General features: G+C 34.9%; 14 protein-coding genes, 1 long non-coding RNA gene and 2 pseudogenes across 20 annotated transcripts; 11 read left to right on the top strand and 6 right to left on the bottom strand.

Annotated features, from left to right (window-relative positions):
- Positions 1–7,104: 7,104 nt before the first annotated feature.
- On the top strand, positions 7,105–10,233 carry LOC145061430 (oligopeptide transporter 3-like). The gene is made up of 5 exons (XM_079008895.1): positions 7,105–7,715; positions 7,812–7,909; positions 8,268–8,837; positions 8,918–9,356; positions 9,448–10,233. The coding sequence occupies exons 1-5, from the start codon at positions 7,227–7,229 to the stop codon at positions 10,060–10,062; spliced, it is 2,211 nt and encodes a 736-aa protein (XP_078865021.1). The 5' UTR covers positions 7,105–7,226; the 3' UTR covers positions 10,063–10,233.
- A 14,643-nt stretch (positions 10,234–24,876) lies between these two features.
- LOC145065042 (uncharacterized) lies at positions 24,877–25,882 on the bottom strand. Its single transcript, XM_079012383.1, has 2 exons — positions 25,553–25,882; positions 24,877–25,457 (listed from the first exon to the last, which is right to left on the bottom strand). Exons 1-2 carry the CDS (start codon positions 25,785–25,787, stop codon positions 25,105–25,107), a joined length of 588 nt encoding a protein of 195 aa, XP_078868509.1. The 5' UTR covers positions 25,788–25,882; the 3' UTR covers positions 24,877–25,104.
- A 2,126-nt stretch (positions 25,883–28,008) lies between these two features.
- Positions 28,009–37,266, bottom strand: LOC145062945 (nudix hydrolase 2-like). Its single transcript, XM_079010536.1, has 9 exons — positions 37,010–37,266; positions 36,515–36,729; positions 36,336–36,401; positions 36,121–36,258; positions 35,944–36,021; positions 35,791–35,841; positions 35,525–35,559; positions 35,262–35,370; positions 28,009–28,303 (listed from the first exon to the last, which is right to left on the bottom strand). Exons 1-9 carry the CDS (start codon positions 37,116–37,118, stop codon positions 28,112–28,114), a joined length of 993 nt encoding a protein of 330 aa, XP_078866662.1. The 5' UTR covers positions 37,119–37,266; the 3' UTR covers positions 28,009–28,111.
- Positions 37,267–38,641: 1,375 nt separating this feature from the next.
- On the bottom strand, positions 38,642–38,973 carry LOC145063193 (uncharacterized). Its single transcript, XM_079010779.1, has one exon. The coding sequence runs from the start codon at positions 38,917–38,919 to the stop codon at positions 38,725–38,727; it is 195 nt and encodes a 64-aa protein (XP_078866905.1). The 5' UTR covers positions 38,920–38,973; the 3' UTR covers positions 38,642–38,724.
- A 1,477-nt stretch (positions 38,974–40,450) lies between these two features.
- LOC145062059 (nuclear transcription factor Y subunit B-4-like) lies at positions 40,451–43,003 on the top strand. Its single transcript, XM_079009675.1, has 2 exons — positions 40,451–40,533; positions 42,127–43,003. The coding sequence occupies exons 1-2, from the start codon at positions 40,476–40,478 to the stop codon at positions 42,711–42,713; spliced, it is 645 nt and encodes a 214-aa protein (XP_078865801.1). The 5' UTR covers positions 40,451–40,475; the 3' UTR covers positions 42,714–43,003.
- Positions 43,004–45,178: 2,175 nt separating this feature from the next.
- On the bottom strand, positions 45,179–66,518 carry LOC145063767 (large ribosomal subunit protein uL2mz, N-terminal part-like; annotated as a pseudogene).
- A 338-nt stretch (positions 66,519–66,856) lies between these two features.
- LOC145063766 (uncharacterized) lies at positions 66,857–68,539 on the top strand. The gene has a single exon (XM_079011352.1). It carries the CDS (start codon positions 66,857–66,859, stop codon positions 68,537–68,539), a length of 1,683 nt encoding a protein of 560 aa, XP_078867478.1.
- A 1,901-nt stretch (positions 68,540–70,440) lies between these two features.
- LOC145063375 (Calcium-dependent lipid-binding (CaLB domain) family protein) lies at positions 70,441–71,939 on the top strand. 3 transcript variants are annotated; one of them, XM_079010982.1, is made up of 4 exons: positions 70,441–70,687; positions 70,912–71,031; positions 71,121–71,216; positions 71,296–71,939. In XM_079010982.1, exons 2-4 carry the CDS (start codon positions 70,921–70,923, stop codon positions 71,608–71,610), a joined length of 522 nt encoding a protein of 173 aa, XP_078867108.1. In that variant the 5' UTR covers positions 70,441–70,687; positions 70,912–70,920; the 3' UTR covers positions 71,611–71,939. The 3 variants fall into 3 exon arrangements, with proteins under 3 accessions (XP_078867108.1, XP_078867106.1, XP_078867107.1); XM_079010980.1 differs by having other exon boundaries at positions 70,442–70,687; positions 70,906–71,031; XM_079010981.1 differs by lacking the exon at positions 70,441–70,687 and having other exon boundaries at positions 70,716–71,031.
- A 5,297-nt stretch (positions 71,940–77,236) lies between these two features.
- Positions 77,237–78,852, top strand: ALKBH2 (oxidoreductase, 2OG-Fe(II) oxygenase family protein). The gene is made up of 4 exons (XM_079012144.1): positions 77,237–77,613; positions 77,931–78,047; positions 78,128–78,317; positions 78,469–78,852. The coding sequence occupies exons 1-4, from the start codon at positions 77,377–77,379 to the stop codon at positions 78,660–78,662; spliced, it is 738 nt and encodes a 245-aa protein (XP_078868270.1). The 5' UTR covers positions 77,237–77,376; the 3' UTR covers positions 78,663–78,852.
- A 3,444-nt stretch (positions 78,853–82,296) lies between these two features.
- LOC145061577 (cellulose synthase-like protein E6) lies at positions 82,297–85,264 on the top strand. The gene is made up of 8 exons (XM_079009105.1): positions 82,297–82,673; positions 82,742–83,045; positions 83,114–83,254; positions 83,361–83,492; positions 83,585–83,797; positions 83,874–84,098; positions 84,164–84,511; positions 84,606–85,264. Exons 1-8 carry the CDS (start codon positions 82,402–82,404, stop codon positions 85,149–85,151), a joined length of 2,181 nt encoding a protein of 726 aa, XP_078865231.1. The 5' UTR covers positions 82,297–82,401; the 3' UTR covers positions 85,152–85,264.
- A 5,520-nt stretch (positions 85,265–90,784) lies between these two features.
- On the top strand, positions 90,785–93,642 carry LOC145061307 (cellulose synthase-like protein E6). Its single transcript, XM_079008747.1, has 8 exons — positions 90,785–91,143; positions 91,236–91,539; positions 91,613–91,753; positions 91,847–91,978; positions 92,059–92,271; positions 92,338–92,562; positions 92,644–92,991; positions 93,086–93,642. The coding sequence occupies exons 1-8, from the start codon at positions 90,830–90,832 to the stop codon at positions 93,629–93,631; spliced, it is 2,223 nt and encodes a 740-aa protein (XP_078864873.1). The 5' UTR covers positions 90,785–90,829; the 3' UTR covers positions 93,632–93,642.
- Positions 93,643–104,903: 11,261 nt separating this feature from the next.
- LOC145061304 (cellulose synthase-like protein E6) lies at positions 104,904–108,310 on the top strand (annotated as a pseudogene). The gene is made up of 8 exons (XR_013687164.1): positions 104,904–105,331; positions 105,418–105,721; positions 105,804–105,944; positions 106,057–106,188; positions 106,281–106,493; positions 106,572–106,796; positions 106,921–107,266; positions 107,361–108,310. The product of XR_013687164.1 is annotated as a cellulose synthase-like protein E6 (transcript).
- On the bottom strand, positions 107,946–110,378 carry AACT1 (Thiolase family protein). Its single transcript, XM_079008746.1, has 9 exons — positions 110,107–110,378; positions 109,769–109,867; positions 109,501–109,674; positions 109,316–109,421; positions 109,007–109,223; positions 108,861–108,926; positions 108,697–108,782; positions 108,413–108,623; positions 107,946–108,310 (listed from the first exon to the last, which is right to left on the bottom strand). Exons 1-9 carry the CDS (start codon positions 110,135–110,137, stop codon positions 108,062–108,064), a joined length of 1,239 nt encoding a protein of 412 aa, XP_078864872.1. The 5' UTR covers positions 110,138–110,378; the 3' UTR covers positions 107,946–108,061.
- Positions 110,379–110,843: 465 nt separating this feature from the next.
- LOC145061308 (uncharacterized) lies at positions 110,844–111,667 on the bottom strand. The gene is made up of 2 exons (XR_013687165.1): positions 111,533–111,667; positions 110,844–111,230 (listed from the first exon to the last, which is right to left on the bottom strand). It is a non-coding gene; the product is annotated as an uncharacterized LOC145061308 (long non-coding RNA).
- On the top strand, positions 111,041–113,090 carry LOC145061305 (WEB family protein At1g12150-like). The gene is made up of 2 exons (XM_079008745.1): positions 111,041–111,265; positions 111,390–113,090. Exons 1-2 carry the CDS (start codon positions 111,041–111,043, stop codon positions 112,905–112,907), a joined length of 1,743 nt encoding a protein of 580 aa, XP_078864871.1. The 3' UTR covers positions 112,908–113,090.
- A 2,082-nt stretch (positions 113,091–115,172) lies between these two features.
- On the top strand, positions 115,173–117,368 carry LOC145062577 (SMAD/FHA domain-containing protein). The gene is made up of 2 exons (XM_079010160.1): positions 115,173–115,393; positions 115,837–117,368. The coding sequence occupies exon 2, from the start codon at positions 115,939–115,941 to the stop codon at positions 117,151–117,153; it is 1,215 nt and encodes a 404-aa protein (XP_078866286.1). The 5' UTR covers positions 115,173–115,393; positions 115,837–115,938; the 3' UTR covers positions 117,154–117,368.
- A 5,998-nt stretch (positions 117,369–123,366) lies between these two features.
- On the top strand, positions 123,367–126,447 carry LOC145063203 (Phototropic-responsive NPH3 family protein). Of its 3 annotated transcripts, none has more exons than XM_079010792.1 (5): positions 123,367–123,859; positions 124,079–124,154; positions 124,249–124,318; positions 124,431–125,549; positions 125,633–126,447. In XM_079010792.1, the coding sequence occupies exons 2-5, from the start codon at positions 124,096–124,098 to the stop codon at positions 126,104–126,106; spliced, it is 1,722 nt and encodes a 573-aa protein (XP_078866918.1). In that variant the 5' UTR covers positions 123,367–123,859; positions 124,079–124,095; the 3' UTR covers positions 126,107–126,447. The 3 variants fall into 3 exon arrangements, with proteins under 3 accessions (XP_078866918.1, XP_078866917.1, XP_078866919.1); XM_079010791.1 differs by having other exon boundaries at positions 124,425–125,549; XM_079010793.1 differs by lacking the exon at positions 123,367–123,859 and having other exon boundaries at positions 124,125–124,154; positions 124,481–125,549.
- Positions 126,448–144,179: the final 17,732 nt, after the last annotated feature.

Genomic DNA, 144,179 nt, shown 5'->3' with positions numbered 1-144,179 from the left:
CTACTAGAAGAACATATACAACTATACTAGAGAAGAACATATACAACTATACTAGAGAAGAACATATACAACTATACTAGAGAAGAACATATACAACTATACTAGAGGAAAACATATACAACTATACTAGAGAAGAACATATGCAACTATACTAGAGAAGAACATATACAACTATACGAACTATACTAGAGAAGAACATATACAACTATACTAGAACGATTACATCACTATACTTGCTAGGTAGAGAGCACGTACATTACAGCTAGAACAGTTCATTACATTACATATATATGAATACGTTAATTATTATGATATGTATCGGAGCATGCCTTAAATGTCATGGCCCGAGTTGTAGCCAGAGTCTCTTGAAGGGAGAGCATGAGTTTGCGTATAGATCTATACTGGATTGACCATCCTACACCTTGCTGCTAGCTACAGCCGGACCTACAGGTCTGCAGGTGCCAAACGTCATTCCGTTTTACGACCATTCGTATGTCGTTGTTACCAGTCGATAGTATGGTACAATTAATCACATGATGCCTTAATATAAATCCGGTTTAAGGTAGTTAGTACAGCAGTAGTTCCTATAATATAACACTACAGTACTACATTAATTTCCCCTTTTCACATTTTAGTGATCATTTCACTTAAACATTAAATGTAAAAACTATATTTTGTAAATGATAGTTACACTTGGGAAAATTACACACTTTTACAAGAAATGAACATTTAGAACAGTTAAGTCTTGGTAGAAGACTACATTGAGAACAGTTAGGTCTTGGTAGAAGACACGCTTTATATAATAGTAGGAATCATAGGGATTTATAGGGTTTTTTCAAACGTTTACAGTTGTTTTACAAACATTTTTATACTTACAGTTCATTTACATTTTCCATACTTACAGTTCATAAACTTACAAATTCTTAAATACAAATTAAGCCACTAAAGTACTTATGATCTCACCAGCTTCAAAGCTGATACTCGCTTTCAAAATTACTTGTATCCTCAGGTCATCATAGACAGGTACCGATGCAAGGAGAAAGGAAGATGGAGCTTATTCAAGACTCGTCTTTCATTTTGATTTATGCTTTAGTGTTTATCAAAATTTGACAGAACACTTGTATAATAATTATATTATTAATGCAATGGATGATGTTGTTGCTTGTTTACTACTTTTCATTGTTGTGATACTGTACATGACGTCCTCCGCCCCAGAACGTTTTCGCCGTTCTTGGTTTTGGGGTGTGACATGAAATCATGAGACAAAAACATAACATTGTTTAGTTTTAGGGACATAATACGTTTAACATTGTGCATCAGAAATGTATCCATGAAAGCTTATGTAGTCATTTCACTTTAGACTAACGCCTTTAACCAATAATGGTTGATGTTAAGCTCCCTAGCTTAAGCATATATTTTTCTTTTTATGTTTTTAGTTTTGAGTAAGTGATAAAAAAAGAGAAATGTTGAGTCAATAAAAACTACAAAGTTTGTAGATTTGAGGATTGAAGATATTGAAGAATAAAGCGAAATTGCAAAAAAGTTGAATGAGTATTTTATTTTATTGTATTTTTTATATTCTAGGTTATTTTTCTATATGTATGCTTGGAGGCTTAATTAAAAGTTACCTTGAGATTTATAAAGATTTATAAGGATATATTTGGAGGGATGTATAAAATGAATGTTGTTCAAAATAACTGGGAAGTGTTAATGACGATTGTGAGTATTTAGGATTAGGGAAATATTAGAAATCATTAGACACAAATACATGCATTGCGGTCTTGATTTAATGGATGAGCTCAAATGGATTGTCTTGTGTGATGTTGGTAGCCAAGGTTTTGATATGATAATATGATGATTTATAAAATCAATTTTGCTTGGGAGCAAGCAAAAGACTAGTGTGGGGTAGTTTGATAACGCCTATTTTATACATATATTTCCGGTATTTTCTTAATATTTTATATTATTTTTTTATATTATTTGGAATTAAATGGTACTTATAATGCTTTGAATTATATTTTGCAGATATAACATGTTGCTAGAGCGAAAAGGAAGCAAATGGAATTGAAAAAGATGCAAAAAGGATATTGTTGGCAACTTGACCCCTAGTCAGGGTTTTGACCATATCTCATGACTCGTTACTTCGATTGACGAGATTCAAAATGTTCCGAAAACTAGACAAAATTTCGGACAACTTTCATGCTTTGAAAAAATTCTAATTCACAGCTCTCACAGCATGGAAAAGCGTTTCTACGGCGTGGCAATTTGAAAAAATTTCGTGGACGCGAAGAAAACAGCTCCCACATCGTGGCAACTATTTCTCCATGCGGTGGCGAAGCTGAAACCCATAAATAGAGCCGAAAAGTATCCCTAACGACATATTTTGAACCCTAATTTGTTCCCAACGGAAATAAACCCCCCAAACCGCGATTTTGAGAGTCTAGAAGGCGATCAGAGGGTTGTTAAGCTGATTTGGAGCGAAGATCTGAAGGATTAGAGAGTCGAGTCATGCCGGGAATCATTCGATTTTTTGTTCCGCCCATGATTAGCATTCCATTATGATTTTCATTTGTTTTACTTTCTGATTTAGGGCTTCAAAACCCTATTGCTTTTTGTTAGACTAGATCAATCATTGAGATTATGGATTAATTTGCTATTCGGAGTATTTATTCTTATTTATTTAATTATGTTTGCTTGATAAAAGATCATTATGTGTTAAAGTTTTAATTTTTTCTGTTTATTGGTGAATATTATTGGGATTAGATGATCATTCTATCTTGATGTGCTTGAATCATACGCATCTATGATCATTAAATTTTTATGACTAGGATTTTGACCATAAACTAGGGTTAAATAGAAAAGTTGGTTACTTCAATGTGTGAGCTTATATGTGATGATCATTCATGTATATAATAGGTATTATGATCATTAATATCAGTTTATAACTCAAGTCTTGCATAATTCGAACTTAACACTAGTATGCTTGTTTGTTTGTCCACTTGAATAATGAATGAATGAATTTGTTTTACTAAAGGCTTAGTCTTTTGATAATAAATTCTAATCATATTAGGAATCGGTGAATAATAAATAAATATCCATTGTACTTAGTAGTTAGCCAGTATTTTGAGATGAAATCTAGTCTGAACCAAAGTACCCAAAGTGATTTGTTTTCATTCGGTTTATCTAGTTAGTTAATATGTTGATTTAATTGAGATTTATTTATCAAAAACCCCATTTTATTGCTTTCTTTAATTTAGTATAACCCAGTGTTGCAGAAATCGGCCTAATCAGCGATTAATCGCTAATCGGACCTCCACCGATGAGATTTATTGCTAATCGGTCACTATAATCGGGTTTGGTCAATACAGATCAAAGTTGGAATTAATCGGATCTAATCGGACTTTATCGGACCTAATCGGGTTTGGTCAACGCAGGTCAAAGTCGGACCTAATCGGCCCTAATCGGACCTAATCGCCAATTAATCACTTTTTTTTGTAGGATTAAAATTAAATTTATAAATTTTTTAATAATTTTCTTAATAATTAATGGTCCCCGATTAATCTCCCGATTAATCCCCGCCTAGCCGATTAATCCCTAATCGCTAGTCCACCGATTAGCGGCCGATTAGCGATTTCTACAACCATGGTATAACCTATAATAAAATATTCTAATATTAATTCCCTACCGTTTCCCTTGAGTTCGACACATTTGCTTATCAAAACTATACTATACTCGATTAGATTCACTACATGTAAGGTGTGGTTTAGATGCGATAGACTAAGAAATATAAATAAAAAACCAGTGCATTAAAAATACACATCAATGACTCACTTGTACCTCTCACAAAGAGGTACAGACATATTTTGTGTCTCTATGATCCATCATGTTTGACTTGTACTACTTTTTAGTGTATTTTAAGCAATGTATTTGGAGTCAATTTTACACGTATGGGTTTGACACCCTAAAAACTACTAATTCATAAGCTAACTTATGAGATACCAGCTAGATTTTCAACTAGTTTGTTAAATAGTGTCTAAACATTTGGAATGTTTATCAATTTAAATAGCAAAAGATCGCTCTTTAGAATAAAACAAGCATTAAAGAAAAGAGAAAGATATGTAACGAAGAGGTTTACGACTTATATTAATATGTTTACGTTTTTTAACTTATAATTAATTGAAAATATAACTCATATAGAGATTTATTTAACATTACATCCACTATTGAAACCATATACTTCAACTTCATAATTTTCCAAACCAACCAACATGATTTAGGTTTTGGTCAAACAGATAAACATCCCTTTTTTCAGACACAATAATAATAATGATAATAATGAACTCATGATTTTCAAAATAGTATAAAACTCCACTCTTAGGATGATTGTTTTAAGACCTACTTTCTTTAATAAACTTTGATTAAAATTTATACGTCAATATTAAAGTAATCAGGGTTTTACTAAAGCTATCACATAGGCACCACACCATTTGCCATATCAAGTTTTTGTTTTATTGCCTACAACACTCATTTAAAGTGTGTAATAATTTGTATAGTTAATTGCTAGAATCCAGTCATTTGAGATATGATGATAAATTGATTGATAGATTAATGGTTACAATTAAATGATGATAAAAAGATGTAAAAACTAGTTAATAAATGAAAGAGTAATTATAGTTTTGTGCCCTATGGTTTGCTTCAATTTGTATTTTTGGTCTAATTTTTGAAAAATTGATATGGATGGTCCATATGGTTTCCAAATCTTGCACCAAAGGCCCCTAAGGCTAACTCCATTGTATATTTGTTGTTACTGTTAATAAGTCTCCGTTAAATGGGTGTAAAATGACAAAAGTGCTTCTATTCTTGTTTTTTTGTCATTTTTTTAAATGATTGACCATTTCTGCTTCTTTTCATAAAAAATAATAAGAAACCTAAAAATGTTGCACCTCCATTGATATCTCTCTCACCTCCTCTACTCCACCATGAGGAATCTCTCTCTTTCATTGCTTTCTCTATTGGTAATCAATGGCCTAATTGTCTACCTTTCACATCTATCATTTCTTCCTTGATCCGTCTTTCCTCCACCACCTCTCTCATCTTCCACCATATTTTATCCTCCAGCTTCTCCTCCCTTCACCTCCTACCAGGGATAGTTTTGCTTGGTGTCCAATAGTGACACAGACAACACAAGATCTGTGTGTACACAATATAAGAATTTTCAAATTTTTTGATTTTTCTATTATTGTGCTATTACGTAAAAAAATATGTGCCACTGCATAATAAAAAATACGCCACCCACAACACTTTCTACAAAATCATGCGTCCGCACATGCCTCCCACATGACACATGGAACCCTTCTGCCCTTACTTCTAATGTCTCATGTCTTTACCTTCGATGTTGATGCCCTAATTCTTTCCCCTTCAATGGTGGTGATTGGTGTATGTTGGTGATTGGTGGTGGTGATGTTGGTGCGGGATGATGGTGATTAATATCGATGGTGATGGTGATAGTGGTGATGGCGCTGAGCCAATTGCGATCATTTATAAAAATGGTCCTTTTATTTTAGAAAAATAATAAAAAAACACAGAGTTAAATGAAGGGCATATTGGTCTTTTAATTTGGACATAACGGAGTTAGCCTAAAAGGACATCCGTTGAAAATTTTGGAAACCACAATGACATGCCAAATCAATTTTCTAAAAGTTAAACAAAATGTGGAGATTAAGGATCACCACAAGGACCAAAACTGTAAGTTAAGTTATATTGGTGGTATTATAGGGATTGAAATTTCGAAATAATAGTCAGTGGATTTAATGAGGTTTTGCACGGACTCCCGGGGTACGCGTAGTTGACCTGGCATTTGAGATCCTACGTGGGGGAAAAAAGACACTTGCCACATGTGCAGTTTTGTGACAGAGTGTGGCAGGCCTTGTTATGGCGTGTGATATTCACAGCCCTTCCAAAAGTTAAAAGCAACAACTCAACCCCCACCAATGTAATAAAATAATATAAAATACAATAAATGTAAAATCCCATTATATTTAATACGAGTAAATGTAAATACTCAATAAAGAAAAAAGATTAATCATTTTCAATGGCCGCAATTAATTAACGTCTTTGGGTATATATATATATATATATATATATATATATATATATATATATATATATATATATATATATATATATATATATATATATATATATAACCACGATTATAAAACTAATTAAACTTTTATAATAAAATTTTTAATTATTAATCAGTTATTTTAAATAAATTATTAATTAAGAGATATATCAAAATTTTAAAATTATTACAACTTCAAATTTAACATATAATTAGAAAATTTTAATTTAAATTTTGAAATGAGTTGTCTAATATATCTACATGATACATGACATAATGACATAATATTAATGAGAAGTTATATTAGAGTAACATTTGACAAAATAATATTAAAACTATACATTTATTAGAATAGAGATAGAGATATATAAACCATTGCTATATGTCGTATTATACATAAACCATTGCTATATATTGCTATATGTCGTATTAGCTATGGTTTAAACGATTTTTCCATAGTGAATCAAGATATTATATAAATTACCATTCAAAGTTTATCATACAAACAAATTTAATATATTTACATATATATAACTATATGCTAAAAGCAATATATCTTAGATCAATGTTTATTTTACTTGATATATATCTTCTATACAAGATAACAATATATTCCTCAAATTCAAGTAATTTATTTGTTATGTTCTACTTACAAAAAACATAACAATATAATTACCTATTCATTTTAAAAAGGGAAAAAAAAAAGTTACACATTACCTTAATTGAATATAAAGGTACATACATATACCATCTAATATGATAATTAGACTAAAATATTTCATTAATACTGTAAGCATTTGACCTACATTTGAAAAAGTGTAAAAAAAATGTAATATAAAGGAGTATAATTTATGTTATCTAAAAAGTAAATTAATCTATTGAATGAATAATATTACGTATATATAGAATATAAAGCTTTGTGTAAACCCATAAATATATGTTTGTGCCCATATATATAAAAAAGAATGAGAGGCTTTTAATGAGTTGCTTATTAGTTCGAACACCTGTATATAAACCCATGTACTAATGTACTATAGGAAGACTATCAGACCCCATTTCTCAAACTAAGTGAGCTTTCTACTTTCGTCGTTCTACATATATAATGGCTTCAAAAGCCGACGCCGACCACAAACAAAATGGTCACCCTTTACCACCGGAGTGTACGGTGGAAGAGGTGGCGCTGGTGGTGCCTGAAACCGATGACCCGTCGCTACCGGTGCTGACATTCCGGGCATGGACACTCGGAGTTGCCTCATGCACCGTTTTGATTTTTCTAAACACTTTCTTCATATACCGAACTCAGCCGCTAACCATCTCCGCCATCCTCATGCAAATTGCTGTTTTGCCGATCGGAAAATTCATGGCCGCCACCTTGCCGACGAAGGAGTACCGGTTGTTGGGTCGTAGCTTTAGCCTGAACCCGGGTCCGTTTAACATGAAGGAGCATGTGATTATCACGGTGTTCGCCAACTGCGGCGTTTCAATGGGCGGAGGGGATGCGTACTCCATCGGAGCCATTACTGTTATGAAAGCTTATTATCGACAGAGCTTGAATTTTCTCTGTGGTTTGATTATTGTCTTGACTACTCAGGTATAATTAATTAACTCATTAATTAATCTTCATGGGTTTTCTTTAATTCTTCTTATTTCAAATAAGAATTTAATCGATTCGTCTGTCTTTGTTCAGATTGTGGGATATGGATGGGCCGGAATGTTGAGGAGGTACTTGGTTGATCCGGTGGAAATGTGGTGGCCGGCGAATCTTGCTCAGGTGTCTCTCTTCAGGTATGTTTTCAAACTGTTCATCCAATTTAATTATTATTACTTTTAACAATCGATTAAAACCTGATACTTCAAATTTCAACCTTTGTTTGCTAAATATACATTTCAAGAATCGGACTTGATTTCCTCATAAAGTATGACTACTTTTTATGTTCTTAACTTTTTAATGTTCTTCACTTTAATGATGGCATCAAGAATATCAAGTATTCCATGAGATTGAGTAAAAAAAAATGTTGTTCCATATTCCATGACGAGTTGACGACTGTTTTATTGGAGAATTTCGAACTCTTTTCAAAAGTGAAATCAAACAGAATCATTTCTATTCGAAATCAGTTCAATTGATTCTCCTGTTTTGTTTCAGAGCGCTACACGAGAAGGAGACGAAAGCACAGGGAATGACAAGAATGAGATTCTTCATGATCTTCCTGGTTGCAAGCTTTGCATATTACGCATTTCCCGGCTATCTTTTTCCGATCTTGACTTTCTTCTCATGGGTATGTTGGGTTTTTCCGAACAGTATAACAGCACAGCAGATCGGCTCCGGTTACCATGGGCTAGGCGTCGGCGCTTTCACCCTCGATTGGGCAGGAATTTCAGCTTACCATGGAAGCCCACTGGTTACTCCATGGACTTCCATTATCAATGTCGGAGCTGGTTTCATCATGTTCGTTTACATCATCGTCCCACTTTGTTACTGGAAATTCAACACATTTGACGCACAAAAATTTCCCATCTTCTCCAATCAGCTCTTCACATCCACCGGACATAAATACGACACCACAAGAATCTTAACCCCACAATTCGACCTCAACATTGCTGCATATCAGAGTTACAGTAAGCTCTACTTGAGTCCCCTCTTTGCACTTTCAATTGGATCTGGATTCGCGAGATTCACAGCCACCCTCACCCATGTCGCGCTTTTTCATGGCGGGTAAGCAACTGTTCTTCGTTTAATTAAACCATAACAGGCCCTGGTCTCTGAATCCTGATACAATGATCGATAACTTGTAGGGATATATGGAAGCAGAGTAGATCTGCAGCACATAATGTGAAGCTTGATATCCATTCGAAACTAATGAAGACTTACAAACAAGTTCCTCAATGGTGGTACCTGGTGTTGTTGATCGGGAGCATTGCTTTATCGCTAATAATGTGTTTTGTCTGGCAAGAAGATGTTCAGCTCCCATGGTGGGGCTTTCTCTTCGCTTTCTTCTTGGCTTGGATTGTTACTCTCCCCATTGGAGTCATTCAAGCAACCACAAACCAGCAACCTGGATATGACATCATCGCACAGTTCATAATCGGTTATGTGTTACCCGGAAAACCAATCGCAAATCTTCTGTTCAAAATCTACGGGCGAATCAGTACCATTCACGCTCTTTCGTTTCTATCTGATCTTAAACTCGGACACTACATGAAAATCCCACCTAGATCCATGTTCACAGCTCAGGTATATATATGATGTTTCCATGTTACTATTAATTAACAAATCAATCGATATGCGAAAATCGAAACCCTAATTCTATTATCGAAACTGTCAGTTGGTGGGAACGCTAGTTGCAGGGACGGTGAATCTAGCAACATCATGGTGGATGTTGGAGAACGTCGAGAACATATGTGACATTGAAGGTCTTCACCCCGAAAGCCCATGGACGTGCCCGAAGTTCAGGGTTACTTTTGATGCTTCGGTGATATGGGGACTGATCGGACCACAGCGACTGTTCGGACCTGGAGGTTTATACAGAAACCTGGTATGGCTATTCCTCGTCGGAGCATTCTTGCCTGTTCCCGTTTGGATTTTGAGCAAGATTTTCCCTGAGAAGAAATGGATTCCGTTGATCAACATCCCTGTTATCTCCTATGGTTTTGCTGGCATGCCGCCTGCAACTCCTACGAACATTGCAAGTTGGCTTGTGACAGGGATGATCTTTAACTACTTTGTGTTTAAGTACCGGAAACAATGGTGGCAGAAGTACAATTATGTCCTTTCGGCTGCTTTAGATGCTGGGACAGCTTTCATGGGTGTGGTGCTGTTTTTTGCTCTTCAGAACGAAGGTGTTAATTTGAAATGGTGGGGATCCAAACCAGATCACTGTCCTTTGGCAACTTGCCCTATAGCCAAAGGGATTAATGTTACTGGATGTCCAATTTTCTAGGGGTAAGATTGTAATTTTAAATAAGAGGTATGGGCTGTATACTGTGTAATAGTATGTAGTAGAGCCCTTGGTTACTCATAGATTTTGTTAGATGGATGTGGTCTAACCATTTGGTGTTCATTAGTGTATATGTTCCATTACTAGAAATATGTTGCTTCAACATTTCATTAATCAGTGCTTAAAAAAACCTATTAAGGAGATCGAGTATGACTGTATGAGTTACATGAAGTTACTAAAAAGCCCTCTCTGCATTGTTTGTATAGTACCACTGTCACTGTGTCGCATATATTTAACTTGGGGGATAATTCCTTACCAATATAATAAGCATTTAACCCTTAAAAAACTTTTGGAACATTGTTTGCATGTGGAATACAAACTTTCTTGGTATAGAATATTAGAAACTTTTTAAAATTGTGTAATGTATATGTTTAATCTTCTCCTAGCCCCTACTTTGAAAAGGATAAATAAAAATAGAAAAAGGTTAAAATCAATGTATCTTCAATTTATTATGCCAACTTTATCCTTTTTATTATCAATTTAAATTAGTAAATAATTTTTTTGTCATAGGAACCAGCGTCTGAATGTAGTAAAGGGTCAACAGTCTATGATATGCTTATGGAACCAGGACTAATGAGGCAAGTAGAAAAGTGATTCTAGCTTTCTTAAATAATATAAAAACTAAAAAGCTTACAAATTATATTTCCACGGGTATCATGTAACTTTGGAATATCTTATTCACTTATTTGTCTTTTATTTTATTATTTTGTAACAAATTTATTATGTTGTTCAAGATAAATTAATAGCTACATGTCACCGTCATTATTTCGCTCTTCAATTTGAAGTGAGGAATCTCATACAACACAAAACGCTTGAAAATATGGGTTAGTTTTAGCTTGAAAATATGGGTTAGTTTTAGGGCGTGTTTGGCAAAAATAGCTGTTAGCTGGAAGCGGGTAGCTGGTAGCGTGTAGCTGGTAGCGGGAAGCTGTAGCTTTTATTTGTTATATGAATGTTTGGCAAAAGTAGCTGGAAGCTTTTGAAATATATAAAATTACATAAAAGGACAATTGATTAAAAATAAAAAAATATATATAAATATATTTTTAAGGGTAATTATGGAAATTGATTTCAAAAGCTCCGGAGCGTTTTGTTAAAAGCTACATGAAGTAGCTTTTAAAATCGAAGCGTTTTGTTAAAACTTAAAGCTAAACGCTCGTACTGCCAAACGAAGCTTTTTATTTAAATCAGAGCGTTTTGTCAAAAACTAAAAGCTAGAAGCTCCCAAACGCTTCCAAAAGCTTCGCGCCAAACACGCCCTTAGAATTATCTATGAACATGGGTTGGTAGTCCAACCTACCAAGCAGCAAAGTTTATACACATTTATAAGTTTACCCAAAAAGTTTAATTTTCAATATTTTCATTTTTTTTTAAACGATAAATATCATTAAAAAACCATTATTAGCAAGTAACTAAAGCATGACGGAAATAAGTACAAAACAAAAAGAAAATGAATACATAGGAGAAAAGAGACAAAACAAAATTAGGAGGGAATAGATAAACGAGCAAAGGGAGAGCAACTTCATTCAACCCAACCATCACAACTCATACTACTCCTATGTTTGCACCATGAGTATGAGCTTGAGATAATATTATTCGCGAATATTCTTGAAGATCTTATCGTTTCTGCCAATCCAAATATGCCATAATACACCATATAACATCCCCTATTGCTTTCTTCTTTTGGCATTTAGCCCAGATAATGCTTGTATTTAGAAATTCAGTAACACGGTGAAGTTCAGAACTGTAATGTCATATCATTTAAAAATTCAGTATTTACATCCAAATCATTTTCTATCCTTTTTCATTTTTTATTTTTATATCATACATACTTTTAATATTAAAAAGGTACAATTAACAACAAAATTAAAAAGAAAAATAAAAGCATCTATCTAAATTTGTAATATTAAGAGTTTAGAGTATCAATTAAACACGGAACTACAAAGATAGATTAACGTGAAACTACAACATCAATTACTAAACAATCCATAACTCACATAACATTGAATACTAGTTAAGAATTTTGGACAATTTCTTAGATCTACAAAGTTCATCACGAAGACAAATGTTCATTTCGTTATGAATTCGGTTTTCAAGCATATGATTTCGACTAATAGAAAGTTTTGAGTAATATATTTCATTCTTCAAACCTAAAGCCAAACAATAATTAACATGATGAACTTATGCAAAATAATTAAATAGTTCTTTATATATATATATATATATATATATATATATATATATATATATATATATATATATATATATTACTTTTGAGCTAAAGTAATTGTTATAAACATGTAGGAAACGACAGTACGATTTTCGTAGATATATAGAACGTCCGAATCCGACTTAGTATGAAGAAGTTGTGTTTCTTCGAAGTTTCGCGATTAAAGCGACACGACTATGTGTGTCGTAAATACGAATTAGAGATAGATTACTTATTAGCCTTAGTGGTCTAAATGAAAGTCGTAGAAATTGTAAAACCGAGAGTGTTTATATAGAGAACGTCCAAATCCGATTTCGTGAGAGGAAGTTGTGATTTTTCGAAGATTCAATGCAGCAGTGCGGGCACATAAATCGAAATTCTAATCGGTTGATTCTTAGCCGAAACAATATAAACGATAATTGAAGATTTCGTAAATATGAAACTGCCGATATAAAGACAGTCGAGAACGGAGTTCGTATAAAGAAGTTATGAATTTTGCACAAACTTTAACAGTCTAAACCAGTCTAAATATGAATTTTAGTTAGAGAGGGAATTAGTTATTGAGACCTTATGACAGCTGCAAATCTCGTCGAGAGTATTTTAGCGATAGAAGAATGTCGAAAACGGAGTTCGTATGCGAAAGTTATGATCGCCCAAAGATTTCAGGAAAATACCCGACGTGGCGGCACCGTAGTGTGCCACGTGGCAAAAGAGGCACCAGACTCCTCCACCGACCAACCGACATCGCATCGTGAGAATCGGACACGTGGCGTTTTCTAGAAGGCGGCCGACAAGGGTGACGTGGACCAACCCAACAACGACATGTGGTAGATTTCTATGCGGCCAACACCAACTATTCCGACATAACACGCGGCGCGTGTCGATACCCTACGTGGCACGCCCTCCCTTTTTGGCTATAAATACCTCTAGTTCTCATTCTTTCCTCCCACTCTCTTCTCATTTCTCTATCTCTCTCTAGAACTCGGATTTTGAGGCTATTTTGGGGATTTTGATGAATCTTATTTTGGCAAGACTTTGAGGCGGAAATCTGGGCCGACAGAGGCACTCGGTAACGGGGTCCCGCCCACGAAATTCCTAGTTCTCACTAAACCTCTATAAGTTAAGCTACACTCTTCTGGTTTCAGTGTAACTTATATTTATAGTTATAAGTCGTCATTATGAACCTATAAATAAGATTTATCAGTAATTCCAAGTAAAAATATTGATTGATCTACTTACAAGAGAGGTGTCTAGAATGGTCACATTGGCTTGATTGTTGGATTTCAGATAGGCTATACGTTGAAACGGTCTTGCTATCCAACTGTCCGACCTGATTGATCCGTATCTAATATAACTCTCAGTATCCATTGGGATTAGCGAAAGATCTAGTTTTCATTACCAGATTGTTATAGAGATTAATTGGATAAAGTGTTATAGGTTAATACTTGTTCGACGTGATATCTGTCAGTCGGATCGTCAGTAGATTTTCCAGACAATTGTCAATCTTCCGAGTCATTACAAGGTGAGTTTTCTCACTATATTATGTGCTCTAGTATATATCCTATGTATGTTAGGATATAGTTGCCATGTAGTATGTTGTTAGGCTTTTAGTTAGTTACATGTATGTTGAATCGTCGATATGCTATACTCGGCTACAACCGGTTACACAACATAGGAGGCGTTGACTGGACGCTAACGGAAACTTTTTTGCAGACGTGAAGTGCCACGTGAGCACTCCTTTTTTTAGATGAATAGCATATATTATGAATTTAGCTTTTGTTTATCCAATTATTTATAGTTTTTGAAAATTAAAAATCATATAAAAGAAGAAGCCGATATAAACAAGGGTTTTGCCATAAAAGCTCATAATTTTACACAAAATAGTCGGTTATCTCCTAAGTTTTTTTTTATGCGTTAAAACCCCAACATACTAAAAATAGGTTTAGTTTTGCCCGTTACCAAGCAACAACCGGTTACACAACAAAGGAGGCGTTGACTAGATGCTGACGAAGACTTTTTTGCAGACGTGGAGTGTCACGTGAGAGCTCCTTCTTTCAAGGAAAAAATCTTTGAAATAGTAAATTGAAGTGTGGAGCTAGAGAGTCTCCAACTTGGGAATCCTCCCTGCATACCAAGAACCTTACCACTAAACTAAGAGGAGTCATTTGAATACTCACCTAACAATTTATATTTAATAGAACAAATTACGCGAATGGTCCTTTAGGTTTTGGATTTTTCCCTAATCTAGTCCCTACGGTACTTTTTCCCTCAAATAGTACCCATGGACCATAAGTTGCACGCGTTTGGTCCCCGAGTTGGATGTCCGTCCATTCCAATGTTAAGCTGCTCCATTTGACTTGCACATGAGGGTATTTATGTCATTTTAGCCTAAAAGACCTTTTCTGAACATATAAATTAACAGCTATATCCATTAAGGTGGCGGGGTTTAGTTTCATACATTGACTTTACACTCTATCTCTTTCCCAAGAAAACCTTTTGATCATCCCATCTTCTTCAATCGTGAGTTCTTATCGTCGTCGGCCGTTACAATTCAACTGATTGAACGGTGTATCGAGGAAAATGGTGCTCACATTGTGGTCTTTACGTCCACGCTACACCCAACCACCTGACCTACGTAAAGAATATGGTAAGCACGGACCTTGTAATGCTAGGTTTTGACGAAATGTAATTTTTCTTTCCTCCATCATTAACATTTTATTGTTCTTGAATGTTCACAGGTTCTATTTCAAGCTTTTGCACATTCAAGATAAATCATGGAGGTTCTTTCACAAATACGGTATCTGGAAGGTCATACATAGATGGGCTTGTTGATCACTTTGATTTTGTGGACATGGATGTGTTTTCAGTCCACGAGTTAGATGATATGATGGAAGTTTTATGGTACAATGATGGTGGTATAATGTTTTACCATTTCATGATCCCAGAGACAGACTTGGATAGTGGATTGTTATCCCTTGGCACCGATCAGGAAGTCATTCAGCTGGCAAGGTATGTGCTTAATCATAAGGAAATTAATTTGTACATCGAGCATGGAAATACTAGAGTAGTCCCTTACTTTAAGTCCCCATTGAAGGTTCGTATTGAGGAAGTTGAAGGGAATGATTCTCCTGAAATGAATAGGGTTAGAATGAAAAGGAAATAAATTGGGTCATGCAGTAAAAAGTTGGATTTGAATGAGTCCACTGATTTGTCAAAGTTAATTGTACCCTATGAACATGTAATCAACAAAAAACACTCAGTTGATCGAGAGAATGGTCCCTTTAGGGGGGGTACAGTTTGAGGCTAACCATGGTAAAAAAGATGTTGACACAGGGGATGAGCACCAAGCAAAAGGAGATGTTGATCCAGTGGATGATTATGAGGTAATGGGGGATGTGGATGCAGAATATGGTGGGGGGGAAATCTACATGATGTTGAGTTTTTTGAGGATGAATACAGTGGAAATAAGGAAAGTGTTAGTGAGGGTCCTTGGAGTGAGGGTAGTAGGAGTGAGGGTAATATGACAGATGATGAGAGTGAGGACGAAGACTTCTTTGTGGATTTAGAAAATATTGTAGATGATGTGGATGTTGATATGAAAGAATTTCATATACATGTTGATGAAGATGTTGAGTGGGTTCAAAAAACCACCAAAGAAGCAAGTGGTAGTGGTGTTGACTTTACTGAAGGTGAAGATTTGGAGGTCATAGACCTAGAATCGTTTGAGTCACCTATTGTAGATGAAGATAACAACAGAGAGAGGATGTTGAGAGACATAAGAAAGGAAAAAAGCTGTTCTGAGGGTGTAGTTCATCAAAAGGCTTTCACATTAGGACAGAAGTTCAAAACAAAGAAAGATGTGAAAGAATATATAAACAAACATGCAGTAGAAACCAAAAGGGATTTACATTTTGAGAAAAATGACAAAACAAGGATTAGGGCTAAGTGTAGAGGAGTGGTCCCAGATATGAGTGGTGGGCCATGGACAAAGTCAAGGACTAGATTCAAGGACAAAACAGTAAATATGAAAGAGGGTAAATGTCCTTGGGTTGTACTGGTGTCTAGACCTAAAGAGACAGATGACTGGGTAGTGAACACCTTAGTTAGTGAACATCGGTGTGTGCAATCAAGAACCATTAAAGCTTGTAACCACAAATTCATTGCAGCAAACATTATGAAGCAAATTGAGAGTAATCCAACCATTCCAGTCAATGCACTTCAAGAAGATCTCATCCAAAAATTCGAGATGAACATGTCAAGAATAAAGGTACATCGGACAAAGGAATTGGCTCAGAAGCATGTTTTTGGGGATTTTCAGAAACAATATGCTATTTTGAGGGACTATGAACTAGAGTTGATGGAAAGAAACCCAGGTACTAATGTGAAGATCGATTGTTACAGTGAGCCAACTTTAAATTCTGATACAAGGACATTTAGGAGAGTTTACATTTGTTTAGGAGCATTAAAGGAAGGATTTAAGGCTAATCTAAGGGATTTCATAGGGTTGGATGGTACTTTCATGAAAGGTCCCTATCCTGGTCAAATTTTGACTGTCGTAGGGGTAGATTCCAATAATGGGATATATATCCTCTTGCATTTGCTCTTGTTGAGAATGAAACCACCAATTCATGGACATCGTTTTTGGAACAACTTGATGATGATCTGGAACTTTATGCTAATTCAAACTTCACTTTCATCTCAGATAGGCAGAAGGTACATATACTTCAATTTAATTTGATATTGTTGTTATTTAGTCAACTAAGTATTGAAATATTTAAATAAGGTATCATTCCCTCAAGCTGAGCATAGGTTCTGTCTGAGGCATATTTATGAAAATATGAAAAGGCAGTGGAAGGATAAAGAGCTCAAAGATTTAGTGTGGGCATGTGCAACTGCTACTACTGTAAGGCATTTTGAGAAAGCATTAGAAAAGCTAAAGAAATTCAAAGTTGAAGCTCATGATTAGCTGATACAGATTCCTCCAGCTCATTCGGCAAGATCTCATTTCTCAGGTTAGTACTTCATCTTTCCTTTATGTTAACATTTACTTGTCATTGTTAGGATTTGTTCTCATTTTGTATTATATGACTAAACAAGGAGGGCACATACTAACATCTTGTTGAATAACCTGTGTGAGGTTCTGAATGGAAAAATACAAGGTGGTAGGGACAAACCTATCATTTATTGTTTGGAGTATATTAGAGAGTATTTGATGAAGAGAATTTGTAATGTCCAAAGAGAGATTGATAGATGCCATGGTCCTCTCACACCAACTGCCACTAGTCTTCTTGATCAAATGAAAAGACAAGCACAAAAGCACAGGTGTATTTTCAATGGGGTTAAAACTCAAGTCACTACTCAATGGGGTGATCAGTTTATTGTGAATTTGGATGAAAAAACATGCACATGTAGACATTGGGAAATTACAGGCATGTTATGCTCACATGCAATAAGTGCAATATGGGACAAGATTAAACATGGAGCAAAGAATGTTCCTGAGTTGGAGCATTGGGTCCACCCATGCTAATGTCTAGTTACATGGGCAGAAGTGTACAAACACAAAATTGAACCTATAAATGGTAGATTGATGTGGCCCAAATCACAATGCCCAACCAAGTTGCTTCCACCCAAACATGTTGTTCAGGTATGTCTTCATATATCAATATAACTGAAGTTTTTTAAGAACAACAATTTAATCTTATGTACATTTATAGGTGGGTAGGCCCAAAAAGAAAATGAAGAGGGCATATGATGAACCTGCTACACAGGGGCATAAACTGTCCAAGAGGTGGACCACTGTCACATGTAGAAAGTGCAACAACAAATGGCATAATTCAAGAACTTGTAAAGGTCAAGGTGGCCCAAATGACAAAAGAATTGAAGAAACAGGAGGATAGAAGTGAGGATGGGGGTGTTGTTGAGAACCATTAGGTCTTTTGATGTAATTTGCACTTTACTTTTATGATTATGTTAACACCTATGTTTATGTACCAAACAATACTTACTTTGGGCTCCTTATTTTTTATGGTCATGCATGTTGACCTTGAATCATTGTACACATAGGTAAACTGTGAAACAATGTCAACTGCTGTTGTGATATACAATAGCATTTTTGTTATATTCTTGTTCTTGTCAACTAGAATTTGTGATATTCAAAGTGTTTGGTCATGCGTGTTGAATTGGTGTTCTTGTCAATAATATTTGATTGCACAAAGCCATGACACAATAACCTTGTTCTGAAATTAAACCATTTGATTACAAAAAGATTATAACATTAAGACAACATTAACCATAACATAATTTACTGCAGTCAAACTCAAAAAAGACACAAACATTACATAAACCATGGTACAATTTCCTGTCTTCAGACTCAAAATAAGACCACCAGTACATTAACCCAATGACTACGACACTACTTCTTGCATTCAGACACCACATTCAGAGGCAACTTCGACCATGCTTCAAGTAATGAATTGCAAAAAGACCCCAACTGAAGAGAATGATTAACTTATCGACATTTTCCCCAGGAAGTGACGATGGCTAGATCACGATTTCCACAAGCACATATCGACATTTTCCCCAGCTTTCTTTCTCTAACAGTAGTAGTGATCGATTAAATTAGGAGGAAGAACAAGAAGAAGTAATATAAGTGTTAATTTATATGTTCATAAAAGGTCATTTAGGCTAAAATGACATAAATACCCTCATGTGCAAGTCACATGGGGGCAACTTAGCGTTGGAATGGACGGACATCCAACTCGGGGACCAAACACATGCAACTTTTGGTCCATAGGTACTATTTGAGGGAAAAAAGTACCGTAGGGACTAGATTAGGGAAAAATCCAAAACATAAAGGACCATTCACGTAATTTGTTCTATTTAATATCTAAACGCATGTATTATTATCATTATTATTTATACATGTACTTTTATATGAAGACATATATATATATATATATATATATATATATATATATATATATATATATAATTGTATTTACATAAATACGTTTTTATAGGTATTTATATGTACAAATAAATAAAATATAAATACATTTTATACATATTCATATATTAATATATTATTGTTATTATTATGATTATATATATATATATATATATATATTTATACATATTTGTATATATGAATATGTATATGTAAATACGTTTATATATATATATATATATATATATATATATATATATATATATATATATATATATATATATCAATACATTTTTATTATTATTTACATATAAATAAGTTTTTATGTGTACTTATATGTATAAATATGTATGGAGATATTTTTATACGTTCTTATGCTTATTCAAATGCATGGAGATATTTTTATACATATAAAAAGCTTTTATATGTATTACGATTTTACTATTATTATTATTATTTATACATATTCATATATATAAATATGTATAAAGTGTTTATATATATATATATATATATATATATATATATATATATATATATATATATATATATATATAAAATAATGATAATAATAATAATAATAATTATTATTATTATTATTATTATTATTAATATTATTATTATTATTATTATTATTATTCAAATGTTTCAGCAAAGTAGATATTAAATAGATTAATTTAGGAGAAATAAATTAAAAGCCTTCGATAGGAAACTAGGGTAACTCCGACTCAGTAGGGTGACCAGTATTTGAAGGTAAAATCAGGACAAAAGGTAAATATGAACCAATTTTCCGATATGTTAGGATATCAACGCACTAAAAAATAGACTTTAGACATAACCAACTGTTTTATGTAAAATTATGGGCTTTGACAAAAACCCTATAAACAAATTCATACTTTGAGGATTTAAGTTGTAAATAGACAAAACTACAAAATTGGTCCCTGTGGTTTGCAAAAAACTTTGGATATGGTCCAAAAACTTTCCAAATTGCATAGAAAGTCCAAAATCAAAACTTTTCTTTGGTTTTGGTCCTAAAAATATGAAAGGACTATTATGCCCTTATTATTACTTTTTCACATTTTTTTATTTACTTATATATTTTAATAATTAAAAAAAAAACACCATACCCCACACCCATCGACGGTACCTTCCTCCCCTCTCTCTTTCTCTCTCTCTCTCTCTCACACACACACACACACACACACACACGACTTCATCTTCTTCGTCTTCCTTCTTCACCACCGACTACATGTCCTCCATCCTCTCTTCACCATCTTCATAATTGACTTGCATCCTCCTCCCTCTCCATCCGTCGCCTACATCATCTTAATTCCCCCTTGTGACCTAAAGTTAATGTATGTGAATTTGGAGATATCAGCCATGGCTCACCATCAAGATGAAAATCGGATTAGCCATAGCCGATCGTCTCCATCAAAATCTGTCCAGACTCTTCCTCCTCTCCCTCCATCTGCCACCTATGTCATCCAGTAACTAGCAAAACCAGAAAAGATATTACAGATCGATAATTATAAGTTTAAAAACCAAACCTAAATCTCAAAATTTCTTCATTAAAAGATATGGACTCTTGTCCTTTGGAGAAAAGCGGTCGGTCGTCGGAGAAGACAGAACGATGGATAAGGGAAGAGGGGAAATGGTTGTTAGAGGTAATGCACTATGATCGAGATCCTCACCGAAAAGCAAGCATGGAACGGCGGGGGGAGTAAAAACCCTCTGTCAAATCGGGTATTATGAGGAATCCGTGGAAATGAAGAGCGGAATGAGGGGTTTTTTCGATGGGAATGAGGGAGGTATGAAGTGCCGATGAGGGTGGGGTGAGCTGTCGGAAACGATGAAGTTGAGGATGGTGGTTTCGGTTGGGATGAGAGAGAGAGAGAGAGAGAGAGAGAGAGAGTGGGAGTGAAAGGGTATGCGATTCTATTTTTTTTATAATTATCAAATGGGCTGGGATTTTATTATTTATTTTGTTATTATTATTTAAATACTTAAACAAATAAAAAAGACAAAATTGCATTAATATTTATAAAATAAAAATTTTTTAAAATACAAAAAAAAAAAAAGGGCAAAATAGTCAATTCAAGTGCTCTATGGACCAAAAATACAATTTTTTTCTTAAGTTTAGGACTAAAAACCTAGAGAAACCATGATTTTGGACCTTCTGTGCAAGCTGGAAACATTTTGGACCTCATCCAAATATTTTTACAAAACATAAGTACCAAATTTGCAGTTTTGTCCTGTTTTACAGTGTTGAAGTCTTGGTGGGGCCACCCACCAATATTTAAAAAATATTTTAAAACCAACTCAAATTTGCTACGATTTGACCAAAATGACTCACTTTATGCAAAAACAATATCTCAACTTTAATACCACTAAAGCTAAATGCTATGATCAGTACGTTTTCATTGTTATGCAATTCTCACTATATGTTTATTTCGACGCTATTATCTTTTAAAAATATTATCATTCCACGTTATTTATGGTCTTTTTATATTAGATTAAATAAAACATGATTTTAAATTAAAAAGTATTTTAATAATAAAAAAACATAGAAATTTAAAACCTACATTCCTTAAAAAAAACATAGAAATAAAAATATAGAAATATAAACCTACATTACTAAAAAACATAAATATTAAAAAAAAACATAGAATCTAATCGCCGTATTTTTCGTAGACTTGACGTTGAATTTTTAAAAACATTGCTAGATTTTTTAGGTTGATATCCGGTTAGGGCTTGGTGTTCAAAATTGAAGATTGTTAAGTGATATTTTTTGGCAACGAGCTTCCTCCTGTTTTTCAAACCTTTTTTCGAGGAAAAGTAGATGTTTGTCTAATTTTCCCGAAAGTATGTCTTCAGTATTCGTTTTTCCGGATGACGATGTCGCCTGTTTCGCTTTATCTCTTCCTGTTGGTCGACGAAGGTGGACTTCCAATGGACTCTCCCCCTCAGTGTCATCAAATTCATCATTAAGGTTGAGTCTGAAACCCACATCCCACTTCAATACTCTCGACCTTTTGTTGGAGTCGGTGGTCGATTCCGAATGCGCCTCCAAATTAAGGACCCATTTTGGACCTTCAAAATTAAGGCTAACAAAAATGTATAATGAAAAACCAACCAACATATTACCAACCGAACCTAAAATGTTGGTAACCAATATATTTGGTTGGTAGTACCATACCAATTGACTAATCATGGTATGGTAGTAGTATAAAGTTTTCAATACCACAGTAATACGGTACCAACCAATTCTCTCTCTCTCTCTCTCTCTCTCTCTCTATATATATATATATATATATATATATATATATATATATATATATATATATCTTTTAGTATGTTTAGTGTTTAAGATTTTAAGAGCTTCGGTATTAGCATTATTGTATTAGTAAAGTTTAAGTTTTAAATTTATGTTGGTATGTCCTATTTTCTCCACTCTCTTGTTAGAAATTAATAAAATCATTTTAAGTTAAATTTTCAGTCGCAGCAATTACAAAACTCTTATTCACAAAACCTTCATTCACGTTTCACATTGTTCAAGAACATACAAACCATCATTTAAAATACTCTCATACATGTTGGTACATACCATTACCAACATGTATCAACCTAAATTATTAGTAGTCAAACAAGTTGGTACCAACTATACTTGGTACGGTAGTGGTAGAATTTTTTTTTTTTTTTTAGTACAAACTATAATTGGTACGGTACACGGTTTAGGGAAAAATGACTGGTACCGTACCAACTTCACCCCTACTCAAGACAAATATGCCACGCTTTTTGGTGTCCTAAAGGTTTGTCGCCGTTGCTAAGCTTGTATTGGTAACACATCATTGATAAAATGTTGAAATTGTTGCTACCACTTTGGTGGTGCGCGCCGCTCGTAGTTCATGCTATTTTCCATTTATCGTGTCGTACGTACGATATGACCGCTTTCCTAATTGTGTGTGAAAGTTGTCCAAAACATGATTCCAAAAACTTTGTGCCGATTGCACGTTATCGGTTTGTTTGTTTTCCGATATGAAAATCCAAGCTTTCACTAAAGCTTCCTCCTCCTCTTCGGTCCAACCTCAAGTAGTTTTTTTCCATTTCCTTTCTTGTTTTTTCTTTTAGGTGGTTGTTGAGTTTCTTGGACCCTTTCGTCGCCGTCATCATCGAGGTTAAGGGGTTGGGATTGAGAAAATGGGACTTGAGTTTGGGATTGAGATGGTTGTGTTTAAAATTGTTGAGGTTGACACGGTGGTTGTTGGAAAGCTTGGAATTGAGAATGATTGAATTGTGGTGGCATAGGTTGTTGGAAGTAGTTTTGTTGGTATGGAAGGCTGGTGAGTATATATGGTTGTTGAATTAGGGATGTTAGCATTTACATGTAATTACCCATATGTGAGAATTGATCATTTGGAGTGTTTTGGGTGTTTGGAGTGGTTAATGTATTTTGGTATGGATCCATAATTTGAAGAGAATATGGAGATATAGAAAGCAAATTGATGTATTTGTAGTGTGAAATATGTATAAAAGGTTGGTATTTTATGGGTAAAAGGTGGTGTGATTTTAATATAAATATTAAATAATTGTTTATATATTAAACAAATGCATGCAACGGTCTCATTTTTGATTGTTTGAACAACTAACCATTAAGGTGCCATAATCATCTGTGACCAAGCCAAGCCACAACACCCTTACAAGCACGTGGACCGGTGTTAATTGTAATGCAATCCTTCCTATTATAGAAAATTTTGAAATTGTATATTTAGATTATCCACAATGTATGTTGAAGATGCTCCGAAACCTTTTGTTTGGCTCTCAAGTTAGCCATCTATTAGGAATGTTTTCTATTTGCTAAGAGTTTTAGAGGTTGTTTAAGACTCTTTGTAAGACTATTATATAAGGCCATTAGATGTCATATTTTATTCATTCATTCTTATTCTTTCTCTTCTATCTCCTTGGAGTTTTATCAACAATGTAACCATTCAATGAATAGAGAACATTCATAGTGGTTTTTTCCTTTTCGGATTTCCCCTTTATATTGTGTTGTCTGTGTGATTGGTTTTTGTAGTTATTCATTATTTATAATTTTATAACGATGTATAGTTCAATGGGAGAGTTCAAGACCATTGAACTCTTCAATAGGAAAAAATAAAACCTTTTAACTATTAAATATGTCGTAAATTAGATTTTATATATATGTCATAAAACTTTATAGAGTTCAATGTTTCCTATAAAATTATTGGTACAGTTGTATCGAGACGAGAATAGAATTATGAAATGACAATACATAGTTCAATGTATATTGTAGATGTTTTATGTTTAATCACATTCAACACAACTTGCGTTAAAAAAAGTCGACATGATTTTGCAATTCACACCGGCCAAGTATTGCAAAGTCTAGAGTTTTCCATGGAATCAAAATTTGTGACATGTGTTTCATGGAAGTTACAAGGGTCATATATATGCTAGCTACCTATTATTGTTACAGAGTCAAGTCGATTCAGTTATGTCACAATTAATTACATTCTAAAGTCTAAAGGATATAGCTTTGAATTCCCATGTTCTTGATGATATCAATCAAATCAAAATCACACAACAATTTATAATATAACTTGTTTCATACCCTTTTGTATTATATATTACTATATAATACCTTCTTTCTTACAAGGAAATACTATATTTTTATGTACATGCATTCTCTCTTAGGATTTGCCTGGAGTTTAAGTATACATACAAACCGAAGGATAAACCAATATCAATTTCGACAAGTACTCACTGTTGTGACTGCAGCGCCATCGTGATTCGTGAGAGGGTCTATTCCTTATCATCACAACATGTGTTGTGCTGTTTTCCTTATTCCCTTGCTTCGTATATTCTTGGATGGGTGCGAATGTTGTTGTTTATGTCCCAGATGAATCTCATCAGTTGAATATGTACGAATTCCGTTCCCTGATGATGTCAGCTTTATCCTTATGTGTTTACTGGTAAACCGCCTGTGGCAAGGAGATATCTTGGGTAGATGAACAATTCTAACAACACATCTCTTTTCCATGTTTGAAATCGCATGAAGATGAGAAGGAAGATCAATGAGAAAATCTCCATATTCGTCAGTTTTTCCTCTTACCCAGTTCGATTTACTTCTTTTCTTGTTATTATCACATGAAACCGCAACCAATGCTCCTGTAAATTCAAATTAAGAAACCGATCGATTAAAAAGAAGTGTTTGAAAAGTGGAATCATCATCAACCATGGATTAGTTACAGTTATATGCATACCGGAGATTGGATGCGAAATGGAATTCCTATTGAAATAAGTATCGCAGTGTAAAGTCCCGCCAACAATCACCGTGGAGAGCTTTTCTTCTCCATAGCCAGCTAGACTTAATAATTCATCCGGTGTGGAGAGGTCCACCAGTGGGTTCCGTGGTCCAGCTTCAGCCATGGCTGAAGCTCCGAGGAAAAAGAAGATGAAAAACATGATTATCATGTGCGCTTGAAAATGGATCATCATCTTTGTGTGTTTTTGTTGATACGTAAGAAGTGGAAAACTTTGGAACAACGCAAGACGGGAGGAGGAGACAATGAAAAGCTACCCGATTGTAATGTGAGGGTTTACCTTGTATTTATTGTGTGTGCATGGGGTCTTGTTTTCTATTGAAATTACAATATTACCCTTAAAGTATTATGAGTCATATCATATGGTTGAATACCTACTTTGACCTTTGACCAGTGCCTTGTACCCAATTTTTGATAGGTAAACTTCCACAGAAACAATAAACATAATCGTCAACATGGTAAAGAGGAGGACCAAGGTTCTGACACTTTCTATTCTTTTTTTTACCTGTTTACTTTTGTGACATATAGAAAGAGAGTAGACTTTAAATTGTTAGTCTTGTTTGTTTAACTGTTTATGATCGGCATTTTGTCTACATAAATCGAAAAGGATAATCACAGAAAAACTATACGATGTGATCTTTAATAAAGTGACCACATTTAATTCATCAACGATACATAGTTTTAATGGTTTAATCGGGATATAGATGTTATTATGAGTAGTTTACTAGAGAAGGTTAGATTTGACATGTAATTTTGTTATTTTTTTTACATTGAAATATATAAAAGTTTAGCAGAACATATTTTTATAGAAAAAATTATTTACTTGTTAATCATTTTATATTAAAAAAACTTTAGTGCATCAACTATACATAATCATTTTATTTTTCATACAGCCTTATTATTGTTATTATTTTTTTATGATATATTGAAATCTATAAAAGTTTAGCGGAGCATTTTTACTAAAAATTATTTATTTGCTAACTATTTTATATTAAAAAACTAGTTGTGAGACCCATATAATACATAGGTTGAAAAAATTAAATATAAATTTCAAAATAATTCAGAACTTTGAATTTGTAAGAAAATAAAAAAAAAATAATGAATTATTATAATTAAAATGTTTTTTATCTTTTAAATTTAAACAAATAATTTAAATAAATAAACAAAAAAACTAATGAACTTTAATTTGAGAATTTTGAAATTAAAATGTAAGTTTATTAATAAAATTGATATCCATTTATTACTACATTTATTGCAATTATTACATTAAAATATTATGTTGAACTTAATAAAATAAAAAAACTCATAAAATGACATATAAAAAGAAATTAATTCAAAATAACTATAAAATGATATTTGAAAAATTGAATGAGAAACATTTATTTATTAGAATAGACTAGTTTATAAGCCGTGGGAACCACAAGTTATAAAATTACTTAAACATTCATAATAGAAATTTATAATTATTTTAAATTAAATTATTATAAATAAATTATTAATTAAAAGATATATCAAATTTTAAAATTATTATAACTTCAAATTTAATATATAATTAAAAAATATAAATTTGAAATTTAAAATGAATTGCCTAATATATATACATGACACATGACATAATATTAATAAGAAGTTGTATTAGAGTGATACTTAATAAAAATAGATTAAAACTATTTATTTATTAAAATATGGATTATTTATTTGTTAATCATTTTATAATATTTTTTTCTATATTGCATTGAAATCTGTAAAAGATTTTTTTCCCCATTGGAGGCCAATTTAACACCATTAAATTCGATCTAGTAAATATCAATTAGACATTGCATCTCATTTGATTGTCATTTAACCGTGTATTTATTATGAATGCTGTTATTACCAAATAACACAAAATAATCATTAATTTTGCAACTGTTCGTATGTTAACTGAATTGGCAGGCAAATTGTGTTATTCACAAAAAACATGATCAATTTCTTATATATACCACATCAGAAAATTGTCGTTTTTTGTGATTAATGATTATCTATAATTGAAGCGGAAAGACCGTGTATAAATTTTGGAAAAAAGATATACACATAACCGGTAAGAGGGCATTTCCGTCATTGTATACCAACACCTTTAGAAGGGCATAGAAAAAGTGATGTAGAAATTTCGGAAGGGGCAGAGGGGTATAAAAGTAAAATGACATGAGGGAAGAGGGATTACCACAAAAACAAGGAAAAAGGAAGTAGGTAGCCAACTTGTGATCTCGTTATTTAAGTATTCTTAATTATATAATGTCACTAACATATGTTAGTCAAGCCTGCCCTATCTATATTTTCATTTTTCTTTCTTACTTCATCACAAAATTAAATACTTTTCTTCAGCTGTTATTTTCTTTAATTTAAATAAAATTATTAGCTGAACTAAATTTACACACACATAAATTGATCACCAGTTAAACCAAATCAAGTCCAGGTATGTTGAGACAAATATAAGAGAACTAATAATTATACATGAATTAATTAAGTTGAGATGAGATCAGTTGTGTTGAAGTACAAATTGGTTTGTTGTTTGGAGAAAGTTGGTATTGTGGAGACAGGAGAGAAGCCTGAATAGTGTTTGTGTCTCTTGGCAAAGCAAATCTGGGCTACATATTTGGGAAGATCATATTTCTGGACAAAAGGTTGAGCTGCATACTCTTCAAACGCCATCCACTACATACACATAAAATAAATCAAAACAATTTCTTACGATTGATGCATGATCAATTCAACAATGTATTGAAGGTGTATTAATTTTGATTGCAATACAACTAGAAATAAGGTAAATATTATCATAAGTCCAAATGTAATGTGTATCTATTGGATAAGTACATATATACTCATATTTCGCCACTTTTAGTACTCTCTTACGAAGTCCAACAATCCTTATACTCTCCTGAAATGTATTTTTAGTGTTGTGCCTAAAATATTAAGGGTGCGTTTGGTTGTGATAATTTCTCTAGTTTTTCAAAAAAAGAAAAAAAAAATCTAAAAAAACGATAATTTTAAAAACGCGTTTGCGTTTGGTCTGATAATTTTCCTAAAAAAGTTACAAGAAAAAAGAGAATTTTTTTTGTATTGTTTAGATAATTAAACAAAACGAGTGCAAGACTCTAATAATTATCTGATATCTCAAAATACGGCTAAAAGCCAACTTAAACAATCTTTACAAAAAAAAAGAACCCTACTTACCAGAAATAAAACATACCAAGTCCAAAATAGATAAAGATAAGCAATAATTAAATATTATAAAAGATTAAAGCGCACAATAACCCTTTGTCAAAATCGACGCCTGTGGCCAGTCGTATCATTACTCCCCTTCAAAACATGCATCTTGTCCTCAAGGTGAAATTCAAGGGTCCCCGCATAGCTTCATATTGAGGCAAATCCTTCCGGTGAATCAAGACCTCGCACTCCTAAGTAGGGATGAAAGTGGGTCCAAACTCGGACCGGATGGACCCAGACCAAGAAAACCCGGAACCGGTTAACAGGATTTTGTATATAGGAACCGGTTCCGGGTACGGTACCGGGTAAAGCGGGTCTAGAACCGGAAAACCCGGAAACATCAAAGTGGGTAGGTTAGAACCAGATAAAGTGGGTTTAGAACCGGAAAACCCGGAAACATCAAAGTGGGTAGGTTAGAACCGGATAAAGTGAGTTTAAAACCGGAAAACCCGGAAAAAACAGAATTTTTTGGTAATTACTTACTATTTAGTGGGTTGAACTTTGAAAATTTTTATATTGATATCCCGACTTTGGGGGACAGTAACTCATTGAATATGAAACGAAAATTGACAAAATTATAGTCTAAAATCATGTACAAACTCTAAACTACACTCTAGGAAAAACCGCATGTCAATCTGACTTTAAACAAATGAGATATGCATGTGTTAACATTTTCACAGAATACAAAGTACAAAAACAAATAGCTGAAAAGTTGAAAATTTTCAGTTTTGATATCCTGACTTCAGGGGACTGTAAATCATTGAATATTAAACCAAAAATGACAAAATTATAGTCTAAACTCATGTACAAACTGTAAACTACAAGTTGGAAAAAACCACATGTCAATCCGACTTCAACGAATTAGATATGCATGTTTTAAAACTTTCATAGAATACAAAAAAACTAAAAAACTAAAAACTTTCAGCTTTGATATCTCGACTTTGGGGGATAAGTCGATGAATATAAAACTAAAAATGGTAAATTTATAGTTTAAAATCATGTACAAACTCTAAACTACACTTTGGAAAAAAAACCTCATGTCAATCGAAGTTGAAACGAATGAGATATGCTTCTTTTAAACGTTTCACAAAAACCGGTTCCGGCCCTAAAAGTGGTTCCGGTTCCTAACACTGGTTCCGGTGTTTAGACCCGGTTTACCCGGACCCGATGGACCCAAACCCGGATTACCCGGAACCAGATAAAGCCAATTTTCAAACCCGAAACAGGAACCGGTCCTAACGCTTCTGGTTCCGGTCCGATTCCGATTCCGGTTCTAAATCTCATCCCTACTCCTAAGTCAACCCTGTCCTACCATTCTGACTCCCTCCACCTTATCCAGCTGTAAAATAACCTCCATTTCCTCGGTCAATGTGAGTGGTAGCACCGGTGCTTCCACCTTATCCCCGATGGCCTTTCGCAGCTGCGAAACATAGAAAACATTATGGATGTGAGCATCTTCCAGTAGCCCGTACACCACCTTCCCAATACGCTCCAAAACGTCAAAGGGCCCAAAGAAACACGTAACCAATTTTTTGTTGCGGCGTCTCGCCTCTGTAAGGACAAAGCTTTAAGTAAACCCAATCTCCAACCTTGAAGTTGACATCTCTTCGGCGAGTATCTCCATGATCTATCATAAGTTGTTAAGATCGCAATAAATGTCCTCGTAATTCTTGTAAAATCCTATCTCGCTCTTCCAAGTACTGTCGATGTCGACATCACATACCGAGGACCGGACCGCACCATAATACACCAAATGTGGGGGATCACATCCATACATGATCCCAAATGGAGTGGTATTAGTCGACGTGTGGAAAGAGGTATTGTACTAGTATTCCGCCCACGACAACCATTACGCCAATTTGGTTGGGATATAAGAAATGAAGCACCTCAAATATGTTTCTAAGCATCGATTAACTACCTTGGTCTGAAGGACTCCGTTAAGTCGTACTACGCTTAAATACCATGCCATGCAAACGGAAAAGTTCTTTCCAAAACGAACTCAAAAATACCTTATCGCGGTCGGACTTAATCGACATCGGAACCCCATACAAGTGAACCACCTCTCGCAAAAAAAATGTTGCTACTGAAACCGCCATATACAAGTGTTTAAGTGGGACAAAGAGGGCGTACTTACTCAGACAGTCAACCACTACAAAAATAACTGAAACCAGCAAATCACGGTAGCCCGTCAATGAAGTCCATTGGTAATTCCAATGTCTCTGGTAGAATACTTGTGGCGTTGACAAACGTCACACTCGGATACCATTCGTGCCACGCCTATTTGTATGCCCACCCAAATATAATTCATTTGCCATGCGTTAGTAGGTCTTTAGAACCCCCCGGATGACACCCTGTCGGGTTGCCATGGAACTCCCGAAAAACCTGTGGAATCCATTTCGAAGACCGAGGTAGCACTAATCGACCTTGGTAAAACAACTGTTATGTTCGATAGTGTTGTGTTGCTTCTGACCCGCTTAACACTTGTTGCTTAACTTTTTGTATTTTCGAATTGGTTCTCAATTCTGCCCATAATTCGTCCCGTTTGAATTTTCTAGAAACCGTAAAAACCTCTAGGTGTGCTACATCTTACCGCCTTGACAGTGCATCAGCCGCTCTGCTTTCCTTTCTTGGCTTATATCGGATGACAAACTCATACCCTAGCAGCTTTGTCGACCACTTTTGATGTTCCTCAAAAACAGTTCGCAGTTACATTTAGTTGATCCAGTAAATATTTTAGGTTATGTTGATCTATTTTAGGTTATGTTGATCTGTACGAACCAGGAATTTTCAGACCAGCAGATACGGGCTCCCCTTCTAAACCGCTAAAAGAATCGTCATTAATTCTCTCTCGTACACCGACTTAATCCGGGCCCAAGTGCCTAAGACTTGACTGAAATAAGCTATTGGTCTCTCGTCCTGCATTAGAACCTCCCCTAGCCCTAGCCCATACCTAGAGGCATCTGCTTCTACAACAAAATTTGTGTTGAAGTCCAGAAGAAGGGCAAGTACTGAACCTATGTCATCACTTTTCTGAAGTTGACGGAACGCACTTGTGGCTTCTTCAATCCAGCTGAAGTTGTCTTTTTTCAATCGTTTTAAAAATCGTAAGAAACGCACGCCTTGAGGCGCGAACTAGAGGTGTCGCCTCTGTGGTAGGATTTAAAATGTACGCCTCGTACTAGTGAAGCGTAGAGGAATCGATTAAGGCAGTGCGTTTTTCAGAAGCGTAGGCCTTCGACTTTTTTTTTTTTTTACTTTTTGACGTCGACTTCTTTTTATGTCTATTTTATTCACCGGTTTTATAATAAAATTGAAAACCCGTTTCATTTATTGACCTAATCCACTCATACGCTCACTCTAAAACGCCGCTCCTCTCTTCTTCTCAAAATCGCATCCCAACTGCATCTTTACTTCTTCGGTTCTACACGTCTTCTGGTCGAAGGTCTACTCACTTTCAAGGTAAATGTTCTTATTCTTCTACCAAAAGCATTTTGTAATTATTATTATTATTATTATTATTATTATTATTATTATTATTGTTGTTATTGTTATTATTATTATTATTATTTTGTTAAGCAAATGATTTCTTTGGGACCGTGTAACTACAATGACAACTACATTAACTGTATGAACTTTGTTTTTCACATATGAATGCTCTTATTCTTCTATCATCAAAAGCATCTGTATTATGACTGTTTTTCATATCTATTTTTGCTGCATTCTATTTACAGTGAGGATGTCTAGTAAAGGTGGAAAGTCGAATCCTTCTTGAAGGCATAGTGAAGAAATAATAGAAGAGGGTCCGAAAAAGGCATACAAATATCTAAAATGTTAACTATTGTAGCGAAATCATTAAGGAAGGGGTTCAGAGAGTGAAAAATCATCTTGCTTGTACACACCAAGATGTAGAGCCTTGTCCTAACGTTCCAGATATAGTGAAAGAGGAAATGATTCAGTTTTTGAAAGCATTTCAAGCTACCAAATTAGCTTCTCGAATGGCCTTTGAAGAAAACGTGGCAAGTGGGGCATACTACAACAGAGGTGGAAGTGTTGATCCATCATTTACAACTAGTAGCTCTAGGGGTGTTAGAGGACCAATAGATAGATGGATGGTGGAGGGACAGGACGATGAAATAGATGGTCAAGGACCTATGACCCCGACGAATGCTAAATAGCATCGAAACCAAGTTTGCTTGGATATTGGGAGGTTCTTTTACGAGAATGGAATCCCGTTCAATGTATCCAATAGTCCATCATTTACTAATATGGTACATTCTATTGGAAACTATGGACATGGATTGAAACCCCCTTCAATACATGAGTTAAGAACTTGGATCCTTCAAGAAGAAGTCAAGACAACGACAACAATGGTGGATGACATAAAAGCAACTTGAAAGACAACCGGGGTGTCATTGTTATCATATGGTTGATCAGACATGAGAAACCGAAGTCTGATCAACTTTTTGGTCAACAATCAATATGGAACTGTTTTTTTAGAGCTATTGATGCATCAGATTGCATAAAAAATGCTCAAAAAAATTTCGAGTTGCTTGATGAAGCTGTTGAAGTGATCGGGGAAGATATTGTTGTTCAAATAGTGACCGATAATGCTAGTGCATACAAAGGTGTCGGAGTATTGTTAATGGAGATGAGAAAAAACTTGTATTGGACCCCGTATGCAGCTCACTGCATCGATTTGATGCTTGAAAAAATCAGTGATTTGACTCAACATAAAAATGTTTTGCTTAAAGCAAAAAGGGTTAGCAATTTCATCTACAACCATCTGGGTGTTAAGTATCCCGGAAGGTCTGAAGAAATATCTACTTTGACCGGCCGCCATGAGATTCGCCATAGCCTTTCTAACTATACAAAGCATTTATGAATTGAAACAAAACTTACAACAAATGTTTGTTTCAAACGAATGGGGGCATCTTCTTGTGCTAAGAAACCCGATGATAGAGAGATTAAAAAAAAAAAAAAAGTTATGGATGAAAGGAAAAATGTTCAAGTGAATTTGATTAACGAGGATACGGTGTTCAATGGGGTCAAGAAGATGAGGATGACTCGTTAGAGAGTAATGTGAATGATGTTGATTATTATATTTGAACTTGATTACTAACTTTTTTGTGTTTCTTAAGTGGCAGTGTCTTTTGAAGTTTCAGATTTTTTTATGTTTTTTAATGTCTTTTTTATGATTAATGGATTTGCTGGTTAAATTAGCTTAAAAATATATGTTTAGTATTTTATTTTTTATAATATATATATATATATATATATATATATATATATATATATATATAATTCCGCTTCAGGCTTACGCCTCACTCCGCCTCGAGGCTTACGCCTCGTGAGGCGAAGGGAAAACGCTTCGAGGCGTGATTCCATACTTTAAAACCTTGCTTTTTAGAACTACTCTGTTAAAAGCAAAGCGATCTTATTGTACCCTACCACAAACTTTCAGTTATACCCGATCAAACCAAGAAACCCACGTAGTTCTCGCAAATTGTTGGAAAAGACAACTCCAACATCGTGCTGATTTTTATAGGGTCAGCTGACAGCTTTCCCCTTCCCTATCCCCCTGATATGATGCAGCCTGGGTACTCGATCTGTTTTTGGGCAAAAACACATTTCTTTTTGTTGGCATACAACTAATTCGTTCTATTTACACCCAATACTTGTATAAATGTTCCTAATGGTCGTTGTCTGACTTGCTGTAACAATATTATCCAAGAAAACTAATACGAAACGCCTTAAATAAGGTCTGAATACCTTATTCATGAGTGACTGGAATGTGGCGGAGGAGTTCATAAGGCCGAAAAGCATTATCAAGAATGTGGCGGGGGAGTTCGTAAGGCCGAAAAGCATTACCAAGAAGTCGTAATGTCCGTCCTGCGTACGAAAGGACATCTTAGAAATGTCTTTTCTTTTCTTCATGCAGACCTGATAATACCCGGTCTTCAAATCCAATTTCGAAAAAGTGGTTGCTCCGTGCAATTCATCTAAAAGTTCATCAATTCATCTCTGTCTCCTTGTCGTCGCAAATCAACATGACATGTAGTGTTTTTATCGTGGCAACGATCCCCCGGGACATATTTGGCATCACTTGAAACACAACCTGGCTTATAGCCAAGAACTGTTCATACATAGTTCCTTCATACGATGGTTGAAGTGCTTAAATCCTAACATTGATTAACCAGGAGATGTGAATGTTCGTTTTCTAAACAAATAGGTTGTATGCTAGTACTCCCTAATTTGCTCCAAAACTTTATTTACCTTGGCATCAAACACACCACTCTCTAGAAAAACACACTAATCATTTCAGTGCATAAAGGTAGGTGTGAGTGTGTGTGTGTGTGTGTAACATGGGGAGATATCTTTCATTAATCATTTGATAACTAAAACCAACCTGGGCTGCTTCAATTTCTCTTTCCTGCTTCTGGATGTCAAAAGACAAAGGATGCAACATGCACATAAAGAATAAATCTGACTTGTTAAAGAACTTCTTATGACTTTGTCTGCAAAACAAAAGTAATGTATTAGATCAACAACCCTCAAAGCATCTTTAATAAAATATTTATGTTGCACATCAAAATGAAAAAAGAAAACAAACACATGTTTCAATCAAACCATCAACATGTACAAGATGTTGACTTTGACATAATTCCTCACCTGAACGCTAATACTTCCACAAATTTGGCATCAATCTGAAACATCAAAAACATCTAGTTAGTCAAGCCTGATAATATCTTAGTTTACACATAAAAATCCATTTTTGGTCATATTCATACTTGATAGGGACTATGTTACAAATCTAACACCTATCATATATATTTTGTAGCATCAAATAATGTCTCTTTCACTAGAAATGGAGAGTATTTTCTGTATATAAATTCTCCATTATCCATAGAGCAAATACATGCAATTATGCAAATTACCCCTGTCTCTTCTTTTACTTCTCTAACAGCAGCATCACATATATCTTCACCCTGTACGAAAAAAAAAAAAAAAAAAAAAAAAAAATTGTTCAGATATTATTAAAAGTTAAGTTCTAATAATAATATGATAAATAACTAACCAAATCTACATACCTCATCAACAACTCCTGTAGGAAACTTCCATACTCCAGTTCCACTCATTTTTCCACCCTTCTCTTGCACCACCAGAACCTAGTACCAGTAGAAAATTCTCAAAACAAGTAAAATATATACAAGTTTTGCTGTTACTCATTTACCCTCTAACAAAAGATATATACATGTGTTGAGTACCTCTCCATTTTCTTTCATGACAAAGGCACCAACACCAACTCTATGAGTTGCATTTGGTGGCAAAGTATTAGGAGTTGCAGGAATCCAATATACAAGCATCAAATAGTTTTTCTCTGCATGGTGATAATAGAAGCCTTCCTGTAAACCCAAGTTGAATTTGAATCATCTCATTATCTTAACCCGCATAAATGCTTGAATCCAAGCTATGAGCTTACATTAACAGCAGATTCAATAAGATTTGCAAGCTCGATTGGTAGTCTAAGCCAGACACCCTTCTTACCCTACACAGGAATTGACCTTTTGTATAAGTGAAGAATCCATGTATATATTATTTCCCATTGCATGATTGAAGCATAAAAAAAATCGCAGAAAGAAAATGGAAGTTTTGGATAACCTGTTGTTTCCATTGTATGATTGACTCCTTGAGTAAACAAGTGAACAGAATCCGGTCCATGGGCTCAGTAGACATTTCCACAATAACACCTCCATGATCATCCTCCTTAGCAGATAACAATAACACATTATCAAGCTGTTTAGCTGCTGAAGACCTCAATGAAGCTGATATGGAACGTGAATTTAGATGGATTCCAAACGAGTTTCTGATTTTTCCTAGAAATTGTAAGGATAGCAAAATTGTAAGCACATCCAAAGTAGTACTGTACTACTGAAATCAAATGAGCAGAGAAGAAATACAACGAGTGGATTATCGAATTTGCCTAAACACTAAACAAAACCTATAACATCAAAAAGCACACCGAAAATCCCTAACGCAAATATCGAGTAACTAGAAATCGAGTAAAACTTAATCAAATATAAGCTGTAACTGAATATTATTGTAGAAAAAGATTGAATGTCTCAATCAGTTAGAAATGGAAACTGAGGTAAGGACCTGCAGGTCCTCCGGTGAGGAAAGTTGGGCGGAGACGGAGACTTGAGAAGGAAGGGTTTGTGGAGCTGAAACATAGAATTGATGGTTTTGGGAGACATCTGATTATCATATTTGTCTCTTCGCCCTTTTCCACTGTAATCGGTTGTATCTTCTTTACATATGTGTATATTTTATCAGCCACGACGTCCACTTCCAGTGTCGTTTGTTCACGAGAGAAAAAGAGTAGATGCAGTCGCTTTTCAAAGGAGAAATTTATCACATATGACATATGTTTAGTGAACTATTAAAAATATATAATAATAATAATAATAATAATAAAGAAATATATTTTCAATAGTTAACATTTCAAGAACTTTTGAACTGTGTCACAAAAAAATAATTATCAAAATAGCTTCTTCAATAATTAATATTTATAAATTTTTTCAATTAACTAATTTATCATTTATCTATATCTTAAATTGTAAGGATAGCAAAATTTATTATTTTACTACCATGTCATATATTTTCAGTGGAAAAAAATTATTATCATTATAATTATTAAATAAATAAAAATATTACAATACCAAACTATAAAAGATGATAAAATTTTAACATATATAGTTAAAAAAAATTAAATAAATTAAATAACCGAAATGTTTTATGATATTTGACTTTTTTTATTTTGAAAGTTTTGACGACTAATTTTAAATTATATAAATTTTACATAAAATATCTTAATTTTTATTTTATTTCTTAAATTAAGTAATTAACTAAATATATAAAGTCTAACATTGGGCTGAATAACATTTCAATCTAGGCTTGAAAATTGAAATCCAAATGATTGGAAGCCCAATACCCAAACAACAAATCTCAATGCGTACTCTACTGAATCCTTTTTCTTTTTTCTTTTTTGAAATGAGACCATCATAGTTTTCAATATTTGTTCTAATAAAATGAAAAACTTAAATGAAATGAAATCCAAATGATGTTTGTCCATTGTTTTTCTTAAAGTGCTGATCTACGGTTATAATTTTGTTTTCAAACCGCCAAATTAAGCAAAAATTAGAAACATCCAACAAATAACTCGCCTTTGATTAGAAAAACAATCATCCATAAAAAGTAGAAATGCAATCATTATCATGCCTTTAGTCGTATCATGAAAATCCAGTTTTATTAAATCGAACCATCTTAATATTACATCCAATGCTTTGAGGTTTTAAAAGAGTTACACTAAACTTTATACAATTGTACTTGAATCATGACTCGAATTTTTAGATTAAAAGGAATTTAGACATTGAAAAGAAGTTTGGTCTTCTAATTTTTTTCTCCATTAAATTGATGGTCAAACATCATTTGTATGAGAATGTAGTTCTTGTTATTATTATTATTATTATTAAAATGTAAATGTTTGTATATCTCCGATTTGATACATATACATATAATTCGGATGTGTATATTTCATGCATTACCTTTGATGTATAATTTAATCGTCGAAATGCATGAAGAAGAGTAATAAATAAATAAGTAAAACACTGCATGGATGATGGAACTCGGGATTTGATAACCAAACACCATATATATATATACATATATATATATATATATATATATATATATATATATATATATATATATATATATATATATATATATATATTAATCAAAATACGATAGACAACAACATTAAAAGATAATAATAGAGAAGAGAATCATTGACATATTAGATAATCAATCAATCAATGATCATGAGGCTTGGAGGCATGGATGAGGAAGATGAGAACAGCAGCCAACACCACCGGAATAATCAAAAGCACCGGGAATGATGGTGGTGCCACCGGCCCCATTACCAGTGGCAAGAACAACAAACATCCCACCACAAAGAGCATGGCCACCACCGATCCGACACCCCAACCATACTCCATGTCCTCCATGTCTTCTTCTTCGATTACGAGCTTAAATGTTCCCACTTTCTGCCTCACGATCTTTCTCTCTCTATATGTATATCTTCTGCATGCATGGACGTGTACGTATTTATAGGAACGGGATGTGGCGGTTGGAAAACGGTTTTTAGCAGCAGACCCGTTGTGACGGTTGATGGTCAAATGGTCAAGTGCCGTTACGTTATCCGGATAAATAGCGAAATTGGATTTACTAATCGTTGCCTCCTGTCAGTCCTGTGACGATTATTATTATTATTATTAGTATAATTATTATTATTTTGTATAAGTTTTTATTAGAATAACCTATTTTTGCGTATGTTGTGATTTTAATTAATTAATTAATAATAATTAACTAATTAATTAATTAATTATTAATCGCTTATTCTGAAACTTTCATATTATTCTAATGGGAAAATCGTAAAACAAATTACGTATTAACCTCTTTTTTTTCCTTAAAGTTGTTGAGGAATATACAAATTATACATCATTCCATAGTCTACACCAACGATTAGCTCAAGCCCAGGCCCAATTTTAAATAACACAACAAAGCCCAAGTTCATCAAGACAAGATCAAGATCCAAGTACCGAGACAATCCAATTCCAACCCGTAATATTCTTTTTATATTTTGCGAATATTTATTTAAACTTGTTGAACAAATACAAAATAATGTATATTTAATTACATATCATTGGTTCCTTGCAAATCATAAAGATATTTTTTTAATTGCTGATTATACAATAAACGTTTGATTACTGCATTTTATTGCAGATTTAGATGTGCAAAAAACATGTATGTACTTCATGCTTAACTCAGGAAAATAAGTTTGATTTAAAAATGTCGTTATGCGACCGATTTTTTATAGTAGCCTACATACACATTATCATCCATTCGAAGAATTTAAAATGTCACATAAGCAAACTGACAAACTGTGTCACATGTACAAATATAATTGTGATAAAATATATATGTATAAAGAAATTGGCTACTAACATTGTCATAGACTCATAGTAGCATATGAAAGAAACTAAGAAAGTGATTCTTGAAAAACAGTTGTTTAGTAAATTGTAATTAGCAACAAAATAAGTAAAATAAAATATACGGATATGAAAGTATAATGACATTTATTTTAACTTGATTATCAAGACATTGAAAATACAAATAACAAAAGTACGTTGAATCATGGAGTTCAACCACTTGGGAATAGTTGGATATTTCTTAGAATGGAAGATGAGTTTGTGGGTAATGTATCGTGACACATCACATTATGTGATATTATATGATAAGAAAATAAAATAAATGGCATAAATTAATCGAAAATCGAAGGGTGACAATGAAAATATAATGTATTCCAACTAGTTAATGTATCGAACAAGTGTGGGAAGTGTGTTTATGATTGTTGTTCACCGCGTGCTCTCAACCACGTGTCATCATTATAATTGTCCACATTTTCCCAAATCAACACGCCTCTCATCTTTATATGTCACTTGCCTTCATTAAATTCCAACTCGTACTAAAATTAAAGTCTAGCAAGAGAGCGAAAGAGGGAATGGCGAATGGCGAAGGTTTCCATGGCTACCAGAGACCCCATCCTCATTCAACATTTGGTAAAATTGTTTGACACCTTTTGCTTCAATTGCATTAATTTGAAGTTTTTTGTGTTTATTTTGTTACTTGGATGAAGTGTTTAAGTAGATGTGGATTTGTTTCTTTCGGTATGAACCAAATGTAACTTCTTCTTCTGATCTGATCTGATGTAGAGATTTTTAGTTAGTTAGGTTATCGTGTTTGATTTGTTAGTTGTTACACTGCTAATTAAACTGTTTATGATTTTGTTTTGAAAATCTAATGATGTTATGTATCTTTAATAATGTTAATAACTAATAATTACACATACAGAGAAGAAAAGGAAAACCCCTATTTCGATTTAGACATCAAAACACATATCTTTCTGACTTTCTCTTTTAGAAAGGTGGATTTAAGTGGATGATGAAATTTTTTGAAGAGTTTTTCTTTTGTGTTGAAAAAGAAAAAAGAGAGAAAATGGTTTGGATTGGGAGAAAGAAAGACAAATATGAGGAAACAAATGGCATCCATCCCATTCATGCTCTCTCTCTCTCTCCGACCCCACACACCTCTTACTTTTTGTGTTTTTATTTTTTTAATATTTATTTCTATTTTTAGTTTTATGTACTTGACAATAGCTTTGGTTTAGGGATCCATTTCCTAATTTTAGTTCTAGTAATTCAGTTTCTACATAATTTATATTTGGCGTGTTCCGATTTTTATTATTTTAGCAAAAAAAAAATGGATTTTTAAGAACATTAATTATTAAAATAAATAAGATGAAATCTACCAACATAATTAAAATTCCAAGAAACTTTTTTCTTAAACCGTGAAAACAACGTTTGTTTTTTTTTCTTTTTATTAATGTTTTTTATTGTTTATGAGGCTTGTAGATTTTTTTTAACCGTGAGGTTGATGATGGTTAGAAATTAGTACTACGAAATTGTCAATGTCTGGATTATAAATTGAGATCTTCAGTCTAAAAGACAAAACCTCTACAAAATGGGTTAGTTTCACATTGCTAATTTTGATCTAATTTGAAAGTCTCTTTATAATTATTAAGATATTTATATATTTAATCAATAATAAAACAATATATAGAATGAAGTTATTTTGTAAGTTTGAGAGAGTGTTCTATGGGACCAACCGTAACTATTTTTAATTTTTATTAAAAAATCTGATATTCTGTTTCTTATTGATTTTTTTGTCATTTTATTTTGTTTCGTGGGCTTCAAACAAAAATCCTTGCCTTTTGAGATTTGTAAAATATTTAGAGAGTGTTTGGCTTAGTTTTTTTAGAGGCTAAAAGCCCTTTTTGGAAAAGTTACAAAAAGTCACGTTTTCCTGACTTTTCCAAAAAGTTCATTTTTCTTATATCCAAAATTTAAAAGTAGCTTTTAAAAGTGCTTAAACATCTTTTGTCTTTTATTTTTTCCTAAAATGACTTTTGACCTCTCAAAAGCTAAGCCAAACATCCCTTTAAAAAAAACAACCACAAAAATGACAAAAGTTTTGTATGTTTTCCTTTTTTTATTTACTTTGTTTGGTTAAATAGCTTTTAAATGAAAGAAATATACTTGAATATCAGTTTCGTTAATGGTGACATATATGGTATTATCGGGCATTGTGATCAGGAGCAAGGAATTGGATGCAACCACAACCAGAACCCACCAATAACATCAACGAATGCCTTGTTCGAGAACAAGATATGTTCATGCCAATAGCAAACGTGATCCGCATCATGCGAAAGTCCCTCCCTCCTCATGCCAAGATATCCGATGATGCTAAAGAAACAATCCAAGAATGTGTTTCTGAGTTCATCAGCTTTGTGACTGGTGAAGCCAATGATAGATGCCAGTGTGAGCAGAGGAAGACGATAACAGCTGAAGACATCCTTTGGGCAATGAACAAACTGGGATTTGATGATTACATCGAACCCTTGACAATCTATCTTCACCGCTACAGGGAGCTTGATGGTGGCGAACGTGGGTGTGGAAGTCAGTTATTTACGAAGACAGACGATGTTAATGTTGATCATACTGCTAATTCCATGTCGTTTGGTAACATCGATGCTTTTGCGCCTGTTTTTCGCATGCGTGATCAACTGTTTGGCCCTGCTACTATCGCTGGTTTCTTGAATGATCCTACAGCAAACGGTGGCCCTTCTAGGCAAGTTGCTTCTGTCGCTGGATTCCAGCCATATGCTCAGTATAAAGAGTAAGGGCGAGATACATACCAGCTGACAGGGACGATGATGATGATGATGGATGCATGTTTGTTTGTTTCTTCTTTTTCAGTCATGGAGGATATTAATTATAGAATAAGGGTTCTTTCTAAATGGTTTGCTTTGTTTTGTATTGCCAAGGTATGTAAACCGTTGGCATACCTATCAAGTAGGAGCTAGTAGTATGCATCTAATTATAGGGGAGAAAGGTTATTATATATGATATGTTTGTTTGGTTTAAATTTTAATTAAGTCTATGTTTGCTATTCGGACCAGTCTGTATTGTAAACTTGTAATCAATGACCAATGAATAATTCACAAAGTAACACAATAACAATGAACTTTAAGTTTGAGAAACATCAGAAATTTTTGAACAATTGACTGATGGTGTTTACCTTCAGTGATAGATAATCAGATGAGTAGATGACAATAATTGATATTTCCTTAAGAGATCTGAATGTTGCCTAATAATCAATCATATTTATAGATTGTAATGTTTTGATTTTTGAACAATGGAGTTTGCCTACAAAAGTACAAATCATGAGAACTGAGAAGGAGTTATCATATTGTTGTTATGGAGAACAGGAGAAGCCAAGAATGGAGGAGGCTAGAATCATGATCGTTAATCAAAGATTCACTGATTTAGAGTCCGAGAAATCGAGAATGGAGAAGAAACGTCGTAGCTTGTAAAAAAAAAGGAACAAAATTGGCGTGTGTGAGGGCTAGCAATCCAGATTCACTAATGATAATAGGTATTTGGTATTTGGGTTAAATGGGGCCCATTAGAAGGGGGGCCCAAAGCCCTGTCTTTAGTCAAATACAAATAAAGTCGGCCTTGGGACTTAGTTCATGGATCACAAGCAAATTGAATATACATCACAGGTACAATAATAACAATACAGTAGTTACATTCCACTTTCAAGTTTGAATACATGGTTCTTACATATAATAATAAACAAGTAAACGCGTGAATTTCGTTAACAAATAGGTCGATATAACAAAACCCAGAGAAAACTATGTTGCCCAAAATCCATAAACATTTCTTCTGCTAAAAGTTGGTTCTATGATCTCCTGAGAATTCATGTAGTTTGAGAGTCAACGCAAAGGTTGATGAGAGTTACAGGTTTTCTGCTAACCGCAGTAATAATACTTTTATAAGTTTGAAATTTATTTCTTTTGTAGTTAAAACCATGTTTGAAAATGTTTGATAAAAAGAAAAAAAAACATAAGTAAATCCACACTTAAAGTGTTTGATAAAGAGAGAAATCATAAGTAAATTCATACTTAAAATGTTTGCTAATGAGAGAAATCATAAGTAAATCCATACTTAAAATGTTTGATAAAGTAAGAAACTGAATCTGTGGTTTCTACATAGAGAGATCCAGTTAATGCTTAAAAAGAGAGAGAGAAACTGAATTTGTAGTTTCTAGATACATAATCCAGCTTATGCTTATAAAAAAAATTTGAATCCGTGGTTTCTAGATAAATAATCTTGTAACACACGGTTTCGGATTTGCTTCTTTATTCGGGGCTGCGGCCCAATCTTCAGTGGTCATGAAGCTCAAGGTCTTGGGGAATGAAGAATTTGGCCCTTCTCGGGTGTGGGTGTTTTGTTTTAAGTGATCCAAGTGTCCGATGGTGTCTTCGGAGGTCAATGGTATAATTGTAATTTGATAATTCGGTCTTTATGAATTTTGGATTTAATTTCGGTTGGTTTTCAGACTAAATAAAATAAGAGATGAATCTTTTATTATTTCAAACAATATATACTTAGTGGGTATTAACAAGCGATAGATTTTATTTATGATTATTCTTTTAACAAATAATTGTTATTTCGATAGTTGTTATGACGGTATGATAGTTGTTTATTCTAATATTTAAGATTATTTGATTAAAAGGTAACAATAAACCCTTTTAAAGCTGAATAAAAAAATAAAACACATAAACGAATGATGGTAAATGAAAAACATAAAAAAAAATAATAATTATATTTGATGTTTGATAATTATCTTGGGTTCTATTTTAATTTGTTTATTAGAGCAAAACATTTATAAAAAAACGTTATATAATATGAACGAATAAAGTGTTATATATATATATATATATATATATATATATATATATATATACACACACACACACACACACACACACTAGCCGTTTACCCGCGCCAAGCGCCGGATGTGTATATTTTATTCAAAAATTAAATTGTAGAGACAATTAAATTGTGGATATTTTATTCAAAAATTAAAATAATAATATATAAATGTACACTCTTGATTACAAACTCGATTATGTCAAACTGTGCGAATGTTAAAATAATAATATATAAATGTACACTCTTGATTACAACCCCGATTAAATATTTGTTTTTTTCAGTATAATTATGATTTATGTTGTTTTTTTGTCACAACAGACATGTAACAGATAAATCGACACTTAGGTAACAGATAAATCGACACTTAGGTAGCCAATATATAACTCACAAGAGCTCGATCCACTCCAAATTTCCCATCTTTTTCCACCTTTTCACTTTCTCTCACCTTTGACTTTGACTCTAACTCATTAACAACCCCTAAAATCTCTCATTGTCTCAAACTCCCTCAAGAAACAACTGCTTTTCGTTTCATCTTATGCCCCCCACACAACACTATCCTTATCTCACCTTTTTACCTCATTAAGCAACGAAATTTCATTCTCTTTCACATCATCTTTCATTCTTGAAACAAAAAATTCCGGTTTTGCCCCTACCACCGCCATTCTTGGAACACCCAACACGTTCACAAACGAAGAAGGAGCATCATGTCTTTTTTTCCCATTTGAAGATGAAAAAGCAGACAAGAAAACATCCTTAACATTTCTCATGTAGGTCCCCGTTTGACTTTGACTTTGACTACTCAAGGTCCTACTACCTTTTGAAAGTCCAACCACTACATGATCTGTTTTAGGCCTTAAAGATTCCACCTTTTTGTCTTCTAACACTCCGTGAATTGAAGAGAATGAAAACTGACCTTTAATGGAGATGGGGGGTAGGATCTTGGGGGTGGGGTGAAGTTTTTTTTTGAGGGAGTTGACTTTTTTCGGGCGGTCAACGACTGTCCCTTTGACCAATCTGACCACTGCAATCCGTGAAGTGCGATTTGGGTCATATTCGGTTCGTTCAACTACACCTACTGATGAAGTGTTGCGTTTTAGGTCAATTGTTCTTTGTGACCGTTTTGCCCCTCCCCTCTGTGGAAAATTGTGATACAACCCTTTGAATTTCTACCTGCTGACTTGTCTTTACCTGTAACGAATTGCCTAAGTGGCCTTTCAGAGCTCACATTTTGAGCACCTGTAGGAATATGATAAAGTCAGTAAAACTTTTTTTGTTTGGATAAATCATAGAAGAATTTCAAATAACAGTATAATCAGTAATGTTCAAATCCTAAGCACCACATCTCTACAATCAAATTAAGAAAGCTGGAAATGACATCTCTCTGGTACTGATTATCCATCTTGAATTGAAAATATGCAGCTTTAAATACCAATTTCTTTTTACTTTATTAGCATATGATTCATTCTTTCAATATATTTGCATTTTTACATGTACAAATAAGTGTTTACTGAAATGTACATGAACAAAATCAACTCTTTTTATTTCAAAGAGTATTCCAGGGTCTAGGAACGCCAAAGAAAGTTTCGCTTCTGATGTCAAAAAGGTTGTTTCTTATTGTAAAATTGAAGTTAGGGTTCAACAAGAAGAGCTACAAGCAAACAAATTCAAAAGGTCGCCTGTTTCATCAGCAATTCATAAAACATGTGTTTTCGGCATTACTATTACCAAATTAACACTCTGAGAGAACCAATATCCCAGCAAAGCTGAAACCTCAAAAACAGAACTTTGCCTTGGGTGACTACCGATACCCTTAAGCATATTGACCTTATACAGACGTGGGTTTTGAGGCTAGAGACACACAGACGACACTCGAACATGTAATAATTTGAAAGAGCTAGGTTTGACATCAAAACTGGAACAAAAAATATGTATTTGCACATTAATTCCGACATCAAATTCAATCTTCATTGAGCCCCTTTTTCAGATTCGTTTCTCTTGAACATGACAATTTCAACTTAGAATTTGCATTTAAAAAAAAAACTTACGGCTGATAGAGTGATTGGATCTCATCTGAAAGCTGCTAATCCTCGAAGTAATCTCAAGCGAGTGGTACGAGTGTAGAGGACAGATGAGATAAAGAGATAGCGTGGTGGCTTCCTGTTACCGAAAAAGTGTTGTGAGAGCACATTAGGTGGCGGCGACGGCGATCAGATACAGATACAGTGAGTGGTGCGAGGTTGGAGAGTGGGTGGTGATTCACTACCGATGGTGATGATGACGATGAGTTAGGCGGATGAGGTGCGATGTCGACTTTTCAAAATAGGGTTTTTGCTATTTGTTTGAGGGAAAATGCGAGTGTAGAGGACAAAGGAGAAAAATAGTATGTTTACTTTCTTGATTTTATTTATGAAACGTCAATGTTAATGCCATTAATTTGACAAACGAAAATGTAAATATTTAATGCAATTAATTTGTAAAACAGAAATGTGACAGGAGTATTAAAAGGTATGAATAAATTGATTGTATATTATGCAGTAGGTGTAGTACCTCTTAAATTTCAAAAAATTGGCGATATCCTTAATAATATAGTAAGGATATATATATATATATATATATATATATATATATATATATATATATATATATATATATATATATAGGCGATAACTCTTTTTTCGGTGATGACACATTTAACAAATTGAAAAAAAAATACAAATCATAAAATCGAGCATAGTACAATATCGGAGAGAAAAAAAATTGAATTATTAAAATTGAATTATGGATCATAAAAAGTGAATCATAAAAATGATCTATGCTTCAGATTTAATGATAAAAAAAAATTTCCAATTTTTTCTCTCTGATATAGTATTATGCTCGATTTTATGACTTATATTTTTTTCTTCAATTTTTTAAGGTATACTCACGAGTCCTCACCTGATCCTCTCTCTCTCTCTCTCTCTCTCTCTCTTACACACACACACACTATATATATATATATATATATATATATATATTAAATCATATATTCGAATAAGACGTCAAAAACATTAAAAGATTTTTAAACCACAAAAACAAAGATAAATAAATAAAGTTAAGAATAAATAATAACATGATATATATATATATATATATGTGTGTGTGTGTGTGTGTGTGTATATATATATATATATATAGAGAGAGAGAGAGAGAGTTAGGTTACTGTGTTTTTGATAAGTATTGTGTGCATGTATGGTTGATTGTGGACCAATCCTTTTAGTTATTTAAGTAAGTGATTAATAAATATAATTAAATTAAAAAATAACACAAAAATATCATCTAAGTTCAATATAAGGGTATTTTAGTCAATTAAGACAAAATTAAAAAAGGAAAATTTAAGATTTAGGGGATAATTAATGCCCTTGATTTAAAAAATCTAGTTTTTTAAAAAATTAATTCAATTTCAAACGTAATTTGTAAGCATAAACCGATTTTATTCTATCATAATGTTATTTTGTTAGAATGACGTTGTAACATCCCAATTTTTCAAGACCAAAGATTTCATTTTGATATAACAATTTAGAAAATCGTTTATAAGAAAACACCATCTTGTCATATCATTTCATCAAAACCACAATCACGTGTCTCAAAACCATAACATGAAAATAGTAATAATATCATAGTACAATCCTAAGAATGTCTTATTGCGGAAATCCTATGTGTGTGATGCGCAGCTACCCCGCTAGCTCCTTCCCTTTCGATGAAGAGGTACTTGAAACAAAACTGAAAACTGTAAGCACGAAGCTTAGTGAGTTCCCCCATCATACGAAGCTTAGTGAGTACCCCCATCAGGCATAACGGGGTGCCCGACCTACCTTGCTGAGCATACCAGGGTGCTTAACCTACCCCTGCTAGGCATACCGGGGGTGCCTAACCTACCCCTGTCAGACATACCGGGGTGTCCGACCTACCCCTCCGGTTTATCTCAACTGGTTACGAGGACTATTTCACCCCCTACTACTACCACATAAAAGCATAACATAATCTTATTGTCAGGCATACCGAGGTGCCCGACCTACCCCTTTGGTCCTATCGACCGGATATGGGGACTATTCCCCCTACTACCACTATCACATAACCTCATATCATACTAGCACATAAAACACAACAGATAGTGGCAAACCAGACAATTATCACAAAGACAATCATCTATCAAACAACTCATGCTAGTGGGCTGGCCTTGGTGCCTTAGACCCACTTCTAATGTAAGGTAACTCACTTCAATGTCGTGCTGTATCTAAACTGTCATCGATGCCGAGATCAACTCCTCTCAACTCCTACACATAACAATTTTCCTTAATTACCATTTCACACTCTTAACCCCTTTAAAGGGTCAACTCAGATCAAAGTCAAAGTCAAGATCAACACCTTGGTCAAAGTCAACTTTTGGTCAAGTTCAACATCTGGTTGACTCAACTTGTCGAGTTGATCCACCAACTCGCCAAGTTCCATAATCCTTAGAATGCTAAAAGCTTCGACCCTACTCGCCGAGTCTTTCAAGAACTCGCCGATTTCTCCTTCGTACATAATCGGGACCTTCTAAAACTAACTCATCGAGTACATCCTTGAACTTGTCGAGTCCTGCTTCATGCAAGTTGGAACGTCTAACCCTGCACTCGCCGAGTTCTCCATGAACTTGTCGAGTTCTTCTTCATGCAGTTGGGACTTAGTCTTGAACTCGCCGAGTTTGTTCTTGAACTCATCGAGTTCTATGATCTTTAGGTCCATAACGAACCCAACTGGCTGAGTCTTCTTCCAACTCAACACATTGCTCGTTAACAGAAGAGGTTTGGGGGAAACTGCGACCCGACTCGCTAAGTCATATGAGCGACTTGCCGAGTCCCTCCATGTCCACAGGGCCGACCCATGGGCCTGGGCAAGCTGGGCGACCGCCTCGGGCCCCCAAATGCCAAAAGGCCCGTTTTATACTTCTTATATTAACTATATAGTAAAAGCCCATTAGTTTTAAGCCTAGTGAACTAGTTATTCAAAGCCCAAATCACCGGTTATCAAAGCACCGCCGATCCAAAAGATGAAGCGAGATAAAAGAATTGGCATGCGATAATGTCCGACTTCCAAGGCGCCATAACTCTTCAGCAATAGATTTCAATGGAAAATCCAAACGTCTTATCTGGATTCAAGAAGCAATGGTTTGTCGATTTTTTCTTATTCACATTTCAAGTGAATCGATTTCTCCTTCATCTTTTATGATTTTCTGATTCTGTCAACAAGTTGCTTCACTGTCTTTTCAGTTTTCACCATATCATACTACCAATAGTAAATCGAGAGTGTTATTTCTATATGCTTTTCCTTCTTTTCACGATTTCTAATTACTGAATCTCAATTCTTTCCCTTGTTATTTTCGGTTTGAAGTTTCCTTTTTTTGGAATAGCATAATGGAACATGTCACACCCCCGAACCAAGAATGGCGGAAACGTCCGGGGGTGGAGGACTTCATGTATAGTATCACAACAACGAGTATAATAGTGCTCAAAGTACAAACAACCAACATAAATATAATTGAAAAGGTTACATCGTAGTATGAGTTTACATGTTTCTAAATCAATTACATTATGTTGACAAAAATTGAATGTTTGACGCCTTAGCGTTCCATCCTCAAAAGTCGTTGGTTACCTGTTTTACTGATTCCCTGAGAATACAAGTAGTTTTGAAAAAGTGTCAACAATTAAGTTGGTGAGCTCATAAGCTTTTGAATGAAATGTTGAAATCCTTTCTTTGTAAAAGTATGTTTGTTCTAGAAAATCCAATATTTTCCTTTTAACAATGTAATGCAACCTTAAATGCCAAGACTATTAATGTACTAGTATTTTCCATAGAAATTGTAAATCATGTAAGTTTAAATTGACCTTAAACTCGTTTGTTTAAATTGAATCCCGTAAATCTTATGTTTTGTTAATACCCCATGTGAGTTATTATAACCATACTATGACTAAGTCGGCCTTGTATACGACGTTCTTCAGGCGTCGGAATGTTAATGACATTTGTCACCCCAGACCTGTCGGTCTAGCTGTTGCATGCAGCTAAGGTGTGGGTTTGTCAGACCCAATATAGATCTATACACAACTATCACGCTCTCCCTACAAGAGATTTTGATTATAATTACAAGACTTTTGTTGCGTTACTATGGAAGTAACGTGAAGCGAATGTCTCACAAATTTATTCATTAACAGATTTACGTAGTGTGAAATTGAAAACCCCTTTTTGTAGGAAGGTACTCTTTCGTAATTTATATGAAACATAAACTATACCTATTATAGTTTATCAAAATGTTTGTAATGTATGGTAACTTTTTCTATGTAAGTAGAATATGTAGCAAAACATAACTATGTTTACTATGCCTCATCATGTAATAATTGTAATAATAAAGGCTCTTACAATTTAGTGAACATTTTTCTGTTATATATTTATATCCCAACAGAAAACACATGCAAAATATGAGGTCATCAAAGATTTACACTTTGCTCAACAGGTTACAAAGTGTTATGAAAGTTGTAATCTGTGAATTCGTTTTTACCATTTCTGCACTGATTTAGAAAAAATCATACAAAATCGAAAACTAACTCCGTAAACTATGAGAGTTTAGAAAATGTGTCTAGTTTGTTCATAAATTTTATAATGATTTTTAGAAGCGTCTAACTGGTGTGAAAACGTTCATATTCACAGACTGGTCCGAATTCGTAGCTACAGTGATAGGCAGTTTTGTAAAAATCACCATAAATTGTAGAAAAATCGTATGGACATATGTAAGTAGTCATTTTAAAGGTATAAACCTGAAATATTTTCACCTAATACAGTTTTCAAAACTAAAAAGTTTAATATGTCCAAAACAGTTCGTGAATGAACATTAACTTTTCTGTTGAAAGCTGATGTTTGAGTTTAGTTATGTTGTTGGTGTTTTTACTTGTATCCCCCCCCCCCTAAAACTTGAAGAAAACATGAAAATGTGGGGGTATGAACTCACCTCGAGTGATTTCAGTAGATGGATGATGAAGAAAAGGAGTTTCCAAGTCAAGAACACTTGGGAGATACTTGAGGATTTGAAGATCTAGTAACAAATATGATGATATTTGTGTAAGAAATCCATGATTCGAGTGAAAGGATGAAAGAAAATCAAGTGTAGGATGAAGTTACTGAGTGGGTCAGGCTTGGAAGCCTGGTGAGCATATATGGTTTTCAAACCACAATATTATATATATATATATATATATATATACACACACACACACACACACATATATATATATATATATATATTCAATCATCAAACGATCATTCTAATTACCCGTCCCCATTATCTTCCTTACTCTTAACGGTCCACCCTAAGAGTCATCTATTCGTTCACTCCGTAATAGGCACTAAGACAATAACTGCCAGGATTCTTTATTAGGCACTAAGACAATAGCTGCCAAGGTTCTTTCGTAAAGCACTAATTCCATAGCTGCTATAGTTCATTCATCGGGTACTAAATCCATTGCTACCAGTGTAGGTACTAAGTCCATAGCTACCAACGTTTATCTAACAGGTACTAAGTCCATAACTATCATCGTCTATCTAACAGTACTAAATTCATAGCTACCAACGTTCGTCTATACGGTACTAAATCCATAGCTACCAAGGTTCATCTATATACAGTACTAAATCCATAGCTACCGAGGCTTATCTTTACAGTACTAAAGCCATAGCTACCAAGGTTTATCTTTCGTCTCATCCTTAAACTCATCCTTCATCACACACCAACTATTTCGTCTACCCATGTTCTACCCAACATATTTGTAGAGATAAAATACATATACAGTTTAACTCATTTAAAACCTATATAAAACTTCAATTCCATGCCCATCTCAAATAGACAAATAATATATAAACACATAGCACGTATTTCATAGCAAATACTTCGTATTTATGTGTTAGAAGAAAGTAACTACACACTCACCTAAACATATACTTAATACATTCAAACAATACTTGTATTATACTCGTGTTTATGAAAGGGACTATACACCCACACATATAAACAACTTTATATTATACACATAGCACGTATTTTATAAAATACTTCATATCTATGTGTAAGATGAAAGTGACCACACACTCACTTGATCAGAAGATGATCGGACAGCACTACGGCTTGCAGAAGTAGTATTCTTCGGTAGATCGGGAAGATCTTCACACACCGGGCTTCTCGCAAGCCGAGCTTCGGCTCGGAAACTCTTTTCTTCTCGGGATCTTCGGTGCTTCGGGACTCGATTCGGGTCTCGGGATGATATTGGGGCTGCGGGGGTTAAAATAGGACTTAGAGAGAGTATCGGGAGTGGGAGAGTAAGAGATGAGCAACCAAACTCGGCTGCCCCTTGAATTCTATTATAGGGTGAATTTTCTGGGTTCACCTCGTGAATTTCTAATATTCACCTCGTGAGCTTGCTCACCTCGTGAGTTTCTAATATTCACCTCGTGAGCTTGCTCACCTCGTGTGTTTCTAATATTCACATTGTGAGCTCGATACGTCATTGTGTTCTTCATGGCCACTTGCCCTGGAAGATGTCCATCATCTGTTCACCTCGTGAGTTTTGACAGTTTTAGGGTTTCGCGCCCCGAACTTCAGAAATTTGTAACTTTCACATACGAACTCCGTTTTCGACGTTCTTTATATCAACGCGTAGGTAAAAAAAATTCTACAACTTTCATTTAGACTTCGTCGGCTAATTTTGACTTCAATATTAATATATTATTTTTAGTAGGCCGGGACATGAAAACTCCGTTATAAATTCATAACTTCTTCATCCGACTTCCGTTTTCGTCTGTTTTTTTTACCGTTGGACTACTATCAACGAGATCTTCAATTCTCGTTTAGATTGTTTCGGCTAAATATCGCTCGATCTCATATTCGAATTTCGAGTTGTACACTGCTAAGCCGAAACTTCGAAAAATCAACTTCCTCATACGAAATTAGATTTGGGCGTTCTTTTCATGCACGCTTTCGGTTTAACGTATTCTACGACTTTCATTTAGATCGATAAGGCCAAATATCGCTCTAACGTAAATTCACTATTTACGTCGCGCTGTGTTGTGCCGGTTCTGTCGCGAAACTTCGACAAGTCATAACTTCTTCGTTATAACTCGGATTTCGGCGTTCTTTATATGCACAAAAACCTTGTGACATATACTACAACTTAGTTAAGATTAATCCTTCTAAATAATATTCCATCAAAAAGTCATTTTTGATGCTTATCGTCTCTAATCGACTAGCCCTGATGTACGGGTGTTACAAAAATCATGAAAAACGCGCTTAAAACGCGAAAATGGTTGAAAACTGGGAAAAAGATGTGAAATCTGCGAAGTTCGGATTTGGAGCCGAGGGTTCGGTCTTCAGGGGTTAGAACCAAAGGTAGGTTCGGTCTTGGAAGGTTGAGGACCGAGAGGAGGTTCGACCCGAGAACTTTCGCATGCGAGAAGGGAAGGAAGCGAAAGCGAAGGTTGGAATAGAGGCGAAGGCGAGGCTCGGTTCGGTCTGCGAGGTTTGGTCTTATGCAGCTTTCGGTTCTCTTATTTTCGGTTCTTCATGGTTTCGGCTCTTAGGGCTACCTTCGGTCCTCGCAAGGAGTTTCAGTCCAAGAGGCTTCTTAGGGTTTTGCTTATTAGGGTTTCACTTCTATAGAGCTGTTTCACTGATAATCTTCCCGTTTCGCACGGTTTTTGGCTAAGTTAAGGGTCAGGATTCCCCCAAATGATTATGAAAAGTTGAGGGAGGTTATGAGAGAGATTTGGGAGATATGTGGGATATATTTGGGAGAGAGAGAGATTGATAAAGAGAGATTGAGAGAGACTTCGTTTGTGACCCTTTTTGGATGTTTAGCTTCGCAACGCAAGGTTTGTACACCCCATTAAGCCTCTTTATGATTGTTATATGTCCCCGAAGGGTATGGAATAATGTTTTATCGAATAGTTTCAACACTTACCTCGATTAGGGTTTAGAATTTCTGAATATACAAACTTTCCAAGCGATAACTCCTTATTAAAATAGCAAGTTGTACAATTTTAAACATAATGTAAACCCTTATATACCAAGGTTAGGTACGTTGACCGGTTTTACCTGTTGACTTTATTTGACTTTGAATTGACCAGAAATTGACGGTTGTCGCAACACCAGACCACCACTGTGATTAAGAATCGAGAGTAAGTAGAATTTGAGTATCCCACCATCTTATTGTGAATCTCTGTAAGTTCTACTTTCAAACCTTCTTAAAATTTCTCATTTTTTTGTTTTATTCTTTTTTATGAATCTTTTTTGAACTTCACAATTTTATGTTGTGTTACTCTGTAGAATCTTAGAATATGAGTTTCTGACCTTCTGATTGTGAATCTCAAGCATCCCAGGAATTTCTGTAAGTATTTTTTAGAGATGATTTCTTATTCATTTGCTTAATTTTAATTTTTGAATGTTAATATTCTTAATTTTGATTTCCCTATTATTCTGAACTTTAGAATTTTATGCTTGTGTTTGGTTTTTTCAATTGTTATGCCCTTCAGCTCTTCACTGTATTCCCATACTGGTCAAATTATTCAATTTCTTAGAGGTTATACACAACGTCACAGGCAGCCAACAGTAGGTACAGAGGTATATGCATTGAGAAAGATTTGTTGGATAATATTGAACCTGATGCTATAAGCCTATAACCGATGACTTTGTATCTAAAAGAGTTGGAAAATATAAATTTCTTTAGTTTTTGTTTGCTATATATATGTATTGGGGTTCAGAGACCATTTTATTTTGTTGTTTTGTTTCAACAAATGTTAGGTTGTTTGACTTTCGGGCTTGTTCGAATATTTTTTCCTTTCCATAGCTGGGGGAGTCACCTAAAATTGTATTACTTTATTCTAAATAATAAAATTCTCCGGAGGTGCCGTCTTTTCTATATATATATATATATATATATATATATATATATATATATATTGCGAAGGGCCCAAGTTTTTATTTTGCCCCGGGCCTCAAATTGTCTTGGACCAGCCCTGCATATCCAAAACTATTCAGTCAATTTTAGTCGACCTTAATGCATCCAGAACATAGATCTATCCTCCTAGGGTCCATATTGCACGTAAAGTCACAAACTTTACGTCCATGCATGGGTCGTCGATTTCAAAAGACCCATAAATGAGGTCCACAAGGTGCATGGGACTCCCATGGCCATAAATTTGGCACCCTTATGCCATGGGAATCCTTAATGGTTCGAGATCTATGGTTATACTCCATTAGAACCACAAAATCCCGAAAATGGCTCTACTAAAACTTAGAAAAGGTAGAAACTTGCCCTAACTAGAGATTTAAGAGATAAATGGTCAAGGTTCAAGCTTTTTACCTTAAGCAAACTGGAAATGTGCCAAAACTTCTGGATCTATTTGCCTTCTCTTGATCTTTGTAACGCCCGTAGTTTTAGGTTAGTCAATTTTGAGAGAATTAGCATCAAAAATGAGTTTTTGATGGAAGATTATTTAGAAGGATTAATCTTAACCAAGTTATAGTATAGGAATGGCAACGGGGCGGGTTCGGGGCGGGGCATGGCTTCCCAAACCCGAACCCGATTTTTAAATGTGTACCCGAACCCGACCCGAAACCCGACGGGTTTCTTATCGGGGCGCCCCGTCGGGACTGAAAATTTCCCCGAACCCGACCCTAAACCCGAAACCCGATAATTACCCGAAAACCCGACCCTAAAACCCGAAATATGGCAGAAAAAAAAAGAAAGAAAAACTATAAATACAATGATAAATTAAGAAGTTACATAGTGTAGTTATATATATATATATATATATATATATATATATATATATATATATATATATATATATATATTCGGGGCGGGTCGGGTCGGGGTAGGCACTCCCCACTCTCTGCCCCGAACCCGAAAAAAATACCCGATAAGGACCCGATACCCGACCCGAAACCCGATAAGAACGACCCGACCCGGCCCGAAAACTTCGGGGATCGGGTTTTCCCGTCGGGTTCGGGTTTTTTTGCCATCCCTATTATAGTATATGTTACAAGGGTTCTGTACATATAAAGAACGTTGAAATCCGAGTTATAACGATGAAGTTATGGCCCGTCGAAATTTTACAGCAAAACCGGCACGACACCGGGAAACGTAAATAGTGAATTTATGATAGAAGACTTTTTGGTCTTAGTGATCTAAAATAAAGTTGTATTATACATTAAACCGAGAGCGTGAACAAAAGAACGTCCAAATCTGACTTCATATGAGGAAGTTATGATTTTTCTAAGATTTGGCATGACTGTGCACAACCTGAAATTCGAATTTTAGATCTAGCAGTTTTTGGCCGACGCAACCTAAACGAGAATTACATATCTCATTATTAGTAGCACAACGGTTAAAAGACAGACAAAAACGGACGTCGGATGAAGAAGTTATGAATTTTTAACGGACTTTTCCTGTCCCGACCTATTAAAAATATAACTTTAAAAATAAGGTCAGAATTAGCCAAAGGAGTCTAAACAAAAGTTATAGATCATGTTTCCGCCTACGCATGGATATAAATAACGTAAAAATGGAGCTCATATGCGAAAGTTACGGATTTTAGAAGATAATTAGTTTTTGGGGTAATCTGCGAGTGACACGTGGCGCAATCTGGGCCACACCTTCTTCCCCACGGCTTGGAATGAGATGGTGACACGTGGAAATGAACTTGTTGTGTTCATCTAGGGAATGTACCGGGTTCTTCCAGGGAACGCGTTGCGTTTGCACCAAACTCAGCCTATAAATAGAGGCACACATCTTCCATTTTCTTCACACCTCTCCACTTCTTTTCTCCTAAACACCCCAAACCCTCAAGGTTTTTCCCTAGCACCTCTAAGGTTTTAGAAGCAAGTCCTGGAGATCTAGAAGGCTCCGAGAAGAAGAGCTTTCGGCTCGAAAGTCCTGCCCCTGCAGAGCCCGGTTCCTAACCAAACTCCTAGTAAATGAGTTATGTTTACCCTACTTTTAGTATAACTTATGTTTAAGTTCATTATTGTTATTATGAGAATATAAACAAGATTTACCAGTGATTCCAATTCGTTATACTGATTGATCTACTTACGGGGATGATGTCTAGGTTGTGATTTAGTGAGGTGTTTAAAGTGAGATTTCCAAACAGTATACTTTGTATACCAAACGGTCCCTACTTCCGACATGATCCTACCTGGTTGTTCCTTACTTGATAGATCATGAAAGTAGACTTTGATTTAATTATGAATCTAGATTAATAATTAGTCGCAATAAAGATTAGACTAAAATTTAACAATAATAATGCTAGGTTTCGTTGAAGGAAAATAGAATCGTTAGAAGCGAAGCGCTGCCCGAGTTTGGAATCATCACTTTAACAAGTGAGTGCATAGTCCCTTTCATGAACATGATTTTAATACAAGTATTGAATAATGTATTAAATATTTTTTGGTGTGTAAAATATTTTATATTGCCTAAAATACGTGTTAAGAGGATATATGATAATATACGATAATTTAGGATATAGAGTAAACCTAAATTATTAAGAGGAATATTGGGTAGTATATCTTTATGAGAACGAGTGAGATATACACAGAGAGTCGAACTTTAAATTTGACATTGATCCGAGAGCATTGATTTGACATAGTCAATTGTCCCTAGTCTGAGAGTATGGAATGCGCATAATTATTGATCTGGGAGTATGGATCAGACATACCCGATCCGGGAGTATGGATTAGGTAAGGAGGTTAATTTTAGATTCGGGAGTATGGATCAGGTAAAAAGTTTAATTTTAGATCCAGGAGTATGAATCATGTAAAAAGGTTAAATTTAGATTCGGGACTATGGATAAGGTAAAGAGGCTAATTTTAGATTCAGGAGTATGGATTAGGTAAAGAGGTTAATTTCAAATCCATGAGTATGGATTAGAAAATACGGTAATATTTAGATCCGAGAGTATAGATCGTATCATTGTGAGGATCGTCGGGGTGGGATGAAATTGTTTATATGATGTGAAATTGTATATATCGTGAGTTCTAAATTACATATATATATATACATATATATATATATAATATAATATAATATAACATTGTGGGATTGAAATCCCTATGTACTCACCAGGTTTCCCAACCTGACTCACTCAATTTATTTGTATCATAGGTGTCGATACGAAGCTACATTACACTGAGAGACTAAGGAGATGTAGATCACTAGTGCAAATGAATTTAAGGTCTGTTTATCCTTATGTTTCTATATTGACGATAACATCCCAATGTTTTAAAAGGAAAAAAAATTACATTTATTCAGAAATGCTTTGATAATGTAATTATCATGTTTTCTGGGAAAAAATTCCGCAACATTTTTATTGAAAGGGTACTCTGATTTTTATAAATCATAAACAAAATCGGACTTTTTTGGCTGTAAAAACGGGGATGTCACAATCTCCCAAGCCTTCTCTTTCTTATCAAGCTTCTAACACATACAAATTGGCACAAAGAGCTCAAGAACACTAAAAAATCAGTTAAGGAAGGCGCTGGAGGTTGTAAAGGAAGTCAGTTAAGGTGTTTAAATAGAGTGCAAACCCTTAAAATTAGAGTTTCATCCAGGCAGGCCTACTCGTCGATTCGGGGCATCGGACTCGGCAAGTAGGTCATTCCACCCGCGTCCAAGTTTCACCTAGAATCGACGAGTTGGGGCCTCCAACTCGCCGAGTCCTAAAGTAAAAATGCAATAATTCATGTTTAAAATATGTACCAGGAACCAGACGCTACAGATGTTCTGTAATTATATCAGAACGGTATTCTATTAGAATATTATTAAAGAATCATTTTTTGAACCCCCAGTTGAATAATAACAACATTCTTATATCTATTGATAGACATACAGACTTAAACACAAATCAATACATATTCTTACATAATAACAACCTTATACGTTTTAATATAATTACACATATTATAACAGAATGCCATAAAAAATGAATAAAATTCTTACAAAATTGCATTCTTAAATATACAATTATTTAACAAATGCAATTGATTTTCTTTAATGGTCCAAATAATCGACTTGATTCTAACTATTCTTACAAAAATGTGATGTATAATTGTAAGAATGAAATTCTTCGTAAATATCAAGGTTGTAAAAATCGTTCGGCGGTCGACTGACGATAAGCGATTAATTGGACTAGGCGGGGATTATTAATAAAATTATTTAAAAAATTAATATTCCCTAAAAAACGAAGTATTTGAAAGTTTAAAATTTTAAAATTTGAAAATTTTAGTTTAATATTTTAAAATTTGAAAGCTTAAAATTTTGAAAATTTAAAACTTTGGTGTAATATTTGAAAATTAAATTTTTTTGAATTTTTTAAAATATTCCCGCCTATGACCGCTAAGGACAGTCAAGCCCAACTTTGACCGATTTTGACCAATTTCCGCCAAGCATCCTAATCATAATCGGTTTAAGGCCGCCAAGCGATTAATCGGCCGCCAATGGCGATTTCTGCAACACTGGTAAATATACTTGTTTTTTAACTCCATTCCAAATCTTTCTCTATTATGATCAATATTTAATTCATTCTTGAAGGCATTCTGAAAGAATAACATGCATTACTGGTTAGTATTACCAGTTAAGCAAGTATACTTGTTGTTAACAAACATTCTCAAATACATTTTAACAAAATGCATTTATATAAATAAATTCTGACAGAATATAAACATTACTTATTTAATGGAAACTATATAATGGAGAATGATAACATATTCTACCAGAATGTTTTTTACTTTTTCATATCTTGTAATGTTTTGTACTTTTTCTATCTTGACAAATAATGAGATTGAAATCGAATTTTAACAGAATAATAGGCATTCTGAGAGTTTGTTAGATGCATTTCATGCATCTATTTTGTAGTTTTACTCCAGGAAAGTGCATTGCATATAGGCTTAAACTCATACATTTTGCATGTTTTTCAATTTTTCATGAGGCAATTTCATTCACACATTCTTGTGATACTTCAGGGACTTTTGGAGGTAGGATATTGTTGGAGGAGGTAAATAAGAGTTGTAGACAAAATTTCGGGACTTGCGGAGCACCGAGGAGCAAGATATCAAAGAAATGAAGATTTTGGCTTTACAGAGATTTACAAGGCTGTGTAAATGGAAGCCTTGCGTTTACACGCCCGTGTAAAAGTAGATTTATGTGCAGTGTATTTTTGCGTTTACGCGGACGTGTAAACGACAGTGTTAATTTACGTGGGCTGTGTAAACATAAATGCGGGTTTTAAAGCAGTTTTTCACCATTCTTAAAGAGGGGGTTGACTTTTGGAGAAGAAAAGGCGAATTTCTTGAGGATTTTGGAGTTGATTAACACTTGGGAACATTTGAATTCATTTTGTAAGAATTTAATTTATTTTCTAGATTTGTGATCTTGTTCTAGTCATGAGTGGCTAGAACCCTAGTTTCTCCAACTTTATGTCTTGACTTTTTAGTTGTGATTTCAATCATGTGATTTGATGTTTGCTTCTAAATCCTACCTTGTGAATTTGATTTTGTTTCAATTGAATGTTTGATTCTAATTGTGATTCTTATTGGGCATTTGAATTAGGGTTAGGTCATTCAAGTTATCTAATTGCAAAATTCGTAATTGTTTTGTGAATTGGACTAGGTAACAAACACTAAATCGATTTCCATTTAATGAATTTAGTGTAAATCTTATTCACATACTCTTACACTCCTTGTGAGGAGTATTGGGTGTTGTTGGGAACATTCACATAAATCTTATTGCAACCTTTTGATTTTTATCTAAAAACTTGTTTAGACTTAAATTAGAAGGTTAGGTTATTTTCAAAGAGCTTGTTTTGAATTTGACAACTTGGTGAATGGGAAGTGTTAGAACTTGTTATCACTTTCAAGTACCAACTTAGGTGGAATTGAGTAGATATCATTTCATCATTGGAATCACATTCTTAAATTGTCTTGCATAGAGTTGGAGTTCTCACAAATCCTAAATTTGTTTCATTTAATTGATCATTTAGTTATCGCTTTATCCTCTTGTTTAAATCATTGCGTACCAACCCCCCCCCCCCCCCCACACACACACACATTTATGTGACCATTATTGTACCTTCTGCAAAAAGGTATAAACATTTGTTCTATGTCTCTGTGGATCGACCCTGCTTACCTTGTGTTACATTTTTAGTGCAAAGTAATAGTGTTTTTGGAGTCATTTGTACCCCTTTATTTGTTGGGTTTGACACGCCTTAACAGAGTTTTAACATAATACATACAACACGGTCAGATTCTCTTTCATGCATTTCCACAAACACCTTTTGTGCAACATATATAAATAATAGAGACTCAAAACTCAAAGTATAAAAAAACAAAGATCCAACAAGTGAAAAGGATTTATAAAAGCAAAAGCAAAATTATTTTTTAGGCATTTCCACAAACACCTATTATACACCTTATGAATATAATTATTACTTAAATTTGTTGTTTACCAATAAGCTTTTAACACCAAACCCACTTAATTATTTATACATACAGATTGTAAAATTAAGGTAAGTAAACAAAAACAATAAACAAATGGAAAAAGAAATAAAAAGCACATAACTTGGAAACGATTATGATCGATTATGCTTGTTAAAGGAACTAATTTTGTTGTTACGATTTGCATAAAGTATGCTTCGATTTGGATCAACGATGGTATAGGAATCGATAATTTTAGCCCTTGTTTAGATGAACTGTTGTTACCAATGCAAAATGATGGATTTATAAAAGTCTCCTGATGATCGATTGTTGATGAAGACGCATAGGTTAGGTTAATGAGATACAGACGTGATCATTATTTTGGGGAAATATAACGACGACGCTGGTAACTACAGGGAAGAAGGAGGTTGCACTAGTGGTGAAGGATGAAGTCTTGAACAGAGGAGATCGACAATTGTGAATGTAGAGGCAAATGTGAATGTAGGGTTTTAAACTGATTATCCTTATTTAAAGGGATATTAAATATTTTAAATAATCACTAAAATTAAATATGATAAAGATTTCTATTGTACCCTTTAACAATTTAATAATTATTTAATATTTGTTAATTTTTGATTGGTGTATTCAGAACACAATATAGTTGTTAGAAACATTTGAACATCTCTCTCTCTCTTTCTTTCTCTCTCTCTCTCTCTCTCTCTATATATATATATATATATATATATAATTTAGATAATTAATTTTAAAAAATAAAAATAATTTTATAAGAAATCTATACAAATTTCATTAAAACAAAGAACAAATAAAATTATTTAATAATAATAATAATAAATTAGCTTTTTTTATATGAATCAAGGACCAAAACTGTAATATTCATATAATACAATTTATTAATTTTTAAACTTAGAAACTAAAACTATGAATCTAACCGAAACAAATGAGATCATTAGTTCAAAACCAAACAAACATTTTTAAGTGATATTTTTTGAATTAATTTTAGTATAATTAATACAAGAGAAGTTTAGTTACAATATATATATATATATATATATATATATATATATATATATATATAGAGAGAGAGAGAGAGAGAGAGGGAGAGAGAGTTAGGTCATCCACAATGCATTGAACTCTATAGCGTTCAATTGGAGTGCCACATCATCATTCACTATTCCATACAGCTCTATTCATTTTTATCCCACAATGTATTAAACTCTACAAGTTCAATGGAACAGATTAAAAGAATATTTATTTAAAGATTTAAATACTTTCATTTTTCCCATTGAAGAGTTCAATGACCATTGAACTTCAAATCCATTGAATGCCAATGCGACATTTCACAATGGTGGAGTTGTATCTATTGAATGACAAGTAGGCATGATGATAGTTAGTTTTGTTTACTTCTTTTTATAGTTTATTTTAGCATATTTCATTCTTAATTTAGATAATTTCCATGCATATTTTCCCTTTTGTTATTTCATGACTACTTCGGGTACTTTCGAATCTTGTGAGCATAATTGCAGGTTTTTGGGTCTAGCGGAGCGGGAGTGTTCGGGACGTATGGGAAGCGATGAGATTTGGTAGACAAAAAGGATGTTAGGCTTGGTGATTGTGGAGATGATGCATGGAGCATGCTTGATGATTATTAGAAGGCTTGGAGAGAAATAAACATTTAAATTTGCAAGATGCGGGAGTGTATTCAAGCATGCATAGATTATTAATCGGGCGAGTTTACGAGCTATGAATCATTGGGAGAAGCCAAATTGGGCTTAAATTGAAGAAAACTTGAAGAAAAATGGGCTAGGAGCTGATTGGGCTCGCACTGGGCCAAGTGGGCTAAGCTATGGAGGCCCAAAACCTCAAAGATGCTACATTCAGGGACCACCCGCGCAACCCACCCGCGCAGCAGCACGCGGGTCGCGCAACCTCCTGCAGGGGCAGTTTCGGAAATTCTTCTTTTGAGCTATTTGAGGAAGGTTGGTGCCCATCTTTTGGAGACTCTTGGACATCCGATTTTTGGAGATTCTCTCTGGAGTTTTGAAGACTTTTGAAGGCCAAGAACATTTGAAGAACATCATATTTTTACCTCTTGATTCTTGCTTAATGTTTGGTACAATTTTCTCTAACTTTGTTTCTTTGGGTTTAGCCATGCTTGGCTAAACTAATCTTGGTTGACTTTTGGTTAATCCTTTGAACTTTTGTTGAATGTTGAAGAATCCATGAACATGTTCTTAAATCTTTATGGGAATGTTTTGTGTTTTAACATCTTATCACTACTTGTATGTTTTAGTTCATGAGTTTAAATGTGTTTGTGGTGATTAGTTGGCTAATTTCTTGATTAAGTAAAGGATCCTCAAATTAGCAAGCAACAAATGATTTTTGTGTTGTTTTTGCTTCACACAATCATAAAAACATTTCCTCCAACATGGTGGTGAAAGCATTTGACCCCTCTTGGATTTGGTGACTTTTTGGTTCTTAATGCTAGTTGACTTTCACTAATTACATGCTATTTGGAATTAGTGACTTTGACTAAGGAAATTGTTATGAGCTTCTCTAGCCATTTCGACAATTAAGAAAAGTCTAGGTAATCTCAAGCTCCTTGGATTACTATAGCCAAATTAAGGATTTAAATCAAAGTATTGCACCATTGGATTCTAATGATATGTTCATCAAAAGTCAAAGTGAGGAAACTTTAAGTCAACCATCTTTCCCTCATTGATTTTACATCAAACTCTTATTTTTGTTGCATTTGTCTATTTAAATCATAGTTAATTCTAGTTTGTTTCAAGTATTTCAAAACACCAAAACCCCCCATTTTATTTTTATTGTCATTTTACAAGTATTTTTACAAAGAGATTTTTCATAGAGTTATAAATTGAACCAATCTCCGTGGATTCGATCCCTTTACCACTATACACTATTTTAGTGTGTAATATTTAGGGTTATTATTTGTGTTGGCCTCGACAACCACCACATGACACCCCATTCAACTCTTCCATTAAACTTTTCATTGTGGATGCTCTTAGGTTCAAATGTTTCTATTATCTATTGTATGCATGTAGGATTGATTCTGGACCAATCATTTTTGTTATTTTAAGAAAGTATTTAATGAATATTAAATACTAAAGATTTAATTAATATTCATTATATCTACAACATGTAATATGCATTAATTACTTTTTTAAAATAACTAAAATGATTGGTGTATATATATATATATATATATATATATATATATATATATATATATATATATATATATAAGTTTTGTGGCTAAATGTGTGGAAAAGAAATTAGTGACAAAATATATATAAGTCACGTAAACCAAAAATCCATGATGCCGGTTAAACCTTTAAACATATTTATAAAATTATTGGTATAATATATAAAAAAAATCATGTGCAAAATATTTTTTTTATTACCTTCTAGGTGTTGTTTGATTTTCTGAAGGAAAAATTTGTGAAGTCTGCGGACCACCTCTGCAACCCTCTGCAGTAGAAGAGGTGGACCAAACGGCTGCAGACTGTAACAAGAAGCTTGTTTGTTTTTTTAACATCTGCATACTGCTGCAAATATTAAAGAATTAAAATAAACTAATTTTATAAATCAAAAATAGTTTTTTAATACGGAAAATTTAATAATGTTTAACATTTCGGCAAAAAAATAAAGATATTTAGTAAAAAATAATGATATTTCATCAAGAATCTATCATTATTCAATATAAAAAAAACAAAAAAAAAATTCAACAAGAATAAACAAAAAAAACAAAAAAAAGTGAAATAAAATTTCAGCAACATATAATAAAAATTTCAGCAAGAAAAAAAGAAGAAGAAGAGGTTGGAAGATGCAGGACAAGTGATGCGCCAAACAGAGTACGCGCAGAGCTTTTTGACTCTGAAAACTTCTAAAAAACTGTTATAATTTTGTTGTTAATATGAGCACGTTTGATACAAGTTAGTTTTGTTGGTTAGAATACATGTGTAGTGCACGTGATAGTCTATTAGAAGAAGTTGTTAGTTTAGTCTGTTAGTATATACATTCTCTGTAAATTGTTCATTTGTAACTTAACGAATGATACTCAATACAATTCTGAATCTTTACCATTTCTCTCTTTCTTCATTTGTTCAATGATCAACATGGTATCAGGGCTGTGATTATTCATCACTGTTCTTCAATTTCAATCATTCATCTCTTCTTTTTGAATCTCTGTTTTTTCGATTTGTCAAAATGCCAAGTCAAACACCTCAAATCAATTCAAGTTCTTCTCAAACTCAATTCAATTTTTCTGATCCGCTGTATCTTCATCCCTCTGATCATCCTGGAATGATTCTTGTCACTAAGCAGTTAGATGGATCGAATTTTGGTTCATGGAAGAAGGCCATCACCATTGCACTTTCAGCGAAGAACAAACTTGGTTTTGTTAATGGCAAAATTGTTAAACCTTCTTCTTGATCATGCTAATTTTGATCTATGGCAATGATACAATGATATGTTAATGTCATGGATTCTAAATACTCTATCCAGTACATATCTGAATTTGTTAAATATTCATCTTCTACTGAAGAAATCTGGAAAGATTTGGAAGATCGTTATGGTCAATCAATGGACGCAAAACTGTATCAACTTCAGAAGGAAATTTCAGATCTGACTCAAGGATCGAACGATCTTGCCACATATTTCACCAAATTGAAGAAATGTTGGGATGAATTGAATGCTCTCTCAACCATTCCTAACCGCACTTGTGCTGCTGCTCATGAAATGCAAGCATTTCAACAGAATCAGAAACTCCTAAAATTCCTCATGGGACTAAATGGTGATTATAGCACAACACGAGGTAATATCCTCATGATGAATCCTTTACCTTCAATTGCTAAAGCATATTCCCTCCTGATTCAAGATGAAAAACAAAGAGAAGTTTACTCTCCTTCTCATTTCACATCTGATTATGCATCAATGAATGTGAAATCCAACAACAATGACAATGGAAGCAATTTAAGAGGAAATTATGATAATAAGAAGAATCTCACTTGTTCGTTCTGCAAGAAGTCAGGCCATATTGCAAACAAGTGCTACAGACTGGTTGGATTTCCAAAGGATTTTAAGTTCACCAAAGGAAAGAATATTGCAGCAATTGTATCAAATTCTCAATTCAATGGTGAAAGTGAAGCTAAAGAGGTCAACTTCTCCAATCAATCTCAGAGCAACCATTCTATGCAAGAGCTAACAAATGATCAATATAATCAATTGTGCTCTTTGTTGAGCAAAATGAATGATAACAATGAGAGTTCTGCCAGTAACACAGGTCCACAGAAGGCCAATCAATCATCTATTCATTTTGCAGGTAACACCATTATTTCTCAAGATAATTTCATAAATTGTCATTGTCTTGAAACAGCACCAATGACTTGGATCATTGATTCCGGTGCCAGTGATCACATGTGTCATAATAAGTCATTATTCATTCATACACAGACACTCAAAACTCCTTTCAAAATCACTCTTCCTAATGGTCAACATACTAATGCTCATGAATATGGAAGCATTAAGTTGACTGAAAATGTGATTCTTCATCATGTTTTACATGTTCCTTTGTTCAAATTCAATCTTCTTTCAATATCTAAACTCTGCAAACAAATGAATTCATTTGTTGTGTTTTCAGAACAATTTTGTTTCTTGTTACAAGTCCCTTCAATGAAGAGGCCACTGGTTCTTGGTAAGCATCGAGTTGGGCTGTACTATCTCCATTCTAAACCAAGTGCTAACAAAAGAATTGGTCTCTCTGTTAAATCTACATCTTCTTTTCATTCATGTGTTCTTTCTTCCAAGAATGTATCAGATTACAGTTCTAAATGTAATGTTTCAATTTCTAAAAATGTTCTTGTTTCTGTTTGGCATTCACGACTTGGACATCTTCCAATGTACAAGTTACAAACTCTTAGCTTGCCTAATAAGATTAATGATGTTTTTGATAATGCTTGTGATGTGTGTTCTAAAGCTCGACAACATAAATTGCCTTTTACTCACAACACTATTCACACTACTTCTCCTTTCCAACTCATTCATGTTGACACTTGGGGTCCTTATCACACAAAAACTTATCAAAATCAATCCTACTTTATTACAATTGTGGATGACTTTACCAGATCAACATCTAGTACAAATACAAAGCTAATGGTGATTTAGAAAGGTGCAAAGGACGTCTAGTGGTCAAAGGTTTTACTCAAAAAGCTGGCTTTGATTACAATGAAACTTTGTCACCAGTGATCAAGATGACCACCATCAGAGCTCTCATTGCAACAGCTGTTAAGAAAGGTTGGTCTATATCACAACTGGATGTGAATAACGCATTCCTTCATGGAGATCTTGATGAGGAGATCTACATGAAGCCACCACCTGGTCTGCAGCTAGATAATCCTAATCAAGTTTGTTTGTTACACAAATCTCTCTATGGTTTAAAACAAGCTTCAAGACAATGGTATGCCAAGTTATCATCTGCCTTAAGAGAGAAAGGTTATCAACACTCCAAGAACGATTACTCTTTATTTCACAAAAGTATGGGGTCTTACACTACTTTTGTGGCGGTTTACGTTGATGATATCATGATTACAGGAAACAATGATGAAGAAATTTCCAATTTAAAGAGTTTCTTGGACCAAACTTTCAAAATTAAAGATCTTGGTCGCTTAAACTTCTTTCTAGGCATTGAAGTTTTATACACAACTAAAGGTGTTGTTCTTAGTCAAAGAAAATATGCCCATGAACTGTTACAAGAGTTTGATTGTAAAGGATCTGCAATTTGTCCTTTACCATCAAATAGGAAACTTTTATTGGGACAAGGAGAAATGTTAGCATCCCCAGAAATATACAGGAAACTTGTGGGGAAATTGAACTTATTAGTACATACTCGACCAGATCTTGCTTTTGCTGTTCAACATCTAAGCCAATTTATGTCTGATCCACGTGTTCCATATCTTGAAGCTGCTTTTCATGTCTTAAAATACATCAAAGTTGATCCTAATCAAGGTTTACTAATGAACAATGACAAAGATTTCACCTTGAAGGCATACTGTGATTCAGATTGGGCTTCATGTCCCCAATCTCGAATAAGTGTAAGTGGTTTCATAATTCTCCTTAGGAACAACCCCATTACTTGGAAATCCAAGAAACAGATAATTGTATCCCTCGCTTCAGCTGAAGCTGAATATCGTAGTATGCAACGAGTCACAACTGAGTTAGCTTGGTTAACTCGTTTGTTACATGAAATTTCTGTTCCAAATGTTGTGCCTGTACCAATTCGTTGTGATAGCCAAGCAGCCATCCACATTGCTCGCAACCCTGTATTTCATGAGAGGACCAAACACGTGGAAATCGACTGCCATTTTGTACGGGAAAAGCTTCAGGATGGATTGATCACATTACAACATGTGCCTACTAGTTCTCAGCTTGCAGATTTATTCACTAAAAATTTGCCAGGTAAACAACATCACATCTTGCTTAACAAGCTAGGTGTGTCCCACCCTCTAGCTTGAGGGGGGGTGTTATCATTATGTTGTTAATATGAGCACGTGTGATACAAGTTAGTTTTGTCAGTTAGAATACATGTGTAGTGCACGTGATAGTCTGTTAGAAGAAGTTGTTAGTTTAGTCTATTAGTATATATATTCTCTGTAAATTGTTCATTTGTAACTTAACGAATTACACTCAATACAATGCTGAATCTGTTCCATTTCTCTCTTTCTTCATTTGTTCAATGATCAATAAAAACAAACAGCTGCGAGATGAAAAGTGCTGCACGTGTGAAGAAGTTTTTTCCAAAAAACAAACAACACATTAGTCATTGACGTGCCACCACACATTTTTTTTTTGGTTTTTAATCAAATCTCAGTCGTTAATCTAGTCTAATAAATTCTCGGGATTGATTCTTAGGGTTAGAATAATTGGTCTTTGAGGGTTTCGATCAAATTAAACCGGTCAATATGATGACCAAACAATTTGTTTTGGACCTCGTCAGATTCGACGACCAGACTCACCATACACGACCTACAACAGTTAAACAGAAAACTACTCCTCCAATTCATTGACTAGATTTGGTCCGCGACATAAGTAAGAAACGTGTCAGTTAACCTCCATTGAAACACTCCAGATATAACCAGTACCTCCTTCGACTAAGACCTTGTAAGCTCCTAATGTAAAACGACCTTCGTCTCTGCTTCATCTTTCTCAATCAAACAAAGCGTTTCTTAAAGCTAACACTAAAAACCCAATCCTAAGAAAAAGGAAAGAGGGCAGAAGCAAACCCAGTCGTATTCTGACCTAAAAGGCTAAAACCAGGTGATTCTCATCCTTCTTTATATATTCTTCTCATATGTAGTCAATGGACTTTTCACTTTTCTTATCAGCTTGATTTTAGCCAGGATAATTTCTGGGTAACTTCAGTGATTGTTAATATATTTGCATTCTCTGCATATCATACTTCAAATACTCCATCTGCTTGTACAATTAGCCAATTAGGGCTCCACAATATTTCTTCAAGTTGGTACCTTTTGCAGTTGCAGGTCATATATATGGGAGAACCAATTGGGATTTTAAAAGTGATCGTTGTCCGAGGCAAGAAACTTGTAATCCGCGATTTCAAAACCAGTGATCCTTATGTTATCGTCAAACTCGGAAATCAGGTTATCTTTCAGATATATAATTGTTTACCTGCTTTCAATCATCGTCAAACTACAACATTTGGGTAACTCGGTTCCATGTAATGTTGCAGACAGCAAAGACGAAGGTTGTAAACAGTTGCTTGAATCCCGTCTGGAATGAAGAGATGACTTTCTCGCTTGTAGAACCTATTGAAGCTCTAAACTTGGTAAATTCTAAATTCTCGAAACTCTAATCCACATTTATATGCTTAAATTCTTAAATATTATGCTTTTACTTTGTGATAGGAAGTGTTTGATAAAGACGTTTTCAAGGCTGATGACAAGATGGGACATGCTCATGTGAACATTCAGCCATTGGTGACAGCAGCAAGATTGAGGGAGATTTTAGGGGTTTCAAAGGAAGGAACAGTATTGAGGAAGGTGATCCCTGAGACTGATAATTGTGTAGTTACAGAAAGCTCGATTGATTGGGTGAAAGGTGAAGTTGTACAAGATGTTTGGTTGAGGCTTTGTGAAGTGGAATCTGGGGAGATTGAGTTGAAGCTCAAGTTCATGAAGCCTCCTGCTCCTTTTTTACCTCCCAAATCCCAAGTAGTATAAATATTTGAGGCCATATGGGTGTGTGTGCAGTTGCAGGTTATGAAGATCTGATGATAATTATAGTACAAGTTTAGGATTTTAAATGTTGAAATCGATTCATAATCCATTGTTCTTTTTGCTAAATCTGAAGCTTTGTTTAGAACAAAAGTAGGATGTTATGGCTTAGTGTTTTTGTCTTGGTCAAGTAATATACTTTGGTCAATGGGAACTTGGGATTAGGTAAAATGAAGTAGCCATCTTTCAAATTGATCAACTAATTAAGTGTTGATCATCTCAATAAACACTATTGGTCTAGAATATTGAATATATTTTAATATTGTTCATAGAAATCTGCATCTTTCCCTTTTTTGTTGAAATCAGTTTAATGTTAAAATTGTTGGGGAATATATTTATTATATATGTTTTGTCTCATCTTGTTTGATGTTTGTAAGACAGACTTTTGTCCCTTCCAAAAACTAAACGACTAAAAGACTAAAATCTGTGTCGGTCAACATCTTGATAATCCAAAAATAACTAATCTATTGCAGTAACCTTTGGCTTTGAGTTGACTCACAAAATTTTATTCGACTAGTATCATGTGAGATGTGTAATTAAGATATACAATTACCTTGCTAGGTGAATACATAAGGTTCCAATGCTTATTAGAAGATTAATCCATATTAAACATTTGATGTTTTCTAATATAAAGGATATCTAAACATTACACATTTGATACACAAAATGACGAAACAAAGGAGCTTATCATATAACAATAACAATATAGATGGATGTTTAAAACCAGTAGTATAGGGTATGCTTCGATTTTATATCTAGGTATATACTGGCTTTCTAGTTTTGCTTATAGGAAAATGGTTGTGTTACTTTTGTACATATTTGGTTATTTTTTCGGTACATGAATTACCATTAAGCTTATATTTATTGTTAAAGAAATACCATTTTGATCGGCTATCGCAGGTCTAGCCGATTTACCCGTTAAAAAAAATCATTAAACTCATATTTGTTGTTCAATAAACATCATTAAACTTTCATTTTTATAAAATATCTATCATTAAACTAAGTTTTGTACACATTTAATCACTTTTATCTATTCTGGTTATCATCAATTTTTTGACCACTCTCTAACCAACACAATTTCAAAGAAGAAAGAAAACACCTTTTGCTTCTTCATTTTTTTAAAACATTGCAAAGCGAACAATCTCCATTTTCTCCTCCCCGGTGAAAAAGCCAACATCCCTCCTACTATGCTCACATCTTTGTCTGCTCTCCTCCCTCTCTTGCTAGTTTGTAAAAACCACCCTACCACCACATCTATCTCTCCCATTTTTTTGAATCGTATGCCACTAATAACCACATTCGTTCAAGGATGCAATCTTATCACTAGAATATGAATTTGAACTAATTGGAGAGTTAAATCAATTTATAGGTTTGAATGTGAGTTTGAATCCATTTTGTTGTAGGTTGAAGCTGATTTTAGATTACTTGGTGGTGGTGGTAGTGAACGGTGGTGATGGGTGGTTGTGGTGATGAAATGTGGTGCTTGTTGCTAAAGGTGAATGGTGGCAATTGTGGTGGAAATGGATGGTGTTGGCCGAAAAAGATGACTAGTACCTGCTAGAATAGTCTTCTTCTTCTTTTTCTTATTATTTTTTTTTATTTATTTATTATTTTTTTTTTTGACCTTGCCAAAATAGTCCCATTTTGCTCTTTTGAACCATTTTTTTTACATCATGTTAGATTGCCCCTTAAATGGAACTATGTTAGTACCTTAAATGGAACCATTTTCTTACATCATGTTAGAATGCCCCTTAAATGCTCTTTTTGAAATTTTAACTTAATGTTATAGTGCCCATTTAAGTATGTTTCTATAAATTGCTTCAAACATCTAAAAGTACAATCCTTATTGATAAACAAATCACATTAAAGTACATTGATATCATAGACATATGACCATATTAAAATTTCATTCCAATTCAATTACATAAACCTAACTCACACATTTCATCATTAAAAAACAAATGAATATGGAAATAACAGCAATAGCAAACAACATAATTGAAAAATATCATCTTAATTAATTACAAGGGTAAAAACTAGCTGATAAGCTAGCTAGAAAATATAAAATAATACTCCCTCCGTCCCAAATTAATTGTCGAAATCTTTTTTCTTTAACTTTGACCTTAAATATTTTTATTTGTGTTATATATTACTTGATGAAACTTATAACAATGAAAAGAAATTTAAAATACAATTTATTCATATATTTTGTATTAAGTATTATCTATCAAAAAGAAAACTATTTAAGGTCAAAGTTGAAGAATAAAGACTGGAAAAATCAAATGTGGACAATTAATTTGGGACGGAGGTAGTATATATATATATATATATATATATATATATATATATATATATATATATATATATATATAGGCTTAGGTTATTCTATTCAAAGTAATTATTGTGTTATTGTATGCATAAATGTAGGCCAATCAAATTTACTCATTTTAAGAAAATGATTTATATATATATATATATATATATATATATATATATATATATATATTATTGAATTAAATATAATTGAAAAATATCATCTTAATTAATTACAATGGTAATTTAGTCAATTAATATTATATTTAATAAAGGAATATTGTATTTTTTAAGGGATCATAAATTCTATTAATTTTAAAAATCCGATTTTACGAATTATAATTCTTTTAATTCGGACATTCTGACAGAATATGTTTATGATTATATTCAAAAATAAAAATATTCTTGAACCATAAATAATAAAAATATTTTTTGAACCTATTTCTTGATCATGAATTTAAAAACTTCTTGTAGAATAACAAATTCTTGAACAATAAATTGATGAATAAAAACAAAAAATATATTATTTCTTATAGAATACGGGTAACAATTGTTAAGAATTACATTTATTGTTAAAGAATAAAACTAAAAAAAACTTTCAAAACGGGAAAGAAAACATCAAAATCTAACAACGACACTAATACATTCTAAAAGAATAACGTTGCTTAGAACCACTTTCAATTTTGTGGTTCGTTCTTCAAGCATCAACTTTTGTTATTCCAACAGAATTGGAATTCGTGATTCCATTCCAATAGAATTTGAATCTCACCAATATCATCCATTGAATCATCTACATAAACAAATTGATTTTTATCATATAAAAAGAAGTAAAATTGATATGGAAATAGTGACAAACTACCTTCACTTTGTACTTTACATATAAGAAGAAGGTCATTGACACTGACACAGGTGACAACTAGCAGAAGAAGAGAATAAGAAGAATGATAGCAGCGGACTTCGACCAATGGCAGCGGCTCCTCCATAGCTCCCTTCTCAGGCAAGAAGGCCGCGACATCCGACGATGGACACGTCTCCGAGTGGCAGCAACTGCAGCGACAGGCGGTTGTGGTGCATTCCTCCTTACACACGACTGAAATGGTGCAACCCCTTGTCGGTTTCTGTCTTCAGCCTTCACGAAAAGATAGCAACAACAACCCTCGACATGGCGGTGGATACGATGGTCGGAGGAGCAAGAGGGTAGGGTGGCGGCCAGTGGTGTGAGGCATAAGGATGGAGGTGACGGCTAGAGATGGTTTGGTTAGGGTTACAGTTTACATTAGATGTGGATTTAAAAAGCAGACGATGGATGGAGAAAACCTAGGTAGCTGAAGTCAATGGTTACCATAATTATATGATATTATTTGTGGAAACTAATTATCAAATTACCTATGTGCCCTTATTTATTTATTTAATTATTTATTTTTATTTTAAATTTTGATTGACCCACATTTACGCATACAATAACACAATAATTACTTTGAATACCTGAACCTAGCTCTCTCTCTCTCTCCCTCTCTCTCTCTCTCTCTCTATATATATATATATATATATATATATATATATACAAGGATAGATTTGGGGAATTTTAAAAAAACTAATGAAAAGCTAGTCTAAGTAGCATTTTGAAAAAATAGCTTATACATTTGTAGGTGGCTCTTAGTAACCATGTTTTACTAGTTACAATACATTTAAGATAGATTTATCGGTGTTTATTAGTAAAATATCGAAAATCTCAATTGTAGATGAAAACAGAGTTATATGACAGATATCAAGTGAAAAATTGTTAGGTAACAATGTATAAGTCATGATACATATGTACATGTACATCAATGACTTGGACATCTGTAAATCACTTTTTGCCAACTAAGAATGTACAAGTCTTTGATCGTACATTATGTATAAGTATATTGTACATTTGTAGGTGGCTCTTAGTCGTCCACGATTGTAAAAATCAGACATTTTATACCTACATAATATTGGGCTGGGCTGTTAATGGGCTGAAAATAGGCAAAATTACAGATTATGAAGTTGAGATCAGGCCCGTCCCAAAGGGTGGGCGATAGGAGCGACCGTCCAGGGCCCATTTTTCAAAAGGGCCCAATTTTTTTTTATGAAAATCGTTATATTTAGAAGATAACACAAGTAATTTTCTTTCAATTATTAAGTTATTATAAAAAACTTGATAACATTTATGTATTTTAAGGGTCCATTTTTTTCTCTCGCTCTGGGCCCAAAAGATGTTTGGAACGGTTCTGGTTGAGATCGCAAACTGGAAGACTTGAAATCACAAATGAGTATAATCACCGACGAATTATATAGCTATTTTTGATTTTTTTTTACTAAATTTAGCTCTTTTGTACAAAATAGTAATTAAGAAATTTAGGTATTTTAGTAAATTTCTATTTTTTTTAAAAGTTTAAAACTATATAATTAACAATAGAATATAGGGATGCAAACGAGCCGATCAAAGCCCGAGTCGGTTCGGGCTCGGTTAAGTTATACGAGGCTTGAGCTCGATTTGAACTTTCTTATACTAAGCTCGACTCGAGCTTGTAACGGAATTATACAAACTCGACTTGGGTTCGGGCTCGACTCTTTTTTTATTTGACGTGCCTAAATAAACTTAAGCTCGGCTCGAGCTCATTAAGAAGTTTGTTTACTAATATCCATAATCCATAATTTCCCAAATATATATTCATTTTAATATATAAAATAATAATAAATATCCCTATTCTAATAAAAGAATAGTTTTATTCTCATTTGGTGTCATTCTATTAGGTTTCTTAATTAATGCATATGTTATTCTTTTTTTGCCATGTGTCACCCTATTATGTCATCTAATTAATGTATATCATTTATCAACCTATTGATTATTCATTTCAAATTTTAAAATTTAAATTTACCACTCTAAGTACATTAAATTAATAACATTAGAATAAAAATTAAAATAAAATTAATACAAATTATAAAGTGATATAATTTCACATATTTATTTAAATCAATAATTATAATTTCATATAACTAAAACAATCTCTTAATTAATAATTTATTTAAAATAATTGATTAATAATTTTGAGTTTTTATAATAAAAGTTCAATTATTTTTGTAACCGTGATTTCCACGGGTTATAAACTAGTTATATTATATAAATGGTTGTTTAGACTCCCAATCCTAATCAAACTTAACGACATATGCTCGAACTCATTTAATAAACAAACTTTATATTAAGTTCTAAGCTCAACTCGTTTAAAATGGGTTTCGATTCAATCTTTTAACCATAGCTCACGACTTGCACCCCTAATATAACCTACGAGGAGGGAAAAGCAACGATCCAAAATTATATATTTCAAAACAAATTCCTCCCTCTTTGGTTGGGTGTTATCGAGGATCACGTTCGTGATGAAGCAGCAGACGTTAATACCAGATTCTGGTTTCACGGACCATCAAAGCCCTAATTCAAACCCTAAAGACGGTTTAAATGGCGGAAAGGTGACGGATTTAGGAAATGGTAGCGACGTTGTATACTTGCCCCGGTTTCTGACGCCGGAAAAGTCATGGGAGTATCTCCACTATCTCAACAAACACATCCCATGGACAAGACCTACCATTCGCGTCTTCGGTAAGCCTTGTGTCCAGGTAAACAAACCCTTTCAACTCCTAATTTTCACTTTCATTCCTCTACAACCACCAATAGATTACTAACGATTAGCTCATCATCGTGTTTGAATACCGTATTTGTTTGCTTAGATAACGTATCGTGATTTGTATTCTCTTGTTTCTCTAGAACCCTCTTTGAATTTGAGCCGGTTATTTTCAAAATTGGTAAAAATTGTTTAGCTTCTACAGTACAAGTATTTACAAGTTCGAAAATTGGGAGTCTAGAAACTAGATTCATCTGTTCTTGATGCTTTCCTCTCCCATATCCGACTTAAACTTGTTAATATTCTCTACAGCCTAGAGATGTATGCTACATTGCAAGTGAAGGCTTGAAGGAACTAAGTTACAGTGGATATAAACCAGATGCACATTCTTGGGATGATTTTCCACCATTGAAGGAGATTCTGGATGAGGTAAAAATGATATGATCGTATGTATGGAATCAAGCTATAAATGATGTGGACTGATGAACTTGATATGATTTGGGTTTTAGGTACACAAAGCCTTTCCTGGGAGTCATTTTAACAGCTTACTTTTAAACAGATACAACAGTGGAAATGACTATGTTGGGTGGCATGCTGATGATGAGAAGCTTTATGGAGACAATCCAGAAATCGCCTCAATCTCCTTTGGATGTGAACGAGACTTTTTGTTGAAAAAGAGAAGTTATAAGAAATCTCAAGGTAGACTTTGTAATTGGTAGGCATAAACTAGCTTATTTTTTGAACTTATTGCAATGTAATGTTCAATGAGACCATTATGGTAGCTTATAAACTAGCTTTGAGATTTTTTTTCTTTCTTATTGGGCTTGTGTGTGTGTGTGTGTGTGTGTAGGTGAAGTTGAGGGTGAGCCTCCAAGCAAGCGATTGAAGAAGAATAATGGTGTAGAGCAATATAGTTTTAACTTGAAGCATGGTTCGTTGTTACTGATGAGGGGTAACACACAACGAGATTGGCTTCATTCAGTGCCTAAACGGTTAAAAGCGGGGTCCACACGAGTTAATCTCACATTCAGGCGAGTTGTGTAAACACTCTTGTTTTGTTGAAACTTGAAAGGGATGTAGAAACAAGAATGGAGATGGATTCCATTTTGTTGTTTTGTATCTGGAATCGGAACTGGAATTTGTTTCCTAGTAACATGATAACGGCTGAATGCTTTTTAGTTATACAACAATGTCTTACTTACATAGATTATACACAACCATGTTTTGTAAATAAGTATATAATCCTTATAACATTGATCGATTACGTAAAGTAATTTTTATATCTTAAAAGATTTATGTTTTTGGAAATGGAAATTTCTATTAAGAGTTTTATAAATGTTGGTGTGAATAAGTATTTAATCCTTAATAGATCCCGTTTATACCTTTCTTAAAAGGTCAAATATGCAAATTACAAATTTAGATAGATTGATCTTTATTAAATTTCATGAAAAATGATTTTTGTACATTAGACCATATTGAATGAGCTATTTTTTCAACCATTTAATATCAGGTGTTGCTCACTCTTTTTGAGGTTGAGAGGTCGAGTCTTGTCGGAGACATATGTGGATTTAGGAGTAATGTAAGATTAGATTAGTTTGCGGTTAATTTTTTTTAATATCATAATCTTTTTTTTACCAATCACTTATTATTTGTTAAATACTTATTTATCTATTGTATTATAGTTTCTTACTCTATCGTCTTAATAATGTTTTTATTTTATCACCTTAAGGATATTGTATATTCATAGTTCTATTGTTTTTTTTATTGATGAATCTAATTTATTTCTTATACGAGCTAAAATTGTATTTTTTTTTTGTCTTTATAATTACATAATCGACAAAATAACATCATTATAAATATGATCTATGTTTAGAAAACAAAAATATATATAAGGTTTTATAAATATGTTTTAAATCGACGAAAATAAATGTTTAATTAAATTATTATTTCTTTCAAATATAAGTTATGTATTGAAGAAGGTTTCTAAAGATAGTTCTTTCTTTGTCATTATTTTCAAAATATTATATGGTTAAACCAATAAAATATATTTAAAAAAAAAAATTCAATCACATCCAATAAACCAATAAAATATATTTAAGAAAAGAAAATTTTGAATACAGGGACATAGGTTAAGAAAAAAAAAAACTCAAATTTCAATCTAAGGCGAAAGACAATGTATTTTGGATTTGTTTATTTTGCTACTTACATTAATTTGGAGACATGTAGATTTGAATTTTGGAATGTCATTTGGTTTGGAATTTCGCATTCGAAAAAAAGCTCTAAAATTTGAAAAGATTGAAATGTTTATTTTTACTATACTCTGACAAAAAAAAAAAAATTAAAGAAACACGTAGCAAATGTAAATTATATATATGATACAATTACTTAAGATATTTGATTGAAAAACAATAATATTAGATAATTTGAAATAGACCTTCGAAAAATAGAGAAAATATTTTGAAAAAAGTTCTTTGCAAAAGAAAAAAATGCACAAAATATATTTTTGTCCGTATAAAATGTCAATAACAAATCCAAAATGATTTATTTAGTATAAAATTGCTATTTTGTAAAAGATAAATAGACTTAGTTTTTATTTAGTATTTATTTATTATAACCGTCGGTTGTGTTTGTTTGGGATTTATTTCGTATATTTCAGCCGTTGCATGCCGGTGTGTTTGTCTCGGCTATCAGAATTCAGAATTCTGAAGATCTTGGAATCTGATGTTAAAATCAGTGTCTAACTGCAGCAACACTATAATCCCCAAATCCCAATTCTTCTTCTTATTCTCCTTCAGATTATCGTCGTCTTCTCCGCGAAGCAAATATCACAACTACTATCTCAGAAAAAGAAGAAAATGGCCACACCCAGTTTACAAAGCCCGTTGGCACGAGAAACTAAGCCAACAACACGCAATGCAAGCCCTTCGACAGCAAGCTTCATCATCATCATCACCGGTTAATCTCCTCTCGACTCTCATCAGTTCTTACGCTCTCTACAACTGCGACCCAACTCCAAATTCTTACCATTTTGTCATCAAAACCCTAATTAAAACCTCTCAATCCCACTACATTCCTCCCGTCCTCTACCAACTCGAGAAAGTCGAGAAATTTGAAACACCCGAATCGATTTTTACTGATTTAATCGAGTTCCACGGTGAGAACGAAGAGTTTCAGGAAGCAATTGATCTTTTCTTTAGATTACCTGATTTTAGGTGTACCCCTAGTGTGGATTCGCTCAATTGTTTGCTCTCGGTTTTGTGTAAGCGAAAAGAGGGTCTTGAAGTTGTGCCACAGGTTCTGTTAAAGAGTAGGTTAATGAACATTCGTCTTGAAGAATCCAGCTTTTGTATATTAATCAAAGCGCTTTGTAGATTCAAAAAGCCAAAAAATGCGATTAGTTTGTTGTTTCATATGGTCGATCATGAAATTGACATTGATCGCGGGAGTTTTTCATTGATACTCTTGACATTGTGCCAGCAAAACGATCTCAAACGTAATGAAGTTATCGATTCGCTTGAAGAAATGAAGAAATTAGGGTTTTGCCTCGACAGAGCAGATTGGGTGAACGTAATTCGGTTATTGGTGAAGAGGGGAAACGGCAAGGAAGGTTTGGAGGCATTGAGTGAAATGAAATCCGATGGCTTTAAGCCTGATGTTATTTGCTATACCATGGTTATGGATGGGTTGATTTCTGAAAGAGACTATGAAGGCGCAGATCAACTGTTCGATGAAATGCTTGTAATGGGCTTGGTTCCTGATATTAACACTTGCAATGTGTACGTGAATGGTTTGTGTAAACAGAATAAATTTGACGATGGAATCATGATGCTTTCAAGCATGGAGGAAATCGGATGCAAACCCAATACAATCACTTACAATACACTACTGAGTGCGATCTATGAGAATGGAGAACTTAGTAAAGCAAGTGACTTTTTGAAACTTGTGAGAGGAAAGGGTGTTTTTGTGAACTCAAGAACGTATGATATAATGATTGATAGGATGGTTAAAGAAGACGATATGTCAGAAGCTTTAGATCTCTTGAAGGAGATGGTGTCCAAAAGCATGGTGCCTCAGCCTGCAACTTTTGATGAAATTGTTTGCAGGTTGTGCAAAAATGGATTATTTTCAAAAGCAATGAATTTGCTTACTGAAATGATGGGAAAGAATGTTATTCCGGGGTGTAGATCATGGGAAACACTGTTAGTTGGATTACAAATTGAGCATTCATTTAATGAGATTCATTTGAGTGCTATGGAAACAATTTCTGCAAAATAGCAACTTCTTGTATTATAGCATCCTACTTTAGTTTCTTTCTATTACACCTTTGTGTTTTCAATATATTATCTTGTTAAAGACATTTTCCTTAACCAATTATATGATTGTACTTTCAATTTAAAAATATGGACAGAAGTTTGTCTTTATGTATTTAGAAGTCAACAAAAGCAATTTTGATTACAAAACATAACAAAGACCCTTGTTTACTTTTGGATCCATTCCAATTCCGTTGTGTATAATAATAAGGTTATTGACTACACAACAAAGGTAGTCTGTCAAACAACTCCAGCCCATGACACATTGACACGTGTCTTTATTTGGATAAGTCTTCATTTTCCTTTTTTCCTTTTTATTTGTCTTTATTACTATTATATTTTATGGATGTTACCAACTCCTGTATCATATGGAAGAAAAAAACAATACGTCACCCGCCTTGCATGACAGAACCACCGAATAAAACATCAAAACACACACACACACACAGTCACACACACAGAGAGAGCAAAAGATGGGAGAACCAGACGACTTTCCTTTATTTGAAACCAAACTAGCTAAGGGACGAATCTTGTTCAAGCTTTATGCAACATCAATGGCGATGGGTATATGTTTGATATGCGTTTATAGAGCAACCCACACACCAGAAAAGGGCAAAACCGGAAGATATTTATGGATTGGGTTGTTCATGGCTGAGCTATGGTTCACCCTCTACTGGCTCATAACTCAATTAGTTCGTTGGAATCCAGTCACACACCAGACCTTCAAAGAAAAACTCTCTCACCGGTCTCTAAAATCTCATTCACAATCTCATCTTCAACATATGAATGTTGTCTCCTTATTTATGTTTGCAGGTATGAAAACATGCTTCCTGGTGTTGACATATTTGTCTGTACAGCCGACCCAGTAATAGAGCCGCCATTAATGGTGATAAACACGGTGTTATCCATGATGGCATACGATTACCCACCGGAAAAGCTCAATGTTTATGTCTCCGATGATGGTGGATCAGAGTTAATGTTCTATGCACTTCTAGAAGCTTCTCGTTTCTCCAAACACTGGCTACCCTTTTGCAAAAGGTACAAGATTGAGCCACGTTCACCCTCGGCTTACTTTGCTCATGCATCTCCTATCAACAACGAATGGTCATTCATCAAGGTAGGCTTCCAACATAAGTAATACACTAATAACATGAATACTTATATATTTTATATATAATTAAACAGAATAAATATGAAGAAATGAGGAAACGAATAGATGACACCACAAGTTTAGGGAAAGTGACAGAAGAGATGAGAAAAGAGCATAAAGGGTTTCAAGAATGGGTTTTGGGTTCAAACAAAAATGACCATCAGGCTATTATCCAAGTACGTCACATTTTTCACATACTACATGTTATTTTTTTTAAGAATAAAAACATAACTTATATACTATTTATAATTATATACATAAAGTTTAAACTTTTATATATAGATACTAATTGATCAAAGAGATCCAGAAGCAAGAGATACAGATGGGAAAAGTTTGCCAGGTTTGGTATACGTGGCACGTGAGAAGAGACCTGAATGGCATCATAACTTCAAAGCTGGAGCCATGAATGCTCTGGTAATCTATATTCAACACATCAATTCATGTATAACAAAAAGAACTTGAATTGAAGATTTAGTCGATTTACTCATTTGTAAATGAATCAACAGATACGGGTGTCATCAAAGATAAGCAACAACCCAATTATTCTAAATGTAGATTGTGATATGTACTCAAACAACTCAGAATCCATACGAGATGCCATGTGCTTTTTCATGGATGAAAAAAGGAGTGAAAAGATTGCATTCGTACAGTTCCCACAGAACCATGATAATCTTACAAGAAATGATATTTACAGCAATGCTTTGATGGTCATCAATGACGTAAGATTGTTTTTCCTTTTGGACTGAATGAACTGTCTGAATGTAAGTAAATGACTTTTTTACCCTTGTGATAAAGGTGGAGCTTGGAAGTTTGGACTCTTATGGGGGATGCCTGTATATCGGAAGTGGTTGCTTTCACAGAAGAGATACTCTCTGTGGCAGAATCTATACCTTAGACACAAAAATCAATTGGGAGAAACAAAATCATAAAGAAATTACAGAAAGTATTGACGTGATCGAAAATGAATGCAAAATTCTTGCAAGCTGTAGCTATGAACACAACACTCAATGGGGAAACGAGGTCTCTCTCTCTCTCTCTCTCTCTCTCTCTCTCATTGCAGACTATATCTAACTGTATCCATACAGATGGGAGTAAAGTATGGGTGTCCAGTTGAAGATATCATTACTGGATTATCCATAAAATGTAGAGGTTGGAGATCTGTCCATTTAAATCCAAAAAGAAAAGCGTTCCTAGGACTTTCTCCAACTACACTGTTACAGACACTTATACAGACAAAAAGATGGGCAGAAGGTGACTTCCAGATATTCTTATCCCAATACTGCCCCCTTGTATTCGGGCACAACAAAATTCCACTGAGACTTCAAATTTCTTATTGCTGTTACCTCTTATGGGCTGCAAATTGTTGGGCTACGCTATATTACGTTTCTGTCCCTTCTTATTGTCTCCTCGCACGCATCTCTCTGTTCCCAAAGGTTTGACTTTTCAAGCATTTCAAAATCAATACATTTTGTTTTACTATAAATAGCATTCATATGTTTGATTGTGCTTAACTATTTATACCTACAGTTATCAAGCTACTGGTTTCTACCTTTCGCTTATGTATTTGTTGGAAAATACGCCTACAGTTTAGGGGAGTTTTACTGGTTAGGAGGGACAATAAAAGGTTGGTGGAATGACCAAAGAATGTGGTTATACAGAAGATTAACTTCTTACCTTTTTGGATTCTGTGATGTCGTCTTCAAGTCAATGGGTTTCACCACTTCTGGTTTTGTCATCACATCAAAGGTTTCTGAAGAAGATGCGTTACAGAGATACAACAAAGAGATCATGGAATTTGGTGCCACCTCACCAATGTTCAACATTTTATCAACACTTGCACTCGTTAATGTTCTCAGTTTTGTTAATGGAGTAAAGTGGGTGGTTATGGATTCAGACATTAATCATTTTAGGGAGTTAGGGATACAGATGGTTTTATGTGGTTTGATAATTCTCATTAATATTCCTTTATATGAAGGGATGTTCTTTCGTAAGGATAATGGTAGCATGCCCTCTTCTGTTACCTTCCAGTCAACTATTTTAGCTGTATTATTTTGTGCAGTAGCCATTATTTAGATTGCAACATGTAAAAATATGTCTACTACGACTCATACTCTAAGTTATTTATTAAAGCATTTGTGAAAAAAAAGACAATGTATAACTAATAGCCAAGAGGCTGTTTCTGTTGAGTTGTGATTCACCCTTCTTACCCTATAGCCATTAGTCAGACTAAACATGGGTCCCGTTCCCGAAAGAGCGGACGGGGGTCAAGTATGTGCTCTATGGATTTGGAAAAGAGAACAATAGGTTATATGATGACAATCAAGGATATTGCATTCACTTGGCTGTCCATGTTAAAGAAGAGTGTTGCTCTTTCAACCACATAAGTAGAGTACATAGTGATTATAGAAGCAAGTAAGGAGTTCATATGGTTGAAGAACTTCCTATAAGAAATTAGGATGTAACAGGAAGATTATGTAAGAGTGCAATCCATTTTTGGCAATGAATCCAATGTTTCATGGTAGGACAAAATACATTCAAATAAGGTACCATTTTATCTAAGAAGAGATAAGTGTTGAGACTCTAAACCTGAAAAAGATCCTTGCTACAAAGAATCCAACAGACTAAGGTGGTGACAACCGAGAAATTGAAGTTGTTCATGAATTCACCTGGCTTTACCGGTACTTGAAGAGAAAGTGTGGACTAGATAGAGATGATGGTTACAAAGTTCTAGATTGTATGACAATAGATTGGCTAAGCAACCTCCACTCGAAGTAGGAGATTGGTGAGTTGTGGAGTATGATTTACTCTTTTGACCTTATAACCGTTAGGCATATTTTATGTGTTATGCTCCTTTTATATATACGCTTAGGATCTTTTGAGAATCTTTATATTCATGAAAACCAGTGAACCTTTTTTGTTGTAGATTTTTTTTTTCAAAAAAAAGAAAATATATTATGTACCTCTAAAATGTGTATATATAATAGGCCTGTCGAAAATAACCGAAACCCGTTCTACCCACCCGACCCGTTCAGAATTCGGGTAGAATGGGTCGGGTGGAGCGGGTAATGGGTATGGACATTCGGGTAATAGGTTAACCCGATAATAGTATAGGTCGGATTTTAGGTATGAATATTAATTCTCGGGTATACCCGAATACCCAAATTCATTTTTTAAAATAATACATAGTATATTTAAATATTAGTATATCCCATATCCCATATATTATATAGGGTATTAGACTATTGGTAACAGGAGGCAAAAACACGCTTGAAAAAAAATTAAAACCCTTTACTTCTTCTTGATCGACACAAAGATACAATTCTCAGCCTCCATCTTCGTTATAGACTGAAAATTCTCAGCCTCCATCTTCGTTATAGGCTGAAAATTCTCCTAATGCATATTTTCACTAGTCATGCATCATGAACATACATTATACAACAATAACAATGAAGTGGTGCAACATATTCTGGTTTTGAATCCAATATAACCCAATAAGAGTTATTTAATCCAATAATAAACATAATAAATTGTTGTAGTTGAGATTACAATATAACCTAAAATTAGTTGGATTCAAAATATGTGTATTAAACATGGGGTTAATTTCCTCGAGATTCAATACACTAGAATGACATGCGCATGCTCTTCAAAATACTCACATACTTTTGACTTATTTAACTTGAAATGAAATATTTTGCTACCCAATATTTTACTAAACCAACCTAAATGCAAAAATAAAAGTAAAAAAAATAAAAAAAAGAAACATTTTCGGGTATACCCGATAATTACCCGACCCGACCTAAAACCCGAATACCCAAAACCCGAATTACAATATAGGTTGGGTATTGGGTATTATTTTTTTTAAAGAAATACTCGTTCTACCCGAAACCCGAAAATTTTACTCGATCGACACCCCTAATATATAAAAACTTTTGTTTAAAAAAATTTCAAAACATGTGTATATATGAAATGAGCATATATGCATATCATGTAATGCATATATGTACAACGCAAATATACATATATGCAAATTTTTTTTGAAATTTGTTTAAACATAAGTTCTTACACACACACACACATATATATATATATATATATATATATATATATATATATATATATACACACACACACACACACATACGTTTTAGAGATGCATAATTTTTTTTTAAAAAAAATCTACAGCAAAAAAGTTTGTCGGGTTCTCATAAGTATTCGTGTGAACCACATTATATATTATGTTCTTTGTTTTTCATATGCATTAATACTATGTATGAAATTGTTTGTTAAAGTGCTCAAACGCTAACATGTATCAAAGTTATAACAGTGACAAAGTGTACATTCAGTTTTAAGGTGCATGATTTCGAGGTTTCTTTATCATTTGAATGAAGTCAAGACGTGAGCAACGCTTCTCACGTCGTGAGTCAAGGTTGACCCGTTGACCCACATTCTTTGAATCTCACGACGTGAGCCCTTGTTGCTCACGACGTGAGAGCGGTTTGATGACCAAAACCTTAAATTTTCAGTTTTAATGGAATGAGAGGGCTAGGGTTGTCCACCTTCAGCCTCCCTCACACTCTAAGCCTCCAGAAACCCTGATATCAATCATTGTTGAAGCCCTTGGTCATTTTGGTACATTTTCTAGCTTGAAGAAGAAGAGAAGAAAAGGAAAGAAGTGCTCTAGTGGTGGAGTGGGCAAAGTATCATCATCATCTTTTCTTGCTATTAGACCTTTGTAAGTACCAAAGGTTCAAACTTGATTGTATACTATGGATAAATCTAGGATTTTGTCCATATTTCTTCATGTTAAGCATGCTTGAGTGAAGTAAATCCATAAAGTTAGCAACTTTATGGATTCTAAGGGTTCTTTGATCATCGTATTGACTAGATCTGGAATTTGGTGAGGTATAAGAGCCATGCATGAGAGTTTGATGCATATTTTTCCATTTTTTGACCTAGAATGGGTCGGGTCATGCAAAGTGCAAGCATGACCACAAAGCAAACATTTTTATGGGCCTTAGGGGTCCCCTTTAGCTTTCGGATAAGATGGGCTCAATGGCTTAACATAATAAGGACTTAAAACGTTGACTTTTGGCTTCAGGTCGTAGTCATAACGTGAGATATCAGGTCTCACGATGCGGCAAAGATTAACCCCGTATATTGTTGAGTTCATGGAATTCACGATGTGACTCTATGATTCCCATGTCGTGAGGTTAGTTCAATAAGAATCCATGGCTGAGTTATCTGTGTCGGGAGTGAGTTGCTAGGATTGGACCTGCTCGACTCTCACAACGTGACCAAGGACTAGTCACGACGTGAGACCCTATGGTAGGGTTTTTTTCCAATGGATTTGACTTGGTTGACTTTTAACTTTGACCATGATTTTGACCAAGTTTGACTTACAGGGTATTTTGAGTATTTTGAGCTGTAGCCTGAGTTTTGCTCACTGTTATTTGTAAAGGTGACCGGTAGAGTTGGTTTCGGAGCAGCGTGTGGTTTTAGCTTATTATTTGTCTATGAGGTGAGTTTTCTCACTGTGTCCATAGGAGTCGAAGACACCAATGCCGGTCCATTATTGTGCTATGCGGGATGATAGCTTTTATGCGGCTTATATGTGTTTGCATGTCCGAGTTGAAATAAACCCCAGGGTGGGGCCTATTATCACATGTTCGGGTTGAAATAGACCCAGGGCGGGCCCTACTATTGTATGATTGGGTTGAAAGATACCCCAGGGCGGGGACATATGTATTGATCAGGTTGAAATATACCCAAGGCGAGGCTCACGGGCTGAGCCCTTATGTGTTGATCGAGTTGGAACACACCCAAGGGTTAAGCCCAACTGTATGATTGGTATGTGATATTATCGAGAAATCACTAAGCTTTGTACTTATAGTTTATGTTTATGGTTTCAGGTACTTCTGGTTTGAAAGGGAAAAGCCCGACGTGATGGCACAACATCCTCCCCTTATGATTTCCGCATTTTCAATAATTATACTATGATATTTTGGGTATTATATTTGGTGATGGTTTTGAAACAATTTAATGAATGAAATTGATAGTCTTTCGATGAAAATTTTTATCATCATTTTTGGGTGTTACACAAAGACCGAGACCAAGACACTGAAAGTGGTAGTGACAATGACAACAATGATAGTGACATGCCTTATACTTGAAGCATTGCTTTCCTAACCAAACCACCCTCAACCTAGCTTGAAACTATGACTTAAATTCCTCAACTTTATTTCATCAAACTACACAAAAACGGATTGTTAAAATTTCATTTATCAACAAATGTAGTTAACTTCCCTCTTCTGAAATAAAAACTTTCACGTATACAACCATCATGGTAAGATACTATAACCAAATGACAGTCACGTCATGTCATGTCATGTCATTATCTTGTTGACTATAAAGTTTGACTCTCACCGAAACTATTTCCTATTTCAATGCACCTTTCTTTTTTGCAATAATTCCTTGTTTAAAACTTCAAACAATATAATTATCTTGATATTCTCTTCTTATCTTCATTGGCGGAGCTTTATAAGGGCAAGGGGGGGGGGGGGGGCTGTGCCCCCCCCCTCCCTCGATTTTTTGTTTATAAATAGTCCTTATAGTTTCATTTTATACATTTTAGGCCCAAAAATATAAAATTTTTGCTGTAGCCCCCCTGTTTACCAAATTTTATACATATTATATCCCCCCCACCCGAATCAAACATTGAAGCTCCGCCCCTGCTTATCTTGAAGTTATCAACACATAACAGTTATCAACACATAACTCACAGGTCATTCCCATTCCAAAGTCATTGTAAGCATCCCATAGATCATCTTTACAATGCCATGTCCTAGTTAAGATCATCTGTTAATTTAATACATATATGCATGTCATCAATAATATCATAAAATGTACAAATGACATGAATAATCAATAAGTGACTAACCTTGATCATGCTACATATTTGGGTGTAGTAGATGCTTTCCATGCCACCAACACTACAATCTCATTTGCACCAACTTGAATACTTTGTGTTGCGGTTATTGTTGTTGAGTTGGAAAATCAGATACCACATTATATTATCATAACATAAATAAAAACATTAGATTTTATGAACTTATAAACATTATATCAACCTTTCATCCCGGATTAACATACTTTATTAATAGTTGTAGAAATGGCTGTATATGTTGGGGTTGCGATGCTCTCCATGGATACAACACTGTTATTATGTGACTTGGAATTTGGTGATCTTAATGGATAACCCGACCCGATAGTAAAAGTTCTTCGGTTCCTGCCCCTAGACACTAATCGTTGCAACATTGCTCAATTGATACACTAACCGACACTGCATTCATTTACTTTTGGATCAATTGTGTATAATAACTTAATGAGATTTTCTAACTGTGCCAACAAATATTAATTATCAGGAATATTATTATAATTAAATATGAAATATATTAATTATAAAGAATATTTCTGATTGAAAAAATATAAAATACATTAATTAAAAATATTATTTATAACCAATACAGTTTATATTTAATTATAATAATATTCCTATGTCAAAAGACTACAATTCAACCCCAACCAGTGACAAATGTCTCTATTTGGATCAGTTACGTACACAGGTACTTATTTTCCGTTTCCTTTTATTTAATTGTCTTTACTATTTTGTGGATGTTACAAAATAGTGAAAATACTAACTTATGTAATCAATTACATCCCTTCCACAATACATATATAAGGAAGAACCTTGCATGCAACCACTAATAAAACATCAAAACACACACACACAGCAAAAGATGGGAGACGAACACATTCCTTTATTTGAAACCAAGCAAGCTAAGGGACGAACTTTGTTCAAGCTTTATACAGCATCAATGTCGATGGCTATATGTTTGATATGCGTTTATAGAGCAACCCACACACCTGAAAAGGGCAAAACCGGAAGATATTTATGGATTGGGTTGTTCATGGCTGAGCTATGGTTCACTTTCTACTGGCTCATAACCCAGTTGGTTCGATGGAATCCTGTCACACACCAGACCTTCAAAGACCAACTCTCTCTCAAGTCTCTTAATTAATTTCTGAATAATTATCCATAATCTTCTCTTCGAACATGTGGCTGTATGTGATATGAATCTGGTGTACTAATGTTTGCAGGTATGAAAACATGCTTCCTGGTGTTGACATATTTGTCTGTACAGCGGACCCGGTGATAGAACCACCATTAATGGTGATAAACACGGTGTTATCCATGATGGCATACGATTACCCATCGGAAAAGCTCAACATTTATGTCTCCGATGATGGTGGATCAGAATTAACGTTCTATGCGCTTCTAGAAGCTTCTCGTTTCTCCAAACACTGGCTACCCTTTTGCAAAAGGTACAAGATTGAGCCACGTTCACCCTCGGCTTACTTTGCTTATGCATCTCCTATCAACAACGAATGGTCATTCATCAAGGTAGGCTCCCAAGTCCCAACATAAGTAATACACTAATAACATAAATTCTTATATATGTTATATTATTAAACAGAATAAATATGAAGAAATGAGTAAACGAATTGATAACACTACAAGGTTAGGGAAAGTGACAGAAGAGATAAGAAAAGAGCATAAAGGGTTTCAAGAATGGGATGTTGATTCAAGCAAAAATGACCATCAGGCTGTTATCCAAGTACTTTACATCTTTCACATATAAATGTTTTTAAAACATAACTTAAATTATATACTATTTACAATCATATTAAGTATAAACTTTTATATATAGATACTAACTGATCAAAGAGATCCTGAAGCAAGAGATACAGAAGGGAAAAGTTTGCCAGGTTTGGTATACGTGGCACGTGAGAAGAGACGTGAATGGCATCATAACTTCAAAGCAGGAGCCATGAATGCTCTGGTAATCTATATTCAACACATCATTTCATGTATAACAAAAAGAATAATTAGCGATTTACTCATTTGTAAATGAATCAACAGATACGGGTGTCATCAAAGATAAGCAACAACCCAATTATTCTAAATGTAGATTGCGATATGTACTCAAACAACTCAGAATCTATACGAGATGCCATGTGCTTTTTCATGGATGAAAGGAGCCAAAATAATATTGCATTCGTACAGTTTCCACAAAACTTTGATAATCTTACAAGAAACGATCTTTACAGCAATTCTCTGATGGTCTTAAATGATGTAAGATTGTTTTTCTTTTTGGACCCTATAATGTAAGTAAATGACCATTTTACCCTTATGGTAAAGGTGGATATTGGAGGTTTGGACTCGTATGGGGGGTGCCTATACATCGGAAGTGGTTGCTTTCACAGAAGAGATACTCTCTGTGGCAGAATCTATACCTTAGACACAAAAATCAATTGGGAGAAACAAAATCATAAAGAATTTACAGAAAGTATTGACGTGATCGAACACGAATGCAAAATTTTTGCAAGCTGTAGCTATGAACACAACACTCAATGGGGAAAAGAGGTCTCTCTCTCTCTCTCTCTCTCTCTCTCTCTCACACACACACACACACATTGCAGTATATATCTAACTGTATACTTACAGATGGGATTAAAGTATGGGTGTCCAGTTGAAGACATCATTACTGGACTTTCCATAAAATGTAGAGGTTGGAGATCTGTCCACTTAAATCCAAAAAAAAGAGCGTTCCTAGGACTTGCTCCAACTACATTGTTACAGACACTAATTCAGACAAAAAGATGGGCAGAAGGCGAATTCCAGATATTCGTATCCAAATACTGCCCCCTTGTATTCGGGCACAACAAAATTCCACTAAAACTTCAAATTTCATACTGCTGTTACCTTTTATGGCCTGTAAATTGCTGGGCTACGCTATATTATGTTTTTGTGCCTTCTTATTGTCTCCTCGCACGCATCTCTCTGTTCCCAAAGGTTTGACTTTTCAAGCATTTCAAAATCAATACATTTTGTTTTACTATAAATAGCATTCATATGTTTGATTGTGTTTAACTATTTATACCTACAGTTATCGAGCTACTGGTTTCTACCTTTTGCGTATGTATTTGTTGGAAAATACGCCTACAGTTTGGGGGAGTTTTACTGGTTAGGGGGGACAGTAAGAGGTTGGTGGAATGACCAAAGAATGTGGTTGTACAGAGGATTAACTTCTTACCTTTTTGGATTCTGTGATGTTATCTTCAAGTCAATGGGGTTCACCACTTCTGGTTTTGTCATCACATCAAAGGTTTCGGAAGAAGATGCGTTACAGAGATACAACAAAGAGATCATGGAATTTGGTGCCACGTCACCAATGCTCAACATTTTATCAACACTTGCACTCGTTAATGTTCTCAGTTTTGTTAATGGAGTAAAGTGGGTTGTTATGGATTCAGATATTAATGGTTTTCGTGAGTTAGGGGTACAGATGGTTTTGTGTGGTTTGATAATTCTCATTAACATTCCTTTATATGAAGGGATGTTCTTTCGTAAGGATAATGGTAGCATGCCCTCTTCTGTTACCTACCAGTCAACTATTTTAGCTATATTATTTTGTACATTAGCCATTATTTAGATTGCAACATGTAAAAAATACGTCTACTAGGACTCATATTTCAACTTATTTATTAAAGCATTTATGAATAAAGACAATTTTTAACTAATAGCCAAAAGTTTTTTCTTTTTTGGTTGAGTTGTGGAGTCTGATTTACTCTTCTCTCTTCTGACCCTATAGCCGCTAGTAAGACCAAACATGTGTCATACACTCCCGAAAAAACGGACAGGATCAAGGGGAGTTCTATGGATTCGGGAAAAAGCATAATAAGTAATATGTTGAGTGTTGACAATCATGGGTACCGTATTCACTTGGTTGTCCATGTTATAGAAAAGTGTTGCTCTTTCAATAACTTTCAACAACAGAAACAAATAACGATTATAGAAGCAAGTATGGATCTCATATGGTTGAAGAACTTCGTATCAAAAATTGGTATGCAACATCAAGATTGTGTATTGCACGATGACAACCACTAGAATGCAATCCACTTGGCAAAGAATCCAATGTTTTATGTAGGACGAAACACATTCAAATGATGTGCAATTTTATTTAAGAATTGATAGGTGATGTGACCCTAAACCTGAAGAAGATCCTTGGCACAAAGAATCCAATAGACAAAGGTGGCGACAATAAAGAAGTTGATGTTGTACATGACTTCATATGGCCTTCCGGATACTTGAAGAGAAGGCGTGGACTAGAAAGAGAAAGAGAGAGATGAAGTTTACAAAGTTATAAATTGTATGACAACAAATTGGTTGACCAACCTCCAAGTTGGAGATTATGAGTTGTAGAGTCTGATTCATTCTTTTGACCTTATACCCGTTAGGTTGATTTTAGGTGTTTTGCTCCTTATATATAGATCCCATTAATCGGTGTAACATGTGAAGAAAACACAAGTGAGATAGTAGAATTATAGTTTGGCATTATTAATAAAATCTCTCTTTCCCCCCCTTCTCTCTCTCTCTCACACACACACACAAAATGTAACAATCACTCTGATTCGTGAGAGCCACGTTAAATATTATGTTCTTTGTTTTTCATTTGCATTAATGCTTTGTGTGTGAAATTGTTTGAATTGTTTGTTAAAGTGATTAAGCCCCAACAACACATATCACAGTTATGATAGTGAAAAATGAAGAATTTGGTATTAACACCGATCAAATCAAAGTTTATTAAGGTTCCAGAATAAATACATGAAGATTTCCTATAACTAAGGAAGAGATAAAAACACAGGAAAAGATAAGAACGTAAATGGGATAAGAAGATAACAATTAATTAATTTCAACACTCCCCCTCAAGCTGGAGCATGAAGATCACGAATGCCCAGCTTGTTAAGTAAGAATTGGAGTCGTTCAGCACCCAAGGGCTTAGTAAGGAGATCGGCAATCTGATGTTTGGACTCAATGGAGAGAGGCTTAATGTCACGGGAATCCACACGTTCACGAACAAAATAGCAGTCCATCTCAACGTGTTTTGTTTCTTTCGTGGAAGACAAGATTATTGGCTATGTGGCGCGCATCTTGGTTGTCGCAAAACAAAGGAGTAGGATCGGCTATATAAATATTGAAATCTTGCAACAACCATCGGAACCAAAGGACTTCACTAACAGTCGTTGCCATGGCCCTATATTCCGCTTCAGCGGAGGAACGCGAGACCACAAATTGCTTCTTTGTCTTCCAGGATACTGGGGAGCCACCTAAGAGTAAAATATAACCGGTACGTGATCTTCGTGTAGTAACGCAACCAAGTCAGTCGGCATCACAATAAGCGGCAAGGTGAAAGTCTCCATGTTTGGGAATGAAAATTCCTTGACCAGGGGTAGCCTTAAGATATCACAAAATTCTGGTAACTGCCTTCATGTGTTCCTCACGTGGGTCAGAGACAAACTGACTTAGGACGTTTGCAGAATACGCGATATCAGGTCTAGTAGCTTGTAAATACAACAAACATCCAATGATGCGTCGGTATTGCTTGACATCAGTTCGAGGACTGTCAAGAAATTTGTCAATCTTCGTGTGTTGTTCCATAGGGAACGTGCTAGGGCGACTGCCAAGTAGACCGCAATCTTCAAGAATATCAATAGTGTATTTCCGTTGGCTCATAACGAGACCATCTGAAGTTTTTGCTACTTCAATTCCAAGGAAATATTTGAGAGGACCCAAATCCTTGATGCTAAAGGCTTTGTCGAGATGTTGTTTAGTAGAGTCGATCTTGGAAACATGATTTCCCGTGATGATAACATCATCAACATAAATGAGAACAGCAGCAAACAAATCACCCTCTTGAATCGTAAAAAGAGAATGATCAGCTCGGGACTGCTTATAACCAAAGTCAACTAAAGTGTTAGTGAACTTTTGGTACCATGTGCGCGAGGCCTGCTTTAAACCATATAACGACTTCTTCAATTTGCATACACGAGTGTCATCCCGTTTTGAAAACCCCTGTGGAATCTTCATATAAACATCTTCTTCTAGTTCACCATGTAAAAAGGCGTTATTAACATCCAATTGATGTAACTTCCAATTTCTTTTGACAGCGACTGTTAAAAAACAATGGACCGTCACGAGCTTAGCAACCGGAGCAAAAGTATCATGAGAATCAACGCCTTCAATTTGGGTGAAACCCTTTGCTACTAAACGCGCTTTATATCTTTCGATGTCGCCATTAGGCTTATATTTAATCTTGTAGACCCATTTAGAGTCAATGGCATGTTTGCCTTCCGGTAGGTTTTCTAGAGACCATGTATCATTTTGTTCAAGGGCTTTAATCTCATCTTGCATAGCTTTTCGCCACTTCTCATCCTTCATGGCTTGGTAAAAAGTTTTGGGCTCACTATTTTTTGTAATGGCTGCCAAGTAAGCTTTATGTGAGTCAGAAAAAGCATCATATGAAACGTAGTTAGCAATGGTATATACCGTCGAAGAAGGCTGATCAGCAGCGGTTTGCGTGTGGTCTATCGAAGGTGGCAGCTCGACATCAAAATCACAGAAACGTGCTGGTTGGCTTCTGTTTCTTTTTGGTCTCGTCAGTTGATCTTCGTCGTCAACGGGCGAAGTGATCTGTCCCTCTTCAAGTATGTCTTGTGTAGCTGTGTTGTGAGGTTCAAATGTCCTATGAACTTCATTTTCATCTTCAAAGATTTGCCCTGTCAAATCGCTTGAAGAATGGGTTTCCTCATCAACCCGGAGACCCTCTTTACCAAAACTACTTTCAATAGTGTCTTCGTGCCACGTGGGAATTTCAAAGGAATCCCGATTATGACCCTCTTTCTTTAGTTTCATATAAGGAAAAACTTTTTCAAAAAACTGGATATCACGCGAAACTACAATCTTTCCATGTTCCACATCATAAACTTTGTACCCTTTGGTCCCAACAGGATAACCAATGAAAACTCCTGGTCTTCCCTTTGGTTCGAATTTGTCTCCCCTGTCACCGTACTGTGGTAATAGGCAAGACATCCCATGGTTCTCATTCCCTCATAATCAGGTTTTTTACCAAAAATAATTTCGTAAGGACTTTTATGGTGAATAACTTTAGATGGCAATCTATTAATGATGTAGGTAGCTGCTTCAATACACTCACCCCAGAAATTTTTTGGTAGGCTTCCTTGGAACATCAAAGCGCGAGCTGTCTCAAGTAAGTGGTGATGTTTGCGTTCAACCACCCCATTTTGTTGGGGTATATATGGGCACGTAGTTTCAAATAATATTCCTTCTCGTGAGTAAAAATCTTTCATTTTGTTGGATGTGAACTCCCCTCCGTTGTCACATCTAATTCTTTTAATTCGCTTCCCAAACTGGGTTTCAATCATCTTGTGAAAGTTAATCAAACAATCACTTGCTTGATCCTTATGTTTAATAAGATAAACCCAAATAGCACGACTATAATCATCGACAATGGTGAGAAAGAAACTTGCATGAGTTGTTGAAGGTTTTCTATATTTGCCCCACACATCAGAGTGAATAAGTTCAAAGCATTCATTTGATTTAATAAAACTCTTAGGAAAAACAGAACGAGTGTGTTTCGCTTTCACACAAGCATGGCAAACATCGTCTTTAAAACTAAAAGAAACATTTATCAAAAAATCAATGTGACTAAGTTTCGAGATATTGGCATGACCAAGTCTCGAATGCCAGACTTCTCCATCAGTCTTCAAACTCATGACTCTTCTATCACCCTTCAGCACACTCATTCGATATAGACCACGCATGCATTTACCCGCTCCAATCAAATTCTTCGAGTGTAAGTCCTGCATTATACAAAAATCCGGGTAAAAGCCAACAAAACAATTTAGTTCTTTTGATAGTCGACTCACGGATAATAAATTGCAGTTAAATCTGGGAATATATAAAACCCCTCCAATTTTAGTTTCACTATTTAGGGTGGTATCCCCCGTAGCTTCAACAGAGATGCTTTCTCCATTTGGTATTACTACGGGTGTTTCAGAATGAGCCTTTGATAGATTTTCAAGCATGTCACATTTGTGAACAATGTGATCAGTCGAGCCCGAATCAATGATCCAATCATCATTTTTTGCATTGGACTTACCTGCCATGTTAGCTTTGCGTGATACTTCACCTTGTGTCTTGTCGTTTGATTCTGAAAGATGCTTCAATAAGACCTGGTACTGGTTGTTAGACAACCCTCCTATGTTGGATGCTTCACTGTCGACATGTGCTACCTTTGATTTGCCTTTCTCATTCTTCGTTTTTCCAGGCCACCAATCTGGATATCCAATAATTTTGAAACAACCCTCTTTCTTGTGACCATCTCGATCACAAAAGGTGCAATGCTCCAGTCTGGAATCTTTTTGCCCACCTTTATCTCCAACATTGTTTCGCTTATTAAAACTATTGATCCTTTCACGAGAATAAGTCTGGAATGCAGCAGGTTCAACATGGCTTTCTTTGGAGGCTACAATTTATTGTTGTTGCTCATCTTTAGATGCAAGCCTGTAAGCCTCCCTGAGTGTGGGATTTGGTTTCATTGAGAGGACTTGAGTTCGAATGGTTGAGAACTCATTGTCGAGGCCCATAAGGAACTCATATAAATGTTCCTTTTCCTGAAATTCATTTAAAAGTTTTCCGATTTCACAGGTACATCGACCACAGGTACATCGGGGTGTGGGTAGGACCGAGGATATCTCATCCCAAAGGCTCCTAAGTGTCGTATAGTAGGCCGAAACAGAATTGTTACCTTGTCTTGTTATGGTGAGTTTTTGTTTCAACTCATACGCTCGGGGAGCACTCTCTTTACCGAAACGTTCCTTTAGATCAGCCCAAATTTCTGCTGAGGTATTGGCGTATTTGACACTGCCTCTGATGGTCTTCTCCATGGATGTCGTCAACCACCCCTTTATCATGGCATCACATCGCATCCATGGCATGTAGGTGTTGTCCTTTTCATCAGGCTTCGGAATGGTTCCGTCTACAAATCCCATCTTGTTCTTTGCAAACAGGAAGTTCGCCATCACTTGGACCCATTCACTGTAATTGCTGTCGGTGAGGGGATCGTTGGTCTGCATCTGTCTTGGCGAATCGGAGGCATGGATGTAATAGGGTGAGCTAGTGTCAATTGTTTCATTCTTGGGGTTTGCTGTTCCTTCGCTGGTCATGGCGTCAGACTTAGGGTTGACGCTTTATCTGGGTATCCTGCTCTGATACCATGAAGAATTTGGTATTAACACCGATCAAATCAAAGTTTATTAAGGTTCCAGAATAAATACATGAAGATTTCTTATAACTAAGGAAGAGATAAAAACATAGGAAAAGATAAGAACGTAAATGGGATAAGAAGATAACAATTAATTAATTTCAACAAAAAAGACAAAGACAAAGACAGTGACAATGATGGTGGCAAATTACAGTGTTAGTGACAGTGATACCGACGCCAATGATAATGATGATAATGATAGTGACAACAATGATAGTAACATATCTTATACTTGAAGCATTGCCTTTAGTAACAAACAATCTTCTAAAACTATGACTTAAATTCTTCATCTTTGTTTCATCAAACTACACACAAAAAAAACAACAAATTATCCGAACATTACTCCATAAATAATCTAAAAAACTTTAAAAACAAATACAAATTACCTTTGTTAACATTTCATATTTATCAACAACTAAAGTTACCTTTCCTCTTCGTAAAGAAACTTTCAACTACATGAGAGACCACCATGGTAAAGATAATATAACATAATGTCAGTCACTACATGTCATCATCTTGTTGACTATATAGTTTGACTCTCACCGGTACTATTTCCTATTTGAATTCACCTTTCTTTATTTTTGAAGTAAGTAATTCCTTAGTTAAAGCTTCTAACAACATAATTGTCTTGATCTTCACTTGTTATCTTGAAGCTATCAACATAATTGTTAAGATCCCTATCTGTTAATTCTCTCTCTCTCTCTCTCTCTCTCTCTATATATATATATATATATATATATATATATATATATATATATATATATATCATCAATTCATAAAATGTATAAATGACATGAACATTCAACATGAGACTAATCTTGATCATGCTACATATTTATGTATATTATACATGTTTTCCATGCCACCATACACTACAATATCATTTGCACCAACTTAAATGCTTTGTGCTGTGATTATCATTGTTGAGTTGTAAAATCAAATACTCTTTTATATTATCATAACCAAGATAAAAACATTTGATCTTATGAACTTATAAACATAATATAAACCTTTCATCATGGATGAATATATTTTATTAATAGTTGTACAAATGAGTGTATTTGTTAGTGTTGCAATGATTTCCATGGAAAACGACAAATAAGCTTGGAATATTCCTTTGTACTTATGGAGAATATTCCATTTTACTTATCATGAACTTCTTATATATATATATATATATATATATATATATATATATATATATATATAGAGAGAGAGAGAGAGAGAGAGAGAGAGATTTAAGAAATAATAAATAATTCAATAAATCATTTAAGGGTATTTTAGACCTTTTGTACTTTTAATTAAATGATCATTTAATTGAAATCCTGCAATTAAGGAAATAAAATAAATATATTTGACCTAGTCTCTCTCTTATATCTTGTCTTATATCAATGAGGCTTATTCTTTTTCATAGATCGACAGAAGGTCTAATGTTCCTAGTTTTTCACAGAGACCAAGTAATCTTCGAGTCTTTACTTTCCCCGAACTCAAATTGGCCACCAATGGCTTCAGCCGATCAGCAAGTAATCTTCGAGTCTTTACATTCCCCGAACTCAAATCGGCCACCAATGGCTTCAGCCGATCAACAAAGATCGGCGAAGGTGGTTGCGAGTGTGTCTACATCGGCGCCATTAAATCTGATTAGTCATTGACCTGTAAGTTCCAATTGTTTTATAGTAGTTTTACAGTATCAATTCACGATTATATTCACTCGTTTATGTGCATTCTTGTACAAGTAACAACAATCACTTCTTTCTATGTTAGTTTATACTCAATTTTACTATGAATTTTCGATCTTTTACGTGTTTCTTGATCATTGATGAATCTTTTAATGAAAAATTGAGCCTTTACTCTGAAAAGTCAACTATTAGTAGCGCCAACAGTTAAATTTTTACTATTATTAATCTTTTCTTTACATTTACCAGACTTGCAATTCCATTCCATAGAAAACAAGTTCTTTTCTTCGTTCTTCCAACTAACTAATTTCTACAATTTCAACTTTTAGTTTTAGATTTTTATAACAGTGTTGAAATATCTTGTTGTTCATATGAATTTGATGTCGATGGTTCTGAATTGGATTTTTTTTTCATTCATGATTCATAGAAAATTTTATGATTTAAGGAGCGCTCTTAAAGTGTTTGATGAAATGCCAAAGAAAAATATGGCAGTCTCAGATTGTATTCATGGTTAGTGATGGAATGTTTATTGTTGTGCGTTTCATCTCCAAAGGTAAACAAAAATAAATCAGGGAATTATCTTATTCTATCATACTTTAAATTTAGAATTCCTCTCACTTTTTTTCAATATTGAAAGAGAGGAAATCATTTTTAGATTATGAAATATATCAGGTGCATTCTATAATGTATTCCCTTTAAGCTAATTAAGTTAATTATGTGAGAGTGACTTTCTTTCCTCATCATTGGGTGTTTATTCTTATCTCTAGTTGTTTCATTATTTAAGAATAATTATTTCATTCTTTAAGAATATTATGTATCTAATGTATTCTTGTATTTGAATAATGTGTAGAGAGTATTATAATTTTGGAGAATCACACAAGAATGATTATGTCGGAATTGTATTTCCGGTATAATCACATAATAATGATTATGGTAGAATCACATAAGAATGATTTTGCAAGGGTTGTATTCTGGTTGATGTTTTAACATGATTTTTGTTTCTTATGTTTTTCAGATGTTTCAAGTTTTACTTAGGGATCACTTACCATCCTTGAGTTTATCTCCTTTTGCAGCTCCTTGTATAAAATCATTCTCATGCAATATAATTCTGACAGATTGTCAATCTCACAAAAATGTCAATCTCATAGAATGCTAACATATTTTTAAGTGGCTTAGATGTCAAACATACACAAGACATCTAGGAATGAAACAAGAAAGTGAATGAGGATTCTTTCAAGAATGCCGATATTTTTTTGCAAGAGATTTCAAGAATGAATGTAATTTATGTTCATAGTTGTATTCTTTAAGAATGAATGTAATTACTGATTCTAAACTATTAAACTTTGTCTTATGTAAAATTTGTATTCATTGAAAATTATTGGTCTTGATAATATGTGTTTATAATATTATGTTCATAATATTATGTTTATAGTTGTATATCATTTTAATAGAATTACAGAACATCATTCTAATAAAATAACATTATGATAGAATAAAATCGATTTATGCTTACAAATTACGTTTGAAATTGAATTAATTTGAAAAAAATCAGATTTTTTTAAATCAAAATCATTAATTATCCTATAAATCTTGATTTTTCCTTTTTTAAATTTGTCTCAATTGACTAAAATGCCTTTATGCTGAAATTTGTGTGATTATATGATATATGTTACCCTATTGTAATATCATAGACCCTCAGATCATGACCTTTGATTTTATTACATCCGGTGGTCTAGATCTGTGCATTCTGGCACACAATAGTTAGTAAAAACAAAATAACCTAAGCCTATATATATATATATATATATATATATATATATATATATATAGAGTCTTGATGTATTCATTTGTAAATCAGAGCTCAATATGTAAGAGCCATAGAGAGTAGAGAGCAGTTAATTAGTTTGTTAATATAGTTGAGCTAGATCCTTTTTGTACTTTGCTCTAATTTATACAACAAGTTTAAATATAAAACCTATCTAGTTGATTATGTCGTTTTTATTCTGCATTCATGAAATTCAACTCAACATTATTTGGTAAGCCTGCACCTACACCTAATGCAGCTCGTGTTACAAGAGCTTGGCCTAATTGAATTTTTACTGAGGATATTTCCAAAGAAAACTTCTTGAACTAGTAAATATTAGCCCTTTGTAAAGTACCTATAGTGTTTAAAGATCATTTTAGAGTTATATTATGAGACACTTGAAGTTTATGGGATATAAGTAAAGAGAAACATGGTAATTGGTAACTCACATTCAATGGCTATGGATCCAATCTTGGTTGCAGTGAAAGATGAAACTTTTGATCAAAATTGTTTGCATGTTATGCAAAAATGGATTATTTTCAAAAGCAATGGATTTGCTTACTAAAATGATGGGAAATAATGTTCATGTTGTAGGTTATGGGAAGCATTGAGTTTGGATCATGAAGAGCATTATTTTAATGAGATTAATTTGAGTACTATGTAAATATTGTTGAGTTTTATTTCAAAACTAGTTTCAAAAACTACAAAATGGCAAACGAAAGGCTTATGATTTTCAAAAATAACATAAACATTTATACCCACCAAGGAGGCAAGGATCATCTTGCAAGTTATAGAAAGATTTAAGCACCAACCATAGAAAGGAAGAAGAAATAACATTTGTTGTTCGTTGGGTCCTCTTGGGAGGCTTGGAAGTTGATGTAGAATGTGGAACCCTTGAGACACCAACAATGACTCAACTTGATGTAGATGCTAGTCCATAAACTCTTAAACCCTTAAGCTTTAAGTTCATAACCAATATGAACTTAAAGAGGGCATGTAAAAACAAGTAATCTCAAGTGTTCTTAATTAATTAAGAGAAAATGAGAGGGAGAGAAATAACTTCGGCCATGGGAGGAAAGAAGCACCACCAAGAGTGCAAGACACTAACTATTTAAAGCATGAACTTAATGTAAAGGTCTTTATCCAATAAACACTTTAGACAAGCTTGTCCCCATGCCTGCATCATGCTTTATTTCTTTTGATTTAACTAAGAAGAAAGCCATCGCTCTTTATTTCTCCCTCATTTTCGGCCATCATGAAGAAAAAAGGAAAAAGAAGTTTATATTTTATAAACTCAAAGTTTATAAGATATAAACTTTGTCTTTTTCTAAAAGACAAAAGACTTACCTAATCTAAATATGTAGATTTTTGAGTAGGTTAGAGATTTATGTGAATATAGCGAAATAATTGAAGACTTAAACAACATGACAATAGCCACATTGTTAATATGTGACTTGGAATTTGGTGATCGGAATGGATAACCCGACTTGATAATAATCTTCTATTCCTGCTCGTAGACGTAGGTCACATCAACCGAACTATATATTGCTTTACTGTGTAACAAACACCAAACGTTGCAACATTGCTCAATTGATGCACTAACACACTACATGTATTAGGTTGTCAATAAATCTTTTTCGTAAACAACTTCGATTGGCGTTTGTGTTTTAACTCGTTTACTTTTGGATTCATTGTGTATATCTAATAACTTAATAAGGTTATTGACTACAGAACAAAGGCAGTTTGTCAAAAGACTCCAATTCAACCCCAACCCATGACCCGTGTCTCTAGTTGGATCATTTACACCACTATTCATTTTAAGGTCGTTCCAAACATATTTTGAACTCATGACGAGATAAAAAAATAAGCCTTTAAAATACATACATGTAATCAAGTTTTTTATAACAAATCAATACTTAAAAGAAAATTATTTGTATTATCTTCAAAATATAACAATTTCCATAAAAAATTTAGGTCCCTTTAAAAGATGGGCCCTGAACGGTCCGCCCCTATCACCCCTATGGGCTGAGGTGACTCATTTTTCCTTTTCCTTTTCCTTTTTATTTGTCTTTACTATTTTGTGGATGTTACCAAATGCCAACTCCTATGTGATGAATTCCATCCCTTCCCTTCGATAACTCATAAGGAAGAAAACAAGAATAGAAAACAACAATACTCGACCTGCCTTGCATGCCAGAACCACCAAATAAAACATCAAAAGAAAAGCACACACACAGTCACGCACACAGAGCAAAAGATGGGAGACATAGAACACTTTCCTTTATTTGAAACCAAGCAAGCTAAAGGAAGAACCTTGTTCAAGGTTTATGCAGCATCAATGGCGATGGGTATATGTTTGATATGCGTTTATAGAGCAACCCAAACACCCGAAAAGGGCAAAACCGGAAGATATTTATGGATTGGATTGTTCATGGCTGAGCTATGGTTCACTTTCTACTGGCTCATAACCCAGTTGGTTCGATGGAATCCAGTCACACACCAGACCTTCAAAGAGCAACTCTCTCTCAAGTCTCTTAATTTCTCAATTATTATCCACAATCTTATCTTCAACATGTGGCTGTTGTGATGTTAATGTTGTCTCCTTATGTTTGCAGGTACGAAAACGTGCTTCCTGGTGTTGACATATTTGTCTGTACAGCTGACCCAGTAATAGAGCCGCCATTAATGGTGATAAACACAGTGTTATCCATGATGGCATACGATTACCCACCGGAAAAGCTCAACATTTATGTCTCCGACGATGGTGGATCAGAGTTAATGTTCTATGCACTTCTAGAAGCTTCTCGTTTCTCGAAGCACTGGCTACCTTTTTGCAAAAGGTACAAGATTGAGCCACGTTCACCCTCAGCTTACTTTGCTCATGTATCTCCTATCAACAACGAATGGTCATCCATCAAGGTCAGACCTCGCAACATAATTACATAAATAATAAACTAGTATCATAAATTAATAATTATATTTAATTTATATAACCAAACAGAATAAATATGAAGAAATGAGGAAACGAATAGATGACACCACAAGTTTAGGGAAAGTGACAGAAGAGATGAGAAAAGAGCATAAAGGGTTTCACGAATGGGTTTTGGGTTCAAACAAAAATGACCATCAGGCTATTATCCAAGTACTTCACATCTTTCACATACTACATATTTTTTTTTTTAAAAAAAAACATAACTTATATAGTTATATACTATTTATAATTATATACATAAAGTTTAAACTTTTATATATAGATACTAATTGATCAAAGAGATCCAGAAGCAAGAGATACAGATGGGCAAAGTTTGCCAGGTTTGGTATACGTGGCACGTGAGAAGAGACCTGAATGGCATCATAACTTCAAAGCTGGAGCCATGAATGCTCTGGTAATCTATATTCAACACATCAATTCATGTATAACAAAAAGAACATGAATTGAAGATTTAGTCGATTTACTCATTTGTAAATGAATCAACAGATACGGGTGTCATCAAAGATAAGCAACAACCCAATTATTCTAAATGTAGATTGCGATATGTACTCAAACAACTCAGAATCTATACGAGATGCCATGTGCTTTTTCATGGATGAAAGGAGCCAAAATAATATTGCATTCGTACAGTTTCCACAAAACTTTGATAATCTTACAAGAAACGATGTTTACAGCAATTCTCTAATGGTCATCAATGATGTAAGATTGTTTCTTTTTAGACCGAATGAACTGTCTGTCTGAATGTAAGTAAATGACCATATTACCCTTTTGATAAAGGTGGAGGTTGGAGGTTTGGACTCTTATGGAGGGTGCCTATACGTTGGAAGTGGTTGCTTTCACAGAAGAGATACTCTCTGTGGCAGAATCTATACCCTCGACTCAAAAATCAATTGCGAGAAAGAGAATCATAAAGAAATTACAGAAAGTATTGACGCGATCGAAAACGAATGCAAAATTCTTGTAAGCTGTAGCTATGAACACAACACTCAATGGGGAAAAGAGGTCTCTCTCTCTCTCTCTCTCTCTCTCTCTATATATATATATATATATATATATATATATATATATATATATATATATATATATATATATAACATTGTGCTATGATTTAACTGTATCCATACAGATGGGAGTAAAGTATGGGTGTCCAGTTGAAGATATCATTACTGGATTATCCATAAAATGTAGAGGTTGGAGATCTGTCCATTTAAATCCAAAAAGAAAAGCGTTCCTAGGACTTTCTCCAACTACACTGTTACAGACACTTATACAGACAAAAAGATGGGCAGAAGGTGACTTCCAGATATTCTTATCCCAATACTGCCCCTGTATTCGGGCACAACAAAATTCCACTGAGACTTCAAATTTCTTATTGCTGTTACCTCTTATGGGCTGCAAATTGTTGGGCTACGCTATATTACGTTTCTGTCCCTTCTTATTGTCTCCTCGCACGCATCTCTCTGTTCCCAAAGGTTTGACTTTTCAAGCATTTCAAAATCAATACATTTTGTTTTACTATAAATAGCATTCATATGTTTGATTGTGCTTAACTATTTATACCTACAGTTATCAAGCTACTGGTTTCTACCTTTCGCTTATGTATTTGTTGGAAAATACGCCTACAGTTTAGGGGAGTTTTACTGGTTAGGAGGGACAATAAAAGGTTGGTGGAATGACCAAAGAATGTGGTTATACAGAAGATTAACTTCTCTTACCTTTTTGGATTCTGTGATGTCGTCTTCAAGTCAATGGGTTTCACCACTTCTGGTTTTGTCATCACATCAAAGGTTTCTGAAGAAGATGCGTTACAGAGATACAACAAAGAGATCATGGAATTTGGTGCCACCTCACCAATGTTCAACATTTTATCAACACTTGCACTCGTTAATGTTCTCAGTTTTGTTAATGGAGTAAAGTGGGTGGTTATGGATTCAGACATTAATCATTTTAGGGAGTTAGGGATACAGATGGTTTTATGTGGTTTGATAATTCTCATTAATATTCCTTTATATGAAGGGATGTTCTTTCGTAAGGATAATGGTAGCATGCCCTCTTCTGTTACCTTCCAGTCAACTATGTTAGCTGTATTATTTTGTACATTAGCCATTATTTAGATTCCAATATGTAAAAATATTATTGTTTGTTGAAATGTAAGGGTAAAATGGTCATTTATTCTTATTAAGACGGTTTATTTAGTCTAGAAAAGAAACAAACTTTATTTATACAACAAACACTTAATCGAGACAGACATCATTACAATTTCCTTGTCACAATCTGGAGTGACTCATCCTTGAAGATGGCATGAGCTCAAGAACAAGCGCGGATGCTCCTCCACCCCCATTGCAAATACCAGCAACCCCAAACTTTCCATTATTTTCCGATAATACCCCTAGCAAGGTAACCAAAATCCGAGCTCCACTACAACCTAATGGATGCCCTAACGATACAGCTCCACCATGAACATTAAGTTGTTCATCACCAATTCCTAACAACTTCTTGTTAGCCAAAGCCACAACCTACAATTCCAATTTCCAAATCACAAATTCATCAACACAAAAACAATAAAAAAGTATGGAATTGATTATTTGAATTCATTTGACACATGAATGAATACTTACAGAAAAGGCTTCGTTTATTTCATAGTAATCGATTTGTGAAGGTTTTAATCCAGCATTTGAAATAGCTTTTGGTATTGCAAGAGCTGGAGCAGTTGGAAATAATTCAGGGGCTTGAGCAGCATCAGCAAAACCTCTTATTCTAGCAATCACTTTTAATCCAAGTTCTAATGCCTTTTTTCCACTCACTAGCACTAATGCAGCTGCTCCATCACTGTGCATTCATCATCTTATAAGAAACAGTAACAGTGACAATAACAATGACAGTGACAGAGTCAGTATCAGACCTTATACTAGAAGCATTGCCTGCAGTGACTGAACCACCTTCAACCTTGAAACTTGGTCTTAAATTCCTCAATTTTGTTTCATCAAACTACACAAAAAACAAATTATCCAAAACATTAATCCATAAATAATCTACAAAACTGTTTAAAAAAAAAATACTATTTACCTTTGTTAAGCCTTCATCTTTATCAACAACTATAGTTCCTTTCCCTCTTCCCAAAGAAACTTTCACCTACACGAGAAACCACCATGGTAAGATAATTTAACCTATGCCACGTCATCATCTTGTTGACCATAAAGTTTGACTCTCACCGGAACTATTTCCCATTTGAATGCGCCTTTCTTTTGTGCAGCAATTCCTCGGTTGAAACTTCTAACAGCATAATTATCTTGATCTTCTCTTGTTATCTTGAAGCTTTCAGCACATAACTCACCACAAACTCCCATTCCAAAGTCATTGTAAACATCCCAAAGACCATCTTTGACCATGCCATCAATGATAACATCATGTCCTAGTCGAGATCCCTTTCTGTTGATTTAATTTAATACATATGTATGTATGTCATCAATAATATCATAAAAAGTACAAAATGAGATGTATATTTAACAGTTGAGACTAACCTTGATCCTGCTACATATTTAGGTGTATTAGACATGCTTTCCATGCCACCAGCCACTACAATATCATTTGCACCAACTTGAATGCTTTGTGCTGCGATCATTGTTGCTGAGTTGGAAAAACAGAATTCGTGTTATATAATTATAAAGAATTAAAAGCATTTTATTCAATAAAGGTAAAGACTAACCTTTCATCCCAGATGAACATACTTTATTAATAGTTGTACAAATGACTGTATTTGGTATGCCTGCACCTAATGCAGCCTGTCTTGCAGGAGCTTGACCTAAATTTGCACTCAGGACATTTCCAAAGAAAACTTCTTGGACTAGTTGTGGATCAATGTTAGCCCTTTTTAGAGCACCTGCGGTGTTAGAAGGTCATCTTAGGGTTATAGTATGTGACACTTGAAGCTCAAGGGATATAAGTAAAGAGAAATATGGTAATTGGTAACTCACATTCAATGGCTATGGATCCAAGCTTGGTTGCGGAGAGAGATGAAAGAGAACCAAGGAAGTCCCCCATAGGTGTTCGTGCAACACCCACAATACAAACATCTGTGGATCAAATTCAGTACAAAATCAGAACAGAAAAGCTTTACAAATGTTAAAATTAGTACAATCATTGGGGGAAGTAAGTAATTTCTCTATTCGTGGATCAAATTCAGTACAAAATCAGAACAGAAAAGCTTTAAAAATGTTAAAATTAGTACAATCATTAGGGCAAGCAAGTAATTGCTCTATTCGTGTCAACTAAGAAGCAGAGTATGACAAGAAAAGAAAGGATTGAAAGGTACCTCGAGGGTTAATTTGATCGGTATGAGCCATGATTGAGAGAGAATTCTGCAAAAAAAGATCAAACAACAGGAAAGGGAAAATTGAGCGTAAAAAGGATGGATGAGAAGCAGAGAGTGTGTGGAATCCCAATCAAGAAAGGTTTATTGGGAAGAAGAAGTTCGGTGGAGACGATTGTCCTTTTGGAACTTGAAACATGGAAATGGAAAAAGCTGAGGTTTCTTCTATCTACTATTGCACCGGTATAAGACAAAACACATTGAATTTCATTATTTTCCGTCGCTTTTATGCTCTGTATTTTTTAGTCCATATTTATGAATTCATAACTGTTACATTCATTTCTGGTAGACTTAAAGTCAAATTTAGATAACCAGTTTTTTATTTTGGTTACTAAAGATTTATTCGTCCATTCAAAATTTATTTTGTTATCGATTTATTATTAGCATCAAAGTTCAAATGTGAATATCAGATCTGTAGGATATGAGATGATTATAAATTTTGAGTCATGTATCCCACAAAAATAGGCCCACAATATTGTTGATCACCATCCTTTTGTTTTTCGTTTTTCACGGTCAGATTCTCCAACGTTCCACCTTCCTCATTTGGCAAACACAGAGAGGGGGAAAGGGAAAGAGAGATTCTTGATCATGTCTCTTATCTTCTCTCGTATTATGATTTCCAATTACCCTACACTTAACGGAAGCCAACACATTCATATATATTGAGACAAACACACGAATTGAGACAAGCAGAGGTATATATATATTAAAGTTTAATTATAATATCAACTCAATTCATCTTAATTTCTTTATCTCTGACAAACCCTATGCTAGATTTTCATGCTAAATTCTCTTCTCTTTTTTCTGTTACACGATTTGACGATGAATATGTAATGTGGATGATGAAGGTGGATATATTATACATAGAAAAAAAATAATGTTTGGTTTTCAAGCAAGAAACCGCCAAAATGCGGCTGCTTCTCCAGCACCGACGTCCACCGATCCATCTTTGCCAAGCACATCATCAGCAGCAGCAGCGGTTGGAGAGATTGACACCGCTGCACCCTTTGAATCCGTTAGGGCCGCTGTCACCTTATTTGTTGAAGCATCCCCCAAAGTCGACAAACCTGTCATCAAGAAACCAAGACCTAATTTAGAGGAGGTGACAATTAATTAATCAACTTCCTATCATACATTATAATTTATCATCATACAACAATCGATCCATCAATCCTGCATGGGGTACTCTATCTATCTCATAATAATTAGTCTTGTTCATTATAAAGAGTGTTTTAGGGAAGGAGGCACAGCTGCATTGGATCCACAAGGAGATCGACAAGCATAAAGAATACGTCAAAACTGCAGAAGCAACAAAAGAGAAAGCGCTTCGGGATCTGGACAAGGCTAATAAGACGTTGCAGGAGCTAACCAACAAACTAGAAGCAGCAAGCGAATCCAAACATGCATCAAGTCAGGAGACCGAAACTGCAAACATCCGAGCCCATGAACTTGAACAACTAAAATCCACTGAAAACCAAGCAGATGACGAAGCTAGGCAAGAAACAATCAACAACGAAAGAAACCAGTATAAAGTCGCTGCAAATGAACTTATTGCCACCAAGCAAGAACTTAACAACCTTAAACGGGAATTTGATAGTGCATTAGAAGCAAAATTGGCTGCCGTTCAACGAGCTGCTGAAGCTCAACATGCTACACAAATCAACCGAAAGAAAATAAAACAGCTCTCAAAGGATGTTGTTGACATGAGTGTAACACTTGAACGCGTCAAATTTGCTTCTGATAAAGCCGAGGAAGACTACGCAAATCTTATGGAAGGAAAGGAAACGCTCTTGGAGTCCAAGAAGAACGCAAAGGAAGACACTGATTTAAAGATTCAAAACCTAAGAAAAGAATCCGAGGAGGATCCGGGGAATATAGAAAAAAGACTCGAAGAAACAACTGGAGCCATTAACGTATTAGAGGAGCAACTGAAGGAGGTACGTGCTGCAGATATGGAGCTTCTTAGTAATGCAAATTCAGAACTTGATGATGCAAAAAAGAGACTTGATGAAACGAAGGAAGAAGAGACATCTCTTAGAGATTTGGTGGAGTCATTGAAACACGAAGTTGAGGATGTGAAGAGGGATATTGCTGTGTCACGGGAAGAAGAGATAAAAAGAGAGCAATTGCAAGGTGAATTAGACAAAATCGAACTTGAAGTCAAAGACGCCATAACAGAGAAAACCAAAGCAACAAACGAGGTAGACGAATTGGAAATCAAAATACGTGAAATGTTGTTGGAAGCTGAAAAGGCGAGAAAGGAAGAAGAGGAAATTAAGAGACAAGTGGAAAACCTTTGGAGGGATGCTCAATGGTCGGAGGTGGAGGTAAAAGAAGCTGAATCGAAGCTGGAAGTTGCAGAAAGAGAGGTTGAAGAAGCAAAAGCAGCACAAGAGCTTGCGAATGATCAAATACGCAAAAGGTCTTGTACGGAAGAGTTAACTGATTCCAAGTCTGATAACATGATCATGTTATCGATTCAGGATTTTGAAGCTTTGAATAAAAAATCTGAGGAAGCAATAATTGAGGCTGATACAAAAGTGGAAACTATTATGGCTGAGGTGGAAACAATCAAAGAAAATGAGAGAGGAATCCTTGAAAAGCTGGAGAAAAGCAAGGAAGAACAAAAGGAAATCGAAGAAGAAATTAGTAAAGCTGAGAAAACAGCTGAGGTGGCTGATGCAGCAAGGCAGACAGTCGAAACTGAGCTCAACAAGTGGAGAGAAGAAACCAAAGGATCATAAATTTGACCCAAAATCACTTATATATAAAGAGTTGGAATTAATCTAGGATTAGAAAAATTAAACAAACTTCTTTTCCTTCGTTGATTTTCTTGTATCATATTTCATCATTTGTTCTAGTTATTAAATAGAAAATGTTTCATTAGCATGGATGTTGATTTGTACATGTTTTGTCAATATACTTGGAAAATGAAAAAAGACACCTTCTGCAATCGTCATACACTAGAGCTTTATTATCAAATTCAACTAAGAAATGGTTTAAGTAAAAAGGGATGTCTATTAATTCAAATTGTTTTATATCGGTTAGTAGATTAATTGGAAATAAAAGAAAAAGTGAAGGGTCAAAAGGAAAAAGATTTTGGGGCAAAAAATTTATTCTAGAATGTATAATTTTGGGGCAAAAAATTTGATCTAGAATTATAAGAAATTTAAATGACTTTTACATTGACCAATTGGTTACTTGAATTGTAATTCTATGCAATTACATCTTTCATTAAGATTAAATAAAAGTTAACAACAACAACAATATTACCTCGTCCCATACAAATATGGTAAGGAGAGGTAGAATAATCAGCAACTCCATCGTAGAAGGGAGACCTTCTGACTTCTAGCAAAAAATTAAAAAAAAACCGAAAAAATGCCCACATAGAAGTTGTCCAGGCATAAGAAGTCAACATACAAAATGTTAGCTCATAATAAATGATAAAATTGCATTTGTCTGTATGAAGTGACCGCTATTGTAAAAGGAAAATTTACACATGGAGAAGGGAAATGATCAACGAGTAAAAACATGAATATATACATAAGTTGTGGAAGAAGATATAAGAAGTAAGTTGAAAGCAAATACTAGCTGTATACGCTATATGTAAATAGTGAAACTAGGATAAGAAGTGAAAATTAGTCGACAAAAACTAACAATAAAAAAAGCTAGAACCTAGACTACATCAATATTACTCTTCTATTCTGATTCAAAGCCTCTACGTTCTTCTATTTGAGGTTACGTCCGCTAACTCCTTCAAGTGTAATTTCACGCTGTCTTCCTATTTCAAATATTCATAAACCAATTCTCATTCACAAATCATATAGTTTTAAAAATATTACATTTTCACATACAATATCAAGAAAGTACATCTATTGTGTAAGTAGACAGGGGCGTACCTAAGCTTCAACAAGGTAGGTCCTAGGACCTACCTTTTTTTTTTTAAATACAACAAATATATATAGAAAATATGAAGGATCTATCTCATTTTTGCTAAAAGACCCACCTATTTTTACTAAAAGACCTAACTATTCTAGTTTTATCTACATAAGGAACCATGTGTTTTTGGTTCTAGATTCGTCACTGTAAGTAGAAGATACCTAAAACTATTAAAAACGTACCTTCGTAAAATGGTATTTAGTGTGTGAATCATAAAGTTTCAAAAATTGCTCCACTTGCACATAAGATATAAAAAAAAACATACATTTACTTAGAAAAACTATAACATCGGTAGAAATGCATATCTTTCTATTATCTAATATCTAATAATGATTTGCTTCCTCTTGACGAGTCTTGAAGTCTTTTTATACATTTCCTAATTTCGTGTAATTATATCTTCCTATTAATTAATATCAAATAATGTGGTTTTTGTTGATATTCGATTTCATTAAGAGAAATTAAATATCCTCTTACAATTTGTTCTTACTTTTCCTCCTATCATATCAAATGTTGACATGTGTCACATTTAATTAGACATTTAATGAAATTAATAATCATTTAATCCACTTGTCAACATCTATTATAATAAATAAAGGTTTTTTTTGCCACATGTCATTTTCTCCTTCATTTGGACACATGTCATTTTTTAACATTTTTAAATTTTATATTTTCCACTTGTCATTTTATTGTATTTTTCATTTTATTAAATTAAAATTACACATTTAATATGTAAGGTAATATATATGTAAGATATTTATTAGAAATGGTTTATATATGTAATGTATCTAATACATTAAAGTCTCTTTAATTTTAATAATTCAAAAGATTCCTTATTTTTCTTATAAATTCTAACTTTTCAAATTGTTAATATTTCCTATTTAATTTTTTTAAATAAACTCATGTAATACATGGGTCTCACGCCTAGTTTAATATGGTAGGAAGAAAAACATGAAGAAATAGTAGAAACATATTTAATTTCTCTTTCAGAGTGGTTTGAGTCAACAACTCTAATGTAAAAGGTTTCCTTACCGAAACATTCGGGTTGCGGGTTGCTTTGTGCATATGGAGTGTGGGTTGTGGGTATTCCGTTAGAAAGCCCGGGTTACAATCTCCCGTGGATTTTCGATAATCGAAACCCCTTTTTTCTCTCACTCCGTTCCTCACAGACTACAATCTCCCATGGAATTTTCGATAATCAATCATTACTTGTACCAGAAATCGCTCCTGAGGATACCTTAAATCTGTGTATGTATGAATGCAAACCTTTCACGCGTGTCTCCAAATTTCACAGGTAACTTCAAAGCTGCTTGCCCTTCTCCATTAGGTTTTCTAAACCTTAAATCATATCGCTTTATCTGGATTCAATTTGATATCATCTTATTCTACGGAGCCTTGGTCAAAGCTTCATATGGAAATCTGCTATCTTGCTTTTGCTCCTGATTGGAACCCTTGCAATTTATTGATTTATACCAACGGTAGCAAAGCTTCATAACATAAATGCAAGACAATACGATATATCCCTTTTTTTATTCTATCTAATTGATTATCTGTTAATTAAACTTAAATAGAGTTTTATGGAATTTGATGTATGGAACCGGGGTTGAAGCTCTCAAGCTCATATAGTTTAAAACATTGAACCGATTCTGTTTCAATTCTGACTCCATAACCATAGGAAATCCAGTTCCATTCCTTCTTTGCTGTTGATCTAATGGATAATTTTCTATTTCAACATAGATTGTTCATTGGAAGTGGGAAGGAATCCTCCTCAGAGCTACATAAACAGATAAACTCCTGTTCTCTTTCCAAAAAACTTGTTCCAGAAGTTCAAAGAAAGCCATGTATGGCAGAACAGGTCTTGAACGTTTCAAAAAGGCACAAACTTTACAACCCTTTTCTGTAGCAAATTCAACACATAAACCAACTACACAATTACATTCCCATTCTGATATTCACAATCACCAAACCCAGAACCAAAATCACCAACAAGTTTCTCAAAAATCTGCAAACAATGATGCAGAGCAGATTGCCACCACTCCACAGCACGTAACACAAGTTGGAGGTGGACAATCCACTTGGCAACCTCCCGATTGGGCTATTGAACCTCGCCCTGGTGTTTACTACCTTGATGTTTTAAAAGATGGTGAAGTTCTTGACAGGATAAATCTTGATAAAAGAAGACACATTTTTGGGAGACAGCTTCACACATGTGATTTTGTTCTTGATCATCAATCAGTCTCCCGCCAACATGCTGCTGTTGTCCCTCATAAAAATGGAAGTGTGTATGTAATTGATCTAGGATCTGCACATGGCACATTTGTTGCAAATGAACGATTGACAAAAGAATCTCCTGTTGAACTCGAGGTGGGACAATCTTTACGCTTTGCTGCTTCAACTAGGGTTTATATCTTGAAAAAAGACAATAAAGCTCTTTTCCCTCCTCCATTACCTACAGAAGTTAGCCTCCCCCCACCCCCTAATCCTTCAGATGAAGAAGCTGTATTAGCTTACAACACATTTGTAAACCGTTACAATCTGTCTAAATCTGAAGTAGTATCTACATCTGTCAGTCGAGAAACAGAAAGAGAAAGACCTGTCAAGAGAACCAAAAGGGCAAAAGTGTCATTTAGAGATCAAGTTGGGGGTGAGCTTGTTGAAGTTGTGGGTGTGTCTGATGGTGTAGATGTGGAAACAGAGCCAGGTCCAATGGGTGTTAAAGAAGGTAGTAGTCTTGTTGGGAAGTATGAATCACTTGTACAAACAACAATAATACCTAAAGGGAAGGAATCTTTATCCATAAAAGAAGTTAGTGTTAATGTTTCCTCAAAAGGTGTTACTGATAAATTACAAGAAGTGTTGAATAAAGTTAAAGCTCCTCCAAAAGGTGGGATTTATGATGATCTTTATGGAGAATCACTCTCTAGCAAAGTGGGTTCTTCCTGGGCATATTCTTCTGGAATTAAAGATGATGAAAATAAGGCTCCTGCTCCTGGTGCTGTAACTGTAAAGGGTAATATTGGAAATGATGATAGTGATGATGATCTGTTCGGGTAGCTAAGATAAGTAGATGAAGCTTTTGGATGGTTACAATCTATTTTGCAAAAATACACAGGTACTTTGCCCTATTGTGAATTGACATTTGTGTTTTAATGTACTACATTATTATTTTTGTACTGGACCTGGAATTTGATTACTACCCTTGGATGTGGGTTTGAATCTTTCTTGTTGAGATGAAATGAAAAAAGATAGACGTTTGGTAGCTCAAACAATGCTTGGTGCCTTGGTCATTATTTTCTTACTTGCTTATTGTGTTCATGCTTTTTCAAATTATCGATAGTTATTGTTGGTGATTATAGTGTTATCAATATATTTTAGTGTAATTATTATTAATTTTGAGATAGGTTGAGTTTCTATTTACTCACCGAGACTAAAGGTGCGTGGTGCACATTCGGAGTGATAAATGTGAACTCGGGAATACAGGGGTCCGGGGCAGCGCCCCGGGCCAAGGGGCAGCGACCCTTACAGTCCAAGTGCAAAGCCCCTGGTGTTGGTTGTGATTTGTGACATCATTGTGATGCAAGAATCGGTCGTATAACCAACCATTTTGATGCCATTTTGTATATAACCAAACTTCCAACCGTCATCTTCCTTCTATAAATGGAGGATGGATATTCCATGAAAGGGTTAACACTTTTGATACCCAAAATTGATTATGTGAACCTATTTATCTCTCAAGAACGCAAAGCAACAAAGTATTTTCTATGTTTTGAATTTGAAAGTGGTCTGGCTTCTAAATTGTCATTCTTGGATTATCCAAAATCAAATCTTATGATTCTCCAAGCCAAAGGGTCGAAATCATAGATTTGAAAAGTGATTACAATCACGATTCTAGAATTATCCAAGTTTATATTTATATTTTTTAACCAAAAATCTAACAATTATTTTGAAATTTAGTTTAGTTTGTTGAAGGTTCAAAGATGAAAGCATTTATTGCTTACAAATGGATTCCATGATCGTTCATCATGACCCTAGAGATAGAACTCTATGTCATCCTAGAATTCCTCCTTCCAAGTTTAGATCATCATGAACCTTTGCATACATGAAATTTATGAATAAAAAGCATGTTATATGTAGACATGTAATTGCATGCATGACATTTATAAATAAAGATTACGTTATATTTGTAAATGTATGTTGAATGATTTATCTAAGCAATATTATATTATGAATATTGAAAGGTGCATGAATAAGTGTTTATAATTATATACATGCTTGTTCTAAGGTTGTTCAAGAAATTGTCTTTTCTCTGATAATTATTTGTTTAGGTTCCAACCCCGTAAACAACACCCATCTTCTCGATCTTCTACAAAGTCCAAGTACAAAGTTTTTGTTGACATAGTAGCCAAACTTACTCAGCTCCAAGCTCTTCTTTGTGAACTTGTCGCACATACACCTTAAACTCCTATTTTATGGTGTGACCACCCACCTTTCTACTAATCATGTTTTACATGCTCGTACAAAGCACGTTGAAGTTGATTTTCACTTTGATAAGAAAAATGTTAAGGAAATTCTTTGCGTACAATTTATATAATATAAACTAGAAAAGATTCCCCGGTGTTGTCGGGACGGAAGGTATTACTTTTTAAAGTAAAGTAGCATGTTGAATTGTATTGAGATAATTTAGTAAAGGAAGATAAACAATGTCATCCTAGAAAATATAGACGGTTGTTTTTTGTCCGTTAATGTGAAGGTAATTTGGTCTTTTCAGGTAGTAGGGACTGAATTTGTCACCATGAGTAAACCATAGGGACCAATCGTGTAATTTTGGCGGTGATGGTGGTGATGGCAGATGGTGGGTGGGTTTATGGTATTTGGTGGGTATTTTCTAATAAATAAAATATTAATTTAAAATAAAAAAAGAATGTTAAATATGGTAAACCACAGGAACCAATCGTGTAATTTTGTCTAACAATAATAATAATAATAATAATAATAATAATAATAATAATAATAATAATAATAATGAGGGACCATTTCTGCCAAAAGACTAAATACTAAAAGGTGAGGGTTAGGAAAAATTCAAACCAAAGTAAAAGGGTTGTTTGTGAACAAAAGCATAAAAGTGAAGGGTCAATGTTATAACTTGGATGTCACTTTACTGAAAAATCTTTCATAACTTTAATATATACTTTAATATATATATATATATATATATATATATATATATATATATATATATATATATATATATATATATATATATATATATATATATATATATATATATATATATATAATTATTATTGGTTTTTCAACATCCTTTGCATGTGGTGGTATATTACGCTATATGTGATAATTGTAATTATTACAGGTCTAAAAGGGTACTTAAGTGCAATATCTATATTTATATATAAGGACCATTGTAACTTATTAATAATACACAATCAAATACAATATATACTACATATTTTCTTGCATGACACCTTCTAAATCATGCGTTCCAAAAAACCTCCAAAAACGTGTCGCGCATGGGGAAGATGTGTCGCATCCTTACCCTCTTTTGAATGGATTTTTGACTTATTCCAACAAGTCAAAGCTCAGACTTCCAGGTCCTTAACAATGTATTAATGAATAAAGTTTCCACCATTATCCATTAAGACATCCATGTCAAGCAGTGTCTAAGCTTTATCACTACAAAATGACTTAAAGGACCAACCAAGTTACATGGCTTAAAGGATATGTACAAAATATCAACTTTCTAAGTCCAAAAGGTCCATTGAGCATTCCTAGGTGCTCAAAATGAGCTGGAGTCATCTAACTCCAAAGTCATAATCCAAATGGACAAAAAATGGACAAATATGACCAATAACAAGATCTAGCAATCAAAAGAGCAAATTAGGAATTTTATACTCACAAAGGTCAAAAAAAAAAATGAAGTAACTTTGTTGGATCCAAGCTTGAACCTTCCTTCAAAGATACTAGGAGAGCTTCTTGATCTTCAAGCTTCACTCAAGAATGGGAAAATAAGTTCACAAATCAACCACAAGCTCAAAATTGAGAGAGAGAGAGAGAGAGAGAGAGAGAGAGAGAGAGAGAGAGGGGGGGGGGGTTCTGAGAAATCGCTCAAAGGGTCATGGAGGCTAAGAATGGTCAAAACCTAGGGGTTAATGATACTTAAATAGCCTCTCAAACCCTAAAAAGACGTTCAACGCATGGGTCAGGGCTTGACACACCTATTAAAAGGTGCCCCGCGTCTTTTACGATAAATTTCAGATTCTCAGTTTTTAGATTTTAGTGAACAAGAAAAATAAAATTAGATTATAGTACATACCGGGAATAAGGATGTTACATATAGTTTTGTTTTTCAAATATAGTCATCCTGGTGTTTGGCTTTCAGATTTTCATATGCGTTTCTTATTTGTTTTTAGTCAAATTCATGCTAAATTTTTCCTTAAGAACTCTTCCTAGCTTGATCCATAAATCTTTATACAAATTTAGTCCATTTCTACCCATATATATTATTTCTTCAATGCAAGTTTCCAATAAGCATTTTAGATGGTCATTTGACCATTGTTATTTCTCTCCCATTTCTAATAATCAAAAAAACATATGCAAATCAGATTTTAAAGCAAGCATAACCTTATAAGATTTGACGAAACATACAAATCAGGTTTCTAATAAGAATTTCAGATTTTATAGCAAGCATAATTTGATTTCATATCATACACATAAAAAAAGACATTTAAAAAAAACATAAACCTCTTTAGTTCATATTTCCAGCACTTAATTTTATATTTTCATCAAGAAAATGCTTGACTTCAACAATGTTATGGGATTTACATCAATATATATTGATTTTCAACAACATTCAACAAGAAATTTAAGCAAGAAATGCTATTTTCATCAATGTTTTGGATTTCGAGCAACATCAAAAAGCAACTAATGATTATCAACACATTCAACAACAAATTTAAGCAATAAGGAGTGTTTTCAGTAAGATTAAACACCAAATTTCAATAAAATAGAGAGTTTTTTAGCAACAATAACCTTTAATTTCATATTAGAACAAGAAAAAAAATCAAAAACAAGAGATGCAAACATATTTTTGTTTTTAGGGGAAAATCTGGTAGTTCTAGGGACGTCTAGTTTGACCGTTTGGGTACGTCTAGCCTTGACGGTTGCGTCACGAGGAGTAGACGAGAGGTTAATGAAGACCGATGGTGAACGGAGTCGTCAACAGTGAGGAGGCGTCGATGGATGTCGACGACGACTATGGATGTCTTCTAGCCGACAACAGTTGTAGATTGCCACCAGGACGACACCGACAGGGAGAGGAGGAAGATGATTGGTGAAGGAGGGAGACGTTGAATGATGAGAATGAACTATGGAGGTGCCCATATGTGGAGAGAAACATATGGGTGTTTTTTTTAGGTTCTGAATAAAGCTTGCAGACCTTAGAAGGCTTATGGTCGGGTCTGTCCCATGAAGACCTCGTGCAGATATTTTTATATCTACATACTTCTAAAAAACAAACACATTGCAAGTCCTTATATATGTGTGTCGTCTGTGCGGTGCATATATAAGAAGTCACGTAGACTTCACGATATAAGAAGTCACGTAGACTTCCAGACAAAAAATAAATAACCCGTAAGTCAACTAAGGTCAAATGCTAGTTTTTTCAACATTTATATTTTTAGTCCTTCACGATATATTATTAATTTTCACCAATATTAATCCTCCAATTTATTTGTAATAACTTATTTTACTTTCATAACTTTATTTATTTAATTAATTTCAATATTTTATTTAATTATTTACTTTGATTTATTTTATTTCTATTTTACTTATTTGATTTTTTCTTACATTCAAATTTGTACTTCCCAAAAGAATTTATATACCTTAACAAGATGCTATTTTTGAACAAAAGATACAGTGACCCCCCCCCCCCCCCCCCCCCCCCCAATCCTCTATCCATATATGCTTTTAATAAGCCCACAATAGTTAACTAAGTCGTTTTAGAGCAAATCTCTGAATTAGAGTTTTTATTTTGTATAATCAAATTTCCATAATTAGTCTTTTTATATTTTCTGCTTACCGTATCTCTAAGTAAATTTGTTATGTCTATAACTTCCAACACATGCCCTTCCACTACCACAACAAATACATAAGTCACATAAATATTATTATTATATATTTTTCATATTTTATTCTACTATTACTAAAATGTTGCAAATATTTTTTGGTATGTACATACATATCATAATTCTTTTAGATTCACACCTTATTTAAAAAATATGTTCTTATAGGTGAAATAATAATAAAAACGTTGTATTTTTTATAGATTATTTTTTCTTGTCATTTTTTTTTTCAAAATTAAAACCTTTATTATAGTATTCGAAGATAAAATATACTTTAATATATTATTGCGATACACATTAAAAATTTGTGGCTTCGCCCCGGAAAAGATATTCACCATGTGAAGCTACTTCTGAAAAAAGAGAGCCATCAATGTATAGCAATTTGGGCAGAAGTGAAATACATTTATAATATTAATAGTTTTGCATTTTTTTAGTTCAAATATGATGGCCTGAAAATATTCACTTGACACCAATAATTACAAGTCAAGTTTATAGGAAACCAAATGGGTTTAGCTAGGCATGCAGGCTGTAATAATAACAAAGTTATGACTTGATTATATGATGATCATTACCATCATCATGACGATCATCTTCCATGCCACCTCATGAAAACTCTCTTTAGCTTTTTTTAATACTCTCTTCCCTACTTTAATGGGCTAAAAGGAAAGGCATTTGAGATAACAAAAGGGAATCCTGGATTTACTTCATATAAAAGCTATAACTTCGATCTAATTATATATCACCCGTTCATACTCGCAATGAAAAGATTTAAACAAATTGACTAGCGAACAGATTTAAATTGAATGGTAGAGCAGAGAAGAGCATGCATGCATGCATGTACATGTGGATCGAAATGTTGGGCAAGTCTGTCTCCAAAAGAGTCTTATATTCCATTCATAAGTAATTACCAACAAACCAATCCCATCCTCGACATCTTTTCGACATCTTTTCTGTTGGTTGATAGAACGAATAAAATTATGCATCTAACGGTGTGAAAACCAGACAGGTGGCCGACATCCAACCAATAAAATCCTTCAAGGGGCATGACTCATGAGTGATATATATTTTCATGTCAATGAAGAAAGCTAGTGGGAGAAATCATGATGAGGATTGCATAGAAAAAATCTTTTCTTGCTTCCTTTTGATAATCTTCTAATTTCTCTCACCTCTCTTTTCCCCACTTTCATGTCTCTGTCAGACTTACACTCTCTCTTTTCTTACATTATTCGTTGACTAAAACCATTCCTTTCTACCAACGGAGGTGAGATATTGATTCAACTTCCAATATTTATCAGCTGTCACAAGACCACTAACAACAATCAATGCAAGCTCCTGTTTTTATGGTCATCATTACATGCAGAAATCTCTCATGAACGCATCATCAACTACAAATTTCTGCGTGTATGGCTTAATGGCCACAACTCCTTGTAAAAGGTGAAGATAAAGCTGAGTAGTTCATATATGTAAACAATATATACCTCAAAGTGGTTGACGCCAGCACTACTGTACGTTTGTTTCGTGGAGCTTCCATGGATGACTAAATTTGCAGCCTTTCGGACCATAAAAGTTTGCTTCTTGATTGCAACCAACCAATTATACCCTTAATTAAGTTTTTTTTCCAGGTGAACATCATTCTTTCATATTTCCAAAAAGAAAAGAAGTTGTAAATCAAACTGATGATTACATGTTTTCATGTTCATTATTAGCCAGTTGTCACTTAGGAATCTCAGCTGGATATATACATATATATGCTAGACTGACTTTTTATATAATTTATCATTTAACCAGAACCCTGATCAAGAGCTAGCTTATACTGATCTATATCTATAATATATTTACAGAAATATCAAGAGCAAAGATGAAGTTTATGCGACTTGGGACAAGGCCAGACAACTTTTATACAGAAGAAGCCATCCGGTAATGAATATTTAGCAGCACCAATATTCAATATACATGACTATTCTAATATTATTGTTCTTCAAGTATATATCTGATGTTTAACAAACTGCAGGACTGTAGTTTCAGACTTACCAAGTGATCTAACCATACGTGTCAACAACATCACCTATCTTCTCCATAAGGTACGATCTATTAATTAAATGCATATATATTTATGTATACATCAGTAGTTTAGTAGTCTTTTTATAATATAACAGAAAATTACATGGAATATTGTTGTATCCCTAGTTGCAGTTTCCACTTGTTCCAAAGTGTGGCCTCTTACAGAGACTTTGCTCTAATAGGGGGGATTCCAGCAGATTGACACTGGAGCTTCATGATATCCCTGGAGGTGAAGATGCTTTTGAGCTGTGCGCTAAGTTTTGCTATGGGATCACTATTGATCTCAGTGCCCATAACTTTGTGTCAGCAATATGCGCTGCTAAGTTCCTGCAGATGACAGAATCTATTGAGAAAGGAAACTTTGTCTCAAAGCTAGAGATGTTCTTCCATTCATGCATCCTTGAAGGGTGGAAAGATTCAATTGTGACACTGCAAACAACTGGAAAGCTGCCTGAATGGTCTGAAAATCTTGGGATTATCAGAAAATGCATGGATTCTATTGTCGAGAAAATACTCACTCCACCCACCAAGGTTAGATGGTCATACACTTACACGAGAGATGGATATGCAAAAAAGAAGCATCATCAATCGGCACCTAAAGATTGGTGGACAGAAGATATAGCAAATCTTGATATAGACCTATTCAGATGCGTACTTAATACGGTGAAATTAACTAACATGTTGCCACCACAACTTATTGGTGAATCTTTGCATGTTTATGCATCACTTTGGCTTACAAGGAGTACACCCGACCCTGAAACCTCAGTAGAATCTTCAAGCAAAAAAAGACTACTTGAGACTATCATCAGCATGATTCCAGAAGATAGAGGATCTGTTTCGGTTGGATTCCTGTTGAAACTTCTTAATTTAGCAAGTATTTTAAAGGCATCACCAGTGATCAAGACACAACTTATTAAGCAATCCAGTTTGCAATTAGAGGATGCGACACCAAGCGATCTGTTGTTACTTTCATCAGGATCTTCTGATGATAATAATAATAATAATCGCATCCATGATATTGACTTGGTTAAAGCTGTTGTGGAAAGTTTTATAATGCGATGGAGACGAAAATCTTATTCTAGACAAGATTTGATTATAAAAGTTGGAGAACTTATCGACTCTTATCTTCAAATAGTTGCAAGGGATGTGAATATGCCAGTACAGAAAGTACTGTCGCTTGCAAAAGCTTTACCTGAATTTGCTCGCCCTGAGCATGACAATCTGTACAAAGCAATCGACATCTATCTACAGGTATGAATAGAATGAAAAAAAAAATCATGACCACTTTTGTTTCTTGACTAGATAATTTTGAATGATGATGAACATATATACAGGAACATCCTCAAACGAGCAAGGAAGAGAAGAAGCAGCTCTGCAGTATTATAGACTGCCAAAAACTGTCCCCAGGAGTTTGTGCTCACGTTGTGAAGAACGAAAGGCTTCCAGTGAGAACGGTGATGCAAGTCCTCTTCTTTGAGCAAGAGAGAAGTGGAAGCAAGGCAACAAGGAGACAAGATTTTCAACATTCTGAAACACAATCCAAAACTCAACAATATGACAGACGAAAAACAAATTCTGAGGATCACCTAAAAAGTTTACAATTAGGCTCCAGTGATGCTATAAGAAGTAAGACTCCTGATAGCACAAGACAAAAATCTGAACCAGAATCCAAGCACAAGTCAAGGAGGACAAAGGTTGTGGGAATGGGATCCCAGATAGTAGAGGAAGGAAGTAAACTGGATTCAAGGAAGACAGGGATACAAACAAGTAGATCAGGTGATGGTGATAATAAAGGCAGACAGAGGTAGAAGATCGACACCTCCGACAATTAGTTCTTACCAAACCCCAAGGCCATGCATAAAACCAACCTTAATTTCTTAATATTCCATATATGATAATATGAAAAAGCCAAATGGTGGAGGATTTAAAATCAGTGGAGTTATGTATTGGTATATGGAATTCAGTATTGCTAGTTGCTAAAAAAATGAACATGTGATGGTTATTTTTCCATCTAAAACATGTTCAAACACATTAGTAGACTTTTCGTTTGTTTGATATAAATTTCATGGGAATGAACTAGTACCATATATACAAGATTATATGGTAATAGACATGACGTACTTTTAAAAAGAAATAACTTTGTTCCCCATTACTTTTGTACGACCTAAATATGTTTGAAATTTGGTATTAAATTGTGTATCCTTTGTATTCCAATATAGCGGTATATATACAAGGATTTCAAATCTTATGGGACTGATATCTACCAAATAAATATCAAGATAATCATAAATGTAGTTTGATTAATATGCATCTGTAGTTTGAGCGGGAGGGGGTTAAACGCTCAACCAAGCATTGATATCGAGGAAGAACTTATGGTGGTAGACCTTTGGTGAATATGTTAATATATTGGTAGGAGGAAGGAATGTGGTGTCGTGCATACCAATGGTGGAGACAGAACTAAAGGTAATAGGGGTCCATTTTATTAGTTAATATAATAAAAATTAAAATTAAACTAACCCTTTAAACTAACATATTAAACTGTTCATGTCAATGACAAAGAAAGAAGGGTGAATTTGGGTAGAAAAAAAAAAGGAAAGAGCTAAGAAAGCGTGACTATCTGGTCTCAAAAATACAAAACCCTCTTATAAAAAAAAAAAATAACGTGTGTATATATGCTCGAACCAATTTTCAAGTGGGGTGCATGCAACTTCTATTTATACATGCCTCTGCCACTGGCGCATACCTGCCTCCGTCATTGGCGCATACGAACCTGACTGAAAGCAACTTTTTCTCAAACAAAATGGATGTTCATCACGTTATGTTTTGTTTGTTGATGTTAGATGGGGTTGCCTGACAGATAAACAGATAAACGGCGGACAAATTGTTGTAATAAACAAGAGTGGCCTAGCATAGAAGGTAGTGGAGTTTGGGAAGGGTATGAGGCCAACACATTTTCACAGTGTTGTTTGCAATGTTGTAATATTCTACATTAGCACTCAAGTATGAGAGATTATGTTGTCGTTGGTATATCAATAAACAAGATTGTCTCCCCAAAAAGATACAAGATAATAGAGGAGGTTGATTTTATGGTATCATGGCATCCGCCCCGATTAACAATTGTATAAGAAATGACATAAGTATGAGTTTATGGGTACATATGGAGTTTGTAGTGGATTGTACATTTAAGGTATATAATGATGTATTTTAAGGTGGTACAGTGTGATAGTGTGATTCACTGAGAGAATGCATGAACAAACATATTTGTTAATGAGTATATACAATTTTTGGTTGACTAAATGTGAGGTACAGTAGTCCCCCAAATAAACTTGATGGAGAGAAGCATTTTTGAAAAGAGGTCTTGGTTTATTTGCATTGATATATGAACATGTTATTTGGAATTGTCAGCAGCTAAGATGCCAAAAGATAGCTTAGAGGATCCCAAATTTGTAATCTCAAATTCTAATTTCGGATTGTATATGAGATTCGTCTTAAGTGTGCCTGAGGAAGCAATTGTCACAACTAGAAATTTTGTGTCTTGTAATCACTATACCTAAGTAAAATGTTGAATCAAAAACTTAAGAGCATGTGTGATACCTATTATTATGACATCAAAAACTTCAATCAAATACATCATACAAATACTACAAATAGTCAACAAGCAATTGGAAACCCTAGAAGTTCTTGTTTAGGTCCATTTTGGACTAGGACTTCCTTATTGGACTCAATGGACCAATAAGCTTCCAATTTGACTATCATGGGCTTAGAACCCTTAATTGGGCTCTAATTGGACCCACATTAATTTATTTCAACATTATGGGCCATATTGGGCCTAGAATGAAATAAATTAAGAGTTTTGAACCATGAATAACCTAAACTAGTCCAACAAAGTGTAAAAATCATATTATATTTCTTTTAGGTTAAAACTCATCCAACCTAACTTCTACATGGGCTAGAGGGCATAAAAGCCCAAATTTTCCTTTTCCTTCAAAATTCTCGGCCCAAGGCCCAAATCCAAGAAGAAATGAAGAAGGTTTGACTTTCATTGCCACCTCTTTATTCTCTCATGGATCTCCATGCACAAACACATGTTTCCATGCACATATCACTTCACTCACTTCTCTTTTCTCTCTTTCCTTTCCTTTGGCCGATAGTTTACACACACACACACACACATCTCACAAAAATCTCTCTAAATCACTCAAGACTTCTCTCTTCCTCTCCATTCAAAATCTCGAAATTTTTCTTGTGTTTCAAGAGGATTTTACAAGATAATCATCATCCTTTGGTAAGTTTTTCCATGTCTAAGTTACAAAACTCCCTTCTCATATAAGACCACTTATTCTAAACAAGTTTCTTTGGTGATCATACTCCTAGAAAACTCCATAAACTCGAGATCTTCATCAAGGGGAGCTAGGGCCAAAACTCACCAAGTTTTCTTCCATCTTTTCTTCAAAAACCGAAACTACACCCTAAGGTGAGCTTCATACTCCCTATTTTTCTGTTTTATAAGTTTTGGGGGGGGGGGGGCGGGGGAATACAAGTGAAAGTGTAGATCTATATGTGTTTTGTATGTCTTGTATGATTTCTATGCTTATATGTGTGTTTTTGTGTGTTTATGATGTTGGATCTAGCCATAAACTCCTAAAAATCGAGATATATTTTATGTTAAATGATACTAGCATAAACTATATTATTACATACAAAGTATTCCAAGAAAAATTGCTAAGTGGCTTAATAACATCTCCTTTGGGCTAAAAACTCATTTTTTGGACACAAAATGTTAAAAAAATAAAGTTAAAGGGCCCAAAATGACATATTACGAATTCTGATGGATGAGAAGAGTCAAAAAAGTTTCAATAAAGTATTTTCTAGAAATATACTCTTTTGGAGGGTTAAAAATATAAATTTCAAGCTTAATGGGCTAAAAATGACATTTTTGGCCCAATAGGGCCCAATATGCGAAATCTTTTGTTTTGAAGGGCCAAAACTGTGTTTTTCTGTAAAACAGTGGACTACTAGTGTCCCAAGTCCTCTTCTAAGGTTAAAAATGCTTTTCATAATTAAAAAGGACCAAAGTTGCAAAAATTTTCCAATTTGGGCCAAAAGTGTAAAATTGCGAAAAAGGAAGGTTTCAACCGAGAAAATTGTATTTTCAGGGACTAAAACTGTTTTCAACTAAAAATGTGCTGAAAAATATCAATTCCAATAAGTTTTGATGTTAAAATGCCAAGAAAAATAGTTTAAGGACTAAACCGGAAATTTATTTATGCAAAGGGTTGAAAAAGTAAATTTACAAAATAAAGAGGGGCTGAAAACAGAAAAATTTCAATGCTAATTTGATACATCCGTTGTGATCAAATATTGGCACTGCGACTACTGACGAATTACAATACACATCAACACCAAAAATCGTTATCTAACGAATTGATTCGGTCTCGAATCAATAACAAACCCGAAACTACTAACACGACGACAACTCGATTCGTACACGGAAAATTTGGGAATTCAATACACACGTGAGAGTGCACAGACGTCGACGCACCATTTTTGGGCCCCAAAGTGTAAAATCTTGTTTGTTGGGCCTAGCTAGCCCAATGGCTTGATCTTTAGGCCCGAAGACTTCAACCTTACGAGTTGTTGAGTCTTACATGATCCAACACAACGTAAAAGGACTTTCAATGGCTTTTATACTATTGGTCCCCAAGGGTCCTTTGGTACTGCTAGTAAAGTCGGTTATTAAAATGCGAGTCGGGTCAAGGGCCCTTCGCACTCTTTTTTTTCCAACCGACTAACGGAGTTATCGAGGTCTTCGTGCCCTCTTTCTCTTCGGATGTGGGACTACAAGAAGTCAGGGTGGTTGGATTACGTGAATAGTACGGACGACGCCTACGGGATCGTTAGTATAGTTGTAAACTGGTCGTTTGTGTAACGCGTGTTTATAGCAATTCACCATGCGCCATAATCCGACGTCGCCTGGAATCAATGACTTCACACGCCGCGATGGTTCTACAACTACATGGAATTCAAAGTATTAGGAAAACATCGGGTTTTCCTAGGGTTTTTCAATACATACAGTTTCGAAATGTACACAAGTTTAAGGAACACTTTTTACAACTATAGAAACAAACAAGCATACTTATGGATCTTCACAAACTTTTTCAGAAACTCTTTTCAGAAAATATCGGATTTTCTGGTGGTTTTCAAAATAATACAAAACGTTGCTTTTCAAATACCGCTTATGAACTCACCAACATTTCATATGTTGACGTTTTTCAAAATACTTGTATTCTCAGGTAACAAGTGAACCAAAGGAAAACGTACTCAGTGATGGCTTGTCGTTTGTTTATCTATGTACCGAACAATTTATTTTTGGGAATGTAATGCTAAAACATTGTACTCAGTGTAAACTTTATCAGTTTTTTTATATTAATGCATGGTGATGAATGATGTTATGTTTCATATATATTCAATGTTATGGTATTCAATTAAGTCACGACAGCCCTCGGACGTTTCCGCCGTCTGGTTCGGGGGTGTGACAACAATGATGTGATATTGTCGTGTCCCGTAAAGGATATGTGGTTTCATTACAATGTTGATAAACAAATGGAGAGTTGTCATTTTTTGTATTTGATATTCAAGAGATAATTTTCAAACCATTAGTATCAAGCTTATGATATTACTACCAATAATGTCACTTTATGCTACAATCACTACCCATAAGATCGGGAATTAAATGACCTACCATATTTTTGTGGCTTGGTGATGGTTTAGGTTCAATTGTGTTGAAAAAAAAGTGTGTTTGTCAACAAGTTCTCAAACATGGAAAAAACAATAGACTTAAGTAGTCTAACCAAAATACATCGGGTACAATTGTCTTGATAATATATTGCCTCAAACCTTGATTTTCTAGATATGTTTAATTTATATTGAAATCCCTGATCATGAACACTTTTCACTACAAGAGCTAGTTGAAAAGCTTCTTTGCTTTTGAATGTTTGTATGTATTTGATCCTTCGTGATGGTTTTTGACTGTGTGATTGAATAGTTGCATAAACCAAGTGTAAACATGTTTTTGGAGGCATACCATAGAATGGTGTTTTATGTACTAATATGTGTGCATATCATCTGACCATTCCTTATCAGGATTACTATTTTAATACTCAGATACCCTTAAACAAAGTTCTACCGGGTCCCAATAAGGAGCTAGATTGGTATAATTCATAAAGGGAAGTCTATATTGGCAATATGTATCATTATATGTGCCAACATTAGCATCATATGTAGCAACATCGTCATCATAAGTTTCAATATCTAGATAGTGATAGTGGTTGTTCTCGTGTTAATATTCAGAAACTCCATAGCATATTCAGGGAAATTACAATAGTTCAAAATGTGTACTTGATTGTTGCTCCATCTTCTGTGAGATCGGTTCTCACCAAACCAATTTCTAATATACTAGTTTCCACCAACAATTGATTGATTCAATGCATTATATTGAATAGTCGAAGCATCATCACCATTACCAAATACATATGTATAACATTTGAGCCACTTCAATAAAGTTTTTCAAATGTTACACATCACTCTCATCAACTATCTCTATAGCATAGTGTAATTCAGGATGTTGGAAACACAGACTAATACTTATCTCCTACCTATCTTTATTTTTACCAAATATAATAAATCGGGAAAAGTTTATATATGTGGAAAATACTACACCATAGTTCTTAACAAATAAAAAGAGCCTAACATAGTGGGAGAATAAATCCATGATTGTTTAGAGAAATGTTATCTAAGAAATGTATTCTTTAAAAAAGTAACAAAAGTATAATTTATTAAAAAAATTAATTCTATAGAAAAGTACCAAACTTTTAGGAAAAGTTTCGAACAAGTCCTAAAAAAATTTTGAACAGAAAAGTCCTGATTATTTAACATTTTGCCCAAATTAACGAAAAAGCTATTTTTTATATTTGAACAACAAATGATAGATTATGTGATTTTCTCAAAATAATGAGACTTTTCTGTTCAAAAATTTTTTTTAAGACTTTCTTTAAACTTTTCCCAAAAGTTGGGACTTTTCTGTAAATTTCTCTATAAAAATGAAAACTTTATCTTAATTTTGCAGTACGGGTGTCAGGCTTTATGGTACGAATGTCATATTATCCACTTGCTACCACCCTTTCCCTAATAACGGTAGTGATCGGACCCCAAAGTCCTTCCATAAACATATGTCATCCTTACTGTGCGACGCAACACTTCTGAACTTTGAGTTGTAATTGAACTAATCACTCAAATCTAACTACTGATCTTCTAAGCGGTGCCCCTAATTTCTTTCACCAATGGTCCACAACAAACTATTTAACAATCTGAATCCAACTCCACTAGATGTGTCCCACTCCTAACCCTTTGCATGCATACATGGCATATAACAAACTTTGATAATATCAACCAGGCAATTACAGAGAAAATAAATCAAAGACAATGCCTTTTACATACAATCACATGATCCAAGGGTATATATATACGAATAATAAGTCATGAGGAAGAAAAAAGATAACATACCCGCGACAGGGTCTGATGAAACTCAAGCCTCCTATGTCTGAAACTGCAATGCACGGCTCCTCGTTGTTGGAGATCCTGCCCTGCCCTCACGACCGTCAGTGATCCTCAATGTAACTGGAGCAAGTGCACTCACTGCTCCATCCCTCAACATCTGACAATCTTCCTTCTTATGGACCACCTGGTTGCAGTAAAAACACATCGGAACTGACCCACGGGGGCAATCCCTACTAAAATGACCCATCTGACCACAACTAAAACATCCCCGACCTATCTCCAGATATCCTCTCTCATGGGTCCTCCCACACTTGGCACAACGGCCTCGTCCCTGATGGCCTCCTAAATGCAAATCCTGAGTCTTGGGCCTCTTCGCCTGGCCCACTACGACTTGAATCTTTTTTGGCCTCCTTTTTTCGAGGTGCTCCAAATCGATCTCTTGTTCCCGGGCTCTAGCAATCATATCATTCAGGGTCTTCCACCCTGAAAAACTCACAAACTCCCTCATATCATCCCTCAACATATCATGATACCTTACATTTTTCATATACTTGTCTGCTGCATACTACGGAACCAACAAGGCCCTCTCTCGGAACTTGGCAGTGATCTCTACCATAGTCCCAATTGTCTGGAGAAGGTCCTGAAACTCCCTATCCAACTACTGCACCTCAATAGCCGGTGCAAACTCTGCCCTAAACCGAGTTACAAACTCATCCCAAGTCATCGTCTCAAGGGATTTGCCTCCTAAAGCGAAATCTACCTCCTCCCACCAATCTCGACCTTTATCTTTCAGAAGACAGGATGCAAATCTGACATTCAACCCCTCGAGGCAGAAACTCGTCCGGAAAGTGTTCACCATATCCACTAACCATCTCCTCCTAGCAATAAGTTCCTTCTCCCCAAAGAAGTCAGGAGCTCCATAAGCACGAAACTCACGGAAGGAAAGAGTGCGAGCTCCCACAACAGCTATAATCTCAATGCAGGACGCGCTTAGACGCTCATCCAAAATCTCCATAACCCCCTCCTTGACCGTTCTAAAGATCACATGAGTCTGCTCCAAAATACCGCTGGTGATTTCTGACGAGATGAACTCCCGCATCCGCTCATCAATAGGCTCAGTATCTGCACCTAAGCCTGAACCAGAAGCTGAACCTCCTCCACGTGTGCTCATCACCATTCTAAAAAAACAATCATAAAAATGATTAGAACATGCCCAATGATCCTCATTCACAGGTTTCCTATATTCTCCGTGACTCCCCTCGATTCGAGTATGGATCATGTGCTTCTAGTTGTACGGGCCCAATACAACCTTCCACACCTACCCATACTTTTCTCAAGAGTCATCCTGAATCCTCAAGTCACCTTCTCAACTAATATGTCTAAATACCCGCTAACAGCGCAACCAACCCACTAAAGCACTTCCTAGGTTCTCCTAGGTTCCGACCTCACCCTGCCATCAGTTGCTAAAGAACTCCTATGAATATCAGTTAACTACTTCATAAATATAATCACATGCCATAAAGCTTAAATAATCCTTTAAGTAAAAGACTCAACCTTAGAACGGTTAGACTCATACGAGAGTTGCGTAGTAGAGTCAAATCCATCGCTCTGAGATTACTTAGCCTTTGCAACATGTGACTTAACATATTCACTTAATAGATAACTCACATCATTAAGAGTTCTACAAAACACTAAGCAAGCAACATTCGTGTAGTAACACTCCAAGCCATAGACCAATCAAAGGACTTCTTAGCTCATTTGCTACCAATGTCTTCGTTGTACTAACATACTTCCTAGGTTCTCCTAGGATTCCTTACCCCATCGTACCACCAGCTGCTGAAAATTCCTTACTAGTGTCAGCTAACTACTTCATGAATACAATTGCAAGCCACAAAGCTTAGATAATCCTTCGACTAAAAGACTCAACCCTACAACGGTTAGAATCAAACGAGAGTTGCGACATAGGGCCAAATCAATTAGACTGAGATTATTTAACCTATGCATCATGCAACTTAACATATTCATGAAATAATTAGCTTACATCAGTATGAATCCCACACAGCACAAAGCAAGCAACATTGGGGCATCAGAAAGTCTAACCAACATACCAACTAATCAAGCCATTCTATCCAATCATATGAGAGCCATACTGGTATGTAATTCTAAAGCTCAAACAACAGCAGTGGCGGAGCTAGATGGGGCGTTGGGGGTACTACAGTACCCCCAAAAAAATTGTTGTGTGTGTGTGTGTATATATATATATATATATATGTGTGTGTGTGTGTGTGTGTGTGTGTTATTTGTAAACATGTTTCATGTTATTTGTGACATCCCCAAAATCTCTGCCAGAAAAGACCGATTTTCATTTATGCTTTTAAATATTTTCAGAGTAAATCCTTTTGATTTGAAAGAGTTGCGGAATTTCTTCCCAAAAACAAAACATGATAAAACAATGTTTACCGAAGCATTTCATAAAAGAAATGTATTTTCATTATAATCAAAACTCGGGGTGTCATGTTCCGATACAAACCAATAAGCATAAATGAATACATTACAAGTCATATAACAAATATAAACATATGCAGACTTGTAAACAAAACAACTTGATGGTTCATCCATCTCATGCCCTTGCACCACTTCCTGTAATACAATTTAAAACTGAGTGGGTCAGGCTTGGGAGCTTGGTGAGCATATAGGGTTTCCAACCCACAATAAATATCATATTTAATTTTCACCAACCAAAAATAACCCAATTACCCATTCCCGTTATTCTCACTTTAATGTCCCTAAAACAACTAACATAAAGGACCTAGTCTAAGAATATTTCATCGGGGTGACAACACATGCTTCGGGGGTACCTCAGCAATATAAGTCAAATAAGGCAACCATGAGGGGGATGGAGTACAGCGAATGAACACCCAAGTTCATTAACACCTACAGGTGGCGAACCTGCTAATGTTTCCACAAGACTGTCTAGAATAGCCAGTGGTCGTCATCTAAACTCCGCTAGATGACTCAATCAAACAACAACGAGGCCTCTCATCTGTTTGTTACACACCAACTGTCTACCTATGTTCTACCCAACATATTAGTAGATAAAAATATACATTTGTATACATAGTTTTTTAAAAAAAAACTGTATAGCATGCTTTAATCAACACATATATCACATAACAGATGAGACACACACACACGTAACACATATCTCATAGAGAAATAATCAGATCTATAAGATAGAAGAGAGTGAATACACATTCACACATAACACAACCAAATATATACACATAGCACGTATTTTATATAAAATACTTCGTATTATTGTATTAGAAAGAAAATAACTACACACTCACTCGATCAGAAGATGATCCGACAACACTACGGCTTATAGAAGTAGTATTCCTCAGCAGATCTGGAAGATCTCCTCGAAAATCGAACTTCTCGCGGGCAGAGCTTCGACTCGGGAACCGCACTCCTCGGGATCTTCGGGATCTCGGGACTTGCCTCGGGGCTAGAGTATGATATCGGGGCTTCGGGGTATTTCTGGCACGCAAAACGATGCAAAACGGGAGAGAGAAGAGAAGAAATGAACAAGAATTTTGGTTGCCTTCGGATCCCATTTTATAGTGTTGGACCCTCGCACGAACGCGGGGCGTACAAGGCTCCGAATCGTCACTGCATGCGTCATCCGAAGTGTCGACACTTCCGGAGTACGCGGGGCGTTCTCGCGTACGCGGGGCGTACCTCGGATCAGACCGGTGACTCGTCTTCGGATAATGCTTCCGAATTTTGATTTAAATTTAAATACAAAATGATTAATAAACTTCGGAAATTCATAACTTCTTCATACGAACTCCGTTTTCGACGTTCTTTATATCCACGGAAAGGTGAGACCACGCTCTACGACTTTCGTTTAGACTCCGTCGGCTAATTTTGACTTTATTTTTATTAATTATTTTTAATAGGCCGGGACAGAAACTTTCGTTATAAATTCATAACTTCTTCGTTTGACGTCCGTTCTCGCCTAACTTTTTATCGCTTCAATACCAACAATGAGATCTTCGATTCTCATTTAGATTGCTTCGGCTAAAAACCGCTCGATCTCAAATCGAGTATAACAGGCTGTATACCGCTAAGCCGGAACTTCGATAAATCATAACTTCCTCATACGAAGTCAGATTTGGGCGTTCTATATATATTCGGAAACCTCGTTTCCACTACTACAACATAAATCAAAGATATTAAGTTTATTTTACACTTAAATTTTGACGCTTATTTTTATTCTTAATTAATCAAACCACATAATTAAGCAATTAAGCACAAAACACATAATACTCAAATAATACAATCTTATTATTTCAAAACGGGTTACGAAGGTTAACCTAGACTATTATATTGCTACAAATGGCAAGCCCAGAAACACAGGCGTTACAATTCTCTCCACCTTAGAATGATTCCTTCCCCGGAATCACACATCAACAAACAAATGCGGATAGCAACTCAACATGTCACTCTCCGTCTCCCAGGTGAGGTTCGGCCCATTCGTGTGTTTCCATCGGACAAGCACTAACCCAACCATTTTGCGTCGCAACTTCTTAGTCTTTCGGTCAACAATTGCCTCTGGTTCTTCAATCAACCTTTTGTTCTCATCAATTCTCAATTTAGAAATTGGAATTATATCGGGAACTTCTCCCGTGAACTTCCTCAAATAACACACATGAAAAGTGTTGTGAATTCCATTCAGTTCTTCGGGTAATTCGAGCTTGTAAGCTTGGTTCCCAATCCTCTGAAGGACTTTAAACGGTCCGATAAACCTTGGACTCAACTTTCCCCTTTTACCAAATCTTATAAGTCCCTTCCACGGCGAGACTTTAAGCAAAACCGAATCTCCAACCTCAAAAGTCATCGGTCTTCGCTTCTTGTCAGCATAGCTCTTTTGACGATCTTGAGCTGCTAACATTCTTTCCCTAATTATTCTCAACTTTTCAGCAGTTTGATGAACCATCTCCGGTCCCATAAACTGCTTTTCCCCAGCCTCAAGCCAACAAGACGATGTACGACACTTCTGTCCATACAAAGCTTGATAAGGTGCCATCTTAATGCTCGAGTGAAAACTATTATTATAGGAAAATTCTACCAACGGTAAATGTTCATCCCAATTACCTAGGAATTCCAAGGTACATGCTCTCAGCATATCTTCAAGTGTTTGTATCGTTCTTTCACTCTGACCATCAGTCTGCGGATGGTAAGCTGTGCTTAAACATAACTTGGTACCCATTTCCTCTTGTAGACTTTTCCAAAACCTTGAGGTGAAACGGCTATCACGATCCGATACAATCGTTAACGGAACACCGTGAAGCCTCACAATTTCCTTCACGTAAGAATTCGCAAGCTTTTCCATAGACCATTTCCCCCTGGCCGCTATGAAATGCGCACTCTTAGTGAATCGATCAACGACCACCCAAATCATGTCGTGACCATTCTTTGTTCTGGGAAGTTTAGTGACAAAATCCATAGCAATGTCTTCCCACTTACCCATAGGCACAGGCAATGGTTCTAAACTCCCGTACGGTTTCTGATGTTGTGTCTTGACTCTCGCACAAGTCACACACTCGGCCACATACTTTGCAACATCAAGCTTCATCGTCGGCCACCAGTAGTAGGGTTTCAGGTCCCTATACATTTTAGTGCTACCTGGATGAATTGAGTACATGGTTTTGTGAGCTTCTTCCATCAGAAGATCCCTAATTCCTCCTGACTTAGGTACCCAAATACGATCTTGGAATACCTTCAGTCCATGACCGTTAGTACCAAACACCAACGTTTTACCCAAACGTTCCTCCTTTCGGTCATTTTTCTCAGAAGCTTCCTCTTGAGCTTTCTTTATACTTTCCACAATGGTCGAGACAACTTCAATTCTCAACGCTCTTGGCCTCTTCCTTTCAAGATTGACCTTCCGACTGAGAGCATCAGCAACAACATTAGCTTTACCGGGGTGGTAAAGTATCTCGCAGTCGTAGTCTTTAAGTAATTCTAGCCAGCGTCGTTGCCTCATATTCAATTCTTTCTGATTAAAGAGGTATTGGAGACTCTTATGATCAGTGAAAAGTTTGCACTTCGTGCCATAGAGGTAATGCCTCCATATTTTCAAAGCGAAAACTACCGCTGCCAACTCCAAATCATGAGTCGGGTAATTCTTTTCATGCTCTTTCAGCTGTCGAGACGCATATGCTATCACCTTTTCTCTTTGGGTCAAAACACAACCCAATCCAACACCAGACGCATCGCTATAAACAGCGGAGTCTTCAACTCCATCGGGTAGAGAAAGTATCGGTGCCTCGCATAGCTTCTTCTTTAACTTCTCGAATGCTTCTTTATGCTTCTCACTCCAAGCATAAGTAGCTCCTTTGTGGGTCAAAGCTGTCAATGGAGTAGCAATCGAAGAAAAGCCTTGGATAAACCTGTGGTAATATCCGGCTAATCCCAAAAAGCTTCGAATCTCCGTGGGACTTTTCGGTTGTTCCCACTTCGTCACAGCTTCGATCTTCGCTGGATCAACCATTATCCCTTCTTGGTTGACCACGTGACCCAAGAATTGGACCTCACGAATCCAAAAATCACATTTGGAGAACTTCGCATAAAGCTTCTCCTTCTTCAAAACTTCTAACACTCCTCGCAAGTGTCTGCCATGCTCCTCCTGGCTTTTCGAGTAAATCAGAATGTCGTCTATGAACATTATCACAGATTTATCAAGGAACGGGTTACAAACCCTATTCATCAAATCCATGAATGCTGCTGGAGCATTGGTTAGTCCAAACGACATAACCAAGAACTCGTAGTGTCCATATCTAGTTCTGAATGCAGTCTTCTCGATATCTTGCTCTCTTACTTTCAGCTGATGATATCCTGACCTAAGATCGATCTTCGAGAAATAGCTCGAACCTTGCAATTGATCAAACAGGTCATCAATCCTCGGCAACGGATATCTATTCTTTATTGTTGCCTTGTTCAGCTCTCTATAATCGATGCACATTCTCATACTTCCATCTTTCTTCTTTACAAATAACACCGGAGCTCCCCAAGGCGATGAACTAGGTCTAATGAAACCTTTGTCCAATAACTCCTGAAGTTGCATCATCAGCTCCTTCATTTCCGTCGGTGCTAATCGATAAGGTGCTTTTGCTATTGGCGTGGTTCCTGGTAACAAGTCTATTCTGAACTCCACTTGTCTATCAGGTGGCAATCCTGGAAGATCCTCGGGGAATACTTCCGGATAATCACACACCACTGGAATGCTCTGCATCACCTTCTTTTCCTTCTTAGCATCAATCACAAATGCTAAATATGATGTACATCCCTTGGTCAAACACTTTCTGGCTTTCATTAGAGAAATGATCCCAGAATTCACTCGCCGTTTGTCCCCATACACCATAAACGAATCTTTTCCAGGCGGGTTACTTTAACTATCTTTTTCTTGCATAAAATTTCGGCATCATTGGCGCTAAGCCAATCCATTCCCAAGACGATGTCGAAACCATTAAGTTCGATAGGCAATAACGCCTCGTGAAACTTATTCCCATTAAGGTCGATCAAGACGTTTTTCATACGATGGCTAACAGGTACAAACTTGCCACTAGCTACTTCGATTAATAAAGCATTATCTAGTCTATCAATAGGCAAAGCTAGCTTTCTACCAAACTCATGCGAAATAAAGGAGTAGTTGGCTCCAGAATCAAACAATATATGAGCAGGTAATTCGTTTACGAGAAAGGTACCTGAAGCGACATCAGCTTCATCCTTTGCAGCCTCAAGTGTCATCTGGAAGGCCCTCGCCTTCGGCTTTGGTGGAATGTTGGGCTTTGCTGCCTCCTTCTTCTTCGGACAATTTTTCAAAATGTGCCCCTCTTCATTACAACCAAAACACATCCTTTTGTTGATCAGACATTCATTGGCAAAATGTCCAACCTTTCCACACTTGTAGCAGGTCACATCCTCGCTACATTTCCCAAAGTGCTTTTTCTTACACTTGTCACACCACTTCGCCTCGCCTCCTTTTCCTCCAAACTTTTTTGAATCAGATTTCGAAAATTTTCCTTTCTTACCGGAACCAGATGTTCCCTCAAACTTTCTTTTGTCACCAACATCAACCTTGTCGGTGGTTCTCCCCTTGATCATGTTCTCCACAGACTTGGCAGCCCAGATAGCTGCCTCTAGAGTAAGTGTCTGACGTACTGGCACCTCGTACTCCCATGGAAGTCCCTTCGCATACCGATCCACCTTTGTCAGCTCGTCTGGAACGATACGCAAGGCAAACTCCATCTTATCGGTGAAGTTATTGGTGTATTCATCAACTGACATGCTGCCTTTAGTCAATGTCAGGAACTTGTTCTCCAACTCCAACAGATTTTGAGCCGAGCAGAACTTGCGCTTGAATTGCACCAAGAACTCTGCCCATGACAATTGCAGTGGCTCATTAGGGCTTAAGGTCTTCCCTAGAGTGTTCCACCAACGAACGGCTCCACCTTGGAATTGACGCACGGCATAGATAGTCTGCAATTTACCTCTGCAGCCACAAGTCATGAAGGCTAGCTCCATTTAGGAGATCCAATCCATAACCCCAATCGGATCCTCCTTTCCATTGAAGGTCGATGGTTTGCAAGTCAAAAAGTCCTTGTACTTGCATCCCATTCCATCATTCCTTCTTTCACGGTTATCTTGCCTAACTATCGGTGGGTTGGCTGGACCAACAGACCCACTGAAGTTTCCACCTTCCGAGTGCCCTTCATTTAATTCAGGCTCTTCCACACGAATCGACAGTTCTTCACGATTTTGTTGAAGCAACCGTCTAGTTTCATCCATCTGACGATCCAACATCGTCTGAATCATCAATTGCACACCAGCCATGGTTATTGGCTCAGGTGCTGCTGCTACGACAGGTATTGGCTCAATCACCGGTGGTTGATTCCTGTTTTCGTCAGCATTTCCAACTCCACTTCTTGTTCTCACCATTTTGATCTACACACCGAATAAGGTGAAATTAGATCATCAATCATGATAGATATTCAAATCATCCTTATCACTCCGAAACGTTTACATGCTAGTTCTAATATCGTAGACGTACGCTTAGAATCCTACACACATAAGGTTTCTAGATCCGGTCGGCAACAGACCATAGATCCGAAAAAATAATATCATATATGGCAACATATAACATTTAGCACATAAAAGCATTTTAGGCAACTTTCCTAAAATAAACTAGTGCTCGTGTCTAAATCACAACAGACACACATCTCAAAATTTCACTTAACATTCTAAGTTTAAGTCTAGAAATCCTACAAATTCCTAGTTCGCTTAAACTAATGCTCTGATACCAACTGTGACATCCCCAAAATCTCGGCCAGAAAAGACCGATTTTCATTTATGCTTTTAAATATTTTCAGAGTAAATCCTTTTGATTTGAAAGAGTTGCGGAATTTCTTCCCAAAAACAAAACATGATAAAACAATGTTTACCAAAGCATTTCATAAAAGAAATGTATTTTCATTATAATCAAAACTCAGGGTGTCATGTTCCGATACAGACCAATAAACATAAACGAATACATTACAAGTTATATAACAAATATAAACATATGCAAACTTGTAAACAAAACAACTTGATGGTTCATCCATCTCATGCCCTTGCGCCACTTCCTGTAATACAATTTAAAACTGAGTGGGTCAGGCTTGGGAGCATGGTGAGCATATAGGGTTTTCAACCCACAATAAATATCATATTTAATTTTCACCAACCAACAATAACCTAATTACCCATTCCCGTTATTCTCACTTTAATGTCCCTAAAACAACTAACATAAGGTACCTAGTCTAAGAATATTTCATCGGGGCGACAACACATGCTTCGGGGGTACCTCAGCAATATAAGTCAAATAAGGCAACCATGAGGGGGATGGAGTACAACGAATGAACACCCAAGTTCATTAACACCTACAGGTGGCGAACCTGCTAATGTTTCCACAAGACTGTCTAGAATAGCCAGTGGTCGTCATCTAAACTCCGCTAGATGACTCAATCAAACAACAACGAGGCCTCTCATCTGTTTATTACACACCAACTGTCTACCTATGTTCTACCCAACATATTAGTAGATAAAAATATACATTTGTATACATAGTTTTTTAAAAAAAAAACTATATAGCATGCTTTAATCAACACATATATCACATAACAGATGAGACACATACACACATAACACATATCTCATAGAGAAATAATCAGATCTATAAGATAGAAGAGAGTGAATACACATTCACACATAACACAACCAAATATATACACATAGCACGTATTTTATATAAAATACTTCGTATTATTGTATTAGAAAGAAAATAACTACACACTCACTGGATCAGAAGATGATCCGACAGCACTACGGCTTATAGAAGTAGTATTCCTCAGCAGATCTGGAAGATCTCCTCGAAAATCGAACTTCTCGCGGGCAGAGCTTCGACTCGGGAACCGCACTCCTCGGGATCTTCGGGATCTCGGGACTTGCCTCGGGGCTAGAGTATGATACCGGGGATTCGGGGTATTTCTGGCACGCAAAACGATGCAAAACGGGAGAGAGAAGAGAAGAAATGAACAAGAATTTTGGCTGCCTTCGGATCCCCTTTTATAGTGCTGGACCCTCGCACGAACGCGGGGCGTACGCCTGTACGCGGGGCGTACAGGGCTCCGAATCGTCACTGCATGCGTCATCCGAAGTGTCGACACTTCCAGAGTACGCGGGGCGTTCTCGCGTACGCGGGGCGTACCTCGGATCAGACCGGTGACTCGTCTTCGGATAATGCTTCCGAATTTTGATTTAAATTTAAATACAAAATGATTAATAAACTTCGGAAATTCATAACTTCTTCATACGAACTCCGTTTTCGACGTTCTTTATATCCACGGAAAGGTGAGACCACGCTCTACGACTTTCGTTTAGACTCCGTCGGCTAATTTTGACTTTATTTTTATTAATTATTTTTAATAGGCCGGGACAGAAACTTTCGTTATAAATTCATAACTTCTTCGTTTGACGTCCGTTCTCGCCTAACTTTTTATCGCTTCAATACCAACAATGAGATCTTCGATTCTCATTTAGATTGTTTCGGCTAAAAACCGCTCGATCTCAAATCGAGTATAACAGGCTGTATACCGCTAAGCCGGAACTTCGATAAATCATAACTTCCTCATACGAAGTCAGATTTGGGCGTTCTATATATATTCGGAAACCTCGTTTCCACTACTACAACATAAATCAAAGATATTAAGTTTATTTTACACT

The sequence above is a fragment of the Lactuca serriola genome, chromosome 7 (assembly GCF_051521515.1).
Source record: "Lactuca serriola cultivar US96UC23 chromosome 7, Lser_US96UC23_V15, whole genome shotgun sequence".
Taxonomy (NCBI): domain Eukaryota; kingdom Viridiplantae; phylum Streptophyta; class Magnoliopsida; order Asterales; family Asteraceae; genus Lactuca; species Lactuca serriola.
The sequence above is the reverse complement of the archived record's forward strand: the minus strand, read 5'-3'. Positions and strand labels throughout refer to the sequence as shown.

Bases quoted from the DNA above. Each gene is read 5' to 3' on its own strand.
- LOC145061430 (XM_079008895.1), top strand. From the start codon at position 7,227: ATGGCTTCAAAAGCCGACGCCGACCACAAACAAAATGGTCACCCTTTA. The intron at 7,716-7,811 runs GTATAATTAATT...GTCTTTGTTCAG, and splicing joins TTATTGTCTTGACTACTCAG to ATTGTGGGATATGGATGGGC. The intron at 8,838-8,917 runs GTAAGCAACTGT...GATAACTTGTAG, and splicing joins GTCGCGCTTTTTCATGGCGG to GGATATATGGAAGCAGAGTA.
- LOC145065042 (XM_079012383.1), bottom strand. From the start codon at position 25,787: ATGATGATCCATTTTCAAGCGCACATGATAATCATGTTTTTCATCTTC. The intron at 25,458-25,552 runs GTATGCATATAA...TTGAATTTACAG, and splicing joins CATTTCGCATCCAATCTCCG to GAGCATTGGTTGCGGTTTCA.
- LOC145062945 (XM_079010536.1), bottom strand. From the start codon at position 37,118: ATGATAATCAGATGTCTCCCAAAACCATCAATTCTATGTTTCAGCTCC. The intron at 36,402-36,514 runs GTTATCCAAAAC...ATTCCTGTGTAG, and splicing joins TCATACAATGGAAACAACAG to GGTAAGAAGGGTGTCTGGCT. The intron at 35,560-35,790 runs GTAATTTGCATA...TTGATGTTTCAG, and splicing joins AAGTAAAAGAAGAGACAGGG to ATTGATGCCAAATTTGTGGA.
- LOC145063193 (XM_079010779.1), bottom strand. From the start codon at position 38,919: ATGGAGGACATGGAGTATGGTTGGGGTGTCGGATCGGTGGTGGCCATG.
- LOC145062059 (XM_079009675.1), top strand. From the start codon at position 40,476: ATGGCGAATGGCGAAGGTTTCCATGGCTACCAGAGACCCCATCCTCAT. The intron at 40,534-42,126 runs GTAAAATTGTTT...CATTGTGATCAG, and splicing joins CCATCCTCATTCAACATTTG to GAGCAAGGAATTGGATGCAA.
- LOC145063766 (XM_079011352.1), top strand. From the start codon at position 66,857: ATGGATTCTAAATACTCTATCCAGTACATATCTGAATTTGTTAAATAT.
- LOC145063375 (XM_079010982.1), top strand. From the start codon at position 70,921: ATGGGAGAACCAATTGGGATTTTAAAAGTGATCGTTGTCCGAGGCAAG. The intron at 71,032-71,120 runs GTTATCTTTCAG...GTAATGTTGCAG, and splicing joins TCGTCAAACTCGGAAATCAG to ACAGCAAAGACGAAGGTTGT. The intron at 71,217-71,295 runs GTAAATTCTAAA...ACTTTGTGATAG, and splicing joins CTATTGAAGCTCTAAACTTG to GAAGTGTTTGATAAAGACGT.
- ALKBH2 (XM_079012144.1), top strand. From the start codon at position 77,377: ATGAAGCAGCAGACGTTAATACCAGATTCTGGTTTCACGGACCATCAA. The intron at 77,614-77,930 runs GTAAACAAACCC...TATTCTCTACAG, and splicing joins TCGGTAAGCCTTGTGTCCAG to CCTAGAGATGTATGCTACAT. The intron at 78,318-78,468 runs GTAGACTTTGTA...GTGTGTGTGTAG, and splicing joins AAGTTATAAGAAATCTCAAG to GTGAAGTTGAGGGTGAGCCT.
- LOC145061577 (XM_079009105.1), top strand. From the start codon at position 82,402: ATGGGAGAACCAGACGACTTTCCTTTATTTGAAACCAAACTAGCTAAG. The intron at 82,674-82,741 runs GTCTCTAAAATC...TTATGTTTGCAG, and splicing joins AAAGAAAAACTCTCTCACCG to GTATGAAAACATGCTTCCTG. The intron at 83,046-83,113 runs GTAGGCTTCCAA...ATAATTAAACAG, and splicing joins ACGAATGGTCATTCATCAAG to AATAAATATGAAGAAATGAG.
- LOC145061307 (XM_079008747.1), top strand. From the start codon at position 90,830: ATGCAACCACTAATAAAACATCAAAACACACACACACAGCAAAAGATG. The intron at 91,540-91,612 runs GTAGGCTCCCAA...ATTATTAAACAG, and splicing joins ACGAATGGTCATTCATCAAG to AATAAATATGAAGAAATGAG. The intron at 92,272-92,337 runs GTAAGATTGTTT...CTTATGGTAAAG, and splicing joins CTCTGATGGTCTTAAATGAT to GTGGATATTGGAGGTTTGGA.
- AACT1 (XM_079008746.1), bottom strand. From the start codon at position 110,137: ATGGCTCATACCGATCAAATTAACCCTCGAG. The intron at 109,868-110,106 runs GTACCTTTCAAT...TTTGATCCACAG, and splicing joins CGATCAAATTAACCCTCGAG to ATGTTTGTATTGTGGGTGTT. The intron at 108,311-108,412 runs GTAAGTATTCAT...TTGGAATTGTAG, and splicing joins AAATAAACGAAGCCTTTTCT to GTTGTGGCTTTGGCTAACAA.
- LOC145061305 (XM_079008745.1), top strand. From the start codon at position 111,041: ATGTTTGGTTTTCAAGCAAGAAACCGCCAAAATGCGGCTGCTTCTCCA. The intron at 111,266-111,389 runs GTGACAATTAAT...TTCATTATAAAG, and splicing joins CAAGACCTAATTTAGAGGAG to AGTGTTTTAGGGAAGGAGGC.
- LOC145062577 (XM_079010160.1), top strand. From the start codon at position 115,939: ATGTATGGCAGAACAGGTCTTGAACGTTTCAAAAAGGCACAAACTTTA.
- LOC145063203 (XM_079010791.1), top strand. From the start codon at position 124,096: ATGAAGTTTATGCGACTTGGGACAAGGCCAGACAACTTTTATACAGAA. The intron at 124,319-124,424 runs GTACGATCTATT...TTGTATCCCTAG, and splicing joins TCACCTATCTTCTCCATAAG to TTGCAGTTTCCACTTGTTCC. The intron at 125,550-125,632 runs GTATGAATAGAA...ACATATATACAG, and splicing joins CAATCGACATCTATCTACAG to GAACATCCTCAAACGAGCAA.